Genomic DNA, 144,179 nt, shown 5'->3' with positions numbered 1-144,179 from the left:
GTTTTTTTCCAAATCTATTTTTGTATTAAAATTCATCATCTAGAATTCAGCTGTTTTTTAAAATAGTGACAGAACAAGGTTTCAAAAATTGCTCTGAGTTGTAAAAACGTCTTTAATCTTTATTTTAGTTTTTAATCTTTATTTTAGTTTTTAATCTTTATTTAGATAAATCTTTATTTTAGTTATATTTTTTTGTCCTAGTCCTATATTTTTTTTCCTGCAGTTTAGAACATACGGTCATTGTCTAGTTTTACTTTTTTGATACATTTTTAATAACTAGAGAAAACTTACTAGATTCCCTAGATTAGTAACTGTGGATTAATAATCCCCTACATTAGTAACTGTAGATTAATAACTCCCTAGATTAGTAACTGTAGATTAAACTGAAGGTATATTTTTTATAAAGAATTCTGATTGTATTGAAATATTTTTTAGCAAGCAAACTCTGTTAAAATTTTGCAAAACTTTTTATCAAATTCAAAAGATTTACTCACAATTTCTCTTGATTACAGATCGCATAAAATTGAATAAACTACTAAAAAATTTACTCACATAATGAAAGTTCATGCATCATTTTTTTTTTTTAATTAACTTTACAGTTGACTATATAAACAGTATATTTAGCTAATGTATTGAATCTTGACAAAGGGGAAAAAAATGATCAACTTTTACAGATAAAGGGAAAATTCAGGTTTAAAAAGTAGTTTCAAAACCTTGGGGGGGGGGGGAGAATAAAATTTTTTAATAAAAATCTATAAAAACTTGAAATCTCTTGACTCATGCTTTTTTAACTGATTCATTTCATGCAATATTTTTTTAAATGGTTTCTTTGTCTCTTATACAAATGTATTTCTTAATAATTGACTTTGAAAAAAATGTTTCAGAAACAGAACTTCTTAAATGGAAATAAACAAAAAATAAATTTTAAAGAAACTTTTATAATACACTTTTAATTAAAAATAGTTCGTTGCTTTTTGTCTCGGAATTTGGTCAAATTGCTGATCTTAAACTTGGTTGCCTCCGTACCGAAATTTTTTTCTTTTTAAAATTATAAATTGAAAAAAAAAATTAATTTTGAAGTACATCATTATTATCTAAATAAAATAGTATTTATTATCCCAAAATATTTATTTCTCAGGTTTTTTATGTGATTCTTTGAGTTCATTAGTAACTGTAAATCCTGGGCCATGTCCTGGAACTACATAATCTGCTAAATCTAAAATCATTGTCCTATATTTAAATTGGAGGTCTGGATCTTCACTTCCAGCTACTTTATGCCACAAATCAGGATTTCTTATATCGTCTTCCCTTTCGAATAAATCTCCTGAGAAAAAGAATATTTAAGCTCAAATAATCATTTATAAGAAAAACAATATAATACATGTCAATTGCAATATTAAACAAAAACAGTCACTTCATTTTTATAACATAATTAGACAAGATTGCAATTTAAATAGATTTACTCAAAGTGTCTAAGTTAAGTATATAATAACTAAAAACAGCTTTCTATGTTTAGAAAAAGAAATATACAGTAGAGAACCGATTATCCGGAACGATCGCGACTCCGGATAACTGATTTTTCCGGTTTTCTGAATCCCTACAAAATGCCGTTTTTTTAATGTTTATAAAACGAAACTAAAAATTTTTTTTGAAATAGTTTTAGAAATAATAAAAAATTATAAATAATAATACACTTAAGTTTAAAAAAGGAAAGAAATTATGAAATAAAAATTATATACAGGCTTGTATATGTTATTATTAACATTAATAACATATATAAGCTATTCGTGCTTATGTGAGATTCGTCTACAAACGGCTTTTGATCCATCCTCTAAATCAGTTCATTCGTCAACTCGATACGCCATACGCTCTAAATAACAAAATGGGCTCAAAATCTTGCAGGAAAAAAAAAATTTTTTTTAATGGAAGAAAATTAATTTCTGGTTCCGAATTTCATTCCGGTTATCTGGTTTTCCGGTTTTCTGATTTCCGGATAAGAGGATCTGCACTGTATTTGGATGTGGGAAGTGGAGGCATAAGTGTAAGCAAACAGAATTCTTTTTAGTACATACATGTTAAGTGAATAATTTTAACTTTAGTAGAAAAATTGTTTTCTGCCCAGAAACATCAATTATTACGAAGCAATCATTGGGGTTGATGAGTGGCAGCGAACTGGACCCTGCTCTTGAAGCTGCCCAACCTCTTAAGTCTAAAAAATAGCACCCTATTTGTTAAAGATATTTTAATGACATTTGATTATTGAACAGTTAATGAAGAGTAAAGTTATGAAATTAAACTTGGGTTAACTTGATGCATTACCAAGCCAATACGTAGTATCAAATTTTGTTTATATACAATCTATTCTGTCTATTTAAATAATAACCTTGGTAATCGAATAAAAGTAAGCCAGTCATTGCATTACTAAATCTGCAGCTACAACTATAGCAAAAGTAAAGGAAATTTTATGGCAAATCTCAGATTATCAGCTTGTTTTAATTTCCATATTTAGTTATAATTCTGAATGCAGGGAGAATTTTGCAGATAGCAGCAGTAGATTGCACAAAACTTAGTAACATATCTTATCAGCTGCCCAGTTAATACAATAAAGGTGTAATTTACTGTATTTAAAAATAAATTACTTACCAACAATAGCTACTGTACCAAGCAAAGTTCCATTAACAATTACACTAACATCTGATAATGTGTGACCTGGAGTTGCAATTATTTTGATATTTTCAGATATCACATAGGCGTCATTCTATCAAAAATAAAATGTCCCAATCTACAAATCAAATTTAAAAATCTCAATAAAACTAAATATAGCGTGAGAGTTATAAAAATATTTTAAAGTTGCTTACCTCTTCAAAGGAATGCAAATAATATTCATCTTGATGGGATATAGACTGTCCAACTATATGAAGAGCCTTAGTAAACAAATTTAAATTGCCAATATGATCAGAATGTCCATGAGTTCCAACAACATGCGTGATGTCATCCGCTTGTAATTCTCTTTCCTCCAAAGCTGTATATATAAATGAATGAAGTCTGTTTAAATAATAATAATTATAGTATATTTTGTAAAAATCATCTAGATAAAATAATTTTTAAAAAAACTATAATCTCTACATCTTTATAATAACTTATATTGCAAAGAGAAAAATAGAATTATAATTAAATTTGAAAAATGACAAGAGAGGTCGAAAGCCTTTTTACTAAAAAAAACAATTAAATGATGAGTGTGTTTCTAAATTTTGTCTGTTAAAGACACTCCAATCACTGTAACTTTCGAGTTTATTCTGTTAGACTTGAATGAATGTATGACTGACTTTCAGGTTTTAATTATTGGAAGCTATCACTATCAGATCTATATTATAAATACACCAAGTTACACTAAATATTGCACTTATATTTCAACCTATGGGAAACAAGTCTCCAGAATTAAAACATGTATTAAAATTTTTACTAATGTAAATCATAATAAACTTTGTTAGAATGGAAAGAAAATTTATTTGAATAATTATTTTGATAAGTACAGTAAATTAAATAATTACCATACATGTAAGAATTATTTTGAAGGTAAATATTGTTAATGGAAAATTATTATCATGATCATGTTTTTAATTAATGATCATGTTTAACCCAACCCAAATTATATGTTTAATCTAAAAATGCATCGTATTGTGTGAGTTTGGTCACTGGGAAAATGTGTGAGAAAAAAGTCCATGATTTTTCCAAGGCAAGATATTAAACTCAAAAACGAAATAATTTATTCATATTATTAATTCATATACAGAGAAGATTTTCATATTAGTGATAGCACCAAAATAGTAGCCAAATTTCGGCATGCAAAAAATTAATAAATAAAAAAATGAATTAGAAAAACTTATAGCTTTCACTAGGAAAGCTCATGAATACATATAATATAAATGTATGCATAATTTATTCTAAGTAACTACAAGAAACAAGGAGTTTTAATTAGCAATTTCAGTAAATGTGCATATTTATAGTAATGTGTATTCAGTAAATGTGCATGCGTCTCACAAAAACATAAAGACTGCAATCATTTAAAAAATTTTTTAAATTGTTACGGTATGTGGTACAACACAGTAAAAGAAAAATGTTATACTTCATGACAATCAGCATTTTTCTATGCATTCTTTTTAATTTAAAATTGAATGATTCCCTCCATACTGTGACACCTAAACAATAGTTCATTGTCATTAAAAGTAAGTAATGGGGATGATTTGAAAATAAATAAAACTGAAGATTAATGTTTTCCATTGACAAGAATTATTTTAGTTTGCATGATTACCTCTAAATAAGGTAATAAAAGTGAAACTGTAAATAGCTGTTTTTATTAAGGTCATTTTAGTCTAGACTCATCGAAAATACTTCAAAATTAAAAATTATTTATTGCTTCTAGGCTCATAAAAAATCGTCAAAATTGAAAATTATTAATTGACTTGAATTTTTAAAATGGAAAAATCTTCCCCAAACAAAACTGCATATTTCAGCTATTTAACCTGTTTGTTGGTTTTTAAGCCCAAATATTTCTATAATAATTCCCTAATTCTATACATAATAATTTCAATATTCTTCGATTTTAAGGCACTAAAATTGTGGTCATTTTTCCTTGTGGCTAAAGAACTTCAAAAAACATAAACTAAGTTATCATAACAATCTTGTACGTTTTTATTATTTTCTTCGATATATATATATATATATATATATATATATATATATATATATATATATATATATATATATATATATATATCAGGGTTGGGTTTTTGACATGACAAGGGTATAATACTGGTTTAAACCGTCAAAAACCCGTCAAAAATGTCAAAAACTGAAGTTTGCCAAGAAAATATATAAACTTCAAATCTACCAACAGTTGCCATGCATTATATTGAAATTTAATTATACTATAGGTAATCAGCAGGTTTTAAAATATTTTTTAATTAAAATTAAGGTAAAATAACAGATTTAAAATCTCAGAAATTTATATTCAAATGCATGTGCACAAAAATTGTTTAAATATTTATATTTAAAAAAAATTTTTTTTTTTTTTGATACTTAAGAAAATTAAAAGTTTATTACTATGCATTTTTGACATATAAGGAACATATAACTAATATTTATAAGGAACTTACAAGTTATGTTGTATAAATACAAACTTGATACAAGTGTATAAAATTTTTTTTTTAATGTTTTACCGAATATCTTTATTATCCAGTATGTTAATTTGAATTTAAAAGTAGTTATATTTATGAATAATGATAAATATAATTCATATTGTTTATTATATTTATTTATAATTATTACACTTATCATTTTAAAACAATTTTTATCTCTTAATTTTTTTTTCTCCACTTGTATTAAGAATACAAATAATGCATATCTTGAAAGCAAGAAGTAATTATTCAACAGCAGAATATTTAGATATTCAACAAAACTATATCGTATTCAGCAAAATGAAATTCACAAGTATTTGGATAAACTAAATTTTCAGCATAGTAAATGAATAGGCTGAATATACTGTAAATCGACACTAACTACTCTGTGTATTTAACAGAAAGCACTTAAATTTGTATTGTCTTATGTTAAAAAGATTATTAAGAAGATTTAAAAGAATATTAAAAAGATTTTTCTTTAAAAGAAGCTGTCTAATGTACAAAACTGCTAATGTTTATCTTTAAAAATGTCTAATTTTTAGTATAATCTATACTATACACTAAATTTGGTTATAAATAAATTTCTTAATAATATCACTGCAAATTTTTATAACACATGAAAATGAATACATAATATTACAAAAGATGTAAGTTTTCAAAAGTACAAGATTTTGGTTACTATTTAAAATATAAGTGTTTCTTCAAAATTTTAAATTTATTTTTTCTAGAACATTTAGAAACACTATCCTTTATAAAAAATATATAAATTTTATGTATTAATTAAATTTCACATATGAATATAGGTTTTTGACATTTTCGACATTTTTGACAGTGAGGTTTTTGACGTGACGGTTTAAACTGTCAAAAACTGTCACATGTCAAAAACCTGCCAACCCTGATATATATATATATATATATATATATATATATTTTAATTTCGTCTATTGACTGATTCAATATGACAAGAGGCGTCTTTAATACAATTTGAAATAATTTCAATACAACTAAATGTAACTATTTTCTTGGTTGCATTAATGCATGTTATATAATGAATTTCCAAGAGAAAATCTAATTGACTTTCCACACTTAAAAAATTTTTATTTGTACAATTTATATATATTTCCAATTCTACAATTGGTTGATTTTTTTGATTTAAAAAAAAATAATACCTTTTAGTAAAAAAATTCCATCCCAAGCAGTTAATGTATCAACCAACATTATTTTGTTGTTATCTCTCACCAAAGTACATGTGCAATTAGCTTTCATGAATTTGGCTTCTTCATTTAAAATGGAGTATCCTACTTTTAGAATTTCAACAGATGGAGTCATCATTTTCTCCAAAAATGAAGTTTTAAAATCTCAGCTTATGAACTCATTTATTTACAATGCACACTTGTTTACAATTTATAGCTTCCTGTTGTTTACCTTTATGCCACATATGATCGAGTGACAGATGAAGGATTAAAATTTAGCTAAGTACAAGCCACTTTCTCATCGTTTTAATAAACTTTTTTTTTTATTGGCAATACTTTTACTTTGTTTGTAAACATCAGCAGCAACATGAGGAAGCAGCCGAGACTGTTTGCATAGAGGTTCTATCAGTTTCTCCGGTCACATCTATCAATTCTGATAGTTTTAGTTATTTTAAGAACTACAAAACTTTATTTTTTAGTCTGAAATTTCGCTGATATTTATTTTATTTAGATAATACATTTTAAATCTGAGTATAGATATTTTGAAAAGTTATTGTGAAGTTGAAAACGTAGTTTCATTTATTAATACTTTCAATTTCTAATCTATCTGATTCACCAATAAAATATTTAGTTGAATAATGGGTAGAAATAAAAGAAAGCGTGGTCTTGATCTTCAGTAAGCATATTTTTATATAACTGTCATTATTTATGTTTTTCATCACTGCCAAATGCACTGCCGCATTCATCATTTGGTTAATGTGTTATTTTTGGGGTGTCGTAGCAATACTGGGTAAAATAAAAATGCTTTAAAATTTTAAGTGTTGTCTTCAGTAAAGATAGTTGTGTAAAATATACGGGATACAAACGAAGTATAAAATATTTTAGTATCATCATTTTTGTAAACATATTATGTTAAGAAAAAAAAAAAAAATGAGTGTTAAGTATAGATTTTACAGATTGTTAAAATTTTGACTTAACTCTCGAGAATCGAGTTTTTATGGTAGAAATGCAAAAAAAATATTAAACTGTTGTTGGAAAATATACAAAATCAGAAAATATCTTATAGTCTGGAATTGTATTTCTGAGCATAATTTAAAATTATTTTACCAAAAAGCATGTATGGTTAAACAAGTGTGAACAGCAACAATTTCCTAAAACTGAAACGAAAAATTTAGAACACTTCTGGCGTATCCCTCAAGAAATATAGTCTTTAAGAGGCAAATAGTAAATGCTTGGTGTTCCATTAAACTTTTATTATTTTTATTGGAATTTAAGTTTTAACTCAGTGTCAAGATTCGTAAGATTTTTTTAAAGTTTTGTTTTCGTAATCAGATCATGTGACTTAAGGTAAACTAAAAAAAGTTTGATCTATCTATAAATAAAATGAATGAGTTGCTACCTTTTTTTAAGAGTATTGTTGACTTTGTCAACTTATAAACAGCCAAATATAATCTATACATAATAATAATGTGTAATAATATAATACAATAAATGGGCCCTTTGTGAAATTATTTTCTTTTTCTTAAAATTATTCAAATTGTTCAAAAAACAATAATTTTGAAAACAATCAAGTATAACTATGTGACAGAGGAATACAACTTTAAGAATGATGTTATAGGTTTTGGTGTGAAAACTAATCTGAAATAATAACCCAGGAGCCTCATTTTTTTCCTTTCTAACACTCTGACTTTCTTTATACCGTTATTATCCCTAAGAATTTTTAGTATACAAAAAACTTTTATTTCTTCTTTTTTCTATTTTTTAGATAATAGGTTTTCATGGCTCACAAAAATGTCCTTGTTTTTAATTTAAATTTAAAGCTCTTTCAATATTAATATTTTTCTTCTAAAATTTAGATCTGATAAAGTTACTTTTTTTTTTTGAACCATAATAAATTCTCCTTTAGATTGCAATAATTATTGAAAATCATTTAAAGAAACGTTTGATAGGAAAGAGAAGTTAATTGAAATGTAACTGAAATCCTCAATTTTCAGCCCATTTTGTTTTCACTGATCGTAAAAACAACAATCAGATATTCTTTACACATTAAAAGAATCCTTTAGCTTCAAGTTATCAAATAAGAATAAAGATTAATATTTCCTTCCTTTCCTTAGTTATGTTGGATAAGTAAATTTAATCTAGGATAGGAACTTAAATAAGCATTCCCTTTGCTTAAAGTTAGCATTAATTTTAAATATGAGTATTATTATATTTAATTAAGAGAAAATAAACGCTGGACTAATAGAGGTTGATATATAATTTAGATATCAAACAGAAATATGTCCTTTCATTACTTTAAAACTGGAATTTCAAAAATCTTCTGAGTGTCCTTTCATACTGCGACTACTCATTCATACTGCACTAAATGGTTGAATGGCTTGAATACCAATTAGGATATTATTTCATATAGTTTTCCAATTTGATATGTGCAGCTTCGATGGACACTTTTTGACAGAACACGACTGTCTCAGTTTTATCAACTTTTATGCTCAATTTGTCAAGAAATTTATATTATCTCACAGTTTTGAATGCCCTGCGTTATTTCACTTTAATTGTTTTGTGGAAAAATATTGGAGAGCCTAGCCTAATGTCTTAGTGGCCAACAGGCTGACATTTAATAAATAAAAAATAACATTTATTTTAAATATAGAAGTGCTTTACTATGTATTGTTTAAAATAATATGTCCTATTGTTATGATTTAAAAATAATATTATTTTTGATAAATCTTATTTCTCGATGATTCCTTTCCACTGATGTCATTACTTATACCAATCAGCAGAGATAAAAATTAGTTTTCTGCCGATTGTTGTTGAGAAATTTTGTTATATAAGTGTTAATCAAGCTGTAAGCCTGTATTAAGTCTTTTTTTTTTTTTTCTTTTATCAATTTAAGTATTACTCATAGTATTTTTTTGTTTGATTTAGTAAATGAAATTGGAGGTTGTTTTCTTTATAAAATATTTCTGTTGATGTTATGAAGCTCAGATAAGCTACTTATAAAAACATGATATTAATTTTATTATTACTTAAATTAAAATTATTGTAAAACTTTTGGAACTGATATTTATTCATTTCCTTAGAAATAAATCTGAAAATTTGGTAACCAAGAGAAGAAGTTTAATAGAAAATCTACGGTAAGTATTCTGAATGATATAATATTGCTTGCTCTTATTAATAATTTATAATTATTCTAATTATTTATTCACCATCAGTTAAAAAATTTCTTGTTTTTATGGAATCGGTACAGTGAAACTTTTATCAGTTTTAGTGTTTATGAACTACTAAAGTTATGACTTTAATAACTTTACATTTCTTTTAATTTATATAGCTATTGATAAAGAAATATTAATAAATTGTTAAAGATATATTGATAAAGGAAGACTGTAGGTTGAATTAGTTAGGTTGAATCTAGGTGCACACTGGACCTAGCTCAATTATTTTCATGCTATTAAATATTTTTGTTTGTTTTTTCCATTAACATGTTGCATTACTAATACTTCATATCCTGTGAAATCACATGATGCAGTTAAAGTGAGTCATTTTTATTTCAAGAAGTTATATTATAGCAATACTATGTAATTTTTTGAACTTTACTACTCTGGCATTCTTCAAAGTATGGTGAAAAAATTATTTCAAAAAAAAAATGCCAAGTGAGCATTTTGAAAAAAATTTTAGATGGGAAAAATAAGTGATTTATCTTATTAAAAAAAATCACATGATCTGATTAATTTTTCTGCCAATTTTAAAAATAAAAGCTGAAAAGTGAGCCAACTAATTCCAGTTCTCCCTATAAAAAATCATCAATATAGTGAAACAAGATTTTTATTACCTTATTTTTAGAAAGAACAGATGAATTCTATTGCAGACAATTTTAACACTTGTTGAGATCATAGGCCTAACTTTATTATACAGGGTTGTTGAAATAAAAGTAAACGAACATAGTTAATTCTGGTTTATGAATGGCAATAAGATCTACATCTATATATAAAAAGTAAAATATTAGTTAAATTACATTAGTAAAAAAACAGGCGGTAAAAAACTGGCATATGAGGAAAAATCATGCACAAAGAACAAAAAAAAAAAGTTGTTAAAAACTTTTACCATTTAATCATAGCATGTTTTAAATGTGCATCCTTTTTTTTGTCAAGCATTTGTTATAACATGTTTAAAAGAAGTTATAGCATGAAGGCACAGAATTTGCTTTTCTATTGTAGTAACATAATATCTTATGCTTACTAATTATGTCTGAAAATCATCTCCTATCTCTTACTAATTATTCTCTAGTCTCTTCAAGTTTACTGATCATCTTTTTCAATGCTTACCTTGACATTTGTTCTTTTTGTAAGCCTTCTAAAAGATAATATTCTTGTGGTAAAATTGACAAATTACTGTCATTCTGCTATTGCAACTTTACTGGCAACACTCTTTCCATTTTTTTGGCATGGTGTAAAATGATTTTACGTTTAACTTTAGTTACTACTTACTTTTTAAATAATTTCATATTGCATGACATCTTTTCTTGTTTATTACAATACAATCCCCATCTAGAAGATTAAATGGAAACTAATTTTTATAGAAAATTTCTTTTTTCCATGTTTCATATATTTACTATGCAAGTTTCAATGTGATCCCTCTACTAAAATTTACTTTACATTAGTCTAAACAACTGTAACTGTCTTGTATTAACATAACTTTCTTTAACAAGATTGAATAATTTAGGTAATTCAAAACAGATTTTTATTTTTTATTCTAAAGGATCAGTTTATAAAATTTTTTTTCATTATAATCATAAACTTAAATCGAATTCTTAATATTATTGTAGGGAAAGTCTATTGGTATTTAAGATGAAAGACTTGCCTTGTGGAAAATTTTTTATGACTAACAATTTTAGAATTTTTTAATAATCTTGATTAATCTCTTTTATATTTTTTAAAGTGTAAGAATTTATTGTTATAGGTTTCCAAATACAGCAATATGTTATTCCACATTAAAAATTTCATAATTAATTTTAATAGTATAAATTACTTTGTAAAGTTTTATTTAGTTGCAATATTATTGTTTTGCCAATCGTTTTGCTCACGGCTGCGGCTGGTACAAAAACTGGACGAATATGACAGGCTTCACCATGCTAAGCTCCTTAATCAAAGGATTAAAGTACTCAAAAATCTTCTGCCAATTCTGTTTGTAACAATGCAAATTGTGGACAAACTTCCTGTTTAATCTTCTGGATAGGGCCGGTATGCTGTAAAAAATTCCGAATAAAATTACAGTAAAAAGCACCTAGTACTCTAGGGTTGCACTTTTTACGGTAAAATCCATTCTTAAAGGAACAATGTTTCAGATTAAAAAATCTCAGAAACTGGGATCATAGGGTACAATTGTTGTATCAGGTGTCTCCAAAAGTTTAAAATAAGACCTACACTCTGTATCTTTTTTTTTTATATCAAAACATTTACAATATTTTTTATAATATTCAAGGACATTAACTAAAGCAAATGGGCTCCTTGTCGGCACCAATGCTGTTTTGAGGAATCTGAAAAAGAAACAACTATCTACTGTTTTCGTATGTTCTAATAATGCATGTCCACCAATTTTCCGAGCTGTTTCATTCTGGTGTAAAGAAACTGCTGTTCCTTTTTTTACGCTTGAGGCAGATGATAGAAATATTCTTAACCCAAAAATTCCAGTTTCAGTCACTTATGGAATCAAGGTAAGAATAAATAATAAATAACTTAAAGTTATTTTTATTTAATTATCAAAAAGTCAGACATTTTTTTTAAAAAAAAAATCAATAGTCTGTTTTTAAATTAAAAATTTTTTTTAGCTTATTCACAATTATTGAAATTAATATCTATTAACTATTCAACCCTAGAATTATACTTTTTCTTACAGCATTTATTTATATATTTAATTTAATTTTTATTTTATTTATATTATTACTTTTACTATTTTATTGTTTAATCGTGATGTAGTTTAATCTAGACACAAATTCTGGAATTGTCCTGTGTTCAGGGAATAAGACTCGTATAAACATCCACAGAAAACATTTATTTAAGCCTAACGAAACAGATTCCACCCGTCCAGCGTGTTCTCATTATATACAGCTGTTTGAAGAAGAATACGCAAATATCTTCTTCTTCTGGGCATCCAAGGCCATAATAACCCTTTTCGCATTCATCTTGTGTTATCCCAAGAAAGGGACATACATAGAAAAGTTGTAGTGTTGGTTCAGTAGAACCTGTAAAAATTAGAAAGTAGAGAAAAACATCATGAAGGATGTATCAGGCCTGGTGGGGTAGTAAGGCAAATATCAAATTCACGTCACAACATTTATACTGTGAAGATCAGTTCGCTTCACAAGAAATAATAATCGATGCAGCAGCGACGCCACACATGACATTGTTTAAATTACTCTAAATTACAATGTATTTCAATTTAATGTTCATTTATATGTGGAGATTGGAAAACACTATTTTAATAAGCACGATTGTACTAAATTCATTCTCCTACTCCTTTTTATGAAGCATTAAGCTCATTTTAGTTTGGTTGTTAACATTGCATTAAAGTTACATTAACGGGCTATCCTCAATGAACTGGAATCATCCTTGATGATGATCTGGAGACAATATTGCCTCAACATTTCCACAATTTAGATCTAGAAAGCAGATATTGGTAATAATCACCTGGTCACACCATACTCCATAACTACACTTCGATTTTTTTTTTTTTGGCTCTAAAATCTGAGGCTGATTAGGACATGATAAGAGAAAGTGCAGTCCAATTAGACATCCAGCTGATTGGACTGTACTGTGGATTTTATTTTTAATTTTTTGAATTTAAGAAAAAAAGGAAACATTGTTATCTTTTATTGATTTTAACAATAAAATAAAAAATTATGCTGTTAAATAACATTTTACCGAAATCAATATCTCTTTTGCTAAAGGCTATAAAACTATACAGAAAAGGGTTTCAGCAAAAATAAAAGGTATACGAAGGTCATATAGAGCTTTTTCTTAAGATATAAAAATAAATGTCAAATAAAATATGGACCAACACCATTTCACCATTCAGAAATTACTGAATGCAGACATATGCCTCTTTTATAAGACTTCGCATTTTTGTTCTAATCTGACTCTTTGTTATCAGAAGTTGGCCTGCCAATTTTTTTTACATACAATTCTTATGTTACTTTGCAATTCTTTCAGAAGGACAGTATACATCTTCATCCACAACTTGAAGAAAATTTAAAAGATATTAAAATTCCAAAAATTCATGAAATCGTTTCTGGTTGTGAATCCCATGTGAATTCTGATGACTTAGAAGATATTTCTTCAAAAACTGTACCTATGGAAGAAGAAATTTTTGTATGCCACAAAAAGCATTCTCCAAAAGTAAAGAAATCAAAAGTGAAACTTGAGGCTCAAAAAGATTTTCTAGCATTTTGTTCATCTTCTGATTCAGAAGAAGAATTTATTTCATCCAAATTTAATCCTTCAAATAATTCAGAATTTCCAGAATACAAATCTGTAAAATGGAAAGATTCTGACCTAATTGTTAAATAAATAAAGTCTGTGTGCGATAAAAATTTTGTTTTTTATCTAATTTTATTCGCTGTTTCTGTGCATCCCTGTAAATTCATTTTCTCCCAAGTTTTATTCATCCAAAATTCAATCACTAAAATTTTATCCTTCAAATAATTCAGAATTTCTAGAATAAAAATAGAAAGATTCTGACTTAATTGTTAAATAAATAAAATCTGTGAGTGATTAAAAAAAATTTTTTTTTGTTTAAAAATGCCTTGTTTCTGTTTACTTGTGTAAATTATAATGCAAAATAAATGTTTAGTTATTATTTTTCCTTTAATAGTTAAATATTTGTGTTAATTATCAGTATAGTGTAATTTCTCTATGAATCTAATTTAATTAGAAAAAAAGACCATTTTTTTGAAAAGTCTACATTTTTTTAATTGAATTTAATTATTTTAAATTACTTGTAGACTCCTTTTAACTATACCTTATATTTTCTAAAGATTATGGATTATCTGCAAATATGGAACAAAGAAATTTTTTTTTTAAAGTTAAAGTCTCTTTTAATATCTATTTTATAAATATTATTTCATGTCAATGCAGTTTTAATAGTGGGAGAATTTTTCAAAAAATATATATTTCCTGTGAATAAAATATCGTCAGAAAATGTTAAAACTTTTTTTAAAAGATTCTAAATCTTTTTAATAGAATTTATTTATTTTGTGAGAAAAATTTTTACTTGTAGACAGCTTTTAAGTAGTAGAAAAAGGAAATTCCGAATTTATAGTATTTCTGTATTTATACAGTTCATTTCCAAACATATATGGATATTTACAGAAACGATGACATCTATTCTTTCTTACAAAACATGTTTCAAATAAAAACTGCAAAGCGAAGAACTATAAAAAATTTTCGAATTATCAGCCATGTGATTAATTAGAGTCCATTAACAAATTTAACTAGATTTTGCTACCGAAACTATAAAAAAACAGAATTATCAGCCTGGCTCAAAATATATTTTAAATATGGTTCACCATGCAAACTATCAATTTTGCGGTTTGGGGATAAGTGAAATTTTTTTACAATTGTTCTATAAATATCTCTAGATATTATAGGTATTTTTTATAGGTATTCTAGATATTATAATTATTTTTTAAAAGTAGGTTAATTATTTATGTATAAGAAAACAGTTTTAATGAATCCCGCAATCATAAACATTAAAAAGAAAAAGAATAGTTTTCAACCTGATATCAAATGACCAGACTTCATTAAAAAACTAAAGGAAACTTGGCATAAAACAATTTCGAGACATTTAAGAAAGACATCGAAAGTGGTTTTAGTGAGCATTTACAGATAACATGGGCATGTTTTATAAATCGCGATATTAACACCACATATACTCGCGATTTCATGTAATTTTATGTAAATTTTTTAGGATATTTTTGTTATTAATATTTCTATGCATACATAGGTATTTTTGGAAATTATGAAGCCCATTCATTCGTACGAAGCCGGTTGCAAATTAATACCGCTATACAAAAAGTTATAAAGAATTCCTAAGTTGTCTCTCATTTAATAATGTCAAATAGTTAATCTATAATTATAAATATAAGTGAATTATTTATTATATATAATATAATTTATAATTATAAGGGAAAAATTGTGTCAGCAAAATTCAATGATATTTGACACAGACATAACAATTGCGAGTTCTATAGCCGACCTTTATCTAACCATAAACTGAACAGCTATATCTACAATTTTTCTGATATCTCAAAACATATTTTATAAATGGTGCCACATAACTAAATTATTGGACTAAAATTTATAAAAAAAAATTATTTATAATTAGTTCTAGTTAAATATACAAGCATTTTTGGAAAATATTAAGCCTGTTTTAAATGAGTCCCGCTATACATAAAATTAGAAAAAAAATAGCATAACTATTAAACTTCAAGATTATAATGCGGATAAAAATTTCAGGATTATGATACTGAATAACAGTTTCGCATTACATCTCGAAAAAGAATGTCTACATAGCTTTTTTTCTGTTTTCGTTTTTTTTTCTTTTTCTTTTTTTTTTTTTTTTTTTTTTTTTTTCCTAAATATGTATGGGTTAGATATTTTGGAAATATGGTTTGTTATATTTATCCAAAACCTAATTAGTTCCAGATAAATATACAAGCATTTTTGGAAAATATTAAGCCTGTTTTAAATGAGTCCCGCTATACATAAAATTAGAAAAAGAACAGCATTACTATTAAACTTCAAGATTATAATGCAGATAAAAATTTCAGGATTATGATACTGAATAACAGTTTCGCATTACATCTCGAAAAGAATGTCTACATAGCTTTTTTTTTCTTCCTAAATATGTAAGGGTTAGATATTTTGGAAAATATGGTTCGTTTTTTCATCCAAAACCTGTTTTTGCAAAAAAGAAGAAGAAAAATCATTAGTTGTTTATTAATGATCTCAAGCAACTGAAGTCTCCCATCTCTATTAAATAGGATGTATAATTTCAATTTATTTTCCACCACCAACACTACATTCTTTATTTAAGTGGCAACTTCTTATTAATTCCTTTCTCAATATTTTTCTTTCAAAAACTTTTGTAGAAATATGTTCATACATAACTATTAAAGTTGCACGCCTTGGAATTTTGTATTTTTCTAATCTCTGTAACGGCAATATGCACGATGCCTTCCTCATTAACAAGATTTCGTTTCTGATACACGTTTTACAAAAAAAATAAATCATGTTAGATAGAAATGACATACAATAACTATTCGATATGGTAATTAACTTCCTCATAAATGATTATTTTTGTCAATATGTCAACGATTATATCGGTCTTAATGCTTTCACTGATCGCCCGCGGCTGTCTTCACCTCGCATAGGTGAATGTGGTTTATGGTTGACAATTAAACATTGAATTTAAATTCTGAATAACAGAGTATCGGGAACCCTGATTATTAATTATAGATTCAGTGCATATAAGAACGGTCTCAATCGTGAGTTCTAAATTAGTTAGTTATATTTCTAGCGTCTGTTTTTCCAGGTCAATCCTCTTGAATATAAAAATGATATCATTTACATCAATTGAATGAATTAGTTTAGATATAATTGCATATCTGCCATAATTTTGAGAGAAAATGTTGCCTCAAATGTTCTATTGCGCGAATTATAAAAAATTTTATGAAATTTTTTTTTTAATGATTACAAAAACGCTAGTGATTCAAGTTTTATTTATTTACTAAGAGAATACCTATGAAGAAAAAGAAAAAAAGAATCAATAAATCAGTAATGAACAACACACTAAAATCATGCACAAAACTCAAAGACAAATACCGACTCAAATAACAAAGCTAAAATATTTCTAATGTTTTATTTATTCATTATTATTTATTGCCCTTCCTGGAGACTTTACGTTATTAGATGAAGTTCATCCCATCAAACTAAAGATTAATTTTGTTCAATATCAGCTGGTATAATGATGTTACTCGTGGCATCTCATGATATTTAAAATTTACATCAATAAAGCAAATTTCTCCGATATTTATATCGTCAAAGGGCCGTAAAAAAACCTACTTCTGTAGTATCTATCACAGTGGTTACCAACTAGCCGCCCGCGAAGCCTTTTTTTGTGTCCCGCGAACTAAAATATATTAGTTGTCATTTTTTTGCGGACAATTTTCTTAAAAAATCTTTATGGGTTAAAAGTACTTTTCATCATTTAAAAAAAAACTTAACTTCTTCCTTTCAGTGAAATTTAACACACCAACGGTGCAAAAAAATGTATTTCTCAGGTAAAAATCTTCTTATTTTAATTTGAAATTCAATAATTTTGTTTTGTACAACTTGATAAAAATCTGACAGTAATATTTAATGTTCCTTCAAACGTAAAAAGAGTCCTGTATAAAATTTTGATAAAGGATCGGTCCGCCATTTGACTAGTGTTCTTAATTGCGGCCCCCGGCCTCATGTAAGTTGGAAACCCCTGATTTATCACAAAAACGCACATTATATTTGCAGCTTTAATAGGCACCAAATTTACTAATAAAATATTTCTTCCCTATATGAGAGTACAGTTGGTTTCTATTAAAACTGTACTAATTACTATAATGCCAGTAGTGTATTATTAAATTCATTGACGTCAAAAATAGTTAGACGATTTTTTACGCTCTTTTACACGAATTAGTACTATTTCTCCATTAATTTTGCTTTTTAGTACAAAGCTTTTTTTTTTCTTTTTACTTAAATTAGTGACTATTACCAAAATTATTTATGATTGGCGTCAGTAATAGTATTGGCATTTTTATTGCATTTTTCCTCAACGATTTAACACCATTTCCCCACTAATTTCGCTTCTCAATACAAAACTTTTTTTTCATTTCAATTACTGTTGATTTTAAATTATTTAGTTTTATAGTACGACGTTTTAAAAACGTAACTATAAACAAAACAAACATGCGGTTTCATATTACATTAGGAATACTAATTTGGTCACGCAGTCTGCCTATAGTACCACAATCACATTAATCACTCATTCAGATAATCGGGCATAGCGAATAAAAAATAATTAAATGTTACAGAATGCGCAATAAACAACTTTTTTATTAGGGCTATAAGTTAGAAGTCTTCACTGATGTAATATTTGTGAAAATTGAATGGTGTATAGTTTATTTTGAGTCATGGTGACTTACGGGATAGTGCTCTCGCCTCCTAATGAGGTGAACATGGTTCGAATCCCAGAAATGGCTGGTTGACTCGAATTCCACAACCGGCTCGCTCTGACAACAGTGTAGACAGATCTAGGGATAGAGTCCGTGGGAGGTTTTCATGGTTTTAATCTCCATGTAACGCAAATATTGGTTGGTTCCATAAAAAAGTCCTCCAGGAAGGAAAATTTCTCCCAATACTTGATCCAGGAGTTCCTTGTCTTCTGGAATGGGTTCAAAATTACAAGGCTACAGAGTTGAACATTGGTAGGCGTAAACCCTAAATTGGGTCGGCTGTAAAATAAAAACGATAGTTTACTTTAAAACAATGGCCTCTTCCATTCCAAACATTCCATTTTTGAAAATGTCTCTGAATTAAAAATAAACAATGGTCATCAACAAAACAAAAAATTGGAACAAAAGCAATGCGCTTGGAGTTCTATTTCAACTATATTTAATATTAAGAATTAATTCATTTAAACATTTGTGAAAATTAATAAATAAATGCAAATTTAACCTCTGCTATTTTTGCAATATATATATATATATATATATATATATATATATATATTTTTTTTTTTATTTATTTTTTTTTAAGTAGATTTACGGTCTAGAGCAGTGGTTTCCAACTGGCGACCCGCGGAGCTTTTTTTTTTTTTTGTGGCCCGCGAACTAAAATATATTAGTTGTCATTTTTTTGCGGACAATTTTCGTAAAAAATCTGTTTGGGTTTAAAATACTTTTCTTGTTAATAAAAACCTAATTTCTTCGTTTCTGTGAAATTTAACATATCAACGGTGCAAAAAAATTTATTTCTCAGGTTTTGCATCCAAGAAAATATTTATTCAAATACAAAAATACTCTTTTTTATTTCATTTTTTGTTTGTATTTTCTGAATATAATTTAGCATGTGTGTATCAGAAATTTTCTCGAAGAAATTCTCCGATTAAACTTTTTGAAACCACTCATTTTGGACGAAAATATTTACGCACACATTTGTAAATTTTAAATTTAAAATATAAATATCTATTCCCTGGTGGTTGCAGCAAACAAACCTCAATTTTCTCATTGAACATTTTGTGTGCTACTATGTAAGTTTTAATACCAACCTTTTTAAAGTTTTATATCTTAACAAATATATATCTGTTGCACATTAATTGTTTAATACATAGGTGCACATTAAAGTTATTGTAGTCTGAATTTTTTAATATGTAATTAAATATTTTTAAAAATCTACTTCTTATTTTAATTTGTAATTCAATACTTCTGTTTTGTACAACTTGGTAAAAATCTGACAGTAATATTTAATGTTCCTTCAAACATAAAGGAGTCCTGCATAAAATTTTGATAAAGTTGCGGCCCGCCATTTGATTTGTGTTTTTAATTGTGGCCCCCGGCCCCATGCAAGTTGGAAACCTTTGATCTAGAGCAGTGATTCTCAACCTTTTTTGGGGGGCGGCACACTTTTAACGATTTTGAAATTTGACGGCACACAATGAAAAAAAATTAGTTTAAAAGTTGTTTACATACCTATAATACACTGTGTTAAATAATTTGTGATAATAATTTTGAATGTGAAATAAAATAATATGTTCTAGAAAACCACGTTTATTAAGGGGTTAATTATTTTTTTCGACTAATTTTTTATTAGTTAGTAACAGTTATTTTTTTTGTTAGTTATTACAGTCGAACTCGTTTATAACGAGCACAAAGGGACCGTAACATGTACTCGTTAAATCCGAGTGCTCGTAATAAACGGGTCCTTAAGGCAGACGTGCAACCAGAAGAGGTGGGGGGGGGGTGTTGGGAGGTCAAATGATTGAGTTGACTTAAAATTTAATTAATGCTTACTTACTTTAATTACATTAATTTATTTTATAAATATTTATCTTAATTTAGTGACAACTAACCCCTCCCCCCAAACCAGCAAAAAATTTCTAGTTGCGCTACAGTCTTAAAGGAAAGGAAATATAAACGGAAAGAAAAATAAAGGAAAAGATTCTTACCAAAACATTTTTTTCATTAATCTTCGTATTTAAAAGAGTTTGTCAGCTTACTTTTAACTCGCGCATTTCATATCATTTTGAAAAAAAGATAAGGCAGAAAGATGAGAAAAAAGATTGCCAGACAGAAAAATATTGCTCGCTAAAACCGGGTCTTGCTCGTTAAAAACGACTTCTGTTCCATAGACTTAACATTGATCCAACCAAATATTCTCGTTTCCCTCGTTAAATCCGAGTTCTCGTTAAATCCGAGCTCGTTATAAACGAGTTTGACTGTAATTGTTAGCTTGTTTTCTATAGCTATTAGCTGTTATTTTTTTGTGATTTCTTGTTAACTAGTTTTTTTGCTGATTATTAATTGTTATCTTATTTTTTTTGTTAGTTATCCTTTTTTAATTTGTATTGCATAGCTTACTTTAATGATTAGCTTTTATTTCAATTTGAAAGTTAATATTTAGCTTGCTTTCCTTTGTTAATTAATAATTTTAATAATCATTAAATTTCCTACTTATTTCAACATTTCTTGAAATTGTCAAAACAATTTAAACACTTCCTTCTTATTTTAAGATTGTCAGAGACAAGACAATGGCCGACAAAGATGTTCACACAGTTAAGGCATGGAAAAATTATAAAATGTGTATATTTATAATATTATATTTTATATATGTACACTTTTCTTTAATTTAAACTTTACTCGTAATGAAAAAAAAGCATTATAATTTTTATTGTATCATTTCTAATATTTGACGGCACACTTTTAGAATTTGGCGGCACACAAAAGTGCCGCGGCACAGTGGTTGAGAATCACTGATCTAGAGCCTTTAGATCCCATGAATCAGTCCTTGAATGTAAGGCGCAAATTTAAATCAAAATAAATAAATTTGACAAAAGCTGCTTCAGTTTGATGAAACCAGAAAAAAGAACATAATTCTAGAAGTAAAAGTTATTGCAACAACTTTCTAAAAATACCTAAAAAAAAATTTTTTTTTTCTTTTTCGTGTTTGTTTCTAAAAGTGTTCTGTTGACTGGTTTTTATATGTTTCTGGAAAGATAAGTGTCACATAATTGATAAATGTTGTATAAAAAAACAACACCTAAAGCTAGAAATTCGAGTTGATAGCTGTTTATTTTAGAGCCATCTCAATAACTATTCGGATCTACAGCTTGGGGGTATTTATTGGGAAAGGAAGCAAAAAAATTGATTGCCCACTAATCATCATCACTCACAACAGGAAATTAAACGTGGGCTGTATTTTTATCTTAAATAACAATGAAATCTTCCTTAATATTCTAAAAAAAAAGAAAAAAGAATAGTGCTATTATTTTTCTTTTTTTGATATAATTCCTTATAATTTATAGAACAAGATTCCATTAAATTTTAGTGTTCAAGGACTTTAAAAATTCTGCTGAGAGGAAGCATCACAGAATGTTAGTCCTTTTTATTGTTTCATATAGGGCCGGGATAGCCTGGTCGGTAGGGCGCTGGGGAGTTGGTGGGTTCGAACCCCGCCGGCCGAAGACACCCCGTTTAGTTAAGTGACTGATGCACGTTAAATCTGTCGAGTCGCAAAAGTCATCCATGTTCCCATAACAAATCAATACCTCTGGGGATACTGGATTGGAGATCGATCGTTCTCTGATTCAGGTCAAAATTACGATCTGTGGATGAATGAATGGATAGTATGAATGTGTCCGCCCTATAAACGGGTGTGACGTATGATGTGGCAGAAGTCGAATTCTTGGCCGTAGATGGCGCCACTGATAAACAAGAAACGCACCCTCTGCCTTAAATTTGCTCAGTTTCACCAAGCAGGCTTGCTAGTGTGGCAAGTAGCATTAGAAACAACAACAACAACATTGTTTTATATATTGGCTAAAACAGACTACCGCTGTTACCTCGTCGACATAGAGTTAAAAAACGTAAAAGTTTTAAATCTTTTCAATAGGTTTCAGACGAAGTACAAATGAATGATAGAAAATTAGTATTAATTAATTTAAATAACTAGACTTTTATCCCACAAAAAATTAATTCTAAGCTATTGATATTTTAGGAAAAACTACAATTTTATAGGTTTAATCAAATTTTCTCTTGCACATTTCATATGTATAGTGCTCAAACTATAAAAGTAAAGGAAGGGGGAACAGCTCGAATAACTTTTGATCTAATGATTGGATTATGGCGTACTAGAACTTCATCTGATTGGTTCGAGGGCATATACTTAAATATGCTAATTAATTAGTGCAGAAGGTAATTTAAGTTTAAAAATCAGACACAAAAACGTATTTTCTTTAAATAAACACGCATTTTTTTTCGACAGAACTATTCTTGGTCCTCTAAATATGAGGAGTTGCCGCTGTCTGAAAGATATGGTCCCAATGGTTTAGTCAGGAGAGCCTTCGAAAGTTTGGATCCCTTAATGTTATTTTTGCTTTTTGCGTATTTCTCCATAGCTCGAAAACTTTTTTAGAGAATCGGAAAATTTTTTCATGATATTATAAAATTCATTTGTACAAAGTGAATTTCATGCAAAAAAATTTTTAATACTTATTTATTATTTTGTAATATTTTATGCATTAATAGCCGAAAATTGTTCAAATTGTATATTTGACAAATTTTTACCTCATTTTAAAAAGTGTAATTTTAAATGAAAAAACACAAAATTGGAACGAAATCGATTGTATAGTTCTTGAGTAACCAAATTTTAACTATACAACTTTTTCACAATTTTATAACTCAGAAACTATTTTACCAATTTCGTTCAAAATGGCGAAATATGCAAAAAATAAGATTAGCAATTAAAGGTTCAAACTTTTAACTGCTTTCCTGACCAAACTATTTTGATCATATTTAGAACTTTGCGACTGCCCCCATATTTTGAGAGTTAAGAATCCAAATCCGTTGGTGAAAAAAGTATATTTAATCAGAGAAAATATGTTTTTGTATCTGTTTTCATTACTTATAATGCACTAAATAATTAGCATATTTAAAGTTACCCCCTCGAATCATTAAGATCGAGTCGTAGTACGTAATAATCAGATTAATAAATTAAATATTATTTAAGATGTAACTTTTTTGTATGCACCGTACACCATCGGAAAAATTGAAGACCGATTTTTAATTAAATATCAATTATTGTAGATTTCAAACACATCCCCTCAAATGTACACCATCGGGAACATGGAAAACCAAGTTTTACTCATCAATAATTGTATATAATTTGTACTTGGTATGCTACTTTTTAAAATAATTTTAAAACCATTTGTATTTTGACCCTCAAAGCACAACAGTCTAACTTGCAGTCTTTTTAAGGCTTGAAGAAATATTGCAACACAAAACTTTCTCAAATATCATTTTCAAAATCAATTTTTCAAAAATCATTCAAAAATCATTTCAGAATCAATTTTTCTCAAAATCACGTTTTTGAAATTGTTATGCAAAGCAGCTTTCTCAATTGTCATCCTGTTAATAAAAATTTTGTTTCGTGCATTTGTCTAAAGAAAAACGTTGAAACGTTGTTCGATCCTTATTTAATTTTAACTAACGTAACATAAGCACAATAATACACATTCGATGCTCATTTACTTATTTTTTGCTTGCTATCGTTCCCAAATTTAAAAAAAAAAGAAGAAAATTTTTTTTAAAATTTACTTATTTCTTTGTGAAACCTAACAACTCTTAAAATTTTATACAGTAATGCAGGAAATTTAGTTTCAAATTGCAGAAACCTGAAATTTACATTGTTCTTAAAATTAAGAAACAATTATTTGTGATAATGTTAAAATTGTGTTCGCCAAATCTGAAATTTCATTCAAAATAAATTTGCCCGTTAAAAAAAAAGAAAGAAAAAAAACTGCTAAATAGTAGATTTAAAACATAGTAATGTGCATTTTCTATATCAAAGTAAAAATTTAACATACTCAGTTTATGTCAAGGTTTTAAAGAATTTTGGAAAGTTATTTAAATACAGTTCGTGTTATTTTAAAATTAGATAAATCCACTAGCTAAAATGCCTCAAAACTGCAATTCATAAAAGTTATTCTTTCATTTTAATAAAATTATGCTGCAATTTGTTAATCTTTTTTTTCTCTCGTTTCTTTTCACATATTTTGAAAGATTTGTAATAGATCAAAATGATCTAATACTCTTCTATAAGTAATATTAATTGAAATATTTTGCATTGGCCAAATATTTATCTTTTTTCAAAAATTTATTCAACGAGAATGATAGTCACTGGAGTAGCTTTTCACACTTTCGCGAGATAAGCAGCTAACGCATTACTTGAATTCTATGGTTTTAAATTTATATTTTCGAAAAAAACATCATAATTCGACTGGTTCATCAAAATTAAACTGAATTCTTAAGCCTTGAATAATGCAGTACATTGAAAAGATGTGAAGAAGAGGTTAAAGAAAAGCCAGTATTGAAACAGGTCAAAATCGTTCGTTATCTCATTTTCAGAAAAAATGAAGAACATATCACACTATTTCAATATTATAATTAAGTGAAAAATGCATTACATAGTTGATTAAAGAAGATTACATTTCCTTTTCTCATATTTTACTTTTTCATTACCTAATTATAAAAAAGAAGACTTACAACAAAAAGAACACCGTGATGTTTGAAATTTTTAACACAGACTTTAATTGGTGTGCGTTTAATATTTGGGCCAGAAACGAAAAGAAGTTCCATTATTCTTTAGTGACAATTAGCCATTGTCCATCGTTATCGCTGTCTTTTGGAGTATCATAATACACAGATTATCGTTTGCTTGATGGCCGCAACTACAATAGATTATTCCATCTGCAAATGGGAAGCTATTAATGAGCAATACTAATTGGTTTCAAAAATCCCCGTTGTACAAAGTGGCACCATTTGATCTTCTATAATTCTATTTTAACTTCTTTTAGAACGATTTCATCGCTCAATGCCCTCAAGTAAAGAGAATCCGTTCTTGTTCACTAACCTTGAGGGTGTCCTCAATATGGCGAAGAGAAAGCAAACGCCCAGAAGAAAAAGTGCTGGCAGATGGAGATATTGAATTGTGAATCGTGAAACATCATATTTATCCTTCCTTCTCCCGAGTTCTCTATCATCTTTTATCCCAGCTTACTAAAACATTGCTCTCACTTTCTTTTTAACTCTGTGCATCAGAGCGGGAATTAGAAAGTGGCTGATTTGGAAGCATCTGGACTATCATAGCAAAAGTAAGTTGTTTATATTAATCCTTTTATATTTCTCTCCGATATTATAATGCTTTTTAGAGACGGGAGTCTATAGAATAAATACTATTTATATGGACGAATTCGAAATAAATGGACTGTAGTTTTGGAAACGATTAATTGTTTTTATGCGATTCGTTTTTTACAGTTTCAAATGTGAAACGCGCATGGTTAGCAACAAGTAGAATTATTAAAAATTATGCCATCAACCGAACAATAAATATTTAATTTTAAAAAATCTTTTACAAGTGAAAATTAATTAAATTCCTTCAGCCGTGACATCTAGATGTAGAAAGAAAAAAAAAACGTAGCTATTAATTTTATGAGAATATACCGTTTTTTTTTCAGGTTATCCTCAAACTATTTTATCTCTAAGGATTAACTCTTGAAATAAATTTCGCATGTTTTTGAATCTCTGAATGAAAGAAACAATCGAGGACTGCAGATTTTTTTTTTTTTTTAATCATGTTTTACTCAGTTGATCTCTTGATAGGTAACTTAGTAATTCTGAATCAAATTTAGAAGAAAAGAAAGCTTCTAAATTAAACATAAAAAACGGAGATGAAGCCCGTGAGATCTCTTACTGTTAGTCCGACAGCAATCGAATTCTAACCGATAATCTCTGTATCATAGGTGATAATATATCTCCATACTGGGATGTGACCATCGGGCATTGAAATCAGCATATCAGACAATATTCCTTCTAATGCATATTCTGGTCATAATATGTTTGTTGTTTTTTAAATAATAGTTTCATTTGTTTATTTACTCTATTTTAGTGTTACTGTCATACTGTTTTTAATCATAATATTTAAAAAATACAGTCTTTACGTATGCATTCCAGACAATTCTTCCCTAGAATATCTGAAGTAGTTTCACCCCCAGTAAAAATGCGGATGACTATGAACTTGGATTTAAATTTATACTCGAACTTGCATTGGTAAATTACATTGTGTTTTGCAATTACATATATCGTGTTTTACAATTACTGTACAATTACATTGCGCATTGGTAAATTACATTATACTCGTACACTGCACTGTAATGTGCAGGTATTACGTTTTTTTTAAACGACTATGCTTCTTTCATGCTAATTTTTTACGCTTTTATTTCTAGGGTAGTATTTTCACTTTCAAAATTTATGTATTTAGGATTCATGATTAAAAAAGCTGAAAGAACCCTTAAATTTATAATTCCCTTTCCTACCAATAAAACACTTATTAACTAAAGTGATTTTCTTATTTATGAAGATTGTTAACTAAGGTATAAGCAGTTATCCGGAAACAAAGTTATTCGGGGTATATTTATCTTTTCCAACTGTAGTTTTTTGCAATGTAATTAGCTAACTTAATTGGCAGTTAGCGATAATTAATGAGTAGCACTTAGACTTATTATTTAGAGAGACAAATTTTTTTAGGTTCAAAAAGTTCCGGGACGAACTGCTGAGTACGATTTATTTGAATCCTCTCTGTTGTTGGTCCTAAAACAACTGTAACCCTTAACCCTTGTAGTCCTGTGTAGATAGTAACCCTTGTTTCAGTAAAAAACTCAAAACAGTAACTAGTCACAAACATTTTCTGTCGTGTTTAAGCCTGCAGATCTTGTTAGCAATTCTATGTCAGTGCGTTATCGTCCATTAAAATAAAATCTGTACACTTTGAATATCTAAAAAAAGAAACTAAATCGTTTGGCCATCCAATATAGTGCCTTCCAAGGCCATAAAACTTTTACTTCCATAATAGTTGATTACACTATAAGTGGTGTGTTTAGATTTTCGATACAGAAAGCTGTTGCAATTTTTTAAGTTTTATTTTATAGCACATAAATTCTCAAAGGGATACCTGCGAGTGACGTAGTGTGGTTATCACTATCCCAATTGGTTGATGAATCGCGGCATTTGTTTGCGTTAGCAACTGTTCTTTCCATTCTATTTCGAGTAAACCAAGCTCATCAAGTATAAATTTTCTTAAGTCATACATTCTAAATTTTTTTCACAAAGATTCTTTCTCAAAGATTTCAATTCTTTCACTATATATTTTTAGTCAGAGACTTAACACAAAGACAAGCACGAAGTCACATGGAACATAAACAAACTAATTATGCATCTAAGTTGCCAGGTACACAAAACAAAAAATATATCACGGTTACAATAAAATACATAAACAAATAATAAATCTAAGTTAAGTAAAAGAAGTAGACGAGAAAGAGTTATTTCAACTGTTTTCACGTGCGATACGGCTCTGTATTTTATTAACGTATCGTTAATTAACATTCTAACTTACGTAGAGAAACTTAGCTCAAATTAACTACGTCATTTTACTGATAAAGATTAGCTGGCGCTGACGTCATAGGTCACATGTGTGAGTATGGGAGGTCTTCTTCTTCTTCTTAAAGTGCAAGTACCCAGTTGTTTTTAAAAAAATTAATTTTTGTAGCAATTCCAGCAGCTTTTTCTTGTTGTTATTCTATTTAACGTTTTAAATTCGTTAAGTTCTGCGCCTGGTTTAAAATATCTTTATTACATATATTTTTAAAGCAGCTGACGATACTTAATTTTTACTAATTGAGATGCTTTTCTAATTTGATATGCTTTTTTTTTTCCTTTTTCTTTATCATTTCTTTTTTAACTGAAGATCAAGGGGAGGAAAACGGTTAATGTCCATTTTTCACAATAAATGAAGATTGGATAGCTATCTGTTGCATTTTGAGGATTACTAAGCTTTGAAAAATCAATGACGTGGAAAATCAGTTCTCCCTCAGAGTTATTACGCAGATTATAATACTGAGAGTATTTACGATGAACCCTGCTGAGGAAAAACTGTTCTTTTCCGCCTTGAAATTCGTTTTTTTTTTCTCTAAGAATTAGCTTTGATGGACATAAGCCGTTCATCCCAGTTGATCTTCAATTTTTTTAATAGTTTTTGTTTTTTCTTTGTCTCACAAATTTTAAAGAAACCTGATATATAAATTTCACATATGCGTTTTTTTTTTCTTTTTTTGCTGCATTTTGAAAGCTTTATAATTTTTAAATTACTCAGCTCTATATAATAACGTCTATGATGTTATATAACATCTATGATGAACGTTCTTACTTTCTTATTCTTTATCCAGGGGTTTCCAACTTACCTGAGGCAGGGGGCCTCAATTAAAAACACCAGTCAAATGGCGGGCTGCAAATTTATAAAAATTTTATATAGGACTCTTTTATGTTTGAAGGAACATTAAATATTACTGTCAGATTTTTATCAAATTGTACAAAACAAAACAATTGAATTATAAATTAAAATAAGAAGTAGATTATAAAAAGTATTTAATTGCATATTAAAAATTCTGGCTACTATAACTTTAATGTATGTATTAAACAATTAATGTGCAACAGATAGGTAACACAACTGACACTCATTGGCGCGTGCAACAGGAACCGAGGAAGTGTACTTACCTTCGAATGGAAACTTAATAAAATAAGAATTATATTTTGCTTTTAAATATAATTTTTTTTAATATTAAAATACAAAATAACAAGCATTAGGAATAATGCAATTACTTTGATCATTTTGAATCTTCTTTTAATCAGAAACTTGGTGACAAGATTTTTTTTCTTTTAAATTTAATTCTCTGATAAATTAACATTATTTTTGACTTATTTGTATTTATAGCAACTGGTGGTTCATCTATAAAATCTGATTTTAGAAATTCTATCAGGAAATGATCAAAGTAATTCTAAAAATTCGATTAAGAGGAAATCAACGCAATTCTAATTCAACAGTCAAATCTAAGAATATTTTAAGTATTTAATTAGAGAAAAGAAAAGAGATTACATTGCAATTTTAAGCTCAACAGCTACATTCATTTTTTTTTTTTTCATTGCGCATGCGCGTTGTTACTTCTACGTAAGAAGAAAATTGTTACTTGACGGGAAAAGCAACAACAACAACAAAAAATTATCAAGAATCTGAAATTAATTTTTTTTTTCTTTTACTTTTCCGCTCAGGCCATATTCAGTTCAGAGAATTCAAACAAAACATGATATTCATTACCTCCTTTATGCGTTTTAAAATTTACAAATGTAAATAATTTCGTCCAAAATGAATGGTTTCAAAAAGTTATATCGGAGAGTTACTTCGAGAAAATTTCTGATACGCACATGCTAAATTATATTCCCAAAATACAAAAAAACGAAATAAAAAAGGGCAACATACACGATTGTTTTTGTATTTGAATAAATATTTTCTTGGATGCAAAACCTGAGAAATAAATTTTTTTTCATCGTTGGTATGTTAAATTTCACAGAAACGAAGAAATTTGTTTGTTTGTTTTTTAACGAAAGAAAAGTATTTTAAATCCATATAGATTGTTTAAGAAAATTGTCCGCAAAAAAATGACAACTAATATATTTTAGTTCGCGGGCCGCCATTTGGGAACCACTGCTTAATACATATACTTTATTCGAGGTTTTTATTTTTCGCGCATTTGTTTAATTAGTTTATTTTACATTTTCTCGTTTACAAAATCGATCACCTTTAATTTTAAAAGAATATTATTACAGGCACGCACCACTATGCCAACCATTTTAATGACTGATTCTTAAACAATTAATTCTTAATTAAGTCCGGAACACAAAAATTTTCGAGATTCATTTTGGTATTTAAAAAATACAGATGTTATTAGTTTTCTTTAAAATAGGGGGGGGGAGATCATGTTTATATCTTAATTCCCCCTCCTCGTGTTGTAATGCTGAAGCTTCGAATTTTTCCCTGAGGGATCACTTCTTTTTCATCTTTAAAATGATGTATGTATAAAAATTAAGAAAGTGACGTATGAAATTCGGAGAAAGTTGCCTTTTATAGATATTTTCATAAATTAAAAAATGTCTAATTATCTTTTCCTAAGAAATAAAAGTTTTTATTTTCAATGTCAATATATGATTTTTCTTTAAAAAATGATAAAAAGATTCAATTTTAAATTTAGAAACTTTTTATATATTTATTTAAAAAAAAAGAAAGAAAGAATTAGAATAGAGAAATACTAAAGACGAATAAAAGTTCGGATAATTTTAATGAAAGAATATGCAAAATTATTGATATTAAAGCATATACACTTACATTAAAAATTAAACCATTTTTTTTAAACCATTTTTTTTTTAAAAAAGAAAAGAAGTTTCCTAAATGATTGGTGAACAAATTTTGTATGCTTGTACAGCAGCACACGCACAAAAAAAATAATAATCAAAAGAATATATATGAAAATTTTTTTTCAAAGAAGAGCTCTGGACTTAATCTGAAGAAGTTCTCTGATAGAAAAGAAGTAGTGAGCAAATAAAAGAAGTGAAGATGGAAGGAAATTAGAAAATAAATAACTGTGTGAAAAGGCGTTGTGAATCACCGAATCACTAAATCCGCATATTAATAAATCGGCAAAATACTGAATCAGTGTATCATTAAAATGTCGAATCTATTTCAGAAAAACTTAACCAAAATTATAATGGTATTCCACCAGTAACAATTGAAAGAACATTCAATTTAAGATGTATCGTAAACTACACATTAACTTTCAATGGTTTTTTATGATGATAACTATCTTAAAATTATCATGAAAGTTCTTACAAAAGCATTCGATTCAAATGTTTTAGTCATTTTTTTTTTACGTAAAATTTCATAAAATCGTTGAAGCTGCACAAAGCGTTTTATGATTCATATTAAACATAGCGTTTTAAGAATTGAAGCAAATTATGTGACAATGAAATTATGTGGCTTGCACGATACTGTAACAATTTATTATTCTAAATTTCAAGATGTTCCATTATTAAAACTGTTAACCACAAATATTGCAAACAAATATCTTTATCCTAATAGTTGAAAAGGTATTAGTGGCCTTAATAATCCGCTTAAGATTTATTTCACGATGGTAAGGAAAGCATTACCTACTTCTTTTTTAATTCTAAATAAATCAGTTTATTCTATCTATTATTCCTTTGTGTTGATACTTTTTCGCTTTTAAATTTTCCCACACCCTAATTGATTTTTAAAAAAATGTAATATACCTTCAACAGTTTGCTGTTCTACTTTCTAGGGAAAACTATTTAAAAAGTTTACTTAAAGTTTTTTCACGAAGACGTTTTCATTTATTAAATATTTTTATTTTATTTAACAGACATAGAATCCATTTTCTTTATTTTAAGAAAATGAAATAAAATGTTTGCCTAAACAGCGAATCGAAGTAAATTTTTTATGTTTCAATATTTTGATTTTAGGAAAATTATGGATTTATTATGTAAATTAACTTATCGGTTGTATAATTGATTAAGAGTTAAGCATTATTTTTTTAACTCGTAATTATTTATCAATTCACTAGTGATTTTAATAATGTAGGAAACAACTAAAAGCAAAAGATAATTATTAATTATGTCATTAATAAACAAGAGAAACTTTCTTTTTTGTAAGGTGATGGCAATGGTAAATAAAGTAATTTTTTTTCCTTCTATTTTTGACTAATATTATGTAATAATACTAATATTATTGGGTTTATAAAACAGATGAAATTATTTAAAATTCCTAGTTATCTTCAAAAATATTTTCGCGTATTTTATTTATCGAAACATTTAGATGCAATTAAAATTTAACAGAAATTGCATTAGAAATATGTATTATTTTGTCACTTGAGTTATATATATTGACTTTTCGGCTATATCAATGTAAAACTACATAGCTTTGTACATATGAACCTCACTCAGAACACTAGAGAACTCTTGGATCAAGCATTAGTACAAACTCTCCAAACATGAGTGAAATTAGTCCTCATCTGCCTGCAGGGAGAAGAAAACCACAACAATCTGGTTGCTTTAACCAATATTTATTTGGTGACGTAATCCACGAATGCTACGTTGCTCATTGAATTTATATAACATAGCGAATAAAAAGTAATTAAATACTAAATACCTGTTTCTTCGGCATTAACGGTCATGTGGCAACAGTGGCGTTAGAGCAACGCAGGATGGTCAATTCTGAATGGTACACGACCATTTGTTTGCCAGAAGTCATCGGAGAAATTCGAAAAAATCAGAAGAACAGGCGAATCATTCTTCATCATGACAATGTGAGCTCTCACACATCGACTCAAACAAAGGCATTTCTGACGGAGCGAAAGATCGAACTGATGGGTCATCCGCCGTGCAGCCCTGATTTGGCACCCAATGACTTCTTCTTATTCCCACACGTCAAAAATAAATTACGTGGACAACGATTTTCGACCCCCGAAGAAGCGGTTGATGCATTCAAAACGCATGTTTTGGAGTTACCTCAATCGGACTGGAAAAAGTGCTTTGAAAATTGGTTCAAACGCATGCAAAAGTGTATTGATCATCATGGAGAATATTTTAAAAAACAATAAAATCAATTTCGATCCTACATATTTGTTTTTTCATTATTAGGCCAGAATTATAAATAGCAACCCTCGTAAGAGTCTATAAAGGACACTCACCCATGCGCAGACATTCATTTATATATATATTGATTGCTTCGTAAAATTTTATGTATGAAATCGCGTAAACAGCTTGCGCGGTTTTTATGTCATATCGTGCTTTTGAAATTTTCATTTAGTTGTTAATATTTTTTTTAAACGCAAATGGCACAAAATTCAAATATTGCTTGAATTCTAGGGTTATTCCCTAAGCACGGCCTTGTCTTGGATAATATGAAACATTGCTTTGAAAAAAGGCCATTTATAATTTGAGAAATTAATATCATACACAACGCGTGTTTATGTATACAACGCTATGTCTTTTCTTATTTATATGGTATTAAACACTGTTATAAAATGAGCATTCTGTTGATTTAAAAAAAAAAAGTATTTTAAATATATATTTCAGTTTATGTTAAATTTGAACCATAGTGCTCATTAGTGAAACCACATTTATTTAAAGTCCAACAAATGAATTTTTTTTTATTTAAAATTGAACTTTAGAAAATTTATTGTGTAATTTGAAGATTTAAGTACATTAAGAAACTCATAAAGATAAATAATTTTTTAAATATTATTTATTTATTTTTTTGCAAAAAAAAAAAGAAAGAAAAGAAAGAGAATTTAAGACTGGTCCTCTTTCATTCTATCCACATATTTCTAAAAATTTCTCACCAAGTAAAACATATATATAATGCTTATAAAAAACGCATCCTAACATATATATGATATTTAAACTCCTAACATGTATATAATACTAATAAAAAGTACATTTGACTACGTTTTTTTGACAAGGAAAAATTTTTTTGTAACTATAAAATAAATATATTCTTAATTTATCCTAAATTCTGGATTTTGTCATCAAATAACTAAGTTAATGATATTTTCCTAAATTCTCTAAAATGAAGTTAATCCTCTCCTATGTTATTTTTAGAAAAAGATACTTTTATGCTGCAATTAAAAAAGTGGATTATCTTCCTGCTATTATCTGTCGGTGACTTTTATGCCTAAAGAAAAGAAACTCTCCATTTTTTTTCCTTCAAAACACCTGACCATCCTAAAAAAGAAAAGAAAAAACTGTTGCATTAGTTTTTCTTTTTATAGTAATAAAGACGCTACGAAAACACAAATAAATTAGCCCTCCCCCCTCCCTTCCGTCCTTTTCTTATCGAACAACACATCTCTACCACAATTTTCCTATCATCGGACATTTGATTAGTCTTTTGTGTTCGCTTTCTTCTCACCTTCCAGAAAGTCGAGAAACGGGTCACCTTTTAGAATTTAATAAGAAATCAAATCTGGGTTGCTGCGCCTTTCATTCAACAATTGGAGCACACGCTTAAAATTATGTAGCCATTAGGAAGTGGCATTTTTTTTTTCTTGGTAAACTATGAGTTCCATTGATCTCGCTCCAATGGTGATTGATTAAGACAATATGGCTGCTGCTGTGTCAGTAGTTATTTACAGCTCGGTGTCTGAACCAAAATTAGAATTTTCTTGTTTTCATTTCAATTGGAATTTCCTTTATTTTCTGACTTCTTTTACATTATTGCAGCTCATTGAGTTCCATAAGGAAGCGTTAAGGGAGCATTTAAGAACAATAAGATAGAAATAAAACATGAATACTGTGGGATTTCTCAGAGCTTATTGTTATCAGTTTCATATAATTCATTCTAAAAGACAATGGCTTTTTAAATGTTGAATCGATATTCGATGTTTTGCAAAGCTATAATCCTTTGTTATGAATTCAGCATTTAGAAGTTAATAACGCTGTTTTTTTTTCTGGTTAAAATTATACATTTGAAAAAAAGGAAAGCAAAAATAAACTCGATCGTTTCCCAAATGGAACATGAATTTATATTCCGCTGAACGTATGCAATATTAATAAAATACTATTATCCTCGAATATTTTTTTTCTATGAATAACTCCATTTTTAAATTCTGAATTGTAATTAGTGGCTGCAAACATATTTTTGGTGGTTTTGGTTTGCCTCTCACTTTCTTAATAAAAAAAGGACGCGAATTGCAAATTCTTTAACGAGATACTTTTTTTAAAAAAGATCAAAATGCATATTTTTTCTCCATGAAAATGACAACACATTTTTTTTTCAATAAAAGGTATGTGATTCGTGGTGGCTGAGGGGATAGAGCGTTCGCCTTCCAATGAGGTGAACCGGGTTCGAATCCCAGGGATGACTGGTCGATATGGATTCAGCCAGCACCCAACTCGCACCGACCACTGTGCTGACGTAAAATATCCTCAGTGGTAGATGGATCGTGGGTTAGTGTCCCACGTGGGAGGTTAAAAAGTCCTCCATGAAGGCAAATTTCTCCCAATACTTGATCCAGGAGTTCCCTTGTCTTCTGGATTGGGTTCAAAATTAAAGGGCTACGAAGTTAAGTTGAACATTAGTAGTCGTAAACTCAAAATTTGATCGGTTATTCAACGACGATTACAAAATGTAAAATTACATATATTGCCTTGCGTAAAGATTGATCATAACCCTACCCTTCTTTGTTCGTCTACGTCAGTGTTTCCCAAAATGTGGTACGCGTACCCCCAGGGGTACGGGAACAGTTTACCTGGGGTACGCGTTCTTATGCGAAATATCTTCCAAAACACGAAAATTTCAATAAATCTTATTTAAAAACAAAGCTAGCCATGAAAATTTACGATTACGTATTTTTCTATTGGCTATTTTTTGCAGAGTTAACAGTTTATAAATAGTGGTGTCAACAGCTAGCTGTAATTTTTAACTTTTATGCAATTTTTTTACAGTAAAAAATACATTCATTTTTTTATTAGTGCTACCCAACGTTACGAAAAATTTAGAAAGGGTACACAAAAGTCGTAAGTTTGGGAAACACTGGTTTACGTAATGTTTACATAATACCTTAAGGCAGGCTAAAAATAAAACGAACAAATGAGATCCTTTTTTGCAAAAACACATTTTTTCGATTAAATTCACATTACTTGTAAAGTTCAGACTCTTAGCACTATATCACTTTTTCACTCTTCACGCATCATATTGCTCTACAAAGATCATTATTATTATTTTTTAACATTTCAAACACTGGAAGTGCATGTACCAAAAATTGGTTTAAAGGAAGGGGATTTTGAAATCTACTCATCCGCCTTTATTCAAAAGTTGATCAACCTCAAATATTACTAAAAGTTAAACATTGGATACAATTAATCACTGTTTAAAATGCACAGTAGTTAAATAACACTGGGAAACATTTTTTTTTCTATTCATGAGATTTTTTTAACAGACATTAGACACTATCGTATCGCTGATTTTAAATCTATAATCGATTTCTCTCTCCAAGCTAGTGTTTTAATGACATTTTTAGTCTATTTTTTGTAGAAATGTTTAAGTTTAAAAACGTTATATAAAACAGGGAGTTGCATAAATGGTGTGAGAAGCCTCTTAGAGGTGCGAGGCGCATCGTCAGAATTAAAATTGCATCGAAACAAATGCTCGGAAATGTCATCATATGCCGCTAGGGGTGTTTCACAATTATGAATTTTTTCATCACAATAGGAAAGTGCCCCTAGCTGCGTATTACGACATTTCCGACCATGGGTTCCAATGCAATTCTAATTTTTAATTTGAGTCTTAACTCCCCTTTTTTTCCAGTCGCCTTTTATAAGGTCGAGATTTAGTCTTTCATTTTACTATTTTACTACTTTATTCTAAAGCACATTCAGTAAGCAATTGGGTTCGTAAGCTTAACGACTAATTTTAAAAAAATTAATTAATGAAATATTCGATATATTACATTAAATTTCATTTTTTAAAAACGATTTTCTTTAAAAATACCTTAAGAAATTCAGTTTAGAATTATTTTAATTTTATAGCTATAACTGGAGTGTAGTATTATTAAAACATCTTAACAATACATTTCAAAATGTATTGCCACATTAAATACTTTTTTATAATAATGCATAATGCAGACAAATGAATAATACTAATTTATTGAAAATGGAGAGGGGATGTATAATTGTTACTGAAAAACAGGGTAAATTAGAAAAAAAATCCTAAAAATTTCACAGAACTTTTCTTTAAAAAAAAAAGAAGAGAAACACGACAAGTTCTGTTGCTTTATATCTTATCTTAACTGCAGTTTGTCAAAGATTTCTGTGTAGAGTAACTTATCTTTTACATTTATTGAAAATAAGAAAATAAAATTTAAAAAAAGAAAAAGAAATTATAACCAATAAGACCACCCCAAATATTGCTCATTTTTATGGTACACTGCATGAAATGATTAATTTTAAAATAGTGAAGCAACTGAAATAAGTTATATTTTCTCAAATGAAACAAAAAGTGAAAAAAAATTGAGTTAATTTCACACAGCAAACGATTTTTTAAAATACGGGTGTTACATATGTATAAGACCACCTATTTCTCTTTTCAAAATCGTTTGAGTTTTCTAAATGTTTTAATCTTTTCTTTGAAAATCTTACGTAAACTGTAAGTTTGCACGGCTGAAAACGCAAACGATAATACTACAAAGAAATTACGAATTTAATTTGTTTATTTTCATAAGATGTTCACTCTGTCACACTGAAAAGAATGGGATACCTGCAAGTGACATAGAGTGGGTATCTCGATCCTGATTGGTTGTTAAAACGTAGCATTGATTTACGTTAGCAACTGTTCTTTACATTCTAGAAACTGTTCTTTTTATTTAACGAGAAAGCCAAGCCCGTCAAATATCAAAACTTTTAAGTGACACATTCTATATTCTTACACAAAGATTTCAATTCTTTCATTATATATTTCTTTCTTAACACAAAGACAAGCATGAAGACATGTAGAATATAAACTAATTATGCATTGAAATTGCCAGGTACACAAAGCAAAAATATACCACGGTTACAATAAAACACATAAAAAAAATAATAAATCTAAATTAAGTAAAAGAAGTAGATGAGAAAGAATTATATTTCAACAAATTCAATGTGCGATACGGCGCTGCATTTAATTAACTTCCCGCTAATTAGAATTCTAACATATGTGGAGAAACTTAGCTAACTTTAACATGCCATTTTGCTTATAAACGATTCACTGACACTGACGTCATTCGTCACGTTAGTGGGTATTCGTGATCTTTTTCCGGAAGTGCGAGTACCCAATCATTTGAGCTAGAAATTTGAAAAATTAATTATTTTAAAGTCTCTGGAAAGTCGGAACGTGAAATATGTAATTAATTAAACGTTCTAAGACTAGTATATTCGCAATATTTTAAGAAAAAGATATTCTAATGGAAAATATTTAATTCTAATGGAAAATATAAAAGATCCGGCAGGAAGCGTGAATTATCAACTCGGGATAAGTAAAATACATTTAAAAACTTACTATGAAACATAAATTGTCTATTCGCAATCGCAAAATAAGTTTTCCAGAAAAATGGTGGATCAACATTTAGTTTTGTAAAAAAGTTCATTTTACCTGGTAGTCTTATAATTTTTTAACAGATGCTTCAGGGTGAAAAGTTTAATATTGTTTATCAAAAGATTCATACTTAAATATATCTCGTTAAAGTTATATGCATATATATGTATTTTTTTCCATTCATTTTCATTAACTTAATTTAATTTTGAAAAAATTTATATTACTTATAATGAAAGCCACAAAAATCATAATTTTGTTCACACTGTACATTAAATTTGACTTTATTCGCTTATTACATTCTCAAAAGAACAGAAAATTAAAAATTTTGAAATGTCATCTCAATAGTGCTGTAATTTATTACACATAGTATTAATGAAATTCTGCAATTTAAAACTTATTAATGCAGTTATACTCGTATGTTAGCAAATTATTTTTAAACTCGTGAAAATTTTGCACTGCCTCATAGTGAGATGCTCAGTAGATTTTTAAATTGATTATTTCTTTAAAAAAAAAATATGATTTGATTTTTTTTTAAAAAATCATCTCATTTAATTCAACGAATCCTGCCTGGAAATATTATGAGCTCTTGAAGAATTGCAATTTTTTCTCCTTAAATCTCTCTTTCACACAGTCCAGATTCAGTCATTATTATACAATTTATTGTATCTTTTTATGTATACAGGAACTTCACAATTCTTCAATCGGTCAATTTAAGCTAATTTTAAAATGTGACCCCAACAAATAAAAATGTTTTCTTTTACGCATGAAAATATTTTGATTAATCAAGACAAACGCTTAAATAATTATAAACAGGCTATTTTAAATTGAAAACTGAAACTTATCATTATTTATTTATTTTTCAAATAGCTATTTTAATAAAAAACTTGATCTCATAATAAAAATTAATAATCAAAAACCCTCATTATCTTTTTTTTCTCATTTCATTAGAATGTTAAAATAGAATATTTTTTTATTGTAATTATTTAATGAACTCAGCGTTGAACACACGACCAAATTCTGAGTTTATGACTATCAATATTCAACTCCGTTCATTTTTATTGGTATTACAATTTTTAAAAAGACTTTTTGTGCAACTAACCCGTATTTGCGTCACACGGAGAGGAAAACCACGAAAACCTCTCATGATTAACTCGAGTCAAAGGGGATTCTAACCCATGATCCATCTACCATTGAAGATATTTTTGCTGCAGTACTGGGGTTGATGCGAGCAGAATTCGCATTAATCGCACCGCAGGGATTCGAACTTTGATCCCCTCATTGGAAGGCAAACTCTCTATCCCCTTAGCCACCGCAGCTCAAAAAACTATTTAGACATTTTTGTCGACATATAGTTTGTCTATAGTAAGAACTCCCCTAGTCATTCGTCTGGACCCGTGGCGGTGACTAAGGTAACGAGGTATAACTATTTCAAGTAGGGGTGTGGGATCATTATTTAGAATAGGTTTTGACTTTGATCGGCGAGCGAAAGGGGATAATTTTCGTCAGTCTACTGTGTTAGCCCTAGAGTGAAGAAAAGCTACCCTTCCTGAAATGCACTATTCTTGTTTCCATAGCAGCAGACGGTCTCAGACTTAGTGGCTGGGGGAGTTCTTACAGTAGACAAACTATAGTTATTCGTGATATTTAACTAAACTCAGTGGCGCGACAACCCAAGGAGGACTAAGGCTTACTGTGCCCATGCCGGTTTTCCTGAACCTGGACACTAGGTAAAAAACAAAGATGCTTAATCCCTAGTGTTTAGTCCCCAAGCATGCTTGATACTCACTTTATCAAACCGCTAAAGGGATTGAGTCTTGCTCTGTACGAGGATTGAACCCCTGACCTGTGGAACGTGAGCGCGAAGCGATACCACTCAGTCACCGAGAGTTGATAGTTCATTATTTCTATAAATTATTTGATGTCTTTATTTATCTTGAATTGCTCTACTTTTATAATCACCCGTCCATAATTTTAGAAGAAAATATCCTGCATTAAGGAAATAAAATTTAGTAAACTGGTCATTTATAACTTATTTGTCATATTAAATAAGATCACCCTAACTTTAAATAGAACTTTGCCGATTTAATTGATTTGTGAAGCGCTTTAAGCAAATCTACTAAAATAAATTTGATTTAGGTGCTTACATAATTAAAAAAAGAACAACCCGGTCTTCATAATTAATTCCTGTTAGCATATCAAAAGTAATAGCTGATTATCAATCAATTTTCGCCAGGAACGTGTAAATGTTTCAATAAAAATCAATAACAGCAGATGATCGGTGTCTCTAAAAAAGACAACAACGGTCATTAACCTGTCATTTGCCTTACTAAATACCTCTCACAGGTATTATTATTTATGTATAAGGATCGTCTGCTGTTTTCCTGATGAGTGAAAGTTAATCATTAATTCAACTTCTTAATCCTTCCTTATTCAAAGCTTCGAACTTATGATTTCATTGATAAGATATTTAGGTTTTTGAGTCCTAAATGAAATTGTTTCTCTTAGTAATTATATCTTCATTAATTGCTAGCATAAATTTCTGAACTTATATCCGCATTGAAAGGGTATCAGTATTTTGTACAATGAAAAAAAAAGTTGTGGAATTAATATTTAGTTCCTTTTAATGTTTAATTTATCCAAACAAATTGATTTTGCTGAAATATTAGGTCATAGGGAATGAAATTTGTAGATTGGATATGTAAACAAACAGGACGTTTCGGTCCCGCTATTTTGGTTTAATTAATGGTTAACTGTTTATGGTTTAGTTAACGGTTTCCGTTCCGTTTATCTCCCTTACATTGGTATTTTGTATATTGCGTACAAAAGAACGTTATTAAAAGAAGAATTCGCGATATTAGCAAAACAGATTTTTCTTTTTCGTGAATTTTATTAAAAATATCCTTCAGTAGATAGTTTTTTTTTCAATGAATATCATTAAAAATATCTTTTGTACACTTTTTAAAAGCCGTTATTCAGTTGATCTTTTCAGAAAATTATTTTTTCGTTTTTAATAATGATTATAAACTTTTAATAATGATAATAAATAAAATAATGAAATAGGCAAACAAGGCGGAAGGGTCATTTTTTTTAGAAATAATATAAAAGAGATAAAAAAGAAAACATTTAGATGAATGAAGGTAAAATATAGAGAAAATGCTATAAAAACAAGATTTCAGAATTTGCAATAAAAAATTAGGTGTAAATAAGATTTTATTAATAAGAAAATGTTATTTGTATCAATACTAGACCCAACTATATATGTTATTGAAATGAAATCATTAAAACTGAATTGAAATCAATAAAAAGAAAAAAAATCACATGAATTACGCATTACTAAATTGAAAATATTTGCAATTTACTCAGATCGGTCTACCCGAAACGTTTCTAACGTTTCTGAATATAATGAATAAAATATTATTATTTGTTAATTTAGTATGTATTCTTAAAGTCAATTTTCTTCACAAAATTATTTCAAAAGTTGAAAAAAATATATATTATCAGACTAAGAATTACGATGTCACGTGAAAATTTGTGAACTGAATTGTTTGAGAAGTCGGCATGTATGAGCGAATTTTTACAACTTTTAAGTTGAAGTGATTGGGAGCTCGCTTCACTGGCTCCGTGTCAAAGAACTCACTCACTGATTCCATAAGTACGTTTATAGAATCATTTGCTCAAAAACAATTTATTTATTAATTTTGCTTATTTCTAAAAATTTCAACGAATTTGTTTTTTTTTTTTTTTTTTTTTTTTTTACTATTCTAACGCATCACTGCAATCCTTGTGGTACAAATTATTTTAATAATTTGCAACGTGTAAAATTGAAAAATATTTTTTTATGGAAAATGCGAAAGTAAAGTAATTATAATTATTATTAATTAAGATTAGTATAATTGATGCGGATATGTTGGAATATTTTAACGTACTAAATGTGGGGACAATAGCTTCAGATAGATGCTTAAAAAACAATTTTCAATCATCATGTAGTGAAATTAAAATTCATGAGAGCTTTTTGCTGTTATAGTTTTCCAGTGCATGATCAGATGCATTTAGGTAAACTCTAAATTCTAATCATTTGGTATAATTAGTACATGTTTAAAAAAAAATAGGCCTAAAATATCTGACAAATGACAAATTTTCCCCACCAGATACCTACGAGCGATGGTAACAACGATGGCACATGGTATACAGCACTCGCCTCCCGATGAGTTGACCCATGTTCGAGTAAAAAAATTCCACCACGAAGACTAGTTTATCCCAATGTTTGAATCTATATTTACCTTGTCTACTAGGTTGGATTCAAAATAACCAAAGTACAGAGTTAAATATTGATGGCTGTTCAACGAAGGTTATAAATAAAATTAGATTCTAACTTAGAAATCGAATATTTGGTTCTTAATCGAAAAAATTTCACATATCTGTGTGACATTATCAAAATTGCCCTCTCAAATTGCTTACCCATTGTCTATGGCCGAAGATATAGCACATCCATTGTCTATGAAGAAAGGATAAGTAAAACCGAGTATAGGATAAGTAAAGGAGGAAGGATAAGTAAAAGTTAGCCACCGAGCTGGTAGCTAACTTTTTTGGCCATTTGCACTGCTGTTACATTGAAAAAGAAGCAATTTTTTGAGGTTAACTAATTTTGTTTTGCCTGCATTAACAAACTATTATTGCTGCTGCAACAATCCCAAGAATTTTGTTTGGGACAAATTGTTGTTGTTGCTTCCAATGCCATTTGCCAATACCAACAAGGCTGCTTGATAAAGGCAAGCGATTTTTAAAGCATAGGTTGCGTTTCTTGTTTTTTCAGTGGCGCCATCTATGGCCAAGAATACGTCCTTCAGCTCCACACATGTCACTACCCGTTTATGAGGTGGAGTCATTCATACATCCACAGATCGTAATTTTGACCTGACCCATAGAACGATCAATCTCTAATTTAGTACCCTCAGAGGTATGATTTTTTATGGGAATATAGAGGTCTGGTGCTCATTCGGTCGTGACCCGATCGATCGACCAGTCACCATTTACTACACGCAGAGTCTTCGGACGGGGGGGGGATCGAACTCACGACCTCTTGCACATAGGCGCAACGCCCTAACAGACAGGCTATCCTGGGCATTTGGGAGAAGTGCCTGTCTTTTGTGATGATTTCGCCGCTTTCTAGAATCAGTGCAGAGTATCAGCTTTTGCTCATTAAACACTCTGCTTAACCAATTCTTTTAAATATTTGATATTATTTTATGAGGAATCTTTCAAATTGGACAAATGTAAGTTCGTTAAATAGTGTCCTATTTTAATATACGTTGTCACATTTGCCTTAAAACCGATAAAATTTAGGAAGACCCATTTTTTTTGTAATCATAATACTTTATTTTAGACCGACATTCTTGAAATTTTTAAAAATAGCCTACGAGGCGAGATTTTTTTTTTCTATTTTATTTACGAGATGAAAAATCATTAAAATTAGAAATTTCCATTTAATTTTTTCTTTTTTTTTTTACATATGTACAACAATATAGAGTTAGAGTAACTTTTCAAATATTAAAAAAAATTAGATTACAAGCGCTTTTAATTCACACAAAAATGATGTTTTTAATGAGGTAACATAAAATGCATAAAAATAGTCATATAAAGATAGACAAACGGTAACAGTTACGAATCATTGTTACAAATTTATTACAGTTATAAAAAAATAGCTTTATTAGAGCCTTCGAAGAACAGCCTAAAATGTTTAGCAATCCCCATTTGATTTTTTTTCACGTCATTCAGTTCATGATCCAAAATCAGTGTCCCTAAATCATTACATTAAAATATACTGACTTAACTTTTCATTTAATGTAATTATTATTTTTAAATTACTATTTCAGGTTGATAAAATTCAAGTCGTGTAAATAATTTCAAATTTTTACGATCAAACTGTAATACACTTTTGGACATAGATATATCCCCTCCACCCAGGGCCCGATTTAACTTAATTGGGGCCCGGGGCAAAAATTTCTTTATGGGCCCCCTTCTGCTTCATTACTTCAGTTATGAAGAACCGAACTTTATGGAGGTATTTAAATTTTTACCTCATTATGCATATATAACAAGAAAATTGACTAGACGGTCAGACGAAATATTGTTCTGTCCATTTTACTGATTTTCTGCAATTCTATGTCCATCATGCCGAATGCAGTTTTCTAATTGTTAACTTTGTCATCCAGCTGCGAAAAATTAATATCCTTGCTGACATTAGGGCGGAATTCAGCTAAATTTTTTCGACTATGATGGTTCAATTAAGCCAGTGTTTCCCAAAGTGTGGTACGCGTACCCCCAGGGGTACGGGAACAGTTCAGCGGGGGTACGTACTCTTATGCAACATATCTTGCAACAAGCGAAAATTTCGCAAAATTTTATTTAAAACCAAAGCTAGCCATGAAAATTTACGATTACGTAATTTTCTATTGGCTATTTTTTGCAGAGTTAACAGTTAATAACTAGGGGTATCAACAGCCAGTTGTGATTTCTTTTGGGCAATTTTTTTACAATAAAAAATTCATTAATTTTGTATTGGTGGTACACAGCGTTACGAAAAATTTAGAAAGGGTACACAAAAGTCGTAAGTTGGGGAAACACTGAATTAAGCCAATCAGAATCCTGTATTTTTACAAATATATTGCATTTTGCGATATGTAAAAATATAGGCTTTTGATTGGCCAAATTTGTTCACCCTAATTGCGAAAATTTAGCTGAATTCCGCTCTAGAAAGTCATGGATTTATGAAGCATAGATCTTTGGTGCTCATACGATAGATTAAAAAGAAGTTAACGTAAAACTGATGGATTTTACACTGTACTGATAATTTGTTTAAAAAAATTCATATAAAAAAGATTGTAAAGAAGGAATCCTAAAATAAACTTTCTATTTGATTTGGGGGCCCCCTCTGATGTGGGGTCCTGGACAACTGCCCCGTATGCCCCTACCTTAGTCAGGCTCTGCCTCCGCCTTGAAATCAATACCCGGATATACTCTGAGGCAATCATTTTTGTATTGTTTTTCCGATCGAATCAGTGCTTAACTTTTCCTGGTATATAGGCTATGTATGTTTTAATTTTTTAAATTAAAATTATGAGTGTTTTAGATTAGTCAAGTTCAAATTATTGCAAATTTCTTCACACTTTTCAACATTTACCATTTAGAAGAAGAAGAAAAAGAAAAGAAAAAAAACGAGCTTTCCTTAGGGTTTTGCAGTAAGAAAACTTTAAGAAAAAGAAAAACTTTAATCAACTCTTGCCCTAAAAATCATTTTCGCTCACAAGCGTTGCTTTTTGCATAGTTAATCACGAATAAAGTATTTCGGCACGTTCCGAGATCAGCATAAAATCACTCAGGTGTAAAGGCGTAAAAAGAATGGTGATATTGAACTTGAATGCAATTATAATTCCGGCAGGGAAGGCAGAGAAGAAAAAAAAAACATTCAACCTACTTTTTTTCTGCTAGGTTTAAATTCATTCTGTCAGTAAACGAACCGTTAAACAATACTTTCTCCATCAATAGCTTAATTATTTTCTTTGAGAAAAGATCAGATTATTTGACATTTTTCTTTTTATGTACAAGATATGATTGGGTTGATTTGATATGAAATAAATATTTAGGTTTATGGATAAATATTTCTTTTACTTGTGTGAAAAAGGTGCCGATTGCTGCTTGATCAGTAACTATGATTTTAACTGAATTGGATCAAATCTGATTTTTCAAACAAAAATCCATTTTTGAAAGAAGAAATTTTTATTTTCAGCAATAATTTAGATTTTTTTCAAGTAATTTTATACTTAAAATATTGCATAAGTAAAAAACAAATGACGAATGGACGATGTGGTGTAGAATGGTTTAACCTTATATCATTTCCCAAAAACCAACGCCACCAACCTGTGATTCCTGGTTTCAAATTTCCTTGTTTGTAAATCATGTCAACTCATTAAATATGTAGAGATAATGCTATATGTAACTCTGCTAATGTAATGCTAATATGTAAGATTCATTAAATATGTAGAGATAATGCTTTTTTAAAAAATTAGTTTTGCTAACTCTGTCTGCTAGTACATGGAACTGTTTAATATTATTATTATTATTAGCTGCTTGTAACAGTTCGAAAAAAAGTCTACAGCCACCGTAGGGATTCTTTTGGAACAATTACTTACACAAAAGAAAATTTTATATCATAAGAAGCTAATTTGATATAAATAACTATTACCGCTTGTTTAAATATTTTATATAAATTCAAGCTTATTAATAATTTAGTTACATTCTCCAACCTTATAGTTTTTCCCATTTTGAAAAATAAAGTAAATGACATTCAAAAAAATAAAATATCTTAAATTGTTTTTTTAAATTCATGAAACGTGTATGAAACGTTAATTTTTTAATCATAGCATCTTTTTTAAATCAGAATCGAATGTCTCAGACTTCCATAAGAAAAATGCTAAGTTCATAAATAATTAATTTATTAACTTGTGTATAATATTTGTATTTACACAAATATTACTTTAAGTATAAAATTGAAAGGTTTGTGTCAGCATAGTGATGGCGAAACTTTTTCCATAGGTGACATTTTTACAACAAACTGTTCTTTAGTGTTGTTTCCAAATAGATGCTATTCAAGTTTCTGAAATTCCCATTAGATGGCAACACATTATACAGAAACATCTTATTGTATGCGTTGAAATTACAATACTTCGCTCAAGAAATGCTGCTATTAATCATAGCTAGTGATATTTTAATTACAGAAATCAAAAGAATGCAAATTATTTTATTTAAATCAGGTTTTTTATAAATTTTTGCAGATGTTTCAAGTTCTTTAGTTTACAATTAGTTCAATTTTAAAAATATAATTATAATCAGAATACCACACTTACATCAAACAATTAAAATTGGAATTGAATTGCGTTATGAATAATTACTGAAAAACAGGCAAAAATAAACAAATCACAAAATATTTTCACTGACTTATTTTTTTCGTTAACTTTTGAAATGACAAAACAAATTGTGTTTCAATGTAACCAGGCAATTTTCATTAATTTCAGATTGACAAATATATTTTTTTTAAAAAAAGTAATTATTTAACTTACAAAATTATTTAAAAAATAGTTTTATAAAAAAGGAATCTGAATTTATATTTAAATAGGTTTTTATAATGGCATGTCAGGAAAATTATGTTTTCATCTTGTGATTCTGAAATATGTATATTCGCAATACTAAAATTTGGTTTTGAAGATGATGTTTTACAACTTGAAATCGGTAAAATTTTCATTAAAATTTCTTTTTATTATAATCATTATTATTATTGCAAAAAAAAAAAAAAAAAAAGAATTCACAATTAATGACAACTTTTTTCCGATGTATATGTATAAAAACTTCATTAAAATTTTACTTTTTTCTTCATTCGAATTCTGAAAAATATAAAAGAATTATGGGTTTTTTAAATTGTCATTTGAAAAGTGCTATACGTCATTATACACCAAGTACTAATGCAACTTTGTAATTTTACTAATTGAAACTCATTAACACAAAGCTATATTTTTAATTATCTTTAAAAATATGAAAATCAATAAAAAAAACAATCTCATACTAAATTGCTTTATAAATTTTATATCTTTTAAAATTAAAATCATAATCATCTTCAGAAAACAATCATTTAAAATTAGAAAACAATAAAAATCAGAAAAACTATATCCTCTCATCACTGAAACACTTTTCTTCTACTCATACTTTTTATAATTTCACAAATTTTTAATTAATAATCAAACTCTCCTTGCATTTCAAAACAATATATCGCACATGTTTTTCGAATTTTAAAATGAATTCAAAACTCTGCACATTTTTAATAATATTATTTTCTCTTACAGATGCAATCTCTCAGTTACCTTATTTTGATGTCACTGATATGTCTTTCCATCAGTTTCACTCCTCCCAAAATCATATATGGCGGATGGATTCCTATTCTTCCAGGGCATCCATTTTATTTTGGCTCACGCTCAGCAAAACCTAAACCTCATCTGCAACACTATACAGATAGTCAGCCACACTATTCAGATCATGGCGGACACTACTCTTCTAATTTGCACTCTCCGGATTATTCTTCACATTATCATCCTCATCATGAAGAAGGATATTCGAGTGGAGGACATTATGGTCATTCTCATTATCAAGACATTCCGTCCGATTCGCATTTCCAGGGACAAGAAAGACATAAACATGTATCCGTTTCAGATCATCCAAAAAGTCCTTATTCCTACTATCCGCACGACTCTTTATATGACAAACCAGCTCCAGAGAGACAAGTAGAAATCAAGCCTGTATACATAGAAATTCCCAGGAAACCCCACCATATTTATGAAAATTCGCACAATCCTGCTCCTTATGCCCCACCACTAGTCAAAGAGTTGCACCCTGAAGACCTAAAAGCAATAGATCATGGTGGCGAAAAGGCTTACCTTAAAATAACTGCTTTAGGTGATCTGTCCCATGATGCTGTTAAACCTATTGGTCACATAAGTTTCAACGATCTCCACTACGATCCCAAATCAATACAATCTCCATCAATACACAATTTGATGCAGCCATCCAGGAAACTTTATAAGAACCAGAACACCGTTTATTATGTTTCATCTGGTTCTTCCAATCATAATTTAGACACTGCGCATCCTCAGGAACATGAACATGGTAACGCATATCAACCAATGAATAATTTTAGAGGAACTGATTTTCCAATCGAAGCTCATGGATCACTACATCAAAATATTAAATCTCACGAAACCAATGAATATGAAGGTGGATCAAATTATTTACCACCATCTCATGGAAATTTTCAAAGAAACGGAAAAATAAGACCTGGAGAAAAATATGTCGAACTTTATGAATCCCCTTCAGAGCAGAGCAGTCCCAAAAAGGAATCATACCATTCCACATTAAGTCAGTCTTATGAACATAAGCAGTCTTCAAAACCAACTTATTATCAATCAGCCAATCCTGTAAATGTACTTGGTACCACAAAACCAGCTTATGCTTTAGGGGGCTATCAATACAGCAACTTGCCTAAAAACAAAGCCGGTTTATCAAAAGTGCTAAAAAATTCTCTACTTCCAAAAATGCTCGGAAATTATTTCGACAAGTCCGCAAAAGTGGGTGGTTTATACCGAGAACCACCGGTGTTAACCCACATCCAAGGTACTCCAGCACTCGTGGAGCGTGAGGTGGCTATTGTCCATGTCCCTGTTTCAAAACAAACAGAAAATTTAAACGATGGCTCACGTGACGTTATGTACGATACAGCTAGTTCACCACCCTTAACTTCATTAAGAGTTTACGATGGTTCAACGGCTAATCGAACAAACGGTAATCTTGCTGCTTATGGAAACAAGTATTATGGACAACCACAAATCTACAGTGATATTGGAGACGGCCAAATCCATCAAGAAAAGTCCATATTTGTGGGTACGAATGGCTTAAATACTAATGATATTCAAAAATTAGGACAAGTGGATGTGAATGATCTGCATTATAAAGATCATAAGCCTGGCGGTGAAAGCAAACAAGTTTTCCATGCTTATTATGCTCCATCAGATCATTTGCCTCCTCCTGGCTACCAAAAGATGTCAGTACAAGAATTTGAAAACATATTTAAAAACGCCGATATACAGTTTATGAGAAGAAAATCATAGGGTTTCTACAACTTATGTTCAAATGTGCCACAAACAAAACTGGAACTACTGAGGAAAAAATTTGTTCATGTTTCATAATACTTGATTATTAGGGTAGTGAATTTAATATTTCATCTTCATATTATCATAAAATGTTTTATCAATTTTAGTGGAACATATACCTTTCTCAGTCTCAAGAACAGGCTAATTTTTAACATTTATTTTATTTAAAAAAAAAAATAAGGTGTCGTAGTTGTTTCATCCTCGGGTCCAGGTTTTCATTTTCCCTCCCCTTCGACTCAAAGCCTCATATGATTCTACTGCTTAGCCCGTAAACTAGCTTGGCGCGATTATCGCCGCTTTTACACCAAATGTTTATTGCCGATGAAACTTATAGAATAAAATATATAACGAGGAAGAGCATGACGCTCTTCCTCACATTTGGGTGGTGCGCTTGTAACCTTTTCAGCAATTTCTTGGGGGAAAAAAAGATTACAAGATCATGTACTTACTTTGTTTGAAACTGAAAGGGGAACTAACAGTATTATGTTTTCAACAATCAAGAAGTTAGAGACATGCTTCTTTAAATTTTGTTTTTAAAAATTATATTTTTTAACATAAAAGTTTGTTTTTTGAAAGAAATTTTATAGGAATTTCTTGTTTTTAAAAATATAAGCATTCTTATTGAAGGAATTTTTATTTTTAATAACATTATTTGTAAGTTTAAGGAAATTCTTAATTTCAAAAATCTAAATTGATTTTTTAAAATCATTATTTATTTTTATTACTGGTTGAAGGGAATTATTATTATTATTTTTTAAATATTGCTTTTTAATTTAAAGAAAATCAAATTTTTATTATTATTTATAAGAAAATTCTTATTTTGTTGAATATTATTTATTTTCAAAAAACATTCTTTGTTTTAAAAATATTTAATTGTTTTTTAAAAACCTTATTTCTATTTAAAAACATTATTTTCTATGTTTAAATTTTTCTTAAAAGAAATTCTTTATTTTAAAATATAATTTATTTTTTAAAACTATTACTTGTTTGGGGATTTTAATTACATGGTACATTTATAAGTAAAAAATTTTATTTTTTAAATCTTATTTTACTCTTCCTGTTAGCGATTTTTCTAGTAAATTTTATTCAAACATTTATTTGATTACATGATTACCTCTTCTCATATTAATTAATATTTTATATTAATATTTTTAAAATATGAATATATATACACTTAATATTTTTAAAAACTATTATCTTCATTTATATCGAAACACAGCTAAATTAAGTTAATAAATTTTTAAAAAAATTGTGGTAAAATATTTAAACTTTTAATCAAATTAGACTTTGAGTTTTCTATACATGGGATATCAAAAACTGTGCAGTGAATACCTCTTGATCTAAGGGTTATAGAAACATGGTTAAAATTGCAAATAGTTTTCAAATTAAGTTATTATCATATAATAGTTATGATTGAGTGACTTGTTTTAGTAAGTTTTTAGAAAAGTAACCTTTTTAAACCTTGTTTTAATGCTTAAACCTAAAATCAGAAAATGCTCATTAAGTACTTTTATACAATAGTCTGTAAAAAAAGTTTTTTTTAAAAAAATGGTAAAATTTACCCCAAAAAAGAATTAAAAAAATCTTTTATTACTTTCTCACAAAGAAATAGGAGAAAGAAGCATAACATTTTAGAAACCACAATAAAAACTTTCTCACTAACTTAACTGAACTGCAAACTAATGAAAATTAAATTGAACTTCACTAAACTGAATATCTTATGATAAGAGCCATGATGGCTCAGGAAAATAGCCTTCAAATTAGATGAACAGGTTTCAAAAGACGGATCAAGGGTTAGGGTCCCCTTGCCGTCAGCCTAACCATGATATGTTTTCGTGGTTTTCCTCTCCATGTAACACAAATACGGATTAGTTCCATCAAAAAGTCCTCGACGAAGACACATTTCTCCCAACACTTGGTTCAGGAGTTCCCTTGTCTTCTGGATTGGGTTCAAAATAACAAGGATACGGAGTTGAAGTGGGACTAAACATATGAAAAGTTTAAAATTGAAATACCTAAGAATGAAAGATTTTTAAATGCAATGGCCTCTTAAATGGATTGCATTATAACATTTATTCTTATTTGGTTGAAATTATCCAAAGCTATTAGCACTGAAAAATGTATAAATGAAATGCATTGATAGAAAGAAAATAGTTATAATTAATATTTAATTATTTTTACAAAGTTTATCTCGAAGTTGATGGTTGACAGTTAGCAATTTTTCATAAATTTGAAAGAAATAATGAAAATTTTACTTCTATTTACTTTTTTTTTGTTGAAATATTTAAATAAAACTTTCACTTAATAATATGAAGCATATTTATGAAAATTGCTCAAGAAAAATAAGGAAGAATTAAAACACTGAAATCTCAATTAAATAATAATGCGATTTTATAAATTTTGTGAAGTGTATTTTACAGATACTTTGAAGTATGAAAATATTGAAGTTATTTCAGTTAAAATTAAAGTTCTGTTAAAATAAATAATAGTTTAAAAAAATATCGAGCAATTTTATATCATACTAGGAGGCTCCGCCCCCTGCTCGCCAACCCCCGAGAATTGCTACGCATTCCTATGTGGTTCACGCCGTGAACCATGGCTCGCTGCGCTCGCTCGCCAATGAACACAATGTTCTAGCACAAAGACATAGTATATTATCATCAAAGACATAGTATTTCATCATTAAAGACATAGTATTGTACTTATGTAGAAGAATTCTATCAATGTTCTTATTGGCTTTTAAAAAAGTGTATTAGCTATTTAGATTGTACATGGTGAAAAAATCAAAACATTAGCTAAATGAGAAACATATTAGCAAAATAAATTATCAAATATTACAGTTACTCACCTAAATTCAACTAAATGTGTATAATAAATTAGTTAATGCTAGAAATTCTGAAAGTTTTAGAAAAAAATTTTATTATTTAAAAATATAAGCTTTAAACCCTAACTTTTCCTTGTGAGATAATAACCCTCAAAAAGTCTTTCATTTTCAAGAACACAAAAAATTGTTTTATCGCCAAATGAAATATTTTTTGGTAATCAGCATTATTGAAATCAATTTCTATATTAATTAACATTTGTGATAAAGTACATAACATTTTAGAACAAAATAAGGATGTTTTACATACAATAAATTAAAATGCATGGCTGTTAGCATTACCCGAGAAATACCACGTGGAGGTCGCCACGCTGCATTTCTAATCGGGGAGTTTTGATTTTGGCAGTTCCCCTTTCCTACTGCCAATAGAAGTTTCAATTAAATTTTTTCCAAAAGACATTTTTTTTCTGCAAAGCTCTAAGAAATTAACACTAAGCATTTAGAATTTCTTTGAAAACACAATTATAGATTTGGCATCTTGGAGCAATTACTGAAAGGCTGTCAAATGACTTAACTCTTGACAGGCCAACATAAAGTTGTCCATGACTAAAAACTTGTTTAGTCAATACTAAACTGATTTTCTCAAAAGTCTGACCTTGTGACTTATTTATAGTCATGGAGATGGCCAGCCTAATTAATTCCTAAATGAGTTTAAATTAAATATTATCATGTTTTTAGGGCATGAATCTGAATTGAACATCCTGATAATGCTCACTCTGGATATTGTTTCCATTTTTAAAAGCGCTATATGTTGAGCCACCTCATGTGACATTTGCCATGTGACATTTTTAGCAGCAATCATTGGTCGATTTTCTAACGTTGCCATTCGGGGAGTTGTAATGAGGCTTTTTTTTGGTGCCGTGTAAGAGAAATATATATATAGATTCTAAATTTTTAATCTTGTTTTATAATCAGTTAATCCTTTTTTCTTAACTATAAACGAATGGATTTTTAGCAATAAATAAAAATAAATATTATTTCTTCATTTTGACAAGTTTTTTTTTATAATTAATCCCCTAATCAGTCAATTTTGACTTCTAAAAAATACTATTTATTAATATACTCTAAAAAAACTATTTAAAAAACTGTTTAAAAAAATAAAAATCTATTTACACATTTATTTCGCCAATCTTCCTATTTCTAAACTAAGAAAATTGTACTACTCAAGAAGTGAAATTATGAAAGTTGCACCTACTAATTTTATTAAGAAATTACGAAGTTTATTAAGAATTTATTAAAATATTACGACATATTTTGATTCTCACAATCAAAATATAAGTCAGTGAATAAGAATTAATCTAAAATAATACAGCATAAAGTAAACTTAATACTTGACCCATGAACATCATGCGCTTTTATCACGCACTTTTAATTATACGAGTGTTTTACTAAGTTTTGAAATATTAAAAATTCCAACTCACAAAATTTTTTCCCAATTGAAATTCGAAATAAAATATTCTTAGATCAAAAAATCATGACAAGTAAACAAGCCTTTATTAATCTGTAATATTAATATATAGTATAAATAAGGATGTATAATAAGTATTTGGATAATGAATTAGAGCTGATAAAAATGAAGTTAAGATTAAAGTATGATTAAGAATTAGCTTAGGTAAAGCCATATTAGACAGGTCTCTTTAAAAAAAAAATTTTTTTTTTAATATGTTTTTGTCTTACTCTGTAATACAAGCTTGATTGTTAATATACAGGGTGTTTATAAAGTCCCGGGCCCATTTTGATGTCTAATAACTCATAAAATAATAAAGATAGATTAAAATTAATAACATAAATGGTTAGATAGACTCAAAAAGTTTCATGACCCCTGTCAATGAACTTCCACGTGTGCTCCCTTCGTCGCACGGAGAATATCAAGTCGATAGTCAATTTCACGCCAGGTAGCGGGAAGCATGTCGATGTATGCATTCTCCTTAATATCCGCTCGAATAAAACATCACATAGAAAGTAAACATAACATTGCAATAGTTGCCAAAAAAAATGCAATTAATAAGCAGACGATATTTAGAAAAGTACAGATATTTAGGCAGGAAAATGAAATTATCTGAAATTAACCACACGCGCAGACGATATTTACAAAAGTAAAGATATTCAAACCTGAAAAGGAAAATATATGAGTTATTCCATCAATAAATGCCATAAGTTTGTTTATATCTTCATTATTTTATGAGTTATTAAACAGCAAAATGGGTCCGGGAATTTATAAACACCCTGTATATATAGAATTCAATCAATTTGATTTAAATCAAGCAATTATATTTCATTTAAGTTCAGATTTTCTAATAAAATAATTTAAAAATTTTACAGCTGAAACCCTTGTTAAAAATTATAATATTGAAGAAATCTTAACTATTCAAAAAAAGAAGAGAAAGAAAATAATAATAATTTAATAACTGCTCAAATTTGTTTTAAATTATTTTAATATTTGCTTAAATATTTAAAATAATTCTCATATGACTGTAAAAAAAGAAGAATTTAGTCAGTAATACAAGGTTGATTGCTAATATATAGAATTCGATCAATATACCACTGAACCACTTGCTAAAAATTATAATATTAAAGTGATCATAACTGTTCAAAAAGATTTAAATAATTATTTAAATTCTTTTAAATAATTTTAATATTTGTTTAAATACTTAAAATAAGTCCCATATCTCTGTAAAATATATCAAAAAAGTGAAGTTAACTATCTATTAAATATCTGATGTAAAAATAATTTTAATTGACTGAACGCTTCAAATGATTTCAATCAATGACAATTAAATAAAAAATAAAGAATTAAATAAATTTCTCCAACTTTAAAATGAATATTAATCCAAACCTTCATTAAGTTTATATGCTATGTTTTAGTTACAGAAAATAACATTCTTTGGGAAAAACTGACCAAGTTTTGATGTCCTAAAAAATTTCTTATGAAGTTTTCTTATGATTTCTAGAAAAAAAAATTTAAAAATAAGATTCCTTAGTTTTAGAATTTTTTAAATACGATGTTCCTCTAAAGAGAATAAATCAGAATTAAAAGAGAATAAATTTAACAAATTATTAATATCGAGTTGCTCAGATATATATTAAATTTAATGTAATAAGTACTATTCATGAAAAAGTATGATATAATTTAGGGTCGACTGTATCTACATTTTGCAAAATGCTCTGTAAGACTAAACCTATTGGGTGCTGCTATGTCGATTGAGAATATTTCTTTTTCTTTTCAATTTTTTAGAATTATTGCATTTAATAATGAACATATAAAGCAGAAAAAAAGATTTTGTATTAAACAAATTTCTTTACTTTTATAGATAATTCCACACTTCCAACCAAAGCTCCCATTTCGGGACAGACGAACTGGGAGTCATTATCAAGTGCTAGTAATAAATTTTTTGAATTAGCTGGTATTAAGGAAAGCTTATTACCAAGCATCTTCAGCAATTAAAGTTTTTAGCATTGTGTTAAAAAGAAGCGATGGAAAAAAACCCACTATTTTCGTATTTTACCTATTTTTATTATAAAAATCGAATACAAATAATTTAACTTCTGGGGTTGTATCTAATATAAGGTTTTTACCCTCTCTTGATGTTTGCACGAAATATAATGTCATAATATATTTAGCCAAGAAAAATAAACGGCTATTGAGGATAACTTTTGCGATTTTTGCGAAAGAAAGGGATCTACATCTTTTTTTTAGATTAATATTTTGGCAAAATAATCTGCTGCGAACTCGTCCGTTTGTGGAATGAGTATTTATAACATCAATTTCTACTTATGATATCGATATTGCTAGCTAGGAGTGCGATTTTCCATTATTTTGCAGTTTCGATTTCTCGAGCACGCGCAGTCAACTTTTTCAGGAGAATAGGGGTATATTTTTACGTTAGGAGCTGCCAAGTTGCGATTCCCCACATGGCGAAACTTGTATCTAGTCCTTGGCATGACAATGACTGCAAACATACACTAACCCCTTTGCCCTACCCAGCCACTCCCTTTCAGCGATTGGAAGGGGGGTGTCAAACACGATGCGAGGATGAAAACTACATGTAACCAAAAATAATTGTTGTTGTTTCATTTTTTTCTCAGAAAAGAATGTGCTAACTTTCAAATCATTCTTGGAAATTCTGAAAAAGAGCGGTGTTATTGTCGTTCATTTCCAGTGTGCCAGTGTCACTAAATGATATAGGTAAATATCTATATTACAGATATCTGGATTAAAGTTTTCTATGCAAGGTGTTCTTTGAATATAGATATTTATAATCTTTGCCAAACTAAACTAAACTCAGTGGCGCGACAGCCCATAGAGGGCCAAAACCTACTGTGCCCATCTCAGTTTTCTTGACCTTGGTCTCTGGTGTGCAGGAGCAGATGTACCGGTCAGGAGGTCAGCCAAACGCGGAACCCCCAGTGTTTAGTTTTCAAGCATGCTTGGTACTCATTTATCGACCCACTGAAGGGATGAAAGGCTGAGTCAACCTTGCCCGGCCCCAGGATCGAACCAGGGACCTGTGGCGCGACAAATCTTTGCCAAAAGTGAAGTAAAAAAAAAGTTTATACATTAGTAGTAAACAAGTTAAAATTTCAGTAAGGAAAAATGTTATCACTGTAGGATGAATCAACATTGAGGAAGGAAAGAATAAAAAACACCAAATTTAGATTGATTACAGTTTCGAATTTGAGAATGCTTCATATAATATTCATCATACTTTGATTGCGCTTTTCTTCGTTTAAATATATTAATTTATAACCTTTAATTTGTATGCTTTTTTTATTCATTTCTGACAAATTCTCTAAAAATCTATGAGAAGGTATTGATTACAAACACCCTATATTTTGTGTCAACTTAACTTGACTGTGTGGAGAAGCCACTAATATATAAATCGATTAAATTGGCATAGTTCGTTGAAATAAGTGATCCTCATTTGTTTATGTTAAAATTATCGGTAGCATAGGTAGTAAAATTTGTTCGTGATTTTAGTGACAAATGAGACAAATATCTTTATCGATTATGAGAAACTGAGAAAGGTATATGGCTTCTAAAGTAATTTTAAAATATTTCTTTAGGAAAATATAAAAATTAAGGAGTTGCAGCGATTTTCTATTATGCTGTTATTGTTTATCTAGTCAAAACCTATTACTGTGCAAATGCATGCTTATAAAATTACATTTAGTATTCACCTGCATTGCATTCGTATAAAAGCAGCAATTTCACTTCATACAATTTCACCGAAAATTTAACTTGAAAATTATTTAGATATTTTGAGAGACCATTATCAAATTTTAATAAACAAAGCTTAAGCAACATATCTGCACGATATCAGTTAAATGTTTGGTTCTTTCTCAAACCGAAAAATTTAAGAATTTCCGCTTTTGCATTTTTGCGAGCTAGCAACCAATCATACTCTGGGAAGTAAGGTCAAAGCTAAAAAATCATACACTGCCTCACACACATACATTTTATAGGATGAGAAAAATCAGGACTTCGCGGAGTTTTTCATAGATTTTGACTTGAGAGATTTTGCATAGCAATGCATTTTCCGCTTTATAACGCAGGCGATAAACTTTCTCTGTGAATCGGAGAATCATCAAGGAATTGAGAGTAATGATAGCGTTACGATTAATGAAAGACAAACGCAGTGCGCAAACTTTCTATTCACTTCATACAAATCCCCTGGAAAAGTCGATAACTGTAGCAAGTAACAGATTGTATAATTATTTTTTTTTCCAATTTAGTTCTTTAAAAGCGATTAACTCAACACATTTAATAATATTTTTTAAAACGACATTTTTAAGTTTAATATTATCATGCGTTTAAGAACTTAATTAAATTATAATGTAAAACTGTTTAAATAATTTTCAAGTTCTCTGATTTTGATTGCTATGTATAGTTGTTTTGTGTTGTGCCTCTAGAACTGACTTCCAAAGCCATGACTATAAAAAGAATATTATAGAAGAAAGTGACGCCTTCAAACTTTCAATGCAAATAAATAAATAATTTAAAAAAATAATAAATAAGTAAACAATGGAAAATGAAACGAATAATAAATCAATAAATAATAAAATAAGATATATTTTTAAAAAATTTCAAAAATTAAAAGTTTATATTTATTACAAAAGAATTTGAATATCATTGATGCAAAACGCGAAGCACTCAGGAAATATTTGCTTGCCTCTCCTTTGCGATTGCCCCAGAAAAAAAAAAAGTTTACTCACAACTTTGAAAAGCGAGAGTGCAACTAGTTTAGGGAAAAAAATAGTGCATTATAAACGTGTATTAGTTTGAGGTATTTTTACATATTTGATACATTGTAAACACCTTCATAACGTAACACAATATAAAGATTATAACTCAAATTCGAGCATTTTTATGCATACTTATCTAAATATAATACACAGAAAGTTTCGTAATGACTACCCTTACTATACATTTTTAGTATCCCTATCATAAAAGGAATAAAACTAGTAAACACAATATGCAATATGGATCACAAATTTATCTTTGAACAGAAAAAAAAATATAGAAATCTAACAAATAATCATTACTGAAAGCGGTAGGACTGAAAAAAAAAATTCAAATTCTGTTCGATTGCTGGAGAACAGAACAGAATTTAAAGACGATTGTTAATTATATCTTCAAGTTTCACTAGGCAATCTAACTGGTTAGGATTACGCTTTCAGCTCTAGTGATTTTTCAATTTCTCATCTAAATATTGTTTTGCGACCCGAATTTTGAGAAAATGTTTTAGTGTGATGATCACGACATACTCTGTACTGTATATTACTATTTAAACTTTATTTTATGCTTACAAATAGTCGTGTTGCATTTTTATAGCCATCTTATTGCAAATAAAAAATAAAACTGCTATTAGTCAATAAAAATAAACAGCTTAAAAGTCTGATTTCCTTAGAGCTTAGTCACAACTTATTAAAATAGGTTTATAAATTTGAATTATAAAGTTTTATTGTGAAGTTGTACGAAGTGCATTGCATTGTAACTGACTGAGTGTGCAGACTGAGTGTGCAATTATATGCATACATATTATTTTAACTTTTACTGTACTACCACTAAGGGTCAATTTGTTTTGTATATAGATTCTATGTATTTTTTCTTTTGATTACTTAATATCTTTTCTCTCTTTCTTTCTTTCTTTTTTTTTTGAGTCATCTGGGTTTAACCAATGTATTATTATGTATCACAATGTTATATAATAAATTTTTGTACACACTGTTCACTTTTTGTATTAACTGTTTACACAGGAGTCCTAAAACAGACTGGCAGTTTTTATAACACAATACAAGTAAAAGAAAAAGAAAAAAATAATAATAATTGCAGGCACAGCATATTTTTTTCTCCCAAATTTACAGTTTTATGTCTAGAATTTTCGACATATAGTGCTGCGAACTGTAAACCAAAGAAAATTATTAAAAATCATATGACAATTTTTCGAAATCTTTTAATGAATGAAATTACTTTAATAATTGTTTCAAAATATCCACCATCAGCTGTGAAATCATATCATTATGTAGCACGTTGTTATGTGATTATTAATTATTTATCTTTGATAAACAGGTTTACAATTCGCTATGCCATTTGTTAAAAAAAAAAAAAAAAGAAAAGAAAAAGAAAGAAAAGGGGGAAAAAATTAACTGAAGCTATGAAATCTGCGAGGAAAACTTTATCTCCTATATCATAAATTTTCTGTTTTATCTTTCTATTCATGCTCGTTTATTATCATAAAATATACATAAAAAAATAAAATAAAAAAATATCAATTCAAATATAATTGTGATTATAAATAGATTTGCCAACATACGAACCTCTAAACCTCCAGCAAGTAGCAAGCATACCATTCGAAATAAAGTTTTTACATAAAAGTATTATAAGGAAATTTGTATAAAATAATAATGTTGCAATCATTATTAAGCTCTCATGATTACGGAGTCCCACAGTGAACTGATCGTTAAGACACGATTCCCAGCAGATCACCGAAGTCACGCATCACTGGCTGCGGTCAGTGCGCGGGTGGGTAACCACTTGGATCAGTCTGCGTAGGGACCTAGGGTGTGCGGTATTGGTCCTCGTTAAACTGTTCTACCGTAAAGTGCTCGAGTTCACGTGCAGGTCGTCGGGCTACCGAAGCGGGGGTGCCATGCCCTCTGCTGAGGATCAAAATTGTGATGGTTTGTCTTCGGATCATCCTCAGGGATGTTTCCCAGACCGTCGCCAATAGCCCATTGTGTGCTCTGGTGCGACGTAAATTAACTACTACAACAACAACTCATGATTACGGCTGCAGTGACGAAATGTCGACATTTTCAAATGGTAATACCTACTTTTTTCTACTCAAAATGAGATTCTCGTATTAAAAGAGAGAGAGATAGAGAGAAATGGACGAATACTTTTACACCGATAAAAAGAGTAGATACTCTGCAGCATTTTACAACCTGCCCGATATCAATTTGCATCATAAGTAATTTCAGCACCACGAATGGTATATATATTTAATTTTATAACCGGCTTTCAACAGCCGACTCAATTTTGATTTTAAAAATAGACTCCCATTCTTTAATATAATATATAAAATATTAATAAACTATCCGCATCAGCCAGATTATCCCATCAAAACTGCAGCCTAATAAAATTATCAAAAGAGAGCAATGATATATATCAGGGGTTTCCAACTTACATGAGGCCAGGGGCCGCAATTAAAAACACTAGTCAAATGGCGGGCCGCAACTTTATCAAAATTTTCTATTTGAAGTTTAATATAAAATTTTGAAGGAATGAATTTCATAATTTATTCCTTCAAACATAAAGTCTCTTTTATGTTTGAAGGAACATTAAATATTACTGTCAGATTTTTATCAAGTTGTACAAAACAAAAGTATTGAATTAGTAATAAAAAAAAGTAGATTTAAGAATATTTAACTGTATATTAAGAAATTCTCGTTTCAATAACTTTAATGTGTACCTATGTATTAAACAATTCATGAGCAACAGATGTCAAATTGTTGAGACATAAAACTTGAAAGTATTTAAAACCCTTATTGATTTTTTTTACGAAAATTGTCCTTAAAAGTATGACAACTAATATATTTTAGTTTGAATATTACTACTAATATATTTTAGGCCACGTGTGGCTGGGTGGAGCAGTTGGTTTGTGGTCGACCTTCTGAGCCCAAGTCTGCGGGTTCGATCCCCGGCCCAGACACCGCAATTTCGGGTTACAGAAAATCCTCAGCGGCCATGTCGTATGATTATGCGGCATGTAAAAGATCCCTGGAGTGCCTTACTGGTTCTTGGTATTTTCAGCAAAATTAAATTCCTAATGCACTTTAGCATCCAAATAGAATATCGGTGCTGCCATCTAGTGTGGCAGAAACTAGACGTCCAATTTCACATGGCCAACGGTTTCTCACCCAAAGTGGTGGTCCTGAAGGAGTGGATACCACTTCTGGAGAACCGCACTAGGTCTGCTCATCGGGAAGACTGATTGTGCAGCTCATTGGAAATTTAAAATATATATATATATATATATATATATATATATATATATATATATATATATATATATATATATATATATATATATATATATATTTTTAGGCCACAAAAAAAAGCCTCGCGGGCCGCCAGTTGGTAACCACTGATATATATGGTAACAAAGATGAGAATAGATAGTGACACAAATAACTCATGGTACTTGAAAGACGGGAAAAAATCCTGGTGTTTTGGGAATTAAACTAGGAATTATGAGGAATAATGGGAATTATGAAGGCAATTAAAACTGACTTAATTTCAATATAAATTAAAGGACCAATCTACGCAATATAGCAACAACAATATAAAAAAGAGATAGCAACAATTGCATCTGAGCTCTTGATATACTTCAATTTAATTTTCAGAGTATTTTTTTCTAAACATATCGTATAAAAAAAACGTAATACTTCGTGATTGTTGTTGTTGTTCATTTACGTCGCACTAGAGCTGCACAATGGGCTATTGGCGACGGTCTGGGAAACATCCCTGAGGATGATCCGAAGACATGCCATCACAATTTTGATCCTCTGCGGAGGGGATGGCACCCCCGCTTCGGTAGCCCGACGACCTGCACGCGAAGTCGAGCACTTTACGGTAGAACAGTTTAACGAGGACCAATACCGCACACCCTCGGTCCCTACGCAGGCTGATCCAAGTGGTCACCCACCCGCACACCGACCGCAGCCAGTGATGCTTGACTTCGGTGATCTGCTGGGAACCGTGTCTCAACGATCAGTCCATTGCGGGACTGAAGGTGTTTACTATGTATCAAATATGTAAAAATATCCCAATCTAAAACACATTTATATTGCACTATTCTTTTTTCTTTCACCTTCACAAACCCCTTCCGAAAAACAAAAATATCTGAAACTGACTCCACAATTGGTAAATGCCTTACAACAATACTTTGTGAAAAGTAAATTTTCAATTTAATATTTTTAACTTTATTAAATTGATTGAAAAATTATTGAATGTTACAATTTAGAAACTAAACGTTTTTCAAGCAATTTTAGTTAAAAAGGTATATATTATGATCATTAAAAAACAAAATTTCACGTGTTTACATATCGTTGACGCAAGATATTTAAAAAAATCACACAAATCAGAATGTTATTCTTTAAAATGTATTATTAAAGCTTATGCAGAAAGTTAAATGGAGTTTCACAGGATTCTCATATATCCAGTTTTTAAAAGAAGGTTTACATTGAAATTACAGACAAAAGTTCATTAAATTTCACTAAAAAATCTTTAATTTGCTAAGCATCTTTAAAAAGTTTAATATCTTTCTTGTTTTTATCCTTTATGAATTGAAATCGATTATGAATGACGAAATTTTTATCTTTTTCTGAAATGTTGAGGAATTTTTGTAGGGATTTCTTATTATTGAGGAGAATTTATATCCACAGTCCTCCACCTAATGAAATCTACAGAAAGTGAACTATCTTATTAATTGTAATGCTGTGAAAGGCTTTTACTACTTCCGCAGAAAACTGCGAATGATATGTTTTGACTGCCAACTTAAATCACTGATCAGAATAAAAACTAGTAATTTTTAAAATTTCCTTTCCTAAAAAGTTGATTTCCTAAGAAAAGCCTTTTTTTTTTGTACCAATTGCATCGTCTTGTGTGACCCTGTAGAATGATTCTCAATGGATGAGAGAATGGTCCTTATCATCTTAGGTTATCAACTTTTTCGATTCATTTAGTTGGAGTAGTACTCCATTTACGCAGCCCTAGAACTTCATAAAGGGCCAATAGTGATTTTCTGGGTGGGTAGTTAGGTAGTACTTAATTTACGTCGCACTACAGCTCTGGGGGGGGGGGGGCTATTGGTAACGGACTGGGAAAAAAACCCTGAAGATGATCCGATGGCATCACAATTTGTGATGCCAATCCCTCAACTTAGAGATTGATCTGAAGGGGCAGGAAATTTTCTACAGATGCCTGCACCCATAGTACTGCGCAGTGACTGGCCACAGGACTTCCGATTTCACAGAATTTACGATCTCGTCTATCGCATGGGATCAGTGGATTTTAGCGGAGTTCATGATCGAACCACCAGATTCTCCAGATTGGAGAATACTTTTGGAGTATCTAACCATTGGGTTACAGGGGAATCAGTGATGTTCTGGGAAAAACCCCTGAGGACGATCAGAAGACATTCTATGTTTATTTTGATTCTTCACAGAGAGGATGGTTCCCCCGCTGAAGTAGCACGATGACCTGCAAGCGAAAAATTTAGCACCTTAGACTAATTTAAAGGACAATTCTTACTTTTTGCGTTTCTCCCGCTTTCTTTCGCCGTTGAGGGAGAATGGGAACATGATTAATGAAAAATATTTTACCCCGGAAAACTGACCAATCAGGTTCTCCGTTTTTCTCAAAGAGGATTGGAAATGCATGAAACGCATTCAGCGAAAGTAGCCCTTAAAAATGGACCAATACCACGCACCTTCGATTTCTTCGCAAGCTGATCAAAATGGTCAACCGTAGTCGTTAATGCTGGACTTTGGTGATCAACTGGAAACTGTGTCATAAGGGTAATTATTATTGCATGAGGTTCAGGCAATTCTCATCACCTTTTTATGAGAATGAGAACTCCTTCAAAATTCCTCCTTCGAAACTCCCTGAAATTCCTTCGAAAGACTGACCAATCCGGTTCTCCATTTTTCTTTATTGAGTTCGAAAGTGCGTGAACCGTATGCAGTGATAATGGAAAAAATGAAAAATGTAGTGCAGCAAAAATGATGCGTAAGTATTCTGAGTCGTTGCCAAAAATTAAAATAGAAATAAAAAAACTAGTAGCTATTTTAGAAAACATTTTAGTTCTTTTATGGTGGCATAAGCGGTTGTCCTCCAATAACATAACAACACGCTCAGCCGAAACAAGTATTGAAAATGAAATGAGAATATCTGTTTCTTTAGTCTGATTATGTTTCATTTATATTCATTGCTTTAAATGCCAAATATTATGAGCTGTCAGCAAAAAGAAAAATTTCTCAAAATCAGCATATAATCGCTTGAACGAATTTGCTTCATGTTTTTTATAGACTTAAGTTATTTTGACTTGTTATAAAAATTTTAAAAGCTAATAATGGTGCCATCGTTACGTGTTGTTATTTCTTTATTATATTTAATCAGAGAAATTGCTGACGTGAGAGGTAAGTGCTAATTAATAACCAAATTTTGAAAATAAGTTAAAAGATTTTTGTATTTATAATGCCTTTCTGGAAAGTTACTTCTAACATTGACATTTCTAATTCGACTTACCTTAATTCGAATTACCTACTGTAGTTAATATTATAGTAATAATTCCTTTTTGTATGAGATCAAATTTTAAATAATTTAAAGATATATATGAGTTAGATTTATATGGATTTTTATGAGGATATGGGGCAGTCTAGCTTATCTTTTTACATACAAAAATCATTCAAAGTTTGTGAAATCTGTCATGTTATGATGGTGATTATGAATGCAAAGAAATAATCCTGATATAAATCATGTAAATAAATTATCTTCATAAATTCAGTTAAATTTTTTATATAAAAAATAGTGGACATTTAACTAGTTATCTGACTAATTTTGTCATTATCCTCCTTATCTTGGGGTTTATAATTTGATATATCTTAACTGTTAAATTGCTGTAACTTATATCATTTTTATGATTTATATTATAACGAGATAAGATTTTAAATGAATTTAAGAAGGATTAGATTGTCAAGGGTGATTTAAAAAGCAGTCCTTTTTCTTGCAAACATTATTTAAATTTTGACAAGTCTGTCATGTTATGATGATGTTTATGAATGTAAAGAATCTTAATATAAATTATGTACATAATTTAATAGTTAAATTTTTAAATTCATTTAATTGAGTTAATTAGCAAATTCGACTAATGAATAAAAGTTACATTTTATTTAAAAGTAAAGTAATGGACTCTAAGCAAGTTACCTGAATAGTTTAGCCATTATATTCCTAATTTTTCCAATTATCCTCTTCTATTAATAATTTTATGTAAAAAAATATTTATTTACTAATAAATTTTTATAGCGTTCATATTTACTAACAAGAGTCTACATAGACTTAATGTTTTTCAGTAAATTTGTGATTGAAGAATAGTATTAATTATTTATAATTTTTTTAAGCTAATTGAAATTTAGAGTAATATCACCAAGGAGTCTAGTGGATGCTGAATTTTATTGACATATCTTTACGAAATTCAACATAATTTATTATGTTCATTTAATTATAGATTTATTGTTTTGATAATTCATTCTTAAAAAGTAACAGAAGTATAAAAAATAATCTATGGATAATATCACTCTTTTTTTACTTGAAGCATCAAAAATAAAGGAGCGATAGGCACCAAAAATTTTTATATGGTTTCAATAGTACCTAATAATTATAAGGTAATAGTTAGATTGTTTCGGTTAATGGAAATGCAATGTTCTTATTTGCTTATAAAGTTTCAAGAGTTGATTTTTTTTTAAATATTAGTTACTTTTGTTTTTAAAAAAGTAATTGAAATCAAACATTGTTTTCCTTTTTACAAAAGCTTAGGAACTTATTTCTTATTTTCTGCATTTTAAACTATTATTCAATACTTATCTATCTTCTATTACTTTTATCTTCTATTACTTTTATCTTCTATTTCTTTTATCTTCTATTTCTTTTATCTTCTATTTCTTTTATCTTCTATTTCTTTTATCTTCTATTTCTTTTATCTTCTATTTCTTTTATCTTCTATTTCTTTTATCTTCTATTTCTTTTATCTTCTATTTCTTTTATCTTTTATTTCTTTTATCTTCTATTACTTTTATCTTCTATTACTTTTATCTTCTATTACTTTTATCTTCTATTACTTTTATCTTCTATTACTTTTATCTTCTATTACTTTTATCTTCTATTACTTTTATCTTCTATTACTTTTATCTTCTATTACTTTTATCTTCTATTACTTTTATCTTCTATTACTTTTATCTTCTATTACTTTTAAAATAAGATTTAAAAATGTTAAATGAAATTCAAGTCTGTCTTTTTTAAAGAATATTTTTGTTAAAAATCAATCTTTGATTAATTTCACAAGGAACTGATACATTCGCAAAAAATATTAGATTTTCAATTTTGTAATGATATTTTTTTGTGTTTATCTATTTTTTATAAGTTTATGTAGCAGGGAAATGATGTAATCTAACTAAGATATTTCTCTTTAAAGTTACTGGCTCACCATCAATTTACTTTTTGTTTGAACAGCCAATCAAAATTCATTGATCATTTATTTCACTTAATATACTTATATAACTAGAATATAGATCTTTCTTACAGATATATTTTATGTCTAATGTGAGGCTCTAGCAGTATAAAACTGTTCTGCTATAGGGTACAGGTGAATGATTATTTGTCATTCTCTAATCTTCTTAGCCAATCTAAAAAGCTGATTAATTCTACCAAACCAACTAAATCAAAATATAGGTTATAATGCAGTAGATAATCGGAGAAAAAAGAATTATGTATAGCAATTTACCATTTTCAAGTTAGTAGTATTTTTTTCTTCTTTCTGAAATAGTGATTAATTATAAAATTAAGAATTTCACTCAATATTTTTTCCCCTTGAATCTGAAAAACTGGTTTGTTTGTAGAATTTACAGTTTGTTACAATCATAAATTATTAGTTTCAATTTGCCTGTACCTACTGAATTTTTTCCTTTTTTTTAGAAATTAAAAATTTTATTAAATTTTTTAAAGATTTTTATTTCTTTATGAATAGTAAAATTAAAAATCCATGTCTGTGCATGTTTTTGTAGGTAGTTCAGGAAGAACTCTGACACTTTCAACTATGAAATTTCACTTGAAAGTAGATATTTAACTTATAATAATAACTTTTAAATCTAGTAATGTTTGAGTTTTTAATTTAAATTAGAATTTTTAAAGAGCATTTATTTAAACTTTTTAGATATAATTGTTTATATATGGTATTGGTTTAAAGATAATCTAGTCCCTAATCAAGTGTAGCGTGTTGGAATTTTGTTATTGACAGTGAGTTTACTTCAGGCCAGGGATGCATAGTATTAAAAAAAAAAGGAAAAAAGTATCAGGGATACCATTTTTTTCAACTATCTAACAAGAAGTTACTGAATTTTAGCAATTTTTTCACGAGTATCAGATTGTAACCAAGTATTTCCAATGACTTTCATTGTTTTACTATACATAAGTGTTTTACTATACATAAGTTAATAACAAATTTTATTATCTGCATAGTAAACTTTAACTTATAAATAAGTTAATTTAAAAAAGGAACATATTAATTATTTTTCTTAAAAAAATTATGTTGAATTTTTAATTGTGAATTTCAATTTTGTTTCTGAATCAGGTATAATGCATTTTAAAGTAAAATTTCTTTGCTGAGAAATTATAAATTCCTTAAATTTTTTATTTATAAGTGTAAAAAACTATATTCTTTAGGAACAGTTTGACCTACTGCTACAACCATAGCAAATATTTAACTTTTAATATATTGTACTGAGTGCAGGGGTTTCTTGTGTGTTAGTGGCCTAGATATTGGCGAAACAAGTTGATTATATTGTTGCAAATAATAATGTGGAAATGTTCCTATATAGGGTGATAGTTCATTTGATGTCTATATTTTTGTAGGTGATGAATGGCTAAATAACTTAGAAATCGATCGACACTTACAACTTGGTCGAGAGCTGTTATCTCAGGGTCTTTATGATGATGCTTTATCTCATTACCATGCAGCTGTTGGTAAGTTTAAATTTATTTGATTTTGTAGCCTATTAATGCCTAAGTCTTTTTTTTTCTCTTTCTTTTTTTAATTCTGACAAAAAATTAATTGTTCAAAAATTAATTTCTAAAGAAAAAATTTTTTAAAAAAATCATAATTTATTCAAATAAACTGTTTAAAATGCTCGAAGCATAACAAAAACATTTTAGTTTCGTTTTCATGAAATAACTTTTCGGTTTGTCAGCATACCAAAAAACAACTGCATTTAAAAAATCAGAGATCAAAAATTTGAAGAGTTTGTGAAAGCTAAGGAACCTAAGTTCAAATATGGATAATAAAATTTAAAAAAAATTAACTGCTTATTTTCACCCAGTCGGATTCCTTAAATTAAACATACAAGCCATTCATGAATTTTCATGAAAACTTTTGTTAAAAATCTAATTTTTCCTCTCTGCTTTGTAAGGAATAACTCAATTGTATTTTATAATCTATTCTCTTAACTGATATATTGGAAGTAAAGCCTGCATATGAATCTCTCTTTCAAGTTATAGTCATAGACGTATATTGTTCGTTTGTCAGAGTCTATTTAGTACATAGTGTCATTATTTAAAACCCATGCCAATCCATTAGAAAAAGTAATTTCCTAATCAATTTGCAGCATTTTGTATGTATTGTCCATTTTAAATAGATGTTCTTTATGTAATGTTCCAATAACACCAATTATTATTATACCTATATTAGGAGTGCACAACCTTTTTGAGTGAAGGGCCACTTGCACAGCAGGCTGGCTAATGAAGGGCCGCAGATCTATTTAGACATGTTAATGACAAATGTAATAATGTTTATTTAAACATTAGCGTTCCATTTTTTTTTTGTCAATAATCTTAGTAATATCAATAACTTAGTAGTGTTCCACTATTAGAATTCATTCAAAAATAAAAAAAACTTATACTTTTTTTTTACAAAAAAAACATGCTATTTTTATCATATGAACAATAGATCTATCAAAATAATTAAACATTGAAGAAAAGAAATGTTTTTTTTCTTTTATCAAATCGTGCAATACGAAAATTCATTTTAGAATTAAATTCTAATAAATAAAAAAAAACTGCAATGCCCACACTTGAAAGTAGGAAAAAGTTTAGTCATAATTAAGTAATATAAATTCAAATTAAATATTTTAATTGAAGAAAATTTATAGGTTTTAAACAAAAGCCTAAAATAAAAACAAAACTGTGATAGTTCAAAATAAAATTCAATGCTTATTTTGTAATGTGCTTTATTATTTTATTTTATTAATTATTAGATTTTTTTCTTATATCGTTAACAGTTTCCTTTTTTTTATCGAAAAAGATCACTTAAGCAGCAAAAAATTGAAATCTAAACTACAAAGAGTGAGCAGTTCAAAAATTCACGTTTTCCGTCATTTTATGAATTTCTTAAGTTGCAATAACATTGCATTTAAATTAGGGAGGGATGTAACGAGTATTTGGCCCTTCTGTGAAAATTTCAGTTGGTTGAATGATCAGTCAAATATTCGGCAGAATATTTTTTAGAAATGTATTTTTCCAAGTTTTTTTAATTTTTGAATTTTTATAGATATTACTTCCTTTTTTTTAAATTATAATCAGACAAGTCAATTTTGTCATTTTTTCAATACTTTGAGAATTGAGCTTATTATCACTCTTTCCCTGTACTGTAATATAAATAACCAGTAACATAGAAAAGTTTGATAATCAGTATTAAAGTTTTGTTTCAGGAACTAAGAAAAATTTGCTTTTTCTGTTTTTCTTTTTTAAGGCATTTTTATTATGACTCAGCATTTTTTTTTTTAAGTAAAGTTACTAATAAAATTTATTTTATAGCAATTTTTTTCTGCTAAAATTATGGCAATGAGAAAAATTTGAATTGAGATTTTCGGCATAAGATTTTCATTTAAAAAATTAAGAACGCTTTTTTTCTATCTTTTTATTTTCTTTAAATTAAAAAAACCTTTTTTTAGACGTTTTCATTATAACATAGTAATTTTTAATAGCATTTCTTTCCTAATTCTTTTTTCTTGGCTTTTTCTGGTAATTGAAAAACTGAGATGTTCAGCTTTAAAATTTTTTTTCAAAAATTAAGATTGATTTTTATGTTCTCTGTTTCGCTTTTCGACATTTTCAAAAACGTTCTTGATTGGCCTTATTTTTTAGAGTTAATTTATGAATACTTTTTTCCAGGAAATATTATTCTGAGCATTGAAATTTTAGTTTCAGTGTTGCTATGCTGCTAAAAGATTTTGCTATTTGGCCCCAAGTGTACAGCGTTCAGTCGATTTTTTTTCTTCTTTTTTTTTACCGAATATTTGATTTTTGATCAAATCACAATTCATTACCCCATTCGACCCAAATCATATTCGTTGCGGACTCAAAACGGAGGGAAAATAACTAGGATTTAAAATAAAACTGTACCGAAATACCATATCAAAAATGGATTATTTAATTGCGCGATTAACAATAAAGTGTCGTAATAACATCATAGTTATATAACGGGATCGTCAAAATAATGTGGAAAAGCATAGAAATAAAAAATATATTTATGCTGCACTCAGCGCGAATAAAGCGTTTCAAATGCATGGTTTAAAATTTGTATGTCGTAATAGAACAATTGGAATTTTTTATAATACGTGGGAACGCATAGCAATAACTGCCGGAAAAAAATTTTGAAGAAAAAGGAAGAATTGCAAAAAAAAAGATAAAAAGTCACTTAGATTTAAGATGAAATCATAACAAATAAAGTGCACAAAAAGTGATTATTTAAATTTGCGATCTGAAACTCGCTTCGTAATAAAAATTCGGGATTTTCGAAATCACGTAGAAAAGGGGAAATAACTGTTTAAAAGAATCATTTATATTTACGATAAAATCGGCTTAAAGAAAGTGCGTTAAACGTACATTTACTAAAGAATCTGTTAAAATTGATTGTGTCAAAACGTGATGACTTAAAAATTGCGATTAAAAATTGCCATTTTTAAAATTTTTTTTATTGTGTTTAGAAGCTCTCGCGGGCCGCACTTTAGTAGTCGAAGGGCCGCATTTGGGCCGCAGGTTGTGCACCCCTAACCTACATAAATAAAAAATAAGCTATTTTATGTTAATTACTAAAACAATTAATGTTCCCACATATCTTCAGGAAAAAAATTTTTTAATTTTTTATTTCGGCATATTTATTTAGATTTATGTATGATGGTGATTAAGATTCTTTAGGCTTTCTTTAACCAGCAAGGATAGATTGTCACCACTTAAACCAGTTAAACCTATTTTTTGCTTTTGTCCTATTTGTAGCATATATAATTCAAAACTAAAAAATATTGAGTTATCCAGTTCTTTATCTAAGATACTTTTGCTTGCTGCCATTATTAATTCATAAAAATGAATGATTCAAAATATTTTATGTTAAAATTATATTTTATAAATGCTGATATTGAGTGATAAGTGTTTTTTTTCTTCCTTTTTTTTTAACAGAGGCTGATCCATATAACTATTTAACTTATTATACTAGAGCTACAGTATATCTTGCTATTGGAAAAATTGCCTCAGCATTGAAAGATTTAAGTAAAGTTATTGAAATCAAGCCGGACTTTGTGGCTGTAAGTTTTCTCACCTTTTTATACAAATGTGTATATTTTTTTAAATATTGGATCCTTATGTTGACAATATTTGTTTATTTAGGCTCGCTTGCAAAGAGGAAATGTTTATTTGAAACAAGGACGACTTGATGAAGCACATATTGACTACGAATATGTTGTATGTATCTTTAAAGTTCTTCTATAATGTTATTTTTAGATATTATAGATTTAATACAATTATTAACTGTCAATTGTTTTCAAGAATTTAGTTTTCACACATTTTTTTAATATTTTTGAAATGTTGTGTAGTCCCTATTTTATTAATTTAATTAAAAAAATTAAAAAGTCATACTAAATTTGCTTTTATGATTGATATTTTTACTGGGCAATGTTATTAGGAAAGATATTGAATCTGAATATATTTTAGTGAGAACTATGAGAGATGATTTTTTTAAATATCTTTTTTGTAAAGATATTTATATCTAAGAAAATATGATTACTTTTTTATCAAAAATTTTATTATTTCCCAAACAAGGCTGAACTTATTGTTTCTTTTCTGGCTCTAACAAAAAGCCATGTTTTAAACGTGATCGAAATTATCATCTAATTGTGAAGAAATTTCATATCAGAATATGTGAAAAGCTTATTTTTATTTAAGAAACATTTTATATATGCTTCACTATTGTATTTGGGGCAGAAAAAATTATCAACCTTGTATTATGTGTCTCTGTTTAAGAATTAAATGTGATAATAAGGAATTATCGGATTTGCATATGATTAATTAAATTGAACTTTTTGTTAGAAGTGCAAGCTTTTTTTCCTCAGTAACTTTGAGGTTAATTTTCATATCTGTTTATTTTCTTAATTGACAACACAAATGCTTGGTGTCTTTTTTATTCTTGCAAAAAAAAAAAACGTATATTAAATGTAACTGAAAGTATCTTTGTCAGATGCAGTTTTGGGCCAATAATGAATAGTATTTAGAAATCCGTAAAGAAAGCTTTGTTTAAAAAAAAATTTTTTTTTCAAGTCATTACTAAATTTATGAATAATCCAATATTTTTTCAAAATATCTATTAAAGAAATTGGATTTTCTTTAATCTATTTCTTTATTCTTAGCTGAAATATCTTTTTTCTTTCTTTCTATTATTTATTTATTTATTTTTTTCAATAGAGAAATAAGTTTTAATTGTCTTTGCAGCCAGCCTCTTTAAAAAATATGTCTGATCTAGTTAGTTTTAATATGCATTAAAGTGAAGTTAAAAACAATACTGAGTATAAGAAACAATTTAACTGTACAGCCTTTAAAAAAGTGTTATCTATGATGCTGTAATTACCGTATATTCCGGCGCAAAACGCGCCCCGGCGTATAACGCGCACCCGTAATTTCTAAAAACTATTTTTAAATTTTAAGATACACTCTTCGTATAACGCGCACGAAAATTTGGATTGTACATGTGCAATATCTCGTCTAGTATCAATAGAAAACCAGAAAGCCTTTTAGTGTGGGACATGTTTTGGTTCCACCTTACAGATAATACAAAAAAAAATTGTTGAAAGAATGTAACACCGATATGGCAGTTATTCCGGGTAGATTAACACCATTTCTTCAGTCATTGGACGTCTGCTTAAACAAACCATTTAAAGCCAATTTAAGAAAACAGTGGAACACTTGGATGTTGGAGGGCGAGAAAATCTTTACGAAAGGAGGACATATGCGCCATGCAAGTTTGGAAACAGTGTGCGAATGGATATTAAAGGCATGGGATGAAATTAAGCCTGAGATGGTTAGAAAATCATTCAAAAAATGCAGCATTTAAAATAATCTGGACGGATCAGAAGATGACTGTTTATTTATGGATGAGGATAACACAGATGATGAAGACGAAACAGATTGTGATGACGTGCCTGAAGAAATAACGGAAGACGAATATAATGAACTATTTATGTAATAACAAAAATCAATAAAGTATATTGGTAAAGGTATGTTAGTTCTTTAAAATAAAAGTATTTTTCTATATTTAAATATTTTTTTTAATCTATAATTTTTTATATTCGGCGTATACCGCGCACCCGTACATTCCAATGTTATTTTTTGTATTAAAAGTGCGCGTTATACGCCGGAATATACAGTAAACCTTTTTTATATTCTTAAGAATCTGTTAAGTGAAATTTACATCCCATACACAAATATATAAGTACTTTTTATATTACATAGCAATTTATATTGTATTTTTGTATTGCATTATCATAAAATTTTGAATAAATAGCATGAAAAAAGCAAAAATAAAGGTACATACTATAGTTTTAGTTCTATAAACAAAAACTTTCCTCTAAACCTAGTGTCTAACATAAGGTGTCAGTCTCTAAACACATTTTACATTCAGGCATTAAAGAAGATTCTTGTTCATAGAACTGACTTCACAACTGTACCTTTATCTGTGCTTTATTAGCATTGTTTTGCTTTATGCATATTCAGTACTCTATACTCATTTCAGTTAAAGTGATATTTATTTTTTTATGTAGTTGCATGCTTTAGTTTTATTTTTAAGTATAGAATTTAGTTATAATGTTTGTTTTAATACTATCTCTTCTGTTTTCTTTTTTAGCTTCGTGTGGATCCATCCCATATAGATGCCAATCATGGATATGCTGTGATTGAACCACTTAAAAGAGATGTTCAGTTAGCTTATGCATTTGTGGAGGACCACAATTATCATGAAGCCATAGATTTGTTGACTCGACTACTTCAGGTATATTTTTGTTTAAAATTGTGTTATGATTTGCAGTCTCTTAATAACTTAAAGGCTTCATTTATGAAAAGCTAAAGGGTATGTGATAATCCATATTATTTTGAAATATTTTAGGGAACATTTTTGGCAAAAACTCCTACAATTTGCAGGTAGTAAGGAATTCATGTATATCTAGTGAAAATTCAGATCAATTCTTTTTTTAATTTCTTGTAACAATATAAAACAGGAAAGTCCCATGCAAAAGTGACACTTTTCGAAAAACTGTGGCTTATGTGGCAAATTTAACAGATTAACAGTTGCCACTAGCTGCAAGGCTATTAAAAAATTCTATGTCAATCACCACATAATAGTCACTTTTTCACAAGAAATGCACTCCTTGTGTACTTTATAAATTTTTTTAATAAATATGGATTTTATGAACATTTTGCAATATTCTAAAAGTTACCTTACTCCGTATATATATCTTAAAATATTTCTTCTTTTTAGAAATGAAACTTGTAATTTCTTTCCCCCTCCTAAAATGAGAAATGATTTAAACAAAATGCCTTCTTTTACTATCAAAATTTTTTTTTTATTGTTTACAATTTTCAATTTTTTAAAAATTTGCCACATGTTTAAAAAAGTGACCATTTTTAAAAATGCTACACTTGATCAATAGCAAAATTTCTTATATATTATATTATCATATATTGCACCAAGCTCTTTATGTGTGAAAAGATTGTCATTTTAAAAATTCTTCACTTATTTCTATTTGATCAACAGCTGACTGATACATTTTTATTCTAGCAGTGTCCCACTAATATGTTTATTTTAATAATTATGTTTTCATTTTTAAATAATTATTATTATTACTTTTTAAAAAAAAATTTCGATTTTTTTTTTTTTTTTTTTTTTTTTTTTTTTTTTTTTTACGTCAAGAAATAGAATAGTATGTTGAGCATGCTTTAAGTTTCTATGAACTGAATGTTTTGAATTAATCACATTAAACTATCTTTCTTATATTTTTTCTTCAAGGAATTACCATGGGACACTAAACTGAGAGAAATGAGATCTGGATGTTATGAGTCTATTGGGGATTTAATGAGTGCTATCAGTGATTTAAGAGGAATTTTGAAATCACAAACCGAGAATCAGTTACGATATTTAAAACTTAGTGAACTTTATTATGAAATTGGAGAAACTGAAGAATCACTAAAGTAAACAATAATTTCATTTTTTTCTCTTTCTTAATAAAATGTGATTTATAATTGAGATTTATGTAAATAAATTTATTTTAGAGGTTTTTTTTTCCCCGTTTGAAATTTAATAAATCTTCAGACTTATATAAAAAAAAAATATGTATCTGCTTTGTATTAATGTTACTTTATTTTAATATTTATTTAATGATGCATATTAATTAAAGAAAATTATAATGAAACAATTAGTGCTCCCTATTTTTGTCTAGCAGTAGTGCTGTAAGTATAGTTTATAAAAAAGCATTTTGTTTCAACATTTGAGTTTTTGTGTTATTCATAAATTGTCTTTAATATAAATTAGCTCAGAAATCTCAAAATGATTTTAAATTATCTCTTCATTTGTGTTTAAACTTTTTCTTAAAGTTTAAAAATGAATTCTTTTGGTTAAAGCAGTGTAGCATATTAATGAGAAAAGAAACTAAAGTATTGATGCGTATAGTGTAATGTGCTTCCATTTATTTTTGGTAGATTTGCCTCATTGTTTAAAATTAAAAACATTCATTTTTATTAGAAATATTATTAAAAAGAAATTAAATACGGTAAATTTTTGATAACCCAAAGCATCATGAGGAGTAAAATGTGGATCAACTTTTGCTCTTTGAGAAATAGATGTTTTAAATGCTCGCAAAATTTTAAAGAAGAATTGTCTTCCGGACGATTTTATTAAAATTTTGTTTTTCTAAACATTATATAGGCTTTTATTTAAATCTGTAGTGAGTGTTTCTTTTTTCAATTATTCCGTGTGATATATTTTTATTTTAATATCTATGAAAATTTTATTTAATTTTGTTTTGGTAAGTAACAATGTTTTATTATCCTTGTAACCTTTTCTTTTTATTTATTCTTGTGTAGTTTCTTATTTTTAATAATGTTTTTGCTTACTGCATCATTGACAGATTTTATGAATTATAATTTAATGTGGTGATTTTTTTTTTGATTTTTTAGTGCTATACGAGAATGTTTGCGATATGATCCTGACCACAAAGGCTGCTTTGCTCATTATAAGTATGTTAAAAAGATAGCTGCCCATCTTAAAGCTATTCAAGAATTTATAAATGAAAAAAATTATGAAGAATGTGTCACACGGGCTGAGAAAGCTATAGCACTAGAGACTAAAGTTCCACACATGATGTATGTCTTAAGATATAAATCATGCCAGTGCCTAAATAAGGTAAAAACACATTTAAGAAAAAAAAATTTCAGTACTAATTTTCAAAAAATTAGTGAAATTTCAAATTTTTTCTATTTTGAAAAATGAAAAATATTTGCTGATATTTAGAAGTTCTATATTGTATTATATTTCTATCTATATTATAACTGTTGCTTGGATTTTGTTTGAGAGTAAAATCATTAATTTGCAAATAAGATCTAGAAATCTTTTTCAGTCATTAGCATAAAGTTACAAAGATATTAACATTTAAATTAATTATCCCTTATTTAACCTTATTTTCTGGTGAAATTTGTTTATCTACTCTTCGTAATAATTTTTGCTGTTATTTTATTTTGATTATTATTCTAAATTAAATCGATAAAACTAAAAGTGTAGTTTATTTTCACATTAATCTTATTACTTAATATTACCATTTTATGTAACTTATGATAAAGATATTAATCTCTGTGTATTAATTATAAGTGGTAAGTTTATTTTATCTTTTATAATTAATAAAATTGTGCCCACGAAATGTATAAAAGCAATATGATTCAAAATTGTATTAGGATATAAGTGTTTTTACTGATTCTAATTATTACCTTTGAGAAGAAATATTTAACAAGTTTTTATGATAAAAAAAAAAGTTTACGGATAAGGTTGCAATAGCAACTAAGCAAAATAGAAGAGATTAAATTTTATCTTATAAGAAATAAAAACTTTTCTTTAAAGAAAAAAAAAAGTTTTATATATTTACTATTTAAGTAAAATTTAGATGAAGATTTTTACTATAAATTCTTGTTGAATTTTAAAATATATTTTTATTTTTTAGGCTGGAAGTCCAACTGAAGCTGTAAAAATGTGCACATCAGCACTAAAAATTAAACCCGATGATGTTGATGTGCTGTGCGAAAGAGGAGATGCTTACATTGCAAATTCTGAATTCAGCGAGGGTATGCATAGTCAAATCTTTTTTAACTTGCTTAGGTGAGTGTTTCATTATCTGACATCACTATGTTTTTTTTCCAGCTATATCTGATTTTCAAAAAGCATCACAGATTAATGATTATTCTCAAAGAGCTCATGATGGTCTGAAAAGAGCACAGAAACTTGAAAAACAGTCCAAAAAGCGTAATTATTATGCCATTCTGGGTGTTAAGAGGCAAGTTTAATTTTTTAATTGAACAAGTTTTTTAAATATTGTTGCCAGATTAATTTTTGTTCGTTTATTTGTTAAATCGAAAACTTATATTTATAAATTAATTAAATTTTTGCTTCAGTATTGAAATTACCTAACAAATAGAAATTACGTTAATATATGAAAGAAATACGTAGTATAGAATAATATAGAAATTATGAAAAGAAATTAAAAGCTAATTATTGCATTTTTGGAACCACACTAAGAAATTATATTGTTTTAGTTACATTAAGATTAAGACTGAGAAATTACATTGTTTGAAAAGTAAGTTTTATTGATCAATAAGTTATTTAAGACACTTACATTTTTTATAATGTTAATTAGAACTGCTGGCAAACGTGAAATACTGAAAGCATATAGAAAATTGGCTCAAAAATGGCATCCTGACAATTTCCAAGGAGATGAAAAGATACCTGCTGAAAAGAAATTTATTGATATTGCTGCTGCCAAAGAAGTTTTAACAGATCCTGGTAACTAATAATTCCTGCTTAAAATATTTAAATTTCTTAAAATACACTTCTATTTCTTAATTTATGTATTTCTTGTTTTAAATTTTCGATGAACAAATTTTTAATCCTCAGTTGTTTAAAATCGATTTTATTTTCCTTTGAATAGCTCAAAATTTAAATTGTACATGTTAATGTTAAATTATTAAATAATTTACAAAGATAATTTTAAATCTGAAATGATGTACTTTTTTTTATCAGTTTCTTAATATACATATTATGATTCTTTTTCTAAAACTTGTGTACAAATATCAAATGTATTTTTCTTTTTTTATATGAAATGGTAAGTTTTAGTGCTTATTAAATAAAAGAAAAATGTTTAGTAAAATGTTATCTTGAATAGCAAAAATGTAATCTAGAAATCTGTTGAAATATTCCTTGAAAACAGGGCTAACAGTCGTTTGTTTCTAAAATTGAGTGAAAACCCTGTATGTATTTTCTATTCATTAGAATAGAAAAAAATAGTGTAAAAAAAATTTCACACTTTTTTGTGTGAAAAAAATTTTATTCTAAAAAGAATTTGCTATATTTTATTTGCATTTTTTACTTCTTTCTTTATGGCATAATGTGAATAAGTTTACAGTGCTCACCATTTAATGTGATCACATCAATATTTCGGCGGTGTTGATTCCGATAAACATTTGTCCACTATAATATTTTTATATGAGATGATACTTTCTTAGTTTTTTTTTTTTTTTCTCCAAAATTACCAGCATAATTATATATGATTTTTCAAACTATATTTATGTAAATTCATAAAGTTGAAATTTCAATCAAAATATATAATGAAAATAAGTAAAATTATTTTAATTCAGATTTAATGTTCATTGCTTTCCCAATGCTAGTAAAAGGAGTAAGCACTTCTTATTCTCGTTGGTATAGAATACATTTCCCCCCATGAATCTATACCTTTTACATTTTAACGAATCCTAAATAATATCTTTCTAGAAGAGTGATAAAAAATAGTTATTCTGCATCTGATAATAGAGGATTTCTTAGTAAAAGGTGCAAAACTTTTGCCACTGGATATTTCTGTTCCTCCGGCTGAAAAGCTATCTTACTTTTAGTAAATTTAGATTATTGACTTAGCAATTTCTTTCTTAAATCCAACAGCTATGAGACTTATAAATGGATTCTGTAATTCAAAGTTTGCTAGCATTTTATTTATATTGCAATGTATATTGAAAGTTGTTATTATATCCCGTTTCTTTTTTTTTTTTTTTTTTTTTTAGAAAAGAGACAAAAGTTTGATAATGGAGAAGATCCTCTAGATCCTGAAAGTCAGCAAGGCTTTAATCCTTTCCAACAAGGCTTCAATCCTTTTGATAGGGGTGGTCCGTTCACATTTAAGTTTCATTTTAGTTGATTAATTTCCTATTTATTTACAATTATAGTATTTAAAGACACTTTATAAGTGCCTTTTAAATAGTTGGTCCTGACTTGTAATATAGAAGTACACAAAGCAATTGATTATTTATTTACTCTTTCAGTTTTCCCATTATATTTGACAATGATTTATTGTCATGCCATCATTTTTGTAAATATTCTAATCAGCATCTTGATGGCTCTTTTCTTACACAAGCCTATATTTCCAAAAAAGACTTATGTTCCCAACTTTAATTTTTTACCTTGTGGTTCAAGTTAAAAAGTTTTTTGTTCTAAATAAAATTGTTTTGTTATTAACTTTCTCATGTAAGTTAGATTTTAAACACTCAATGGCAAACATTGATTTAAAATTTTTCATTCAACTGATGAACTTTAAAATAATTATTTTCTTTTTAAATTAACCAAATTTCACTAGTTGGAATTTATTTGTTTTTCAGTGATTTTAGATGCATTACACTTACTACTTGAAGTATTTTATACATAAAATAAGGAAATTAAAGTTATAGTACTTTCATTTGATCTAGTCAATTTTTTTGAAATTTATTATTTATGGGTGATTACTGGTGAAAACACATATTGATATTAAACCCTTAAATTCATGAACAGGGTGTGTAATAAAAATTTGAAAACTTTTTCACTCTCTCCTGAGGTGGGTGGGACAACTTTGAAGTCTTAAATTAGAACTCCAATATTTTGTTGTAAATTTGAATTCTCCAGAAAAATTATCCTTATTTAACCTAAAGGTTTAGGCATTTTGTTTAGGCACAAAAATTAAATAGAGAGACAAATTGTTTCAAATTGTGTTATTTAGAGATATATCAGATAGAAAAATGTGTAGACTAGTTTCAATTGTCTTTTTTTTCTAAAAAATTTTAAGCTTCTGTTTTTATGTTCTTGATCTGATGGATCTTAAGATTCAGTTAATTTTAACATTTAAATTTTTGTTTGTTACAACGCCATCTACGAAGCAAATTGCAGAAGCCTAGAATTTAAATTCGGTCACTTTTTTCTGGAGATTTCAAAAGCCTTATTTAAGATGTTAAAAATCGCTCATCTTGCGTATTATACTTGACAGTTATCTTTTTTTTGTTGTTGTTACTATGTATATTACGGCAGATATTTAAGTTTCCAAACTTTTTCCACACCCTGTATTGTGTAAACATTATTGGTTTTCTGCACAGTAAACTAATTTTGCTTCTGAACCTTTTTACAAGTTTGTCTAAGGAACTTTAGAATAGAGTTAAATTTTTGTTACAGCTTTCATTTCTAATAAATTACTAAAATATATCAATGATTACTAACATACTCCGTTTCAAAATTTTCTGTTGATAACTGTGACTCGAGTAAGCTTTTTTGAACTTAATACAAGAAATTTAAAATATTATTTTTCCCACAAAAATTGTTTTTCTTATCTACTCCTCAATTGCAACTCAGTGTAGTTTCACTTTAATCACCCTTAAGTTACTGATTTTGTTTATTGAAATTTAATATTTTCTAAATTTCATGTTGATAGCAAGATCAATTTTGAAATATTGTGCAGGCTACTGTAGCAAGTACTTTTTGTTTTAAATGTAATATTTGTTGATAGTTTATTTTATTGTATACAAAAGTTTCAATTACATAGTTTTACATGTGTAAACAAAAGTTAATGCATAAGCTTTTTACTTTCAAAATAAATTTATCATAAAATGTTATGTGAAACTTATGTTTTCGTTTACAGTTTTTATTATAACTTTTCATGGTATAAATTACTACCAGAATCCAATTGGTTTCTCTTTGAAAACTGATGCTAATGGAGCATGCTTCAAATAATTTAGAATGATTAAATTGTTTTAACTCTTTACTAACTGAAGCTGTTTTAACAATTTACAGTGTACTCTACTAGCTCTGGTTTTCAGAGAACTTACAAATATTTTTTTTTTATTATTCTTTGTAAATAATATTTGAGAAATGCATTTTTGTTTCTCCACTACTCTGAAGACTATCATTTTTCATTTAATATTAATTAATCCCAATTTAATAATAATCTATGTATTAGATAAGAGTTTTTATAAAATTTTCCCTAAATCGCAGTATTAAAGCTTAAAAATTGTATTTTTTACTAGTAAAACAATAATAGAGAAATTATATTCTGCAAAGTATAAAAATTTTTTACTTTTGTGTATTGGAAAAATTATTGCAGATCCTAATCGTTTGAGAAATCAAGCTATTTAACGTTTTTAAATTATATTTTTTCATAAAGTTTACTTTATTCTTTAAACTGCCTCAATATTTTTTTTTATTTAAAATATAAAATATTACTTATTTTGTGGGAAATATTTTTTTTTTTTTTTTAATATTTTATTTTAAGTCTAAAACTTATCAATTTTAGTTAACTTCAAAATTTATAACTCTTCTAGCTCTTTCACACTCATTGATTTTAGCAGAGGAAAGAACACAATTCACTTATAAGTTTGTTTGTTTTTTTAACAATTCACACAATTTCTTCCTCTGTTAATTTTGTTATATCGTCTTTCGAGAAATTTCTTTTTACCTATGTCTAAAGGAAAATTAATCTTTTTTAAAAAAAATTCATCAACATTTTAAAAGTATAATGCAAGCAATATTCCCTGAAATGTCTGGAATTTTTATATTTCATGCTTTTTTTTTTTAATCGCTTATCTTGATTGCCAATATTTCAAACAAGCAGATTCTGATTTATATTTTTATATAATATTTGATTTCATCAGCTCCCTATCAAACTGAATTTCAAAATACTATAGCATTTGTTCTGAAATAAACAAAAAATTATATTATTTTATTTTGAATTTGAACAAACAACTAATTTTTTTCTTCACACGTACATACACACACACTTACTTGTATATGTGTGTTATTATTATTTTTTTTTTTACATTTAAACGATCTTTCTAAGCTACCTCTGATTTTTAATATAGACGTATCCTAATCATTTTTGAACTTAGATATGACTGTTGTTTTGAAATAAAGTTTAATTATCTTTATAAATTTAAAAAGCATACGAACTGTACAACTTACAAACATTTCTTTCATGATAATGTATCCTTAAAATTCCATTCATTATGTTTTAAATACAATTCAATATGTATTAAAAATGTTAATGGAAATTTCTTAATTCATAAAATGACAATGATTCTAATCAAATTTATTTAAAAATAGCTTTTCTTGCTTTATATTATAAAAAGATTCTAAAGTTACTGTACTTTCTACTTTTCTTTCATATCTCTAATTTTTTTCTTTTAGAAGTTGCTTTTAGTATTTTGGTAATACTTTTGAATTATATCACCAGAATGCATTTTAAAGTTTTATTTCTGTGTCCTTAAATAATAAACGCATCAAGTTATGTGTTGTAAGTTTTGTTTGCACCATGTCTTGTCAGATTTATGTGAGTGGTTAGTTCTTTCAAGTTTGTTAATTGCTATGTACATATAATATTTAATTTTGTGTAAATAATAATAAAAACTATATCTGTAGTATTTGCGGGAGATTTATTTTATAAAACTATCAGGCTTACTTTCAATTTACATTATGCTCAATTTAGAAGAGTTTTAACTACTTACTGTTTCTTTTATTTCAGTATATGACAGTGATTATCAATATTCTCATTGTAAGTTGTATTATTATGAATTTATTTTAATGTTTTCTTGTTTTAAAATCATTATATGTAATTTTATTTCGATACAATTTTTGTATTTTAGAATGTTTTTTTTTTTAAATTTATTTATTTAGCTGCTAAAATTCTATTTTATTTAATCTGTGCCAGGTGTTTTTTTCTTTGAAGTCGTAAAATATTAGTTTTAAGTTTTCGGCGTTACTTATTTCGGTTCTGTTGAATTTTGGTTTCAAAATAATTTTAGCAATAAATAAAATGCAATATATCACAATCATGTTTTATACGTATGTGAGAAATTTGATTAACAATTATTTATTGAAAGACAAACTTAATATAAAATGAAATTGAAGATCATAAGTATCTTATGGGTTCAGAGTGCAAATATTTTCTCAATGTTCAAACTAATTTTGTTCACTAATATATAAGATATGAGTTAACAAATAAGTTTTTATCATTTATGTTGCATTTTATATCTATGGTACACATGTCTAGCTACATAATATGTGAGCTAATGAACATACAATCTCATGCAATAAATCTTTCGGAAGTATATGTTCATGGTAATATTTCTTTTTTCAATATTTTCTATTTATCAATAAATTATGGATGATTGTATTTTGACTGGCATTTTGTGATTTCAAATCCCCCTTCCCTTTTTTTAAATAATGGTTTTTCTTTTCCCCCTCATTCTCCTTAAATAAATCATCAAAACTGCTCTTCTATATCTGTGCACAATTTTTCATGCTTCTTATTTTAATTGTGTAATATTGTTTTATATTTTAAAGTTGCAGTACCTGTTATTTTATAACAATGAAAATATTAATAATGCAACTGTTTTGTTTTTTTAAATATTTATTTATTGTTAAACTGTGCTGAAGATGAATACTGTGAAATAATATTTTTCTAAATCTAGTATGCTTTAAAGGCAGAATAAATGTAATGATTTATACAACACATCTCACTTGCCTCGATTGTTTTTTTTTTCCATACAATTATATTACTCATCTACAGTTTCGATGATTTACTTAAAATTTAATTCTGGAATTCTCATCTGCCAGACTTGGCCTACAATAAATATGCAGTTGGTATACCTTAAGCAGTGTGTATTTATCACACACTTAAAAATTTTTTTTATTAAGTATAGGCATATTAAGATGTTTGTGTTTTAATTTTCTGAACTTAAACTATTTAAATTAAGAAAAGTATTGATTATGTCAAGTATGGAACTAGTACTGTGAGAGTTTAATCTAATATACACATGAATCTGATCATTGAATTAAAAAATTACTCGTTTTTTTCTTCTTATTATTGTAGGTTTTTGTATTGTAATTAAGCTATACAATACATAACAAACTTCAATGTTTTATAGCTATTATTTTTTTTTTCATTCATGAAAAACAATGCATCTGTTTTTAATTTACTGAAATCTGTATGGAATTGCTTAAGACGAAAAATTTCTTTTAAATCTCTTCAGGATTGGTGAGAAAAAAATAAGCACTTCCCCAGGCCCGCACGCTCTGAGTGTAGGAGTATGTATACGTACTAATACAAGATTTAAATCCAGAGTACTGAATGGAGATCACGTACGTAGGTTCTTGGGCTGCTGGAATTAGAAAGCTCATTTCGTATATCATACCAGGGTCTCTGAATAAAGAATTGTGTTATCGCGGTCCTGAATGACTTAATTAGGGGGAATCAAACTAGTATCCTTCCTTTATTAAAAACAAGGAAACTTTTTCCATCTGGTCTTAAAGCTAAGCCTATGTTCTTCCTACCCCCATTAAACTTTACTTTAATTTATACTAAACTTTATTTTGTACTTAAAAAAGTGAAGATCTCAAAAAAATTTTAAAGTTTCATGTAATTAGTTGAAACTATTTGTAATTCATTTTCAAAGTATGTTTCATAGTGGAAAAACTAACTTTATTTTTACGATAATAAATTAATGTTTCAAAAGTAAAAGTGTTGCTATCGCAGTGATTAAATAAATGTTTAAGTTCATTTTAGATATCTTCCTTAAAAAATCTATCTAAATATTATTACTATTGTCAATATATATCACTTATTATGTTAGCAGTAATTTTTTTAAAATTTTCTTTATTTTAGACTTTTAGAAAAGTTTGGACTATCAGTATAATACAATAGCAGTATTATAATAATAGGTAATACAGTAAAATAAGTAGAATAATATCAGTTTATAATAAAGAGATAGGGTGGATAAAAGTTAAAAAGGAAAATAAGTTCTAATAGAATGAGTCTAGCTTTATTTATTTAAAACTTTAAACAGTAAAATTATAAGTTCAATTTTATAAGCTTTTAATCTTTCACGTCCTTAAAATATATTTTAATAATTAAGTTGATGCAATCAAATATTTAAAGCAGTACTAAAATGTAATTAAATATCTACTGTAAAACTATCTTTATATAGCTTTTTTATTGGTCGCAAAAAAAATTTATTAAATTGGGAATTAGTTTCTATTAAAATTTTCATGGACGAGGAGGTGGGAGCTCGCTTCAAGTCTTGTTTAATACCCCAATTTTTATGACTTCTATAGTTTATTGTAATGTACTAAAGGTTACACCTGCTTTCTCACCAATCCTTGGAACTGCTTGCTGGTTCTTTCCTGGTTGCTTCACTAGCTATTTTCACCTGTCCAGCCAGCATGGGAAAAACTACCGATTGAACGTCAAACAAAATATTGGAGTAAATTGAGATGTTCTTTAGTAACCTTACTATTTAAATATTTCAAATGAATTAGGAAAAATAAGCAGTGAGACACATTGTTCATCATCAGACGTTATAACTGTAAAAGAACAAACATCATTATTCCCCTGCTTATAGTTTTCTCCAAATTACAGGGTGCAATAAAAAAATCTTCAAATTTGACATAAAATTACTCAAAAACTGATGTTTTCTTATTTAAATTACATTGAGCTGTGTCCCTTCCTTGCTATCACTCCCAATCCTTAGAACTGCTTGCATAGATATTTTGAAATCACTTTGCCTATCTAAAAATTAAAATAATAAACACGTTAAAAAATTCATAATAAAATTATACTTGTGTGTTTAAATACCAAAATTGAAGTTTCAAATCGAAAAGGCGCAGTTTAATTTCCTTAATTCTTTTAATATTTCACCCGGCATAAACTAAGTTTCATTGCAAGCTGCAGGGAAAGAAAGTTTCAAAGAATAAAATAAAAAAAACTCAAGTGGAAACTCAAATCGAAAAATTATAAAAGATGATTACGCTCTTTTTATTTTTGTCAGAAGGGTGGTAAAAACGTTTAAATTATCAAATTTAACCTGAATTCTCAATAACATATGTATGTTAACATTTCGAGTCGTTCAGATTTAAACTGAAAAAAAAAAAAAAAAAACTAACAAATGGATAAAAGCATGGAAAAGTGGAGGGGAAAAGGATAGTCTGACGTGATATACACGTCTGCGCGAGAAAGGTAAGAAGCTTCAGCCATAAGAATACGTGGCTTCAAAATTTATAATTTAATTGTGATTAGTTTTTACGATGCCAAGGGAAGCTATTTTTATTTATTTATTATTATTATTTTCCTTATAGGGCGATTAAGAATAAAAGTAGATATTCTGCTTACATTAAGAAAGGCGTGTTTAGAAAAATATTCATATTTTTTAAAAATAAAATTTTCAGAATTTTATACAAATGTGCACTGCAGTAGTAGCCAAAGGTTTAGCTACTTTATTCAATGCAAATTAAATCAAGTTTGGCAAGCCACATCTTCAACATGGATGCATTTTTTAATCTGAGTGAATGAATGTTCACTTTTTAATACTTAACGAAATTTTATGGAATCAGGAACACGTGATATAACTGCATATAAAATAAAACATTTATAGCAATGTTTTTTTTTTTCAAGTATTGTATTAAATGAAACGTATGTGAAATAAGACATAGATAGATGATGTCCTTCATTATGTCCTTTCATTTGTAATAAATTTTGTTGAAAAGTACAAAGTAAAATTAATGGAATTCCCTTATTCACGGCCTTCTTTCAAAATATTCAAAAACTACTTACGAAATGGCTGGAAACTTTTTAAATTTTCAAGATATTCAAATCGGACTTTTATTACCAAATACGATTTACGACAAAGTTATTAAATAATTTTACTAATTGTTTTACGAGTATGCGCTGTAGATTACATTAAATGCTCATATTTTTCATAATTTTTAACAATGTTTTTCAAATTTGAAAATAATATTTTCGTTCTTTATTAAAAGCCATGAATGCGTTTGCATGTCATAAGAAATGCGTTTGTATTATAATAAGAAAATTTTATTTTTAATAAAAATTATATCTATGGATAATTAAGCCATGCTTGCGAAATTTTATGTAGTTATTGCATATAATCAACTTAATCGATACAAGTTACATATAATCTAGCATAGGGTGTTCAAAAATACACCCTTTTCTTTTGTAATTTGTCCCGCAGTGAACTGATCGTTAAGACACGGTTCCCAGCAGATCACCGAAGTCAAGCATCACTGGCTACGGTCAGACGGCGGGTGGGTGACCACTTGGATCAGTCTGCGTGGGGAGCGAGGGTGTGCGGTATGGGTCCTCGTTAAACTGTCCTACCGTTTTAAGTGCTCGACTTTGCGTACAGGTTGTCTGGTTGCCGAAGCGGGGGTGCCATCCCCTCTGCAGAGGATCCAAATTGTGATGGCATGTCTTCGGATCATCCTCAGGGATGTTTTCCAGACAGTCGCCAATAGCCCAATGTGCAGCTCTAGTGCAAATGAATGACAACAACAACAAATCTTTCGTAATTTAAGAAAAGTATCTGGCCGTCTGCTGCTATGGAAACAAGAATAGCGCATTTCAGGGAGGGTAGCTCCTCTTCCATAGACCGAAGAAAACTTCTGTTTCTCTCGCCGACTCGAGTCAATACCTGTCCTAAACAATGACCCCACACCCCTGCTCGAAGTAGTTATACCTCGTTACCGCCACGGGTCCAAACGAATCGCTAAGGGAATTCTTACTTTAGACTAACTAATATATAATTTTTTACATCAAGCTAAAACAAGTTCAGTTTTGTTTGTTTTAAAATCGTCTGAGATACGTGGTGTTTTGCAACGAAACCCGTAAAATTCTAGTTAAAAATGAAGTGGAAGAAATGCTCGTATGTTGTAGCAAAATATTAATTAAGCGGTAAAAAAAATAATAATCTAATTCATAAATCTGGCGAATTACTATTTACGATGTCTGATGGGTAAAAACATCAAAACTAGTTAGATTGAATAAAGCTACAATATACATACAAAAGTACAAATAAAGTTACAATATACATACATTGATCATTTGATTTATAAAGAAGAGCTGTTGTCAGTGTTGAATCAGAGAATGAAATACAGCGCATTCACCATCGTTTTTATAGGGATTCTAAAACGGTTAAGATAGTCATTACGAAGCACCCTGTATATAAGTCTTCTGTCAGGTAAACTCTGAAATTCGACGTTTGAGTTGACTACATCTAAACAGATTTGTAAAAGAAATAAAGGTGATTTTATTTTTGATTTACCAGTTGATCAGATATGTTTTAAAATGAGTTCTTTTGAGATGCAAAAGTACAAAATTTTTTTAACGTAAATTTCTACTCATCTTGCTAGAAATAAGCACGGGTTGGAATTGGCTGTAAGCAGGATGTTTTTCTTTTTGTTCATATTTAGTTAAATACCATTAAACATCATTTACCCGATGGTAAATAAAATTCATAATTCGTTTACCATTAAATATATCAATCACTGATGTTAATACTCGTTGGTTTTCTGGTAACACTGTGTTCAGGAACAATCTAAGAGCCAACGGCTCTTAACCAGGATTCAACTTAGAAACGCGCTGTATTGGAAGAAAAAACAAACCCTTTCTCTGGGTATCAAATGTATGGATTTCTGCGTTTTTTAAATAATTTAATTTATTAACCTTTTGCTTACGGCTGGTACAACATGTGGGGGTAAAATAGAGTACCCCGTAGGCTAAGGGTTAATAGTGTAAGCACTTGGCAAAATAAGTGAAGCGCGTATTTTTTATTGTGTTCAAGTTATGTACCACATGAGTATATGGTACATGATTTAACTAAGCTTTTTTTTCTATGAATTAAATCATAGAAAATCGACATTAGGGGATCGCAACGTTCGAATACGCCATCTGGGGAGAAGATCGGTTCCATGCCTTTGGCCCTTCCCTCTCCTCTTTTCAGTTGCATAGGAATATATTACGTTATTTTTCCTTTTCTTAATATTTTTCGTTTTTAATTCATAAAAATATTTGTTACAATTTCCATGATGCTTTCTTTTAGAACTATGTTTAATGTAGTTTTCAGTTCCATATAGCTTTCTAACTTAAAATATTTTAATCTTTATGAAAATCAAGACAGAAACTAATGTACTTACTTCTGCTATGACTTTCAGCTCGCTAATGGTGAAAGCATGCGAAGTGTTGCCATAGGTCAGTGTTTCCCAAATTTATGACTTTTGTGTACCCTTTCTAAATTTTTCGTGACGCTGTGTGCCACTAATTAAAAGAAGGAATATATTTTTTACTATAAAAAATTGCACAAAAGCTAAAAATCACAATTGGCTGTTGACACTACTAATTATTAACTATTAACTCTGCAAAAAATAGACAATAGAATAATCAGAATTGTAAATTTTTATGACTAGCTTTGTTTTTAATCAAAATTTTTTTGAAATTTTCGTTTGTCGCAAGATATTTCGCATAAGAACGCATACCCCCGCTAAACTGTTCCCGTACCCCTGGGGGTACGCGTACCACACTTTGGGAAACACTGCCATAGGTAGAAAGTTCTGCTCTACGCCAACTGTGGCCAATTTCGATTGCCAATACTATATTTTCACTTTTTCTAATTTGATTAAATCAATTGAGATTATATCTTTCTTTCTTTTTTGTAAACTAGGTAGTTACAAAATTTAGATTTAAAGTTAAAAAGAGAGAGAAACGTTTAAAAAATGATATTGAAATGTTCAAAACGGATGTTACTAATTCTGACTTTATCAAGTGCACTATCCATTTTTTCCTCATCCTTCAGGCTAATTCTTAAGGCAGAGTGAAGGGAAAATTGTAAAAATTTCTAGTTTATTTTAAAGCTATTTTGATGCGACTTATTTTAATCAGTTTACTTGATGTATAGATTTCTGAGAATCGGTAGGAATGCGCGGGTTGGTTGGGCTAACAGTGGATATTTATTTTTCTTTGTGTCAAGCAAATGTGAACCTGTTCGACTCGAAATGTCTTCCACTAACTTTCCATTCACGCGAGGCCTGACATCAGGCCCGTGATGTCACAAGCGGAATGTAAACCTGATTTTTCACCTCCAGTTTTTCTAATCTGCTATCAGGCAAACATTAACTAGCGAAGACAACTTCGAACGAGGCCGAAATTCAGGAGCGTTTTGATTGGCTCTTTGCTTCAAGTGGTTATTTTCCTTGTAGCATGAAAGCTATGGTTTTTAATACCAGAAATATAGTGAAAATTTGGCAAGCCTTTTTTCCAGCTTGTGGCGTCAGAAGATTGCTTTCAGACTTGCTTTTTCATGAAAATAGGGTGTTAGACAAGTTTTTCTCATATTTTGACTCGTGGACACCCTTGAATACCACACTTTTGAGGTTGGTTCAAAATGGCAAGGATACCAAGTTGCAACATAAAAAACCGTGTTATAAGGATCAGTTTTGTTCAACGGAAACATTAAAATACCATTCTTTGAATTAGAAAGAGAAAAAAAAGACATTTTTATTTATTTATTTTTTTAATAATAGTCCTAGATAGTCTTATCAAAAGAATTATGTTTTTATTAAGGCATTATAGTAGTACACTGAAAATATTTTTTTTTTCATTTATAGATGATAGTACTGAAGAGGAATGGTTGTATGAAGATACTTATTATGTTTTTGTCATGCATGATGATTGATGAACGTTTTTTTTTTCCATCCATTTTTAATTCTAGTCTCATTCTTTTGCTCAATGTATATAATACATAATTGTTATTTTTATTTATTGTTTTATGTTTAATATATATTTCTATTTCATATTCACTGCCATGATTGAGTTTAAAAATAAATTATTCATATTTTTGGTGTGAAGTGGGTTTTTTTATTAAATTTAAAGCTTGAAAAAAATTGGAAAAGCTTTTACCAATATTTGGTACAAAGTTTTCCATTGTACAAAGTTTGCTTAAATGAAGGATCATTTTATTTTGGTTACACCATAAATTGGTTAGTATTCTCAAAAAATACCTCATGGTGTAATTGACTGCACCAAAATTTGGCAAAGGACACAAAACTTTAATGGTGACCGTTAAGAGTCCCTTCCTCTCCCGAACGAACTCAACTGTCCAAGGGGTGAAAACGAGGAGGGGAAATTCTAAATATACTTTTAATCACTTTTATTTTAATTTCCACAAATAAACTGTTGATGGACATTTACTGTACTTGATAGTATCTTCCAAGATATGTAAAATGTACGGTTGATGCCCAATCACAATTTGAGATATAAAGCGTGCGATTATTTAGATTTCTATTATTTTTTGAAGACAAAATTATGCCAATACGATTCGCAATCAACAGTTTTTGATAGGTAGATAAGTAGTATACAGTTGATCATTTTTAGATATTTGATGATGAGTATCTTTGTTTTTATGCAATTAACGTTTAAAAAAATTTTTGAACGTCATCCAAAACGATTTTCATCAGTTTAAACTGTAATAAAATTAGATTTTAAAATATCTAAAAAACTGAGAAAAGCTTAGTTTTAAATTTTTTACTCAAAACCATAAAACGGATAGTTAAATTGATTTATAGTTTCGAGGAAAAATTCATAGAAATTCTGAAAATTATCAGGCGCATTTTTCCTAATCTATTAAAGCAACCCTTTTATTGAAAAGTATTGGGCTGTCTAATAAAACAATATAATCAAAAGCTTGTTACGTAGAAAAAAATATCGAGATAACACAAATTTAGCCTAAAATCCAAGATGGCAAAGCCTATTAACTGAACGATGCGCCCATTCGTTTCTGTACACCTCGATCTCATTGTGTCGGTACAGATAATGCGCGTTGTTTTAAATATCAACTTATTTTGGTAGGTAAATATTTTACTTATTTATTTTTGCATTAATTAAAGTCCATTCTTTTCATGTTGCCTTTTCAAATTCGGTTGGTGGCATTTCATGAAATACTATCTTTTCTAATATTTAGGAGATAAATAAATACCAATTTATGGTGCAACCTAGCCCTGTATTTGGTGCTTCAAAAATACCTAATAATGGTGCAATCTTCATCTACTTTTATGTATCTGGAAAACTCCTATTTTTTGTGCAAATATAAAGCAAGTAAAAACACCATCATATGAAAAAAATCATATGAAACTCCATTTTATGCAGCCAGGAAATGAATATCAATTTTAGGTGCAGCGTTGCTCAGAATTTTTTACTGTACTACAGCATTGTTTCTGGGGATTTGCGAACCACGATTGGCTTGCGAAAATATTACTGCGCTGCCAAGATTTTAAACAGTGGAAATGCGAAAAATAACGAATGAAACACACATGCATACATTTATACATACGTATATTACATGAAATCTTAAGATTTTAACATCGGTTTTTGAATTTAAGTTTTTTAAATTAAAATACTTTTAAGTTTTTCTCAAATAAATAAATTTAATTCATGGTAAGCTGGGAATTCTCAGAAAGAGTCAGAATTTTTTTCTCTCCTTTGATTATTGATTTGACTTTGAGAAGTACTGAATGTTTAAGTTTTTTTAATTAAAATACTTTTAAGTTTTTCTCAAATAAATAAATTTAATTCATGGTAAGCAGGGAATTCTCAGAAAGAGTCAGAATTTTTTTCTCCTTTGATTATTGATTTGACTTTGAGAAGTACATTAAAATACTTTCAAGTTTTTCTCAAATAAATAAATTTAATTCATGGTAAGCAGGGAATTCTCAGAAGGAGTCAGAATTTCCCCCCCCTCTGATTATTGATTTGACGTTGGAAAGTACTGAATGTTTAAGTAAGGTTTCCGTCTTTTTTTCTTATTAATTGCGTTAGCTTCAGTGCAAACGGCTTTCTAGAGACGAAAGTATAGTGTTTAGTTCAGATTAGGAATAACCATACTACGGAAATCGTAAATTAGTTAATAATTTTGTTAAAAAATGATGAATAGTAGAATAAAGTTTAACTAAACTATCATGATGGAGGTAAGCATCTTTAGACTGTAATTTTTTTTGAAATTTGTATTTATGTTTAAATAATACAGTTTTCAATAAGAACAGTGGGAAAATGTAACGAAAGGTGGAAAGTAAGAAATAGTAAAAATAAATTGAAGTAAAACTCAATGATGAAATCAAGAATGTTAAAGTTATGATTCTTTTTAAACACTTAAATCTCGAGTAAAAACTCTCTTCAAAATTAATAAATACACCTGCCAACTTGTCGTGGTTGAATAATTATATACGACTGACGATAATATTAAAGTTTTATTATGTTTCCTGTTCTGCGACCGTTTTATTTCCTTGATATTGACTTATTGAGCGCTCAATGATTGTAGAACAAAAAAGTACATCATATTTATATTAATATAAATAGACATGCATTAAAAATATTGTTTGTTATATAAAAATAGCCAGATTTCATTTTACTGAAATAAAAAATTAATTGTGAAGAATTCTCTTCAACTGCTATCTTTTATACTTAAGGAAACACATTTAATTTGATTCATATCAATACTTGTGGGATATTGTAGTAATCTATCAAGCTCTTCTAATATGTAACGTTTCATTATGCCGCTCAAAAATGGTACTTTAATTCAATCGTTTAATCCTACAATGGATAATGATCAACTTTGAGAATAATACCACGAATTTTTATGAACTCAATATATTACATCAAATAATATGCAGAATATATATGCAGTTTGTCATTTTTTTGGCAAATAATTTTATTCTTCAAAATGTAAAAAGCGATTTCACAGCGAACTATTCAAAACTGAAAATCAATCATAGGCTTAGTGACATTAAAATCTATCGATACTTCCTTTTGATTTGGTACTACATGGCATCGATATCTTTTACCGATAGTATCGATACTTTCGTTGGATAGCATTAACTGGTATTGATAATTTCGTTTGACAGTACTGAAAACATTATAACTTTTATTTTTTATGACAATGTAATTAATTTTTATGACAATGTTTCAATGATTAAAGGAGTCTTCGGATCATCCTCAGGGATGTTTCCCAGACCATCTCTAATAGCCCATTGTGGGTTGGTAGAGCGCTGGACCTATGTCCAAGAGTTCGTGGGTTCGATCCCCGGCGGCCGAAAACTCCCTGTGTAGTAAATGGCGACTGATGCACGTTAAATTTGTCGTGTCACAAAGTCCTCCATGTTCCCATAGCAAATCGTACCTCTGGGGGTACTGATCCAGGAGTTTCTTTGTCTTCTGGATTGGTTCGAAATTGCAAGGCTATGGAGTTGAACATTAGTTGTCGTAAACCCGAAATTGGGCCGGAAAAAATTAAATAAAATAGCCCATTGTGCAGCTCTAGTGCGACGTAAATGAACAATAACAACTTGATCGATAACTTTTTGCGATTGCAGTTACTTATATTGTTGTTGTTGTTCATTTACGTCGCACTAGAGCTGCACAATGGTGCATTCGGATCATCCCTGAGGATGATCCGAAGACATGCCATCGCAATTTTGATCCTCTGCAGAGGGGATGGCACCCCCGCTTTCGTAGCCCGACGACCTGTACTTTACGGTAGAATAGCTTAACGAGGACCAATACCGCACACCCTCGGTCCCTACGCAGACTGATTCAAGTGGTCACCCACCCGCACACTGACCGTAGCCAGTGATGCTTGTTTTCGGTGATCTGCTGGGAACCGTGCCGAAACGATCAGTCCACTGCAGGACTGCAGTTACTTATATAATACTAAGTTTATGAATGAGGGTTATTGAACTCAAATCGATATCAATATATTACTATTGAAATTAAAAAGTTTAGTTAGTAATGATACGTGAATAAATATCAAGTAGAATTGATATATTGTTTCACTAAGATTGGTATTTTGTTTCTAAAACATGAATATTATAGACAACTTTTCGCCTTGCTATGCATCTTTCTATACAATGTAGCTACATGGTGTTGTTTCAAGGATGGAAAAAAAAAATGGAATCTAATACGAGGGTTACTCTGAAATTTTTGAGATACGCGCAGACGAGAATTTACAAAATAAAAATAACGGTTTAATTTTAAAATACGAAGTATTTTAACACAGCAGACGATTTTTTACTGACTTACTTCAACTTGTTTAGAGTAGAATAAATTTTAAACAGAAGAGAAAATGGAGTTGACGCGAGAACATTTTCGCGCTATGATTTTCTACGATTTTAAAGCAGGATTAAATCAAGAAGAATGCTTTTAACGGTTGCAATTAGCATTTGGTGATGAATCTCCAGCTCGTGCTACTGTACTCAGATGGTTTAAAGAATTTATCAGAGGTCGCAATCTTCTTCAGGATGAAGAACACACAGGAAGGCCGCCGTCAGCAGCAATCCCGGATAATGTGTCTGCCATACGAAAAATGTTAAAGGATGATAATCGCTGTACCTATCAAATTATGCAGAAGGAACTTAACATTGGATCTGCAGCCATGCACAAAATTATTCATGAAGAATAGAATATAAAAAAATAGTTTGCCGTTGGGTTCCCCATAATCTACTGAGCACCAAAAAGAGGAGCGTGTCAGAATCAGTACAGAAACTCTTAAATTGCTAAATGATGATGGCCACCGCATCATTTCTGAAACTGTATCGGGTGCTGAAACGTATATACCGTTTTTTGACGTTCCAATTCGTCAAGAAAGCAAAGTATGGGTCTTTGAAGATGATCCCACGCCGACAATGGTGAAAAGACAACGCGCACTGAAAAAAGTGATGTATGCCGCTTTCTTCAGAAGTACAGGATTGGTCAAAGCCATCAAGTTGGAAGGACAGAAGACAGTAAGAGCAAACTGGTATACCACTAAATCTTATCCAGAAATTCTACAAGAAGTGAATGTTAGGGGACTTATGCTTCACCATCACAATGCATTTTCATATACAGCCGGATTAACAGTTGAGTTTATTAAAAAAAAACAAATTAAAGTGATAGAACATCCGCCGTATTCACCTGATCTAACCATGTGTGACTTTTGGTTATTCTTTAATCTAAAAAAGAACTTACGTGGACGTCGTTTTCATTCAGAAGAAGAGATTGATGTGGCTATAAATGCATTTTTTTTCATCTATTCCAAGAAATGAATGACTTGGGGCATTTAATCTGTGGAAAATTCGACTACAAAAGTGCATTGATGCTGGAGGAGACTATTTTGAACACACCAAACATTTTGTAAGTGTAACTTTAAAAACCTAGTTGTATCTCAAAAACTTCAGAGTGACCCTCGTACATATGGGGTGATCTATAATTATCACCTTCAAAAGGTATTTATTTATCGTTCGTGAAAAAATGAAGTCATAAAAAATGACTCATCGTGGGTCTTAAATATTTAACTGAGGGACAAAAAATGCAAAAATTAATTATTGATGAGGTCGCAATGGACGAAATCATTAAATGCCATTTTCCCCCCGATTCTAGGGGAAAAGGAAGTTCGAAATTCATTCGACTGTCATTAGGATTTATCCTTAAATAGGATTAAGATTTATTTCTTACTAATTCACTTAATTTATTTCTTAATAATTCACACATTAGTATGGCAGACCTTGTAACTCTAAGTAAGTTAATTTAAATACATACATCTTAGTAAAACGGTTAATCAGAGTTTGAAAATTTCATAATAGTTTTTTTTTTTTTTTTTTTTTGTTACACAAATGTTGCTTTGAAACCGTTGGGTGAATTTTTTTTTCCGACTAATATTGTTTTTTTAACTATATATTAGAGGTAGTGGAATATCATTAAAATTTTTAATATTGCTGGGACTATTAAACTAATCATTTCAGTTGGGAAAGAACATTTTAGATTCAATACAATGCGTAATCCGAGGAAAAATAATACGAGCACGGGGAGGCTCCGAAGAAGCCACATAAGTCGAAGAATGAAATGAGATTACATTTAAGGGCTCAAAAGCTCAAACGCATTATGTCCATTTCATCCAATCAATGTGTCAAATTTAAATGCTAGATAGATACGGATTTTAAAAGATTTTATCGAAACATTAGATTAGTGAGAGCCGATTTGTGCATTTTGTAGCTCTAATAAGCATTAACTGGCAACAGTATTCCATTTTGTATCAATTTCAAATTTATTTTCAATAGATTTTAACAAAAGGTATTTCAGTAAAATGTAGAATTATCGATTTATAAACCTATAGGGCCAAACTTTAATTATGACAAGGAATTTTTTAAGAGAGTGTATATGGAACATTTCGTATAAATGTAGTTGTGTTCGTTTACTTTCTAGTTACAGATTGATAAATTAAAAAAAAAGTAGAGTTATAATCAAGGCTCTGGTTACATAAATGCATTGGAATTATTGTTGTCATTTGAAAATTTGTAAATACACCAAATTGAAAAACCACTGATTTTTAATTTGAAATTTATAAGCACCAATAACTAATGTTTTTCTTTTAATTTTTTACTATAAAAAGAAAATTATTTATTTTAAATAGTTTATTTCTGCCATAAGACATTTTTGATTCTAAAAAGGGAAAACAAAAATATGGTGGCAATACTAGACTGTTTAAACATCAACATTATAATGATCTGACTTGCAGTTTTGCAAAGATAAACTTAGCTTGACTTGTAAAATATTTAACAGATTTCAACTGTGAAGTACCAAATAGATTTGTGTGAGCATCGGTCGTTATTTTTTATTTATTTGGTTACAAGAATATAAGCAGATAAACCATAAAAGCATAAAACTGAATCAACAAAATTACAATATATACAACGTACTTGCGGCTAGCTTGTTTGTATAAATTTCCAATAACTTTTTTGTGGAACATTACGGGAAATGGATGGTGTTTTCTTTATGCCTCTACTTTCGGGTTACTGTTTCCTACGTATTTTAAAGTAATTTGGCGCACAGCGTGATTATTGTGTTTTGAGACACTCCTGAGTAGTATTTCTTGTATATGTGTATTTATTACCTGATTTATAATTTGCGTTTAAAAAAGAATCGTTTTAAAAATCTCCTCTTGAAGATCTGTCATTTCATGATAAGTAGTTGACCTTATGTACTTAATCTCGCTGCTAGAACAATAGCCTAACACTACCGTATAATGGTGCGCGGATTGTAACAAGAACAAACTATAAGAAGCAGGTAAAAAGAGGCCAAATCGGGACTGCCAAAAAAGCAATTTCTTTCTAAATCTAGCAACCATGTCACCTTTTTTAACAATATATGGGGCCGTTCAAAAAGTACGTACATCCCGAAGGGGGGGGGAGGGGATTTGCTATTATGTACGGTTTTGTACGATGGGGAGGGGGGGGGAGGTATTATACAAAGTACGTACTTTATAAACATACACCAAATTTAAATTTAACTTTATCCTACACACTCCTTAAGTAAATATTTAATTTTATTTAAAACATAATTATTTTAATTTTTATGAAAAAGGGGGTAGACTAATAAAATGTACGTACTCTAAGGGGGGGGGGGGAGTAAGACCTTATGTACGGTAATGTACGAAGGGGGGGAGGGGTTTGAAATTTCTCCATTTTTGTGTACGTACTTTTTGAACGGCCCCTATCTGTAAATAACTAAAACAAATTTTCACTTCAAACTCACCAGAATTACTTAATATCTTATGAAATGCAGCAGATTTGAGCTCAGAAATTATCTTATTTATTTCTCTTATTAAAAACAGAGGGTTATCTGTTCGAAAATATCGTCTTGCAGAATAAGCTGTAGTAAGCAGCAGTATACTGAAAACGCCATCCATACAGGGGAGACAAGCGGTGAAAATGCTATTCAAGAATTGAAGAGCTTAATAATTGAAGTTCTTGCTTAACATAGTTTCGTGAAATATCGGTATTTGGTACATTTTTTGGGGTAATTGAGGGTCTTAATGTTTTTGCACTCGTTTGATTTTTATACAAGTTTATATACACATAGTGATAAGCTTTTGCTGCCTAAATATAATTTAAACTCAATAAAAATAAATTTTCTCTGTAGTGTGCTTTAAAACTCATTTAAATTATATTATGGCTTATATACTTTTTTGACTTCTTGCTTCAAATGAAAGAACCAAGCAAGATATTTTTTTATTTTATTTAAATACTGTGCGAGTGTCTAAAATCTTGTATCATTGTTTTATTTGCTTTATCATTTGTTCTTCGCTAGCCGATTATAACATCCGGCTAATATCTATAACTTTTCATATCTCTTTAGGATTATTTATATTTTGATTTTTATCTTAACCACAGTATGGTTGCACTATATATGTTGTACTAAGATTGACCAAATTGGTCGCCAAAAGCGGCTTCAATATTATTGAAAAGATAAGTAGATTTTTAACAAAATATTATTTTTAATAAAATATTGCTTGAAAAATATTATTTTAATAAATTTATATTCTGATAAAATGTTTTTTAATTAAATTATTATTTGAAAATTCCATTTCATTATATACATTATTGTTTTCGAATATATCATTCTAAGCATATCTCATTTTTATTTTCAGAGACCAATGAGTTTAAAACAATACGTTTACGAAGCTTTTCTGGACCCATATGAAAAAAATGCTTCTATAGTGGATTTGCTGCCGCCTGATATGCTACCTCTTATTCATGACCACTGGTACGGCTATCCGCCCATTAAGAGCATATGGCACATAGTACTTGGCCTTGTCATCATTATATTAGGGATTATTAGCATATCTGGGAATGGCCTGGTGCTATACTTAATGGCTACTGTAAGAAGCTTGAGGACTCCAAGTAATCTTCTTGTCATGAATCTCGCTTTTTCGGATTTCTGTATGTTAGCTTACATGATGCCAGCTATGGCACCGAATGCATTTAAAGAGACTTGGGTTACAGGATACTTACATTGTCAAGTGTATGGGATGCTTGGTTCTTTATTCGGTTGTGTTTCTGTCTGGAGTTTGGTGATGATAACTATGGATAGATATAATGTCATTGTGCGAGGTATGAATGCAACACCTCTTACTCGTGTCCGAGCAGTTTTAAAAATTGCTTTTATCTGGACTTGGTCAATCGGTTGGACCATTCTGCCATTTTACGGATGGAGTAGGTGAGTGTGATAAATGAAAACTAATGGTAAAAATGGTAAAACTTAACTGTCTAAACATCTTTCAAAACTATTCAAACCCTTTTATCAACTTTTTCTGTCGATAATTAGATTTTGTGCAAATTTCGTGTTACGATATGCAAAAGTATTTAGAAATTATCAATAAACTATAATACAATATAAACAATTTATTAATTTAACCATTATGAGGTTGGATTCCTTATAACATTAACTGAATTAATAAAAAGGTTGAGGACGAAGCAGATTAATCATTATTGCAAGAAGTCTTGATGACAAACAATCATATAATATTACGTCACAATTACAATTATAATGATTGGTACAATTATTACTTGTCACTATGATTTAAAATACGAAAGTAATACGGACAAAATTTAATCAAATATACAGCTCAAACATTACAACTAATCAATGTAATTGTATTCATGACTTATGTTTAGTGTTTTAATATCCCTATATATATAACTAGGGGGCTGAGCTCGCTCATCAACCCCGATGATTGCTTCGCAATAATTGTTGTTTCTTGACAAAGCAGCTTTTTCAACGAAAATTGAAATTATTTACTTATATATGCGCTAAAAAATTCTATTTGCTAACACGTGCTTCCACTTCCCACGTCCAAATATTTCACTTATGATTCTATTATATGATCTATTGCCGCCCGGCTGTGTAGGGGGTAGGGAACTGTCCTTGCATCAGAAAGGTTCTGGGTTCGAATCCCGGGCAAGGCATGAATGTTTCTTTCTCTCTCTCTGTGTTTTATGTCCTTTCTCCCTTGTGCATGAATGTGATCCGCCCTATAAACGAGTTGTGGTTGTGTGAATGGCGTGGCAGAAGTCGAATTCCTGACCGTAGATGGCGCCACTGTAAAACAGGAACAATCGCACCTCCACTGCCTAAACAGACACACGACAAAAAAAAAAAAAAACTATGGTCTATTAGTGAATAAGTAATTCTTCTAAGTAATCATTTTTTAAAATTAAAAATATACTGTTATAACAAATTTGATAAGCTCTCGTGCGTAATTTAATATTTTCGCTAACCAAATGGGTGGATATAAATTTTTTCATGCATGATTATGTGCATGAATCTGATCATTAAGTTATAAGTCATATAACGAATCTCTTTAACAGTAAGTTATAATAGTATATTAATGTAATTTGCACAAAAAATAATAATAGTAAAACAGTAAATAAGATTAATCACCGATCTAAATTACTTTATCTTAAAATGCACCATAGAATTACGTTATAATAATAATAAATTTATTCTTACTTTTAAACTCTTAATTTAGAAAACAATCAAAATCGAAAACGTAATAATAGCAGTACAAGTATTATTAAAAATATGACTTTTAATTTTACGCTGATGACATCCAAAACAATATGGAAATCAATGTGGGAAAACTATATCCTACTATGTGATTTCTCAGCTATTTAAAATGCACTGACAACAAGCAAAAACTCTCTCCCCACAAACTGTTACATTTTTTTTCTTTTCGTGTCTATGATATAGCCGAATCAAATGTTTCCATGAGTTTTGACTACTTCATCTGCGATTTGCTTGATGTTATCGTCATAAAGGCCAAAAAATGACGGCAAAACTCCTATTTCTCTCGGATTAGCACTCATTGCTAGATCATAACGTTTTTTAAAATACATAAAAATAAATCTGAATATATCGTTAATTTAAGTGATTTTATGATCTTATTGTATCAAAAGTCTTAATGTTTATAAAAAAAAATTCTAGATACGTTCCAGAAGGTTCAATGACGAGTTGCACCATTGACTACATCAGTACAGATTTCAATAGTCTCTCCTATCTGATTATTTATGCCACAGCTGTATACATGATCCCGCTATTTACTCTGATATACTGCTACACTTTCATAGTCTTTCAAGTTGCCAACCATGAAAAACAACTGAAGGATCAAGCTAAGAAGATGAATGTAACTTCACTAAGAGCCAATTCTGATTCTTCTAAAACAAACGCTGAGTACAAGCTTGCAATGGTCTGTAATGTTTTAATTTTACAACTGTTATTTACGTACTGGAATGAATAATTTATCGAATGAATATTTAATAAAACTTCTTAAAATGCTATATGCATAGAAAAATAAAGGTAAGTGTTTCTGGAAGAACGAGCTTCCTGTCATCAAGCAATTATTAGGGATACAATGAAATAAAATGAGCTATTGGAGAATGAATGGTTGGGAAAAATTCCGAAAAATAAGAAAAAAGGAGGAATGAACAAAAAAAAAAAAAAAAAAAATAGGGTAAAAGAAGTAAGAGAAAGAAAACAGTGCAAAAGCACAAATTAATAAATTCACGTAAGCAATACCCTTCTAAGTCAATCGATAGATAAAATTTGAGAATGGGATGTCTGCAAGCGGATATCTCGATCCTGGTTGGTTGTTGAAATGAGGCATTTGTTTACATTAACATCTGTTATTTCCATTCTAGTTCAAGAAAACCAAGCTCATCAAGCATCAATTCTTTTAAGTTACACATTCTATATTCTTACACGAAGATTTTTTCACAAAGATTTCAATTCTTTCTATATATATGTTTTAATTAACACAAAGATAGGCATGAAACCATGTAGAGCATGAACAAACTAATTATACATCGAAGTTGCCAGGGAAACAAAAAATATACCAGGGTTACAATGAAATACATAAACAAATAATAAATCTAAGTTAAAGAGGTAGACGAGAAAGAATTGTGTTTCAACTAATTCGATGTGTGATAGGGCTTTGTATTTAATTAACTTCACGTTAATTAATATTCTAACTTATGTTGAGAAACTTAGCTAAACTTTAAAAGATCTGGAGCATGAGATTTTGTGGTACCGAAAGTAAAATTGATTAGTCGATTTAAAAACCTTCGTATCGTCCATTTTTTCTCTTCATTGTATGTCTGGTGAAAGGGTGGCTCGTAATTTCCGAAACGCTTAGTGCATAAACTCTCCGAGTAAGATGTTTTAAGAAGTATAAACAAATATTCATGTGTTTTGTTTAAATTATTCGATAATTTATTATATTTTTTTGCTTTTATAGGTGGCACTTACTACTGTAGTCTTATGGTTCATAGCTTGGACACCCTATCTAATGCTTGCTATAGGAGGAGTATTTACTGATAGAACGTATGTTACTCCCCTGACAACAGTATGGGGAGCAGTTTTTGGGAAAGCAAGTGCTTGTTACAATCCAATTGTTTATGGTATAAGCCACCCAAAGTACAAAGCAGCTCTATACAGCAAATTCAAATCATGCAATAATACACCAGTTGATGATTCTAGGAGTGAAGTCAACACAATAAGCAGTGAACAGTGACATTAGTTTCAGCAGAAGATAGTTTAAATTAATCTGCGAAAATTTAGTAATTGTATTTTTTGAAAAAGAAAATGCATGTAACAAAATGCACCATTATACTATTGCGATTGTGTTTCTCTCCATAGATGGCATAAGCCGTCTAAAATACAAAACAGTTCTGAACATAAAATTTAAATCACGAACTCTTACACAGTGAACAGAGACAAAAACAAAAATATCGAAATTTCAACAAAGTATTGTTAGAAAAAAAGTGTGAGAACCAACAGTTTGTCTATAGTAAGTAGTAAGAACTCCCAACATCAAAAGGAGATCTCCTCTCTCCCTTGATTCCCTTTCTGTCGTTAATAGTTGAACCTCGCAACCATAGTCTCGACCACAGTTCCAGACGAATGGCAAGGAGAATCTTTTCATAGACAGACTATAATAATTGTTATTGTATTTATTTATTTTTTAAATATGGTACCGGCAAACAGGAAAATGCTTTCCAGTGAACAGTGACATAACAGAAATTTCAACAGAAAATTAATTAAAATAAGTTCTGAAAATTTAGTAGCTGTGTCTTATTTAAAAATGCATGCAACAAAATTCATTATTGCATTATTTTTGTTTTGTTTCAATTCAAGAGTATTTTATGTGGCTCAAGCCATGAGCCACATCAAATACCAAGAAGCTCTGTACAATTAATATAAATTATGAACTCCTATAGTTCGCAAGCCGAACTCATTTATAGTTCAAGTTCATTCTGTTGCTTTGAAGGCAATTTTTTTTATTTTAATTTCGACAGTTTTAATTTTTCCAAAAATTATTTGGTCATAGTTTAATAACAATAGAATAAATGTTTCGCACTCTTTTCCTGGACGCTTTCGTACTCATAATCCAATGAAATCGTCGAATTATTTTTTCCTCCGCCAATCTAACCAATCGCCTATCGTTTCCTCGCAGTCACTAACAGCAATGGTTAAACAAATCGTTGTATTGGCAATAATTTTCTCAATTTCATTTTAAATCTTCAATTAAGTAATAAAAAGGCTCTTTTATAAGACAACTATATATTAATAAAATTTAATTTTACAGCTTTGTTTCTAAATATTTGATTTTCGTTTCGAAATTCGAATTGTGCTGGCAGTCTCATTGTAATATACTACTCCGACATTGCTAAGTATTCGTCTTCTATTATAAAATGCAAAAATATGTTTTGCTATTTTAATTTTTATAATATTAGCTGTGATAGAACTTAAAAAGGAATATTTCTGTATAGATTACATCAAATAAAATGAAAGTATTGTGCTAATGTTGATAAAATAATAATTTTTTTGCAGTTATTTTTTGAAGTAGATTAAATATTAGATATAAAAAGATTATTAAAAAAAAAAAAAAAAAAGTGCGTGGAGTCCCTCCGCGAGGAAGAAGTTAAACTTCACAACCTGCGACGTTAATTGTAGAAGAATCAGCAGTCGTAGAAGGATAACTAGTTCTATTCAACGACTCTTTTTCCTGCTCCGCTCGCTTCCGTGATCTGTAATCACGGTAATATTGTGCATTTTTCCCTCGTGGACCTCTTGAACTAAAGAAGTGCTTGTGGTTGCCTCATCGTCTCGCCCTGGAAAATGTATTTGTATTAATAATGTATGTGAATGCGTCATAATGTAATTTCGGAAGAGAAAACCTAACAATCAATTGATATTCACAAGAGACGTACCTTGACATAACCTTAAATCCGTCGCATTGTCCGTGGGATTGTTTTCACTCATTTTTTACAATTGTTATCCACTAAATTCGAAAAAAAAAATATTCCCTATTAAATGTGTATCAAAACAAACTAAAAGAATATTTATAGAAAAACAATACTTTTAACAAGCGACTAGGGGAAGGACGATTCCATAATGTTAAAAACTTATAGTTTCGTCGGAAGAGTAAAAATAAGGAAAGAGGGTAATTACACTGAGAATATTGGGGATTTTTTTGTTCGCTTCCTTGGCGTATTGGCTAAATTTCAAAGGTTTACCGTCACCGTTCGCATTTGTTTTTATGTTTATTTTTTGCGACGTTTGCTGTCATTTTCGAACTCGTATAAAATATGTTATTTGTTGAATTTTTTCGTTATGTCTTTGATTTTATTATTGTTATCTGTTTTGCTTTTGTTTTTAATTTTTTTTTTTTACTTTAAAGTTAGTTAGAACTTAATATATGTATGTTACCGGCAAAGTATGAAACGCCGGCATTGTATAGAATGCTGGGTGATTTTAGGTAAAGTATGAAATGTGAGAATTATACCGGGCAGTGTCACTTGACCTTAAAAAAACATCAGTGTAGCGTATACCGGGCAAATATATACCGGGCAATGGTACTTGACCTTAAAAAAACACCAGTGTAGCGTATACCGAGCAAATATATACCGGGTAATGGCACTTGACCTTAAAAAAACATCAGTGTAGGGTATACCGGGCAGTGGCACTTCTACTAGGTCTAGTTGACTAGACTTTTGGTAAATGTCTGAAAGATATACAAGGTCTAGTTAAGTGCCACTGCCCGGTATAAATTTGCCCGGTATTCCCTGCACTGATGTTTTTTTAAGGTCAAGTGCCACTGCCCGGTTTATTCACGGAATTCTTTTCACGATCTCCCCCCCCCCCTCACGCTCCTCCAACCATCCTCCAACATGTGCAGAATTGCTGGAACAGCGACCGATAATTGTCAACAGTACTGAGGTACGTACCTCTCTGCATCAAAAACGTTCTTTGAAGATAAAAAAAAAATCAAATCTGACTGTCTTCTCTGTAAAGCCTAATAATCAATTCTTTCTTTTTTGATGACCCTAGTTAAGTTTATTTTTTTTCTTCAGAAAATCCCGCCAAAATTTGACTTCCAATGTTGGCGCTAAAATAAGGCGATATTTTGCTAAGTTAAAGCTCTCACCAGCAACGTTTTCCCGATATCGAGCTCATTTTCCCCTTTCTAAATTTTCTAAATCCGTTTTTATTATGGAATCGTCCTGTCCCTATTCGCTTGTATACTTTTATGACTTTTATTATTTTTATGCTAGTGAGAACCAAAACAATATGGAAATGAATGAGGGAAAACTGGATCCTACCACGTGATTTCCTAGCCAATAAAAATGTAGCGTTAAACGTTTAACGCAACCTTGTTGGAAGTCGCATAAGAAATAAAACTTCAATAAAGTATTAATGCAATTGATTCATTATTGTTTGAGAAATATTATTTTTTGCCTCACAAGCAAAGGTGCAGTGGTATTGCTTCAAAAGATGGTTGTTTTAATGGCTTATTTATCAAACATCAATAATTTTAGATAAAATAAAGTTGAAAGAAAATAATAAAGTAATCTTCAAAGTACTTTAACTTTATCCTTTTGTAAAAAAATTATTTAAAAAGGACTGAAACTTAAAAATTCAAAAAATTTTCAATGCTCTTAATTTTTTTTTGACAAATAGAAAAGAAAGTGCTAATGGTCATTTTAAAAACAAGGATACTTGTTACAAATCAGCATAAATAAAATTAAGTATTGAGTCCAGAACGCACATTTTATATTGTTGGCATTTTAATTTTACTTAATTGATACCTTTTTTTTACGCATTAAATGATGTATAAAATCAGAAATTTTTTTTTTATTGATATGTGCTTATTCGAAAGAAAGAACACAAAGTTTTTTCACTTTTTTTTGTACCTGACTCTACAGGCAGACAGTGTTTCTAGTTATACAAAAAACAATTGACTAATCTAAACTAAAAATGAACCACGAAATTAAAGGGATTTTGTGCCCGTTTTCTTTAAAGAATCTGCAAACAGGAATAGAACAATTTTAAATTTAATATTGAACATCTCTGTAAATTATAGTTCAAATTTTAAACATTTAACTTCAGATATTGATTTAAAAAAATATGGTCTTTGAAATTAGTAACCGGTACTGTTTAAACAAATAACTGAGAAATTCATCTATATTTAAATGTAAATAAATTATTAATTTTCAAAACATAATTAAGTTTTAAGAAATATTGATCTATAATCGTCTGAAGTTATTTTCTCTTTCTTAATAAAATATATTATACAATACTTATCCAAGATGTTTTGGGTCACTCTTCAATTTGCTTTTCCTGAACTTTGTGCAAAAGCAACTTTAAATAACACATGAAAACATTTTTTTTCAATAAAAGTTTCGAAACATTCTCTTGTAAGACAAACGGATATTTTCCTTACTAAAAACAAATTCAAGTGATATCTGTAATAAAAAGAAAATAAGAATCGTTTTAATAAACAAGGAGAAAATTAAAAAGTATATTTTGTTAAAGAAAATCAGATTATTTTCAGTAGGATATCAATTCCTAAAAAGTTGATCTACGCAGTGGTAAGATACATATTTTCAACGGAATTAAAATTTCAAGTACTTTTTACCAAATTTCTAAAAAATGATTAAAAATTATTGCAGAAGAAGTATCATGTCCTCTCATATTAAAACTATAATTGTATGAGAATTTTTAAGTACTGATATAAAAATTGCATGGCGTTTTAGCGCAAAAGAAACGAGAACTAACGGGAACGCTATCGTAGTTAACAGACAGCTGCTTTTGTTCTGATTGGTCATCATTTCCAAGTGATGTCACAGTATGTTTCTGATCGGATATTCTTAGGCTAGAAAGTGAATTACGGTTGTTGTCGTTGTTGTTAATTTACGTCGCACTAGAGCTGCGCAATGGGCTATTGGCGACGGTCTGGGAAACATCCCGGAGGATGATTCGAAGACATGCCATCACGATTTTGATCCTCTTCGGAGGGGATGGCACCCCCGCTTCGGCGACTAGCCCGACGACTTGCGCGTGAAGTCGAGCACTTTACGGTAGCACAGTTTAACGATGACCAATACCGCACACCCTCGGTCCCTACGCAGACTGCTCCAAGTGGTCACCCATCCGCACACTGACCGTAGCCAGTGATGCTTGACTTCGGTGATCTGCTGGGAACCGTGTCTTAACAATCAGTCCACTGCGGGACAAAGTGAATTACGGAATTCATGAAATGCCGAAAAAGTCTTAAATACCCAATTCATGTAGAAAACTAATCAACTATCAACTAATGGACTGTCAGATTTTGGAGAGCTTTATGTTTCCCAGCCAAGATTGTGTTTAATTTTGGTAGAATAAAATTTCCCCTCGGATATCGGAACGAAAATTAGTAAAACTGCTTTCGGTCCCCAGACTGACTAGTGTTGATGAATCGAATTGTAATGCCAAAAAGATAAACAGAAAACATTGACAATTGGAAAGTTTAAAAAAAATATAATTTAAGATAAGGTGTGGAAATTTAGCACTTAATTCTTTTTATTCTTTTATTTATCATTATTATTATTTTTAAATATGCTAAATATCGACCAGTGAACTGTGGCATTAAGAAAATTTCAAAATAAGAAATTGTTTTAAATAAAGTGTGAAATCCTTTTTCAAAAATTGCATGCTACAAAATGCATTATTATAACACAATTTAATTTTGTTTCATTTCAATTGTAAACGGCATAACCAACACCGAGAAAAGAAAGCCTCACAACTCTTTAGTGATGTTATATGATAGTCTAAAGTAAACGATTAACATTACAAATAAATATATTAGTGATCCAAACAGAATGATCAATGCAATCACCTCAAGAAAAAAAAATGATTAAAAAGAAAATTATTTATAATTTTCAGAAAATAGTTTAATTTTAAGTTACTTATTTCTACTACAGTAGTTTGAATGATGATTTATTCTGAATTATTTATTAATATTGTTTAGCTCTTGCTCTTTATTATTCGATTAAATGTGATATAAAATTTCTTTTTCTGAAATATAAAAAAGTTGTTTAAATTTCCGATCAACAATTTAAAAACTTTAATTCTAACTTCGTACATATGAATTATGAACAAAAATCGGGAACTAAAAATCAGATCTAATTTACTAAGTAAATCAATTTATTGTCTCATATTTTATAAAAACATAAATATAAATTAATAGTTTGATTTACTACAAATATTTACTTACCACTAAGGAAATAAATTTGTTTAAAGTATTCTTAATATTCGATAAGATGTAACGTTATATTAAAGGGAAAATAAATAAACAAAATTATAAAATGTAAATAAAAACTATTGAAAATAGATTGCAAAATGGATGTTAAAAAAATTATTAGTTTCAATAATTAATAATAAAAAATTAATAGTAATTTTATAATCAATTAAAAGAAAATAATTCCTTTTTTAAAAAGAGAGCTTTTATATAAATTAAAATTTGAATTGGAAATATTAAATGCTGCATTGAAAAACGAAATAAAAAGTAATAATGATTATAATAAGAAGAAAGCTATTTTATGATGACAACTCAGAGGATAATTCTAAACAGAATGACCTGACCAAAAAAAATTCCAATGTTACCTTATAGGCAGGGCCCGACTTAGCCTAATTGGGGCACGGGGCAAAAACTTCTTTGGGGGCCCCCCTATGAAATATATGGAGATATTTAAATTTTTCACCTCATTATACATATATATTTCACCTCATATGAAACTAGAAAATTGACTCGAACCTAAAATAACTATAAATTCCCCCCCCCCTTTTAATGGTATCGTTCTGTCCACTTTATTCATTTTCTGACAATTCTATGTCCATCATGCCGAATGCAGTTTTTTGATTCTTAACTTTGTCATCTAGCTGCGAAAAATTCATATCCTTGCTGACACTAGGGCGCAATTCAGCTAAATTTTCACAATGACGATGGCTCACTTAAGCCAATCAGAAGCCTGTATTTTTGTAAAATATCACATTTTGCGATATGTAAAAATACAGGCTTTTGATTGACCAAATTTGTCCATCGTAATTGCAAAATTTCTGCTGAATTCTGCACTAGAAAGCCGTGGATTTACGAAATATAGATTTATTGTGTTCATACAATAGATTAGTGAAGAAGCTAACATAAAACAGACGGATTTTACACTGTACTGATATTTTGCTTAAAAAAAAAGTTCATCAAAGAAGGAAACCTAAAATAAATTTTTAATTTGATTTGGGGGCCGCTTCTGATGTGGGGCCCGGGGCAACTGCCCCGTATGCCCTTGTCTTTGTCAGGCTCTGCTTTTAAGACAAATAAAACTTTATAGAGTTTTATGTGCCCTATAGGGTCAATCTATCTGCAGTCCTGGAAAATTGAAATAGTTCTTCGTTTGAAGAAATTTGTTGTTGTTGCTGTTGACGTATGTCATTAAGGCAGAGGGGGTGTGATTGTTATTATTTTCCAGTGGCGCCATCTATGGCCAAGAATTCGACTTCTGCCACACCCATATGTCACACCCGTTTATAGGGTGGATCCATTCATACATCCATTCATTCATCCACAGATCGTAATTTTGGCCTGAATCAAAGAACGATCAAACTCCAATTCAATACCCCCAGAGGTACTGATTTGTTATGGGAACATGGAGGACTTTGAGATTCGACAGAATAACCTGCATCAGTCACCATTTACCACAAGGGGAGTCTTCGGCCGGCAGGAATCAAACCCACAACCACTTAGACATGGGCCCAGTGCCCTACCAACCAGGCTATTCCGACTCTGAATAAATTTATGATTGCATAATGATTTAACAATGTTTTGCATAATTAACATTGCAAAAGCTGGAGCTACTCAACGATTACTATTTTCAATTTTCAGTGATATTTTAATTTTTCTAAATGATGTATGAGGCAGGAAGAGCAATTAAATAAAAATGATTAGTTTTAAAAATATGCTTTTAATTTACATTACTCTCAAAAAAATTATTCAATTTTCATATTTTTCATTATATTGTATTGATTCGGGTCAAAATAAGTGAAGAATATTATATCTGGCATTTTAATAATTTATAGTTATGAATCATGAAACACTGGTGTCTTTTTCTTCGTTAAAGTCTTTCAAACAGGTCAACAATTAAGCCTTTTAATCGTTGCATGAAGAAAGATATGTATGATAAAGTAGGATTGTCCATCTTTCATAGTTAAGGCAAGCTCTAAGTATTAGAATTTCGAAACTTTGGAATCAAAAACACACTTCCTTTTCGAAACGTGATCCTTATAGTAAGAATTTGAAATTAGAATACGATATTTTCTGCATCAATAATTAATAGCTCAGGAATAAACTACTCCAGAATAACTCCAAGCTCCCAAGTGTTTTTCAGTACCCAAAATTCAGAGGAGTAAAACTAATTTGTCATTAAAAAATAAAAAAAGTAATAAAAAAACTCACGAAAATGCATCACAAAGTTTAGGTGTGAAATAGAAAATGTTCATTTTCAACTATAAAGAAAATATTCAACCACTTTAATTTTCACGGCTGCTCCATCCGCAATACCGATTCTCTCAATTAATCGATCGCGTGCAGGTCGTCGGGCTACCGAAGCGGGGGTGCCATCCCTTCTGCAGAGGATCGAAATTGTGATGGCACGTCTACGGATCATCCTCAGGGATGTTTCCCAGACCGTCGCCAATAGCCCACTGTGAAGCTCTAGTGCGACGTAAATGAACTACTTCTACTACTACTACTGCTACTCAATTAATCGACTAAATTTCTTCGAGCTAGGTCTTTTCAAGTAACTATCTGCAATAACGTGAACAAAAATTATAAAATCCTGTGTGCTCAGAGATTATTGTGACCGGTCATTAAGTTTTGTAAAAAATTGAGAGCATCAATTTTTTCCCCTAAGTTCGCACATTTTCCCATACCAAAGTTCTTCGTTTCTGAATATATCTAAATTGCCACTGCTACAAACTGCTTTTTATTTTACTATGAGGCACCGAACAGTACTAAAGATACCGAACTGTATTAAAATATGATAAATAGTTGTCGTAAAATTATTTTTAAACAGTTATTTTTTTATTTTGATCACAAAATTAAACTTGAATTTCAGTGTTTTTTTTTGTTTTCATTAAGATTTTAGTGAACAGGGAACTGGGCTTGTTCAGTATTTTTCTGAATGCTTGCTCTTTTCCCCTGCAACCTGCCATGCCATAAAAAAAGAAGGAAAGATCGAGCGAAATCAAAATATTAAAGTGAATTCTGATTTATTCCTTAGTCAATTTAATTACTCCAGATAAAGTGGAAATTTAAACCAAGTAAGTGACGCATTGTTCATCGTTAAACATTGTAACAACAGGAAAAAAAACCTCTTGCTAATAGTTTTTCCCAAAACTAAATCACGTGCTCCTATAAAATTTTAACCTTGACATAGAATAACTCTAAAACTAATGTTTTCTTATTTAAATTACATTAATGATTGTGGCCAAGTTCACTACCGACAGCTGTTTCAGTTCTTTTCAGATCGTTCATCTTACCTATTCTTCAAATTCGCGATCGCAACACTCGAATACGCCATCTGGGGAGAGACCGGTTTCATGCCTTTAGCCCTTCTCCCTTCCCTCTCCTCCTCTTTTCAGTTGCATAGGAATGTACTACGATATTTTCCCTTTTCTTAATATTTTTCCTTTTTATTTAATCAAAATATTTTTTAAAATTTCCATGATACTTTTCTTTAGAACTATGTTTAACGCAGTTTTCAGTTTCATATAGTGTTTCAAGTTGAAAGATTTTAATCTATATGAAAATCAAGAGAGAAACTAATGTACTTCCTTCCTCTATGACTTTCCACACGCTAATGGGGAAAGCATGTGAAGTGTTGCCATAGGAAAAGAGTTCTGCTCTACGCCACCTGCAGCCCATTTCGATCGCCAATAAAGATAATGTGCATGCGTTAAAGAATTCAAAATGAAATTATAATTATGTGTGTAAATGCAAAGAATGGAAATAAAAACTGGGATATTTCCGTATCGTGATCTGTCGTGCCAAATGCAATAGCCAGATGCCAAATAGATTTTAAACTTACAAATTAAAAAAAACAAACAAACAAAAAAACATGAAGATGTTTCCCCTGGGGTGGGTACGAGTTATACCTTTCGAGTTAGTCCCTTTCTGGGATTTTTCCCCTTAGTTTCTCGCGGGGTGCTGCCCCGGAAGTTGCCAAGACGTGGCGATTATTCTGCCACAGATCACAATACGGAGATCTCCCCTTCAAATCGAAAAAGGGCTGTTTCTTTCTCGTTTATAAAAAAATATCATATCTCATTTGGAAAGTAAAATGATAAAAAAGGGAGCGAAATAATGATTCAGCAAATGAACGCTGAAGACGTTGTTAGCCTACTTAAATAATTTTAGAACTGAAAACTGTATTTTTATTTTATTTCGTCAAGTAAATCGTTAGTTAATTTATTTGGGAGCCTAGTGTGGAGACCGATAATGCATTTCAGTCTTCCATACTATCATCTTATTTTAGAAATTCAGGCCCGTTTTCGGAAATTCAGGTTTGTGATGATTGCCTCATTTCATCACGGGGTTATTTTTAGATTTTTTTCAGGCTTGCAACTACAGAAAACTTCTTTCAGACTCTTTTTATTTTATTTTATTCCTCTTGTACATAGAAGGACAATTCTCATTGCCTGAAATTTTTGCGCATGCTAATGAGAACTAGATTCGTTGAAACTATTCAATCGTAAAAAATTCGCCAACCAGACTCTGACCAGCTTGCAACAAGTTTTATTCAGTGAAAATAGCCCTTTAAGTGGTATCTGAAGAGTTCATAAAACTAGATTCACAGCCACCATTTTTTCAATTTAACCTATCAGTTTAAAAATTTGAAGTAAAGTGAAGTCAGGTGTAGAAGTTATAGAAAGCTCGATAAATAAATTCTATTTAATTAATTTAATCATTTAATTTATATACACAGATTTTTAGCAATTTATCCTATCGTGTTTATATTATTTAACTCATTTTATTTAAAAAGATATGTGATTTCTACACACTTTAAGGAACAAACTATCAAATTTCCCGCGTTAATGTACGTGACGTCATAATTCAATGGCTGACTCTAGATTGTTCCATTAAGTTGTGTATCTCTAGCTAATGTTATGTATTTATTCGTATTGTTTTATAGTTTATTTGATCGCCATAATTAATTAATGAAGTATTATTGAATATAACCGTTGCTATTCAAAGGTAAGTAAAAGACTCAATAGTAACTAAACGTAGGCCTAACTAGTGTTAAATAAGTAGCACGCTAACAGCTACGTGTAAATTGTAAATTTTTTAATTATACTTTTAAAAATGTATACTTTATTGCTAAATCTACACTGATTCCAGTTAAACAGCGAACCACAGCATTGAAAAGCTCGCAAAGTCAAATTCGATTATTAAAATAGGGAAAAATATTTCTTTGTTTGGAATAGCCGCCATTGTTAATTTGGAATAGGATCACTTATTTTTAATTTCTAATATAGTTCAATGGCGCCTAATTTGTAGATCTCTGAGTTTAGGATGAAATTTATTTTAATAAAATTGAAGCATGAGACTGGTTTACATTTTTCTTAACATACATTATTGATAAATAAGACTCGGATATTTTAAACAGGAATCAATAATCGAAATAAAAAACTATATTCATGGTTTTGTTGCAGAACCAGCTCCAGTTAGTTTTGAATAAATTTTTGCAATAATTTATACACAAAAAATACATAATTTTTCTGATTAATTATTTGAAAGTTCAAGAGTTTATTAGTAGTGCACAATTGTTAAAATTTTAAAAAGCTTGCAGCAAAAAAAAAAAAATGTAAGCTTTGATAAACCAATATATATATATAATCATTGTTTATTCAAAACACATTAAATAATTACTTTTAATGTGTTATACGATTTTTAATCGTTTATGTAATTTTTTCAATCCAAACTGATTAATACATATGCCCTGCAGATAAATATCATTGAACAAGAAAAGCCAATTAATGCTGTAACCAATTCAAATTCTAATTTAAAATGTAAGATTTTATCAAACAATATAAAATTACTATTAAACATGATTATAACATCAGTAATAAGCCTCCCTACACATAAGTAATAAACAGTAATTTTCTTCATATATATATAAAAAAAAAACCCAAACCATTTTCTCCCATGAACAAATTATGCTTCCTCAAAATAATGGGGAGATTTCCAAATCCTGATCTGCGACAGAATAATCACCAAGTCTTGGCAACTTCCGGGCAGTGACCCGGGAGAAACTACGAAAAAACCTGTGACATACTCGAAAGGTATAACTCACAGTCACCCCTGGGAAAACATCTACATGCTTTTTTAAAAAAACTGCAAGGTTAGATCTCTATTTGGCATCTTGGTGATAGTAGTTAGCACAGCAGATCACGATACGGAAATATCCCCGGTAAACTATTTGCTCTAAATATTTGCCAAGTTTTGAAGACACATGAAAAGTGGCTCACAAGAAATTAAAAAAAGATAATTCACAAAAAGGTATTGTTTGTTAACTCCTGGCAGATTCTGTTACAAGACCAGGTGCAAATATTTATTATGTATAATCTCACAGTCGACTGATCCTTAAGACAAGTTTCCCACAATGTAAAAATAGTCCCGCAATGGTCCTTAAAATATGGTTCCATCTCCGAAGTGAAGCATCAGTTTGCAGATGGTTGACCATTTTTATTAGCCTGCAAAGGAGCTTGGGCGTGCAGTATCTGTCCTTGTTTAACTGTTCTACCGTTAAATTATTAACCTTGTGCGTAGATTAGGTTACCAAAGTGGAAAAGCCATCTCTTCTGCAGAAAATTAAAATTGTATCCCTTCGGATAGTTCCCTGACTGGCGTCAATAGCTAATTGTGTAGTTCCAATGCAACGTAAATAAAGCACTATTACTATTTTCTGTGTATAAACGTATCTTATTAATTGATACGGGAGAGATTTCTGCTTAAAATATTTGCCAAGTTTTAGCAACATCCAGGTAATAGCATACAATGCTATCTAGTGTTTACTTACTCACCTGCCATAAAAAATCCAATGTATTTTATTTCTTTTTTATTAAAAATATAATAATAAAACCCAAATTTATGTTGGATTGTTTTTCAGATGTGATAATAAAGGAAAAATTGCTACTGCTCTTTTAATTCCCATACATTTTTAAATAGTTTTCTCTAATTATTCTAAGATTTTTAAATTACTAATCTTGATTACTTTCTAAAAAGTTGTTGACCAAATATTTTTTTGATGATTGAAAATGTTCCTAACCGGAACATCTGCTCCTGCACCCTAGAGCCCAAGGTCAAGAAAACTGACATGGGCACAGTAGGCCTTGTCCCTTTATGGGCTGTCACGTCACTGAGTTTAGCTATTTACACAGGGTGCGTAGCGCTTGTAAAAAGTGCTTAAAGGTGCTTTTTTGGGGATTTCGTTTTTAAAAGCTTTTAAAGGTGCTTTTTTCAGCTGGTGTTTTTAGAAAGTGCTTTTTTTTCCACAAATTTTTTTTTTCTTCAGTGATATCTGGTGGATCCCATGCATTTCACGAAGAATGGGATGTTTGCTACGTAATCATTCACGCGGACATCATGTCGTACCCACGTTATGACTTGCGCATGCGCGCACACTTAAAACCGAAACCCGAGTGCTGCAATTCGGATCGAGAATATCAGATCCTTATGAAATGTTTTTCTTTTTAATTTAATTTTATTCTTGTTTATTTTATTTTACTTCTAACACTTTTTTGACGTAGGGGGTAAGGGTACTTTTGTTCTGAGTTCAGGGTGAAGTTGAATTCACTCGGTGATGTGAGAAAGTACTGATTGTTTTGATTTACGTCCGTTTCTTTTTGGGTTTTTTTTAACGCTAAAACTCTATATAAAAAGTTTTTGTTTTTCAATAATATCATTGATTGAATATGAATTTTTTGAGTGCTTAAAAATTTTTGTAAAGTGCTTGAAAAGTTTTTAAAAAGTGCTTATTTTTGATTCAAAGATTTGGCTACGCACCCTGTTACAGAAAATGTTCCACAGATTATAAGGGCATTTTATCTTCAAGGAAGTGAAATAATTGCAATCTTTCCTAAATAACGGCTGTGTCTCGGAAAGTCGTTAATGGGCAGAAATGTCGGAAAAATTGTCCTTAATATTTAATAGTTAAAAATAAATAAAATATACTTAACTATTAATGTTGTGCCCTAAATTAAGAGAAATGACATATCTTGTTTCATTATCTTAGGAGGCATCTAAATTTAAAAAAAAAAAATTATCTATTATCAATGATAATAACTTATTATTAATAATATCTTAAATTTGTAATTCTTTTTTTAAATAATATTCTTTTTCTTGCATTATGTTGATTTTATTTCAATCACTGATACCAGCATCATTGTTGAGATGAGCAACGTTCTTAATTCTCTGTATTTTCGGGTGTGTCATATTCAATTTAATCACCGAGAAAGATCTTTTATTTCAATTTAATAACCATAATATACTTTCATTTACTGAACAAAGACTATCAAAATGAAAATGTTGATAACAGCCTTTCGAACTTTTTAAAAGTGTCTTGCACTCACCTGTTCAACTTGCACTCGGCTGCCATCTATGTTTGAGTTCTCAGTTTCCCTCTTTCTTCTACATTTAGTTGCGTACTCACACACTGACGTCCCGTTGACATCACATGCTGATCTGGAAGTTTGCTTTTATGAATCAAACACTGGCTCGGAATATAATTTTTTTAAAATAATATTTTTTTGAATAAAATTTTTAATATTTGAAATGCTTTTTTAAAAAATTTTAAAAAAAATTATTACTTTTGCAGAAATTGTTTGCTCTGTATCGTGCGTCTTATTTTTCAGAATATTCTTCTATGGGGCGACAGAGTTATTTTTTAAATAAAATTAATGTATTAAAAAATTTTTTTTGGCAAGTTCTTATCTAATAAAAAAAAATTATATGAAGCTGTGTAATTTTTTTTTATTTGTTAGCTTTTTAAAATAAATTTTATGTTCAAGATATCTTCAAATATTAACATTGTATGCTGTTATAGATATAGTAATAAAATTATTACATTATCTTTATGATATACTATGTGCTTGTCCCTTCTCTTCTAAAAAAAAAAAATTAATAATACCCAATAGAAACCCAACTTTGTTAGGTTTTTTTTTCTTTAAAAAAATATATATATATATATTAAAGTTATGGTGGCAGACAGTACTTTAAAAAGTGATAAACGTTGTAGATGAGATGAGCTTGAAAGAATCCACCTTATGGCAAGCCATTAGATTTTTTCTTCACTTTGTTCTAAGTTAAACAACCATGCAATTTTATTAGGGGATTTAGTTGGTGTAAATAGGTATACATAGGGTTATAGATTTGAAATTTAATACATGGGGGAAGGGTTAAAGTAAGATTTGGCCGAAAACCGTATTTTAAGGAAATTTATTTTAATTTTTCCTTGCACTTTTATGCAATAATTTGGGCACGAGATTGTTAAACTAAGGTACCCATTTTCTATGAATTAAATATAAAATCTGTCCATGCAAAGGCACGCTCTATGCACAGAGCATGACTAAGGCAGGGGCATACAGGGTGGTTGCCTCGTGCCCCCACGCCAAATAGAGAGTTTATTTTACATTTCCTTTAATAAACTTTTTAATATCAGTACAGTGTAAAATCCGTCAGTTTTATGCTAGCTCTTCATTAATTTATTGTATGAACACAATCTATATTTTGTAAATCCATGGCTTTCTAGGATGGAATTCAACTTAAATTTCACAACTATGATGGACAAATTTGGCCAATCAAAAGCCCATATTTTTACATATCGCAGAGTGTGATATGCTTACAAAAATACAGGCTTCTGATTGGCCTAATTGAGCCCTTGTAATTGCGCAAGTTTAGCCCTAATGTCAGCAAGGATATGAATTTTTCGCAGCTAGATGAGAAAGTTAATAATCAGAAAACTGCATTTCGCATGATGGACATAGAATTTTCAGAAAATCAGTAGAAAGGACAGAATGATATTTCGTCTGACCATTGGTGGGGAGGGGGCTTTATAGCCTCCATTAGGTTCTAGTCAATTTTCTTGTTATTTATAATGAGGAGAAAAATTTAAATACAGTAGGGAACCGATTATCCGGAACGATCGGGACCATCGCTATTCCGGATTACTGATTTTTCCGGTTTTCTGAATCGCTACAAAAAGCCGTTTTTTTTATTGTTAAACCCAACTGAAAAAAAAAAAATTTGGAAATGATCTTAAAAAGAAGAAAATACGATGAAGTAATACACTAATTATTATTTCCAAAATGATGGTATGGTAAACATCTTTAAAAAAAGAACGAAAAATCCTAAAATCTTATGAGGAAAAAAAAATTTTTTTTTTTAAGAATGGCTGGAAAATTTACCGAATTTCGTTCCGGTTTTTTGGTTTTCCGGTTTTCTGGTTTCCGGATAACGGGTTCTCTACTGTACCTTCATAAAGTTAGGTTCTTTATTACTAAAAAAGTGAAGGGGGGGGGGCAAAGAAGATTTTGTCCTAGGCCCCAACTAGGCTAGTCTATGTACTTATTGCTGAAGTGTGCTTTTGTGTTACTGCATAAAAACTATATTGCAATTAGAAACTTGAAAGTTAGGAGAATTTACGTATTTACTGTATATTGATTTATGGCCAAGTAATGAATGGAAAGGTTCAGTTGGCCAGATACTAATTAATCAATATTTTGGCGAAGATTCTGCCACAAATTAGTTAAATTTATTATTAACTAAATTCAAATGTAAAAAAAAGTTATCTATGGACATAAATGAGTATGAGTCAATAAATATTCATTATATATTATAGTTCAAAATATTAGTCTTATATATTATAGTTCAAAAAAAAATTCACATTTTTTAAGTTCATATAATTTTGTTTTTCAAAATTTTTGAAATTTAATATTCAGTTGCATGCATGTTTGCTGTTAAGTTCTGTTTGTCTTTATTTATATTTTTTTATGCTTATGCTTTTGTATGCTGGGTATTCCAACTATTAAAAGTCTAATTAAAATAATATTTTTTAAATTCAATTTACAACTGTGTATAATTGCTACTACGCATCAGGTTAATATCAGTCACTGTTTCATTCAGATTTTGAATGAAAGGCATCTGCAGACCAATTTTCTTTAATTCCCTTGTCATGTAATCTACTATTTGGTTGCATAAACAACTAGATATTGATTAATGCTTTTGAACTTTTATTTCAAAAAGTTCGATAATTAATCATTGTTAAAATACATTTATTTTGACCTTAAATTAAAAAAAATAACTTTTTAATTTTTTGTGCTTGGAACACCCTGTGTGAAAATTTGCATGTTGATTGCTTTTATTTTGGTAAAGCATTTATGTATATATTTTTTTACCTCTTTTATTGAACTATATTAAGCATGGTTTTGTTGTTAAATTAATTTGACTATCTTTTGTTCTTCTTTTATTTTTTTCATTGCTTGATCTTCATGGTACAGGGGTACATATGTACCATCACGTGGAAAATCCAGTTTTAGAACAATTCTCCTCATTATCAGGGATAGATGCTTGGAATATTCTATCAACGGAGGAATTTGCATGTAAGTTTTACAATTGGTGCTTTAATAAAGCAATGGTGTTTTTTTTATTTATTTTGCCTTGTTTTGATATTGCATTTGGACCTAGCAGTTGGATTAGTTTCACCTAAATTAAAGAAGAAACCAAAACATTTATGATAAAGATGCATGTGTGTGTTATAGTTTGATATTATTAGCAAACAGATTAAAAACTTAATTGTAAAAAGTTTTGAGCACATAATATAAGAAAGACTTGAGGGCACTGATTTATATTAAAAATATATTGGTTCATTGATCTTAAATATATAGTAGGGAACCGATTATCCGGAACGATCAGAACCATCGGTTTTCTGAATCGCAACAAAAAGCAGTTTTTTTATTGTTAAACCCAACTAAAAAAAAAAATATTTGGAAATAATCTTAAAAAGAGGAAAAAACTATGAAGATATACACTAATGATTATTTCCAAAATGATGGTAAAGTAAACATCTTTCAAAAAAGAAAGGAAAATCCTAAAAATCTTATGAGGAAAAAAATTTTTTTTTTTTTTAAATGGCTGGAAAATTCGTCGAATTTCGGTCCGGTTTTTTGATTTTCCGGTTTTCTGATTTCCGGATAACGGGTTCTGTACTGTATATGTATGGGGCATAATTTTTATTATTGAAAAAAAAGTCCACAATGCTTTCTCAGAATTTTTTTTTCTTTCAAATCAGGAGGTTGGTTTTTATGACACGTTACAAGTATTTTTTAAGGAGGTTATGATTAATTAAAATTCAATTGAGCAAAAAAAATTTCTCACACTTTTTGTTTTGAACATATTTTTCTAATGTTACATCTTACATCATATCTCCCAATCATGGCCAAGCACCTGCTCAGCGTTTTTCATATCTTTTACAGCTAAGGTAAGAACATATGCATAAGATACGTGAATGCGAGAGCGCTGCTCACAGAAAATTTGTTATCATTGTAAACTAAAAATTGTCTACACTCCCTCATTTTATTTGAAAAAAAAAAGGTGATTTGAGAGGAAGTTTCTGAATCTTGAAAGTATGAATCGTAATGCATAATTTTCAAATCACGTTAATACTAAACGTACCATTGCATTATATTATAAAGTGTTGACGTGTTAATTGTTAATCAATGCTTGATAATAAAATAACGTTAAATGAATCACGACATAGGATTTTAAAAACGCATAAAATCATTGCAATAGTTTTGAAATTGTCTGAGTCCGCATAGCAGTACCATTATTATTCCATGTGAATATGAATCACAATGTTCTTTTTTATCTCATATTTGAATTGAGGTGTGTAATTTTTCAAATCATGGGTTGAATTGCAGTTCTTGATTTTTTAAATTAAGTGAACACTCCTGAAAATTTTAAAAAAGTATCAGCGAAATTTAGGCAGTTTTGCGAGTGTATGTATGCACAGTATGCGTTTATAGTATCTAACTCTGGATTTGGGAGGTGAATGGAGGCTTATTCAGAGTTGATCACTAGCCAATATTCGTATGAGACTATTGATGGGGGCTTAATGACTAATATGAGGACTTCATGCGATAAAATCGTAAATTCAGAAAATCAATTGCATTTTGGCGAAAGTATTGGCAAACGATTTGTCTACCAACAAGAAAAATAGACTTCCCATGATCCGGATAATTATATCAACATGAGTTTTTTTTTTTTTGAACAAATCTTTTATTTTTTGTTCGATTACAATAGGCAACAAGGAATATTATGTAAGCATAAAATACAGATTTGCTGTTTGCTGCCGAACCATGCTGTATCCCGTAATGAAACTCTTTCTTATGGTTTATATCAATAAAGCAGATTAAGCGGTAGCTAGATGCGTATTATCATCCTACTGTTTTTGTAGAAAAAATATTTTTGCATGACAATAGCTTATTGCTTTTTAAACTTAACTTATGTAAAATTTAGAAACTAAAATGATTGCTAAAGCAACAAAATTTAACTTTGATTTTATCGTTATTGAGTACCACTTTTCCATGATAAATATAGTATAATCAGCTGGCAATTAATGTGTTAAGCATACGAAAAAATTTAGATGAAATAAATCTTTGTGAGTAGTACAAAAACCCATAAAGCAGAATTAAATTATTTAAATAACTTATTTTTTATAGTGATTATTTTTTTCTGAATGATTACATCACGACCGTAAAAATATAAGCAAGACAGTATAAATTCTTTTATTAAAAAAATAAGACTTGAATAAAGTGCTTTATTTAAAATGAAACATATATATTTAAAGAGAGCCAAAATCTTAAAAAGCACCTAATGTTTCTTCAGGTTTATCCTTTTATTACTGCTTTAGCTCAGAATGATCAAAAATTAACCTCAACCTATTCTTACAAAACTTCTGTATTTTTCATCCTATCCCCATTCATTGCTCATTTACTCCTCCCCAACTGCAAAATGACTCGATTTGAATTAGCATTTTATAAAATAGTTCAATTTGTAGTAAATTTGTATATTGATTTCAGTGCTCATTCTAGGCAGGGTAAACAGGGCGCAGCACCCTGTTGCCCTTTTAGTCAAAAGAATCCACCCTGTTGCCCCTGATGTAATAGTCTCTAAACCCTTTCTTTCCTCAACCCTTCTTTATTTTTTCTCCAAGCTGTACAATGGATTTCTTAAATTTTCAACTCTTGTTATTTAATTTGTCATTGCTGTCAATACATAGAAAAAGGGAAAATATAGGAAAGGAAAAATAGCCATCACATCCCCTTGTTGCATTTGCCTTAGAAAGTTTGCAGTTGCTTCCACTATCATTAAATCATAATTATTATTAATCAATTTAGTTATTAAATCATAACTACAGACACTTAAAAACATACATTTATTATTTTATTAATATATGCAAGCATTTTAAATAAATTACTAAGTTAATTAACTCAATAACTCGATATATAACTAACTAACTAACTCAGTGGCGCGCCCATTAAGAGGGCCAAGGCCGACTGTGCCCATCTCAGTTTTCTTGACCCTGGGCTCTGGGGTGCAGGAGCATATGTTCCGGTCAGGTGGTCAGCCGAACGCGGAACCCCCAGTGTTAGTTCCCAAGCATGCTTGGTACTCATTTTATCGACCCACTGAAGGGATGAAAGGCTGAGTCGGCCTTGCCCGGCCCAAGGATCGAACCAAGGACCTGTGGCACGGCAGCGCGAAGCGCTACCACTCAGCCACCGGGCGTCAACTCGATATATCTGATAATTTATTAATAAAAATTAGTAAATATGATTGCTTTGCTACTTTTAGTAAAGTAAAAAAAATTTATTTCACTAATTGACAATGTTTTTTCATAGAACGTGAAAAGACCATAGAAAGAAATTATTACCCTTTTAGAATAAGAATGCCCTTTTTTTAAACGTTTGCACCCTGCCCTTTTTTCTGCCTAGAATGAGCTCTGATTGATTTGAAGTTTTCAATGAGAAAAAATTAGTCATAAAAAATTATCAAGATTTGCCTTTGGCTAATACTTTTGTTATTTAGCTAATAATTTGAAATTCTTAGCATGAGCCCTGTAATTGTACATCAGATTTTATTTTTTAAATTTATAATTAGCCTATTAATTTTTCTTAACATAAAATTCTTTCTATGAAATGTAAAAAATTAATTTTTGTTGAACTAATGTAGATCTAGTTTTTAAAACATTCTTTATCACTGAAAGTAAGGTTCACTCGTGAAAAATATATATTTTTTATTAATACTTTTGGTAGAATGCAATGCTATACAATCTGTTTTAATAAAGTGGCGTGCTTATAATCTTAAGTTTTGTTTGCATTTTGACTTTAGTTAAATTTAAAAGGAGCATGGATGCAGGTACTTAGCTTTATTTCTTTCTAGAAATAGTTTTAAGGATTAAAAAGAAAGAAATATCTAGTAAAAATATATTGAACTTAAGCAAACAGGATATTTTGCATTACTGTATGTGTGTTAAATTGTTTTTTTAATACTATGTATTTTTTCTTGCTTTATTTTCAAAATAAACTGCTGTTTGTAGAAAATGCAACACCATGAAGGAATCATCAGAATCAAATGAAATTCGCAGCAAATGTCAATTATAGGATATTATGCAAATTAATAAAGTTTCAGAGCCATCGCGCGTGCGTGGCGCGCGCAGCGCCCTCTGAATTGATGCTGAAAGCGTATAAATAAAGTGCTGTAGCGGGACGTTGAAAATAGTCTATGATTATTTGTTAGTGGCAAACGTTTAGTGAGACCTGAGTATGCCTCCACGACGGAAGAATAAGAAATTCAAGCAACTTACGGAGTTTGAACAAGGGAGGATAATCGGCCTTCGAGAAGGAGGATTTTCCTATCGCGCAATAGCAGCTCGTATGCAGCGGAACAGTTCCACAGTGATGCGAGTTTGGAAGCAGTGGACCGACGAGCACCGAACAACTCGAAAAACAGGCACTGGACGACAGAAGGTGACGTCAGAGCGCGATGATCGACACCTGCTCCGCATGGCGGTGAATGATCGCACGGCTTCCTCCAGGCAGCTGGCAGCACATTGGTCTACTGCTACAGGTGTACAATTGTCGGCTTCGTCAATTCGTCGTCTGCTGCGCCGTGGATTGCGTGCAAGGGTGCCATTATACAGGATTCCCCTCACGGCGGATCATCGACGGCTGCGTCGGCAGTGGGCTCTTGAGCACAGAGACTGGCGAGCTGATTGGCACCAAGTTGTCTTTTCAGATGAATCACGCTTCAATTTGTGGACCCATGATGGCCGTGTTCGTGTTAGACGTTATGCCGGTCAACGCTGCCTTCCTGAGTGTATTATTGAACGACATAGTGGTCGAACACCCGGAGTTATGGTCTGGGGTGCGATTTCGTATCATGGACGATCCAATTTGATACGAATTGAGGGTAATCTCAATAGCAACAGATACGTCCGTGAAGTGCTACAGCCCGAAGTCGTTCCTTTCCTTCAAGGCATCCCTGGAGCTATCTTTCAGCAGGATAATGCACGCCCACATGTTGCGCGGACTGTTAGAGACTTCTGTTCAGCACAACGCATGCAACTTCTTCCTTGGCCTGCTTATTCGCCGGATATGTCGCCTATTGAGCACGTGTGGGATATGGTTGGTCGGCGTCTCACTCGTGATCCGCGTCCTGCAGTTTCCAAAGACGAACTTTGGTTGCGCATACAAGCGATATGGAATTCTCTTCCTCAAGCAGATATTCAACATCTGTTTGACTCCATGCCACGTCGTATAGCAGCACTTATTGCAGCGCGTGGTGGCTGCACCAAATACTGATTTCGGACGCTTAATTTGTTTCTTTTGTTTTGAAAATTTCATCATTTATTTGTATCAGTACAAGTCGTTTCTGCATTAAATTTCATTTGATTCTGATGATTCTTTCATGGTGTTGCATTTTCTACAAACAGCAGTTTATATATTTAATCAATGTAGTTTCTAACATTAACTTAGTCATAAAAAGTGCTAATTAATTGCGTCAAACTGTTTTCTGAGTTAAAAAAAAAAATCTAAAGAATGCATTTTAAGGAAGTTTTTCGTATGATCTTTATTATTAAGTTATATAATTCCTTTTTCTAAGAGAAGACATAGTAAAGTTTATAAGATAAACATGCTTTGTCTAAAGATGCATTGAAAAATTAGTTTAAATCCGAAGCTTGAATGGTGAAGCCATCTAAAGGGCAGTGCAAAAAGTTGCAAGTGTTGGCCTGCTCAGCATCCCTAGTTTTTGTAAAGGCTCCATTCTATAAGGAATCAGCTTTCACCTTCCTTTCTTGAGTCCTATGAAGTATCATTTTTGAAACCATCCAACAATTTAGAAGTAGATTTCATAAAATATTTAATTACAAGTACATTATCTTTTTCTCTGTACCCAGTATGATTTGGCACATTATGAATGTCAATCTTTTTAAAAATAGATGTATTTTTTTTAAACTTGCCAAACATAAAAGCATTGTAATAAATGCCAACGTATGCATAAAAAATGTATCACATGGTAGTTTTTGATAATTGAGTTTCATTGTTTCATTTTAGGTAATTCTTCCAAAATGATGAGTGATCATCCACTTATTATCTCTGATAGCCATTTGGATCATTCAAGCTTCATTACTATGAAAAGTCAAGGTATAGAGGAAGTTGTTCTAGACCCAGGCCATGTCAGCCAGTACTTCATACATGATTCTGTTCCAGGTGACTTGATTGTTGAACAACACAATGTTGGGGTCTCAAGTGAAGATCCTCATGCAGAAATCATTCTTGTCCCAAATACAGTTATCAAACAAGAAGATATCATAGAGGGGGGTGAGGTAATAATAGGATCTACAGTAGGCAATGAGGTCATCATAGATGATCATATGGATGTTCATTTAGACTCTGATCAATTTGCAATTGGTTCCTCAATTGATATATGTTCTGATCAGATGGATGATGGCACCTTTGATGATTCCAAACTGGTCATTGATACAGAGTCAGAAATTTATAATGTTGAATCATTATCACCATCAGTTGTGTACGATTGCGGCGAATGTGGTGTTATATGTCGAAGCAGAGCTGCTTTAAAAAAGCATGTAAAGTGTCATGGTAAATCGCAAAAAGGGAAAAGCAAAAAAAGTTCAAAAGTGAAATGTGCTTCTAATAAACGTTATACTTGCCCTTCTTGTACATATTCGTCTCAACGTAGGGACAAGCTTGATAAACACATGGAAGCACATGTTATGCACGACGGAGTTCATCCTTGTGGTAAAAAGCGACATAAGCCTGAAGCATTACCACAGCGTCATAGACATAATGCTGAGGAGTATAAGTGTCCTTACTGTCCTTATTCATGCACTGTTTACAAAGCCTTGAGGAAGCATCAAAAAGTACATTTGTCTGGGAATGAAACTTTCACTTTAAAATTAAGTTGCAAAATTTGTGGAAAGGACCGTTCTACAGAAATGGAAATGCAGAGACATATGCGCAAACATAAAAATGATGAGCATTTTCTGTGTGATCTATGTAACTTTTCTAGTGTACAATTAAAAAAAATTATCCAACATCGTAGAATGCATACTGGAGAAAAACCACACTTGTGCCCACATTGCAGCTACCGCTCTGCTCGCCGGGACAATCTTAGGTCGCATGTTCGCAGAATGCATAAAAGAAATAACATGTATATTGACACTTTTAATCCAAATGAAGAATCTGCATTGAGTATAACATATTAATGTAGGTAATATGTATATTAATTAATTTTTTAGGCATCTGTAAAGTTGTTTACAGATAATAGCAATAACCCAGTTAAAATTTGTGTAACATAAACATAGCATAAAATTCTTACCTTTTTCATTTTAGCTGAGAAGAACAAAACAATATTTTAGAAAAAGTTTTAAAGAGATATTTGTTTTCTAGCAGAAAACTATTTTTGTACACATAAATTCAGCTAAATTTTTATTGTATAGTTGACCACATTACCTCAATTTATTTTGTGATATTAAAATATTTTTTTTTTGTCAAAAGGTTTGTCCTTTTAAATGTATTTTTAATTTGTCAAACATTTAAGATTAATTTGTTATTGCTTTATAGTATTAAATGCATTCTAAAAATGAATTAGCTGAGAAATATGAATTATATTAATATGCTGTGTAAGAAAAAATTTCAGTAACTGTCCTAAATTTTGTATTTGAATAAAATAACTACATCACTTTACACGTAGTACGAGTGAAAATGTGTTTTATTTTTATTATTTCTGATCTATAAGCTTGAAGAAATATAAATATTTACATCTTTAATATATTCAACGATAGGCTCCAACTTTTGGTTATCGAATGATTCGCTTGAAAATACTTTTGTATTGTATTTTAAAACTAGGTAAATTCTTTTCAAATTCCATCTTGTAAAGAGGTTATGCACAGGGTTGAAAGATTTTTGTTTAATTTTTTTAAGAAAGTAATATGCCGAATAATAATCTCTTCCACGTAACTATTAATGTTTTCAATAACAATTCAAAAATATCCACTTTTAATCCTTAACATAATAATAAATAATAACAAAAAAATACAAAAACATTTAACATTCAAATTTTACTTTAGTAATAAATGTTAAAAAGTGATTTTTCCTCTTGCTTGTCTGTAATAAAAATGCTATACTTAAGTCTTGTTTATTTAATACCTCTAGCTGCAAACAATTTATAATATTAGTACTATTAAGTTTTATAAAATATAATTTATTTTTAATTCATTATATCAATACAAAGTTTAATATATTTAATGCAATATATCACATTGATTTTATATTATTAATTAAAAAATACTTCAAAGTAATGGAGTGATGAACAGGTGCAAAGTGCAAAAATGACATGGGTTGCATTTAAAATAGTTAAAGTAAGTTTTAGTATTAATGGTTTAATAATAAAGTGTGAACTACTTTTTTTTTCAATTTATTTTAGTACTTGTACGTATGGGGTGTAAAAAAAGAACTAATAAATCAGTACTAAACAAAACTTCAAGATTAAGCTTCACTGTAAGACAAATATTGATAGAAATAAAGCTAAACGAATTCCAATGTTTTTTTAAAAATTTATTATATTTTACCCTTTTTGGTGGCTTTAGGTTATTAGATTAAGCAAAACACATACTTAATTATTTATCTCATCAAAATAAAGATTAACTAGATTTAGTGTCTGGTATAATGTTGTTGCTCTAGGCAACTCATGAGGGGCTGTAAAAACCTATTCTGTTGGTTTGTATAGTACTGATGCAGCTCATGAAATACTTTATATAAGAGTTTATGTGGTACATATTAAACTTTTTAGTGTCTTAGCTTAGTTTTTTTTTTAAAATTTCAATTAGTACTTTATTACCAAAATTAATAGAAGTTTTGTAGATTTTTTATTTGCTCTTAAGCGAATTAGTACCATTTCTCCAATAATTATGCTTTTTAGTATAAAGTTAATTATTTTATTTCAATAAGAAGCCATTACCGAAATTGTCATTGGCATCAGTAATAATATTGATGTTTTTTAACTTTTATCCTCAACAAATTCGTACCGTTTCTCCATTAATTATGATTTTTAGTACAAACATTTTTTTGTTTCTAGTTTTGTTCTAAGACATTTTAAAAGCATAACCATAAATAAAATAAACATGTGCATGTGGTTTCAGTTAACCTTAGAAATACTAATGTGATCATGTAGTCTGACTATGATACAATAATCACGATCATTAACTGAGAACAATAAAAAATAAGTATGTTAGAACAATCTTTTGATTACAACTTTTCGATAAAGCTTGGAAACATTGATGCTATCTTTAAAAGTTTTGACAAAATTTAATCATATAATAAAAAATGTGACTTCATAATTTGTTTATAATAGTACTAATTTAGCTTCATGTTGAATTTCTTATTTTTATGGCTTACAGTTATACAGACATAAACAAATTCTTTATTTTATTGTATGTTTCGATAATAGAACTTAAGGTTTAATAATATCAGAGTTGTCATGAAATTTCTGATTTTCCTGAGGAAAAATATTGGGTTGTCTTTATTTTTAAGCTTTTTGTCCTGACATTTTTGATTTGTGTGTGTCAAGAACATCCCATTTTCTGTATATACTAATGCAGTTCTTAAAATAATTGGTTTGAATAATCAGGAGATTTGGATTTTCAATCTAATATCTTTATTTTAATTACTATTAGTTCATTCAGAAAGTTACTATTGAACACAAATGTTATGATGTATATTCACTGTGTTTCCATTTTGAAAATATTGAAATCCCACTGAAAAATATTTGATTTAAAAAATGAACTCAATTGTACATTTTATTTAAATATTGGTATGAAGGAATTATACTGACTAGAAATTATAAAAATTATTTTTTTAATGAACTGTTCCATTAAATTTCCTAAATATTGATTTCCAATTGTTATGAGTTGCTTAGTATTGGTTCTCTATTAAAATAATTAATATTAGCCAGACAATATTAAATTGAAATTGATTATACTAAAGGAAACACATTTACCTAATATAATAAACAAGGCACTCATAAGTAGAGTAAATATTCAACTAATAGTTTATTTCAGAAAATTAATATACATGACTGCAACAATGTACTAACACAATAAATTACAAATTCTTATTTATAGAAATTTCAGTTCTATCTTTCGAGTTGAGTTCTTTTTGTAATTTTTTTAATTTTTGTCTTTCCATATCTTTAATCACCCCAGAATGTAGTTTCTCTATTTCCCATTCTTGCTTTAAGTGAACATATCCTATAATAAATACAGCAAGACCAGTAGCTCCAGCTAAACACCATTTAGCTTTAGAAGACATAGAAAATTATCCAGGTCTGAAGATTCTACATTAAGGGAGAAAGAAGCTTATGTCAGTAAACATTAAAATGAAGTTTTTGCAACCTACACAACTTATAAACCACAGAGCATTTTGACTTAGCCTCTGATTTGTCCCAGGATATGAAAGAAGGATTATTAGGGCACATCATCCCAGGATATCTTTTTAAACGAGTTACATGAATTATGATAAGCGTAAAACTGGTTTCAACCAGTTCAGGTGATTCGTGCCATTAACATGCCTGCATATTTATATTATTAACTGTCTGTGTATATTTATGTTTAGAAAAATGTACATATGTTAATTAATTGACCAAGGTAATACACCTATACTTTGCACCATTATCTGTCTAGCTATATAGTATATAAATATACTTATATACATACATCTATATATATATATGGGTCATTCTCACGAAAACTGTCATTTTTCAATTCATAAAATCCCAAAAAAGTAAAGTTAATAAAAAGCTCTGAAACTTTTTATATTAATAAATATGTAATGGCATTAGAAAGAAAGTATATATCCTATAAATTATACTTAATATTTAAATTAATTAATTTTTTAAATAATTAATTTAATAAATAAATTAATTTATTTTTTAAATTGATTAATGAATAAATTAATTAATTTCACTATTTAAAAAGTGAGGGAGTGACACTAATAGTGAGGGAGTGACACTAATAGTGAGGGAATGATATTTTATTTTAATACATGTTTTTATCTAAGTTGCATCTACCTAAAGTTTGAAAATGATAACATACTAAGTATATCTAATATTTATTATAATTTAGTCTTATATATTTAATAGTTTTTACAGGTTTGGGAAATAAAATTGGCTGGCACCATTGAACAAATTTTTTTTTTTATAATATACTCATCTTGAATCATTCCCTCACTTCAGCGTCATTCCCTCACTTTATACACTAGTGAGGGAATGACAAATTCAATAAAATTTTAAAATAACAGTTAGGCCTAATTAATTTCTGAAGTCAATCACATACAATTATATTCATACAAGAAAACAACATATAATTATCCACTTTCTCGATGAAGTTGTATTTTATTTTACTCTAAAAAAATGACATGAGGGAATGACGAATGTAAAAAATTTTACCTGGTTTGATTCATTCAAATTTATTCCACAGCAAAGCTTCTTTAATTTGAAGATGGAAACATACTGCAATTTTGTTCTATGATGCCAGTTGTTAACTGCTAAAGTTTTTATAAAAATATTTTTATTCTAAGAAGATTGCAGGTGATAAGAACATAGTTGTGAGAGAATGATGCGAAACACTAGGGACAAAGTTTAAAATAGTGCTGTGTTAATATTTTTATCAGAAATTAAATTTATAATTGATTTTCTGAATTCTATATTTCAATATTCTGAAATAAAAAACGCGAATTTGTAAATAAAATTTTTTTATTTCAGAAACAATTTTTTTCTTTTTTTAAATCAGCAGTGGGGACAAGTGAGGGAATGACATATTGGTATATTTAAATTACCTAAAATAAATAAAAAGTGATAATTTTATTTTTATTCTTTTGTTAGCTTGCATTCTGAGGAAACTTTCCCTGAATTTTTTTTTTCGTAAGTTGTAAAACAAACAAAATATACTGGGAACATGAAAATGACTGTTTTTGTGAGAATGACCCATATATATGTGTGTGTGTATACAAACAATGCTCACAAAAGGACACAAGTTATCCCTTTTTTATTCAGAGTCTCAACAGATGTTGTTCAAGGCATGCTGAGTGAGATGTGAGAGGACTTTAAAAGAAGAAATTGAATTGGCACTTTTTTCACTTTAAAGTACAAAATATCTAGTTTTAAAAAAATAATAAGAGTTTTAGGAAATTAACGTTAATGGAGAAAAAATATGTAATTAAAATAGGTGGAAAAAATCAAATCAAAGGAATATTCAGAGATGATTGTGCTCCGGAAATCCAAAGTCCAGAAGTTTACAGAAATCATCTATCACATTTTGTATAAAAATTCTTGTATATTTTATTTAGAATATTAGAACTAGAATTTAATACTTGGCAACTCTTTCATTTGTCAATATTTTTTCTGGTAGAATAATAAATGTGATTAGAGATAAAAGTAAACTAAATACATAATTATTAATTTAAATTATGCTGCATATAATTTATATAGAATTTCACATTGTGAAAATATCAATGATTTAAAATTATAAAGACATTAATTTTTTGAAATGCGTCATTAATGATATTACTCAGGAAATTTTCAGGATTTTTTAATTGGGCTCACAATCACCCCAGAATATTAGAGTTATTGTGAATCGACTGTGTAAGACAAAAATTAAACATTGACTAAATTCAACTATTCAGAAAAATGAGATTTTTTTGTATGTATCTATGACAAATTATTTGCCAAGTTCTGTGAAAAAAAACATCACAGGAGGCCATAGTCATCTCACAATATAAATATTTTTTTTGAATTTTAAATGCATTGAGAAGGTCCCCAAGAGTTAAAAGTAAGTTTTAATATACTAATTTCAGAGAATATTTAATAACTAATCAAATGATTCAAACATTTGGGAAGTTGCAGTGACCAATACAAAATTGCCCCATACATATGAATTATTAAACTTCAAGCATGGACCAATAAATATATTTTAACCTAGTCCATCAATACCTCAAAAACTATCCATTCAATTCTATTTTATTTTATAAACAAAATCGACTCAAATAGCATGTTGCATAACTCAGCAGTGGTCCATGAAACTAAATTTTATGAAATGATTTGAGAGTTTCTTTTATGGGACTAAAATTTTCAATGAGTGTCAAGTCGGCCACCAGCAGCAGGGGAGTGCTTACTTTTAGCGGCCCTGAGCAAAACATAAAATCATTTTATCAGAGTTTATTAAAATCGTGTTTTATTTTAAAATATATATATTGAGCATTGGATTTTTTTTATGTCAATCAGTTTTTTAAAAAACTCCAATAAAATGTATAAATAATGCTTAATATTATTTGACAGCAATATTGCAACTAAAATTTTTCTAATAATAAAAAGGTTAATATTATATTTAATTATGACAAAGTAATCACTGAATAAGTGAAGTCAGTTACTTTTTTCTATCTAACTCAAAACCTTAATGAATTGTTAAGACAGAATCAATTGGTCAAATTAAAAGTAGATTAATTTAGATCAGAAAACATTTTTAAATTAAATTATTCTTCGCAGAACAAGTCTTTATCCATTCTTTAATTGCAAGTATCTATTAATTACGTATTTAATAAGATTTAAAATTACTTGTATTAAAATAAATATGCATCAAATTAAATGAGTCTGATAGTAAACTAGCAAATTATTTTGCATACAATGAGCACATAAAAATATGAAAATGATATGAAAAGAATAATGAAATATTTTCATTTAAATATTACATTCTTATCTACATTTAAGTTCTTGAACAGAAAAAAAACCTTATTTTGTTTTTTAATTACTTTAACCCATTCCTCATTTTAAGAATAAAACATTTATTATTAATAAGATTTGATATCAGTGATTTACTATCACAACTTTAAGTATATGTATATTAGATAATGCAGTATGGTAAAAATAATAATTTCTTCATAAATCTATGATTTAAAAAAATCATAGTGAATCATATAAATCAATAATTTTTTAAGTAAATTTTTTATTTTTATCATGCTGACCCTGCTTTTTAATTTTTCTTGACTTTATCCGCATCAGTTCTCAGAGATCACTCTACACACTTATAAACCGGAAATTGAAATTTTTAATATAATTAATTTTTTTGATATCTAAGTTGAATTCATGTCATTATTTTAAAAATTACACTCCTGATTTAAAGCAGTGTTTCCCAAACTTAGGACTTTGGTGTACCCTTTCTAAATTTTTCATAACGTTACGTACCACTAATTAAAAAATTTATGCATTTTTTTCTATAAAAAAATTGCTCATAAGTTAGAAATCACAACTGATTGCTGACACCACTAATTATTAACTGGTAACTGCAAAAAATAGCCAATAGAAAAATACGTAATCGTAAATTTTCATGGCTAGCTTTGCTTTTAAATAAAAAATTTTGAAATTTTCCTTTCTTGTAAGATATTTCGCATAAGAACGCGTACCCCCGCTAAACAGTTCTCGTACCCCACCGCACTTTGGGAAACACTGATCTAAAGGATCATTGACTGACACATTTGTAAATATAAATTAAAATAATTCATATGAATAGTATATTCCAGGACTAGGAAAAATATATTCAAGATTTAGCAAATGTAAAGAAAAAATTATAATATTGCTTACAAATATGGATAAGTTAATTATTATGCAGTTTTTCTAGCTTTTTGAGGAAGTGAAATTGTCTATAAAAACAGAAATAAACAAAAAGTTGATAGATTATTCTAATTAGAAATAAGTGCCAAAGATGAAAGGCAGGCATTAGTCATCATTGATCCCAATTTCAAATCTTTTACCAATTTCACTTTTGATAGCCATAGTAATTGGAAGGACTGTAAGAAAAATTGTTAAAGCAATCACAAAATTTGGCATAGAATCAGTAAAATTGTTTTTGTACTGTAAAGATGTTTCACTATAGTATTCACTGTCCTTCTTGGAACTAGAAACCTTGATTAATTGACAGTAACTAGATAGCAAGATGAGTAAAGATGACAGTGTCGTCTTTACAACCTTTAGTGGAAAGGTCTGTTAACATTTTTACACATGCCACAATAACTGGCTATAAGATAAATAACCTTTTCTACTAGAAAAAAAAAGAACCAGGTAGTTTATAAAGATGATCTTATGTGTCGTAATAAAGTAACAGAATCGACAAAACCACTTGATAAAGCATTACAATAATTGCAACAAAAAAAAATTATATGATGAAATTAGCATGAATAAAATGCATAAATAAGTAATTATTTTTAAATACATGATTTAAAATTTGCATGTTGTAATGAAAATGGAATTTTTAAAACTACAAGATAATGCCTAAAAAAAGCTGCCAAAAAAATAATTGATAAATAGCTTGGTTTATGATGAAATTAGCAAAAACAAAGCACTGATCAATTAAATGTGCGATTTATAACTATTAAGTGATTCTCAAAACAACATGGAAATTGGTAGTTATAAATGCCAAAAATAACAATCGAAATGTCACTGGGAGCTATGATAAAATCGGTAAAAATAAAAGGTGTCAAAAAGTAATTGCTCAGATTCGCGTATCATAATTTTATATTAAAAATGGTACTTACGTATTAACACAACCAGGCCAAAATTCGCATAAATCGCCAAATTTGGCGTAAGTAGAAAAAATAGAAATCAATTTTTTTTTATAAAACAAAGTATTTTATAAACAAAATTATAAGCATATACTTTAATAGCCTTTTACATTACATATTATTTCGACATCACATAGTGCATTATTTCTCATAACAAATACAGTTTTTTATATTATTTTGTTTTAAAATATAAAATAGCAATTAAACCCTTCTGGTTTCGAATTTGAATAAGTTGCAGAATTATTTTTTCGGTGGAAATCTTTTGGCTATTGCTTTTAGCACTGATTGAAAACCGTATCCCTGTAACAATTCAACAACATCTTTCTCACTCGCAGGCAGATCCCAAATACCCATAGTTAAAGTATTTCACGGCATTTAATCTAACCAGTAAGCAAAATAATTTGTTTACGAAAAACCATGTATAACACGTAGGGTTGCTGTAAGTAGGGTCGCCAAATTTGGCAATTTATGCGAATTTCGGCCTGGTTGCATTAATATGTAAGTACCTTAAAAATAGTGGGTTATTAAAAACTAGGCTGAATTTTGTAGCAATAACAGTTGAAAACGTTATCGGGAAATGCTTCAAAATGTGATGACTCAAATGAGCAATTCAAAATTGTAAAAAATTGTTTTTCATTTTACGAAAAAAAAAAACTTTTGGAAGTTTTAACGGTTGTGCACCTCTGTCTTAAAAATTCTATTCATTAATTTATCTATAAAAATTATTATTAAATAAAATATTGTACACTAAGATTATTTTAATAAATTTATTGTTAAAATATTTTTTTTTATACCCATTCATTTTAATAACTCAGTGTCTGCCGTTTAGTAAAAATTACATTCGCTTGATTTGACTTGATGCAGCGGCTGATTTCTATGATATTGGATACAAATGCAACACCTAGGATACAATAGTTTATTTCAGAATTAGCAGAATTTTCTATTCAAAGTCGTTTGAGAGTTCGTAAAAGTTTTTGTAGCTTTTAATATTACATTAAGTGTTAAAAATAAAGGTGAATATATTTCAAATTTATCCTTCATGTATACTATGTTAAGACACGCTTTCACATTTGTATTTCAAATATCGGATTCTTTTTAATGATGCAATGTAAATATTAGTTTTCAAAAACCCAGCAAAAACGCTTTGTACAACTAAGTAAAGAACTAATAAGTCTCTAGGTGAATAATAATAATAGATTAAAGCAAATATTCTACCAATTAAGACATACCTATTAAAAATAATTTACGATGGAATAATTACGAATGGAAAATGGACGAAAAATTAAAACGCATCAGTTGCTATTTGTCTGCTCTTGTTTATTTTGCTTTGGTTTTGATGTCAGTTGATTGATTGATTAAAAGATAAGGAACGTTAATATGCCTATTTCTGTTCAACAAAATTCTCATGAATTCAGCATTTATATTTTCAACTGAGCATTCTAGCTGTCTGCAGCCATCGTATCACCGAGAAAACTAACTGAAAACTTGATTGGACCGTTTCTATTAGAAAATATATTTTACCAATTAGGTTGTCCCGCAGTGAACTAATCGTTAAGGCACGGTTCCCAGCAGATCATCGAAGTCAAGCATCACTGGCTGCGGTCAGTGTGCGGGTGGGTGACCACTTGGATCAGTCTGCGTAGGAAGCGAGGGTGTGCGGTATTGGTCCTCGTTAAACTGTGCTACCGTAAAGTGCTCGACTTAGCGTACTGGTCGTCGGGCTACCGAAGCGGGGGTGCCATCCCCTCTGCAGAGGATCAAAATTGTGATGGCATGTCTTTGGATCATCCTCAGGGATGTTTCCCAGTCCGTCGCCAATAGCCCATTGTGCAGCTCTAGTGCGACGTAAATGAACAAACAAACAAATTACCAATTAGGTTCTCCTATTTCTTCAGCAGTGCTTAGTTAGGTTAGGTCCTGATGTGGACTGATCATGAAAGCACGGTTCAGAGTAGAGCACCGAAGTCAAGCATCATTGGCAGCGTTCAGTAAGTGGATGAGTGACCACTTTGATCAGCCAGCGTAGGGACAGAGGGTGCGAGGTATTAGTTTTCGTTACACTGTTCTGATGTAAAGTGCTCGACTTCGAGCGCAGGTTGTCGTGCTAGCAAAGCGGAGGAGCAAAATTGTGATGGCATGTCTTTGGGTCATCCTCGGGGTTGTTTCTCATTGCGTTGCTCTAGTGCGATGTAAAAAAATATCTGCCTACCTTGGTTAGGTTAGGTTAGTTATTATTTACGTCGCAGTAGATCTGCTCAATGGGCTATTGACGACGGTCTGGGAAACATGCCTGAGGATGATCCGGAGACATGTCATTGCAATTTTGATCCTCTCCAGAGAGGATGGCTCACCTGCTTTGGTAGCCCGACTGCTTGTGAGCGATAACTTTAGGCTACAACAGTTTAGGGAGGACCGATACCGTGCACTCTCGGTCCCTATGTAGGCTGATCCAAGTAGTCATCCACCCACTGAGCTCAGCCAGAGTATCTTGACTTCGGTGTTCTAGAGGGAACCATGTCTTTACGATCAATCCCCTGCGTAACCAGGAGAGCGTGGAATTGCGCGTATACTATTCATGGAAAATGATAACGTAAGAGACCCCACTCCCTGCATTCGGTTCATATTTTTCCAAATGACATTGAGCGACCATACCTTTTTTCTTGAAAAAAAATAATCACATATCAGGTACTTTTTTTCTTTCGCCGATGATCAAAGATGCAGTACCAGCATGCGGTTTGCTTTGTGACTCGAATTTTAGGGCCTGCTCCAAATTTCTTCTACTTCTAAGAAGTCCACAACGTTCGAATACGTCTTCTTTGGACAGATTCTTTCCCATGTCTATACCAAACTCTTCCTCTCCTCATTTTCTCATTTGTATGGGAATGTACTACGATATTTCCCCCTTCTTTAGCGTTATTTGTATTTAATTCTCAAAAATATTCCCTAAAATTCCCATGACACTTTTTTCAAGAACAATGTTAAATGCAGTTTTGAGATTTATATAGTATTCTAACTTAAAAGTTTTTTTTAATCTATTCGAAAGTCTAGACAGAAACTAACGTATTTTCTTCTCCTATGGCTGTCCACACGCTAAAAGTGAAAGCATATGAATTGTTGCAGTAGATAGAGAGTTCTGCTTTGCCCACTTATGGATAGTTGGCCGTGTAAAGCGAAGCGAAGATGAAGCTGGGGTTAAAATTCATCATAAGATTTCCGTCATTACTGCATCTAATAGATTTTTATGCCTAAGCTTGGAAAAACTTACCCTCTAGTATTATTATTGGTATTCAAAATGGGATACAAGGGGCAAAGAGCAGAATTCTTTATCTATGGCAACACTTAGCATGCTTTCGCCATTCACCTCGTGAAGAGCCATAGGAGAAGGAAACATGTTAGTTTCTGTCTTGATTTTCAAGTAGATTAAAATTTTTTAATTTATTATATTTAACTTAAGAAACTATATGGAACTGAAAACTACATTGAACATAGTTCTAAAAAAAGCATCGACGAAATTAAAAAAATATTTTTGACAAGTAAATACGAAAAATATTAAGAAAGGGAAAAATATCGTAATGCATTCCTGTACAACTGAGAAGAGGAAGATAGAGAAGGGAGAGGTTAAAGACATAGAACCGGACATCTCTCCAGAAAACTCTTATGAATGGTGAAACTAAGCCGAAATTTAAACAGAAATCACAGTAATAAAACTTCGTAGAATATTAAGCCTGTTCATAAACCACCTTGTAAGTATAACATGCAGATACTTTGGAAGGGGTACATCGGAAGTTTTTTTAATTTCTTTCTGTTTTAGGAAGCTTGTTATTGTTTACATTCAGCCAATCATCCATAGCACACTTCGATCACCACTCGTCTAAAAGTTAACGGAAGTTAATCTTTTAACTGTTGCTTTTTCGATTCATACAATTCATAATTTTCACCTGATGTCATTTTTTTGTATTTAATAATTTTATCAATAAGGGCATCAGCGTACTCAAAAAACTAAATTACTGGTAGCGACATTTCAGAAAAGTCATTTGAAAATTCATCTCTTTTCCCTTTTAATAAAATCATTTCTGTTAGAGATTCCTTGAGAGGTATCTCTGTTCCAAGAATATTAATTTGGAAAGGTAAAGCAGTTAGTTTTCAGATATTCTTATCAAAATTTTATTAACAGCTTTTTTTAGTTTCTTGAGGAAGCTGCTCAACTTATTTATCAATGTTTTAAATGGATGGTGTTTTCTACACTGGGGAGGAGCACTGTAGAATTCAAAAATTCTACATGTTTTATTTACCTTTAACTTTTTAAATTTCTTTTATTTTTGGTAAACTTTATTATTTTTACTTGTAAGAGTTCAGTTTTTTTTAGGTATTTAATTTAATTTAAATTTTAGACTAATAACTTTTTCTTTTTAAAAATTTATTTAACTGTTTCTTTGAATAATAGTGAACAGGTTTGTTTTTTTTAAAACATTTGTTCAGTTAATTTCCTTTTAAGCAGACAGGTGGCAGCATCAGTTACTACTGGATTTTAATGATCCAAGTTTTTAAGGTTACTTTCAGTTTATTCAGTTTGAGTTTTTTTTCTTCTGCTGATTTGATATGTTTTTGTAATTAAATTTTTAAATTTGGTTAAATAGTTAAATGATTAAGTTATTTCACAACATATGCAAGGTATTTTTATTTTGTAATTATCTTTCAATTTTTGTTAAAATAATTTTATTTTTGAAAAATTATTTCTGTTTGTGAGTTTTGAGGTGTTGGCAATGGTGGCGTTTTTGGAAAGTATATCAAAGGAAGTGTGCGCGGTGTGCAAAAAAGCTTGCTCTCTCTCGCTCTCCTACCTGTTAGACGTCGTGCTCCACGAGGTTTTGGCTGAAAAAAAAAAGTCATGTGGAATTTGGAAGAAACGCGTGCCATGCGGCACAGAAGCTGATATGCAGATTAATATGAAAGGAAGATGAAATGGTGATCAAGATCTTGTTCATTTAACTTCATGAGGAAGTGCCATCAAGTCCGTGCCAGGGGACACGTGGTATGATTTCGTTTCTTTTATAATTGCAATAGTAATAGTGTGAATGCAGCTACCGGACAGTTATTTTCCATTTTTCATCTAGTGAACTTTTAATTTAACAAATTGTAAACCTTGCCAACTACCCTGCATTTTAAAACCTTAAAACCTAAAATTATATTTTATAATCCTGATAATATATCCTGATTTTATCTTAATGATTGGAGTCATTTCTCAATTAAATGTTGGTTTTTCTTTTTTCTATTTTACTTAAGATGTTATAGATAAATAAGGGGGGGGGTAGTATTTTCTTTTCAGCATGTGTATTCTAAAGCTTTAGGTAAGTGATTTTTTTTTATAAATAAATCTTTTTTTTGAATCGAACCTTTTGGCA

The 144,179-nt window shown here is 29.5% G+C and overlaps 6 protein-coding genes and 1 long non-coding RNA gene across 11 annotated transcripts; 5 read left to right on the top strand and 2 right to left on the bottom strand.

Annotated features, from left to right (window-relative positions):
* Nucleotides 1-1,087: 1,087 nt before the first annotated feature.
* On the bottom strand, nucleotides 1,088-6,645 carry LOC107442025 (metallo-beta-lactamase domain-containing protein 1). The gene is made up of 4 exons (XM_016055469.5): nucleotides 6,347-6,645; nucleotides 2,859-3,022; nucleotides 2,644-2,758; nucleotides 1,088-1,324 (listed from the first exon to the last, which is right to left on the bottom strand). Exons 1-4 carry the CDS (start codon nucleotides 6,507-6,509, stop codon nucleotides 1,128-1,130), a joined length of 639 nt encoding a protein of 212 aa, XP_015910955.2. The 5' UTR covers nucleotides 6,510-6,645; the 3' UTR covers nucleotides 1,088-1,127.
* Nucleotides 6,646-6,704: 59 nt separating this feature from the next.
* LOC107442017 (uncharacterized) lies at nucleotides 6,705-13,955 on the top strand. The gene is made up of 4 exons (XM_087166082.1): nucleotides 6,705-7,046; nucleotides 9,451-9,504; nucleotides 11,849-12,080; nucleotides 13,576-13,955. Exons 1-4 carry the CDS (start codon nucleotides 7,009-7,011, stop codon nucleotides 13,930-13,932), a joined length of 681 nt encoding a protein of 226 aa, XP_087022208.1. The 5' UTR covers nucleotides 6,705-7,008; the 3' UTR covers nucleotides 13,933-13,955.
* An 11,573-nt stretch (nucleotides 13,956-25,528) lies between these two features.
* On the top strand, nucleotides 25,529-50,538 carry LOC139425208 (uncharacterized). Its single transcript, XM_071179098.2, has 2 exons — nucleotides 25,529-25,825; nucleotides 48,591-50,538. Exon 2 carries the CDS (start codon nucleotides 48,591-48,593, stop codon nucleotides 50,403-50,405), a length of 1,815 nt encoding a protein of 604 aa, XP_071035199.2. The 5' UTR covers nucleotides 25,529-25,825; the 3' UTR covers nucleotides 50,406-50,538.
* A 15,146-nt stretch (nucleotides 50,539-65,684) lies between these two features.
* Nucleotides 65,685-93,200, top strand: P58IPK (dnaJ homolog subfamily C member P58IPK). 4 transcript variants are annotated; one of them, XM_016055489.4, is made up of 13 exons: nucleotides 65,698-66,030; nucleotides 69,518-69,628; nucleotides 73,115-73,239; nucleotides 73,322-73,396; nucleotides 75,828-75,971; nucleotides 76,986-77,167; nucleotides 78,152-78,377; nucleotides 79,186-79,306; nucleotides 79,383-79,515; nucleotides 79,876-80,021; nucleotides 81,290-81,391; nucleotides 85,039-85,068; nucleotides 92,967-93,200. In XM_016055489.4, the coding sequence occupies exons 1-13, from the start codon at nucleotides 65,964-65,966 to the stop codon at nucleotides 93,032-93,034; spliced, it is 1,530 nt and encodes a 509-aa protein (XP_015910975.3). In that variant the 5' UTR covers nucleotides 65,698-65,963; the 3' UTR covers nucleotides 93,035-93,200. The 4 variants fall into 4 exon arrangements, with proteins under 4 accessions (XP_087022207.1, XP_015910975.3, XP_071034571.2 ...); XM_071178470.2 differs by lacking the exon at nucleotides 92,967-93,200 and adding an exon at nucleotides 87,181-87,203; XM_087166080.1 differs by lacking the exon at nucleotides 92,967-93,200 and having other exon boundaries at nucleotides 85,039-86,030.
* A 1,955-nt stretch (nucleotides 93,201-95,155) lies between these two features.
* LOC107442054 (ocellar opsin) lies at nucleotides 95,156-106,279 on the top strand. The gene is made up of 4 exons (XM_016055516.4): nucleotides 95,156-95,321; nucleotides 101,810-102,378; nucleotides 104,146-104,407; nucleotides 105,455-106,279. Exons 1-4 carry the CDS (start codon nucleotides 95,313-95,315, stop codon nucleotides 105,728-105,730), a joined length of 1,116 nt encoding a protein of 371 aa, XP_015911002.1. The 5' UTR covers nucleotides 95,156-95,312; the 3' UTR covers nucleotides 105,731-106,279.
* A 10,134-nt stretch (nucleotides 106,280-116,413) lies between these two features.
* On the top strand, nucleotides 116,414-130,860 carry LOC107442064 (uncharacterized). 2 transcript variants are annotated; one of them, XM_016055528.4, is made up of 3 exons: nucleotides 116,414-116,785; nucleotides 123,088-123,189; nucleotides 129,205-130,860. In XM_016055528.4, the coding sequence occupies exons 2-3, from the start codon at nucleotides 123,096-123,098 to the stop codon at nucleotides 130,374-130,376; spliced, it is 1,266 nt and encodes a 421-aa protein (XP_015911014.1). In that variant the 5' UTR covers nucleotides 116,414-116,785; nucleotides 123,088-123,095; the 3' UTR covers nucleotides 130,377-130,860. The 2 variants fall into 2 exon arrangements, with proteins under 2 accessions (XP_015911014.1, XP_071034572.1); XM_071178471.2 differs by lacking the exon at nucleotides 123,088-123,189 and having other exon boundaries at nucleotides 116,427-116,785.
* Nucleotides 130,861-133,196: 2,336 nt separating this feature from the next.
* On the bottom strand, nucleotides 133,197-140,145 carry LOC147808169 (uncharacterized). Its single transcript, XR_015434750.1, has 2 exons — nucleotides 140,007-140,145; nucleotides 133,197-133,504 (listed from the first exon to the last, which is right to left on the bottom strand). It is a non-coding gene; the product is annotated as an uncharacterized LOC147808169 (long non-coding RNA).
* Between the last annotated feature and the right edge of the window lie 4,034 nt (nucleotides 140,146-144,179).

The sequence above is a fragment of the Parasteatoda tepidariorum genome, chromosome 6 (genome assembly GCF_982258835.1).
Source record: "Parasteatoda tepidariorum strain Cologne lab strain chromosome 6, Ptep-v5.0, whole genome shotgun sequence".
NCBI lineage: Eukaryota > Metazoa > Arthropoda > Arachnida > Araneae > Theridiidae > Parasteatoda > Parasteatoda tepidariorum.
Note: the sequence above shows the minus strand (reverse complement) of the source record. Positions and strands in the feature narration are given on the sequence as shown.

Coding starts and splice junctions, on each gene's coding strand:
- LOC107442025 (XM_016055469.5), bottom strand. CDS start 6,509: ATGATGACTCCATCTGTTGAAATTCTAAAAGTAGGATACTCCATTTTA. Junction 3,023..6,346: donor TGGAATTTTTTTACTAAAAG/GTATTATTTTTT, acceptor TTATATATACAG/CTTTGGAGGAAAGAGAATTA. Junction 1,325..2,643: donor TGGTACAGTAGCTATTGTTG/GTAAGTAATTTA, acceptor TCTTTTTCTCAG/GAGATTTATTCGAAAGGGAA.
- LOC107442017 (XM_087166082.1), top strand. CDS start 7,009: ATGGGTAGAAATAAAAGAAAGCGTGGTCTTGATCTTCA. Junction 7,047..9,450: donor AAGCGTGGTCTTGATCTTCA/GTAAGCATATTT, acceptor TCATTTCCTTAG/AAATAAATCTGAAAATTTGG. Junction 12,081..13,575: donor CAGTCACTTATGGAATCAAG/GTAAGAATAAAT, acceptor CAATTCTTTCAG/AAGGACAGTATACATCTTCA.
- LOC139425208 (XM_071179098.2), top strand. CDS start 48,591: ATGCAATCTCTCAGTTACCTTATTTTGATGTCACTGATATGTCTTTCC.
- P58IPK (XM_087166080.1), top strand. CDS start 65,964: ATGGTGCCATCGTTACGTGTTGTTATTTCTTTATTATATTTAATCAGA. Junction 69,629..73,114: donor TCATTACCATGCAGCTGTTG/GTAAGTTTAAAT, acceptor TTTTTTTAACAG/AGGCTGATCCATATAACTAT. Junction 73,397..75,827: donor ATATTGACTACGAATATGTT/GTATGTATCTTT, acceptor TTTCTTTTTTAG/CTTCGTGTGGATCCATCCCA.
- LOC107442054 (XM_016055516.4), top strand. Junction 102,379..104,145: donor CCATTTTACGGATGGAGTAG/GTGAGTGTGATA, acceptor AAAAAATTCTAG/ATACGTTCCAGAAGGTTCAA. Junction 104,408..105,454: donor CTGAGTACAAGCTTGCAATG/GTCTGTAATGTT, acceptor TTGCTTTTATAG/GTGGCACTTACTACTGTAGT.
- LOC107442064 (XM_016055528.4), top strand. CDS start 123,096: ATGTACCATCACGTGGAAAATCCAGTTTTAGAACAATTCTCCTCATTA. Junction 123,190..129,204: donor ATCAACGGAGGAATTTGCAT/GTAAGTTTTACA, acceptor GTTTCATTTTAG/GTAATTCTTCCAAAATGATG.